The sequence below is a fragment of the Oncorhynchus nerka genome, linkage group LG4, assembly GCF_034236695.1.
Source record: "Oncorhynchus nerka isolate Pitt River linkage group LG4, Oner_Uvic_2.0, whole genome shotgun sequence".
In the NCBI taxonomy this organism is placed as follows: domain Eukaryota; kingdom Metazoa; phylum Chordata; class Actinopteri; order Salmoniformes; family Salmonidae; genus Oncorhynchus; species Oncorhynchus nerka.
In genome coordinates, this window is record NC_088399.1 from 73,315,431 (window position 1) to 73,431,761 (window position 116,331).

General features: G+C 45.2%; 4 protein-coding genes and 1 long non-coding RNA gene across 12 annotated transcripts; 3 read left to right on the forward strand and 2 right to left on the reverse strand.

The window, feature by feature from the left end:
- The first annotated feature begins 1,274 nt into the window (after positions 1-1,274).
- Positions 1,275-37,612, forward strand: LOC115128567 (septin-7-like). 3 transcript variants are annotated; one of them, XM_029658497.2, is made up of 13 exons: positions 1,275-1,419; positions 12,649-12,755; positions 23,480-23,580; positions 23,747-23,881; positions 24,988-25,105; positions 25,812-25,904; positions 29,225-29,321; positions 31,809-31,860; positions 32,456-32,581; positions 33,109-33,129; positions 33,689-33,824; positions 34,645-34,790; positions 36,378-37,612. In XM_029658497.2, the coding sequence occupies exons 1-13, from the start codon at positions 1,290-1,292 to the stop codon at positions 36,412-36,414; spliced, it is 1,299 nt and encodes a 432-aa protein (XP_029514357.2). In that variant the 5' UTR covers positions 1,275-1,289; the 3' UTR covers positions 36,415-37,612. The 3 variants fall into 3 exon arrangements, with proteins under 3 accessions (XP_029514357.2, XP_029514358.2, XP_029514359.2); XM_029658498.2 differs by lacking the exon at positions 33,109-33,129; XM_029658499.2 differs by lacking the exons at positions 33,109-33,129; positions 33,689-33,824; positions 34,645-34,790; positions 36,378-37,612 and adding an exon at positions 32,652-33,094.
- LOC135571461 (uncharacterized) lies at positions 4,035-9,728 on the reverse strand. Its single transcript, XR_010463836.1, has 2 exons — positions 9,533-9,728; positions 4,035-7,316 (listed from the first exon to the last, which is right to left on the reverse strand). It is a non-coding gene; the product is annotated as an uncharacterized LOC135571461 (long non-coding RNA).
- Positions 37,613-46,971: 9,359 nt separating the features above from the next.
- Positions 46,972-77,282, forward strand: LOC115128568 (endonuclease/exonuclease/phosphatase family domain-containing protein 1-like). The gene is made up of 7 exons (XM_029658501.2): positions 46,972-48,254; positions 64,899-64,950; positions 72,351-72,461; positions 75,716-75,844; positions 76,018-76,162; positions 76,321-76,515; positions 76,755-77,282. Exons 1-7 carry the CDS (start codon positions 47,404-47,406, stop codon positions 76,940-76,942), a joined length of 1,671 nt encoding a protein of 556 aa, XP_029514361.1. The 5' UTR covers positions 46,972-47,403; the 3' UTR covers positions 76,943-77,282.
- Positions 77,283-80,291: 3,009 nt separating this feature from the next.
- LOC115128569 (putative tyrosine carboxypeptidase MATCAP2) lies at positions 80,292-89,808 on the reverse strand. Of its 2 annotated transcripts, none has more exons than XM_029658502.2 (7): positions 89,321-89,808; positions 87,177-87,933; positions 84,980-85,123; positions 84,519-84,651; positions 83,781-84,086; positions 82,727-82,824; positions 80,292-81,973 (listed from the first exon to the last, which is right to left on the reverse strand). In XM_029658502.2, exons 1-7 carry the CDS (start codon positions 89,401-89,403, stop codon positions 81,815-81,817), a joined length of 1,680 nt encoding a protein of 559 aa, XP_029514362.1. In that variant the 5' UTR covers positions 89,404-89,808; the 3' UTR covers positions 80,292-81,814. The 2 variants fall into 2 exon arrangements, with proteins under 2 accessions (XP_029514362.1, XP_029514363.1); XM_029658503.2 differs by having other exon boundaries at positions 87,177-87,937.
- Positions 89,809-90,411: 603 nt separating this feature from the next.
- On the forward strand, positions 90,412-111,878 carry LOC115128570 (anillin-like). Of its 5 annotated transcripts, none has more exons than XM_065017812.1 (25): positions 90,412-90,584; positions 98,158-98,311; positions 98,744-99,235; positions 99,429-99,793; positions 100,657-101,091; positions 101,192-101,255; positions 101,467-101,720; positions 101,906-102,013; positions 102,142-102,274; positions 102,478-102,695; positions 102,884-103,035; positions 103,284-103,428; positions 104,758-104,893; positions 105,070-105,249; positions 105,510-105,636; positions 105,727-105,775; positions 105,885-105,938; positions 106,493-106,519; positions 106,725-106,743; positions 106,902-107,014; positions 107,350-107,403; positions 107,765-107,851; positions 108,004-108,111; positions 108,334-108,506; positions 108,829-111,878. In XM_065017812.1, the coding sequence occupies exons 1-25, from the start codon at positions 90,567-90,569 to the stop codon at positions 108,941-108,943; spliced, it is 3,780 nt and encodes a 1,259-aa protein (XP_064873884.1). In that variant the 5' UTR covers positions 90,412-90,566; the 3' UTR covers positions 108,944-111,878. The 5 variants fall into 5 exon arrangements, with proteins under 5 accessions (XP_064873884.1, XP_064873885.1, XP_064873886.1 ...); XM_065017813.1 differs by having other exon boundaries at positions 101,470-101,720; XM_065017814.1 differs by having other exon boundaries at positions 100,660-101,091.
- Positions 111,879-116,331: the final 4,453 nt, after the last annotated feature.

The following is a 116,331-nucleotide window of genomic DNA, read 5'->3' on the forward strand; positions in this document are numbered from 1 at the left end:
TCAGTTAGAATGTACACTACTGATCAAAAGTTTTAGAACACCTACACATTTTTGTACTATTTTCTACATTGTAGAATAATAGTGAAGACCTCAAAACTATGAAATAACACATGGGATCATGTAGTAATAACCATGCTACAAATCAAAATATATTTGAGATTCTTCAAATAGCCACCCTTTGCCAGCTTTGCATACTCTTGGCATTCTCTCAACCAGCTTCACCTAGAATGCCTTTCCAACAGTCTTGAAGGAGTTCCCACATACGCTGAGCACTTGTTGGCAGCTTTTCCTTCACTCTGCAGTCTGACTCATCCCAAACCATCTCAATTTGGTTGAGGTCGGGTGATTGTGGAGGCCAGGTCATCTGAGCAGTCCATCACTCTCCTTCTTGGTCTAATAGCCCTTCCACAGCCTGGAGGTGTGTTGGGTCATTGTCCTGTTGAAAAACAAATTATTGTCCCACTAAGTCCAAACCAGATGGGATGGTGTATCGCTACAGAATGCTGTGGTTAAGTGTGCCTTGAATTCTAAACGAATCACAGACCTTGTCACCAGCAAAGCACCATCACACCACTTCCTCCATGCTTTACGGTGGGAAATAGACATGTAGAGATCATCTGTTCACCCACATCTCACAAAGACACAGCGGTTGGAACCAAAAATGTCCAATTTCGATTCCAGACCAAAGGACAGATTTCCACCGGTCTAATGTCCATTGCTCGTGTTTCTTGGCGCAAGCAAGTCTCTTTATTAGTGTCCTTTAGTAGAGGGGTTTTTACAGCAATTTGACCATGAAGGCCTGATTCATGCAGTCTTCCTTTGAGCAGTTGATGTTGAGATGTGTCTTTTACTTGAACTCTGAAGCATTTATTTGGGCTTAAATTTCTGAGGTATGTAACTCTAAAGAACATATCTTCTGCAGCAGAGGTAACTCTGGGTCTTCCTTTCCTGTGGCAGTCCTCATGAGAGCCATTTTCATCATAGCGCTTGATGATTTTTTTTGCGACTACACTTGGAAGAAACTTTCAAAGTTCTTGAAATGTTCCGGATTGACTGACCTTCATGTATTAAAGTAATGATTGACTGTCATTTTATTTTCTTATTTGAGCTGTTCTTGCCATAACATGGACTTGGTCTTTTCCCAAATAGGGCATCTTCCGTATACCACTCCTACCTTGTCACAACACAACTGATGGCTCAAATGCATTATTAAGAAGGAAAGCAATTCCACAAATTAACTTTCAATAAGGCACACCTGTTAATTGAAATGCATTCCAGGTGATTACCTCATGAAACTGTTTGGTTTTTGTTTACAGCAAGAGAAGCTCCTGGAAGGTTATGTGGGCTTTGCCAATCTCCCAAACCAAGTGTACAGAAAGTCCGTCAAGAGAGGCTTCGAGTTCACTCTCATGGTCGTGGGTGAGTAGAGATATTTGCACCTCATTTTATGTCCTTTTTTCTAAATGAGACCCCACAGAACAGAAAAAATGACCTGTTATTTATCTGGGAAAACAGATGGAGGATTTACTGCTGTGTAAAAAGCTGTGCATATTACTTTATGAATCAGCAAAGTATGCATGAAAATTGCCGTTATAGAGGCTCCATTGCGTCCCAAATAGCACCCTATTCCCTATGTATTGCACTACTTTTGACCAGAGTGTGTAGTATGTGAGGAATAGGGTGCCATTTGGGATGCAGTCCCTGTTTGTATGATGTGGACATGTATGTGGATATGTAATATAGCCTACATATGGCTGTCTGCCATAGACGTTCATGCTTCCAGTCCAGCAGTATTACATTTCAGTCAGGAACTTTATCATGCTACAGTGCTGGCAGTTGGCTGTTAAAATGCATAAGCGATGCTTTCTCTTGAGTTAGGATAACTTGCCTTGCACGTAAAGCGGGACTCAAAGAAACCATATTTTAAACAAATGTGCTTCACCAATGGAGGGTAGTCAGGGTTTATTTCCTCCGTGGTGTGTGTTTGTGTGCGCAGGGTGTGTGAGTGTGGTGTGCCTTTTGGATTGTGGGTGGGAGGTTTCCTGTAATTCCATTCATGCAGCCAGAGTTGGAGCCTGAACAGCTGAAGGGAGATCGGGATGGAGGGAAAGAGAGAGACGGAGGATGCAGGCACCATTACATCCCTGCCATTCTCCACTCCACTGTTCTCTCTGTTCCATAAGTCTTGGCCAGAGTACAGTGCAAACTGGCTCTAACCAGAATAGAAAGAGGAGTGGGAGGCCCCGGTGCACAACTGAGCAAGAGGACAAGTACATTAGAGTGTCTAGTTTGAGAAACAGATGCCTCACAAGTCCTCAACTGGCAGCTTCATTGAATAGTACCCGCAAAACACCAGTCTCAACGTCAACAGTGAAGAGGCGGCTCAGGGAACCAGTTTGCGCTGTTCTGTGAAGGAAGCAGTACACAACGTTGTACCAGATATTCAGTTTCTTGGCAATTTCTCGCATGGAATTGCCTTCATTTCTCAGAACAAGAATAGACTGACGAGTTTCAGAAGAAGGTTCTTTGTTTCTGGCCATTTTGAGCCTGTAATCAAATCCACAAATGCAGATGCTCCAGATACAAGGTGAACTGAGTCAGGTTTGTAGGCCTCCTTGCTCGCACACACTTTTTCAGTTCTGCCCACAAATCCTCTATAGGATTGAGGTCAGGGCTTTGTGATGGCCAATCCAATACCTTGACTTTGTTGTCTTTTGCCACAACTTTGGAAGTATGCTTGGGGTCATTGTCCATTTAGTAGACCCATTTGCGACCAAGCTTTAACTTACTGACTGATGTCTTGAGATGTTGCTTCAATATATCCACATAATTTTCCCCGCTCATGATGCCATCTATTTTGTGAAGTGCACCAGTCCCTCCTGCAGCAAAGCACCCCCACAACATGACGCTGCCACCCCCGTGCTTCACGTTTGGGATAGTGTTCTTTGGCTTGCAAGCCTCCCCCTTTTTCCTCCAAAGAACATTTCTCCAAAAGTACAATCTTTGTCCCCATGTGCAGTTGCAAACCGTAGTTTGGCTTTTTTATGGAGGTTTTGCAGCAGTGGCTTCTTCCTTGCTGAGCGGCCTTTCAGGTTATGTCGATATAGGACTCGTTTTAATGTGGATATAGATACTTTTGTACCTGTTTCCTCCAGCATCTTCACAAGATCCTTTGCTGTTGTTCTGGGATTGATTTGCACTTTTCGCACCAAAGTACTTTCATCTCTAGGAGACAGAACGCGTCTCCTTCCTGAGCGGTATGACGGCTGCGTGGTCCCATGGTGTTTATACTTGCGTACTATTGTTTGTGAATGTGGTACCTTCAGGCGTTTTGGAAATTGCTCCCAAGGATGAACCAGACTTGTGGAGGTCTACAATTTTTTGTTCTGAGGTCTTGGCTGATTTTTGTTTTGATTTTCCCATGATGTCAAGCAAAGAGGCATTGAGTTTGAAGGTAAGCCTTGAAATACATCCACAGGTACACCTCCACCTCTAAAGCCATGACATAATTTTCTGGAATTTTCCAAGCTATTTAAAGGCATAGTCACCTTAGTGTATGTAAACATCTGACCCACTGGAATTGTGATAAAGTGAAATAATCAGTATAAACAATTGTTGGAAAAATGACTTGTCATGTAAAATAGATGTCCAAAACGACTTACCAAAACTGTAGTTTGTTAATTAACAAGAAATTTGTGGAGTGGTTGAAAAATGAGTTTTAATGACTCCAAGCTAACTTCCGACTTTGAATATAACTAAGATGTTTCTTGCAGAATTTCTCAAGTGAAAACAAAATGTTGAATGACGACAAACATTTCATTGAAGAATCCAGTCCGTAGTTCCCACTCCAAGGAGTAGCACTGTTGACCAATCACAACGAATGTTCGTAGACTGGGCGTAAAGCAAACTTTTGTATACCATCCACTGTGGCAGGTAGATTAAAAATAAAGAATCTACCAGCCCAAGTATTTTTGTGTTCCGTAAATACACAATGAAATACAAACTGAGCATGCTTAAGAATTTTTCTAAAACAACACATGTATTACTAGTCTGAAGTAATGTGGTATATTGCTCAATTTAATATTCTGTAACCCTGAGTATTTAAAAATAAATACCAGAAACAAAAAGTTTAGTTGCCCTAGGGTTGTACATTTTGGGGAATATTCAGAGTGGACACTTTTTAAGTGGAAATTAACCGGAATACAGTGGCAAAAAAAGAAGTTTGAACCCTTTGGAATGACCTCTCTTTCTGCATAAATTGGTCATAATCTGATCTTCATCTTGGTCACAACCATCAGTCTGATTTAATCTAACACATAAACAATTATATGTTTTATGTCTTTATTGAACACACTGAACCCTTGGATTTAATAACTGGTTGACCGTCCTTTGGCAGCAAAAACCTCAACCAAATGTTTTCTATAGTTGCGGATCAGATCTGCACAACGGTCAGGAGGAATTTTGGACCATTCCTTTTTACAAAATTATTTCAGTTTAGCAATATTCTTGGGATGTCTGGTGTGAACCAATCTCGAGGTCTTATCACAGCATCTCAATGGGGTTGAGGTCAGGACTCTGACTGGGCCACCCCAGAAGGCCTATTTTCTTCTTTTGAAGCCATTCTGTTGATTTACTTCTGTGTTTTGGGTCGTTGTCCTGTTGCGTCAATTGGTGGACAGATAGCCTAACATTCTCCTGCAAAAATGTCTTGATAAACATGGGAATTCATTTTTCCGTCAAAAGCAGCCCAAACCATGATGCTACCTCCACCATTCTTTACAATTGTGATTAGGTTTGGATGTTGGTGTGTTGTTCCTATTTTTCTCCACACATAGTGTTGTGTGTGTTCCAAACAACTCTACTTTAGTTTAAGCTGTCCACGGAATATTTTGCCAGTAGCGCTGTGGAACATCCAGGTGCTCTTTTGTTAACTGCAGACGTGCAGCAATGTTGTTTTTTGGACAGCAGTGGCTACTTCCGTGGTGTCCTCCCAGGAACATCATTCTTGTTTAGTGTTTTAGGTATCATAGACTCATCAACAGAGATGTTAGCATGTTCTAGAGATTTCTGTAAGTCTTTAGCTGACGCTCTAGGATTCTTCTTAACCTCATTGAGCCTTCCTGCGCTGTGCTCTTGCAGTCAACTTTGCTGGACGGCCACTCCTAGGGAGAGTAGCAACAGGGCTGAACTTTCTCAATAATAGACAATTTGTCTTACCGTGGACTGATGAACATCAAGGCTTTTAGAGATACTTTTGAAACCCTTTCCAGCTTTATGCAAGTCAACAATTCTTAATCTTAGGTCTTCTAAGATCTTTCGTTCGAGGCATGGTTTACATCAGGCAATGCTTCATGTGAATAGCAAAATCAGTTGTTGTTTTTATATGGCAGGGCAGCTCCAACCAACATCTCTAATGTCGTCTCATTGATTGGACTCCAGGGTAGGAGACTCCTGACCCCAATTAGCTGTTGGAGAAGTCATTAGCCTAGGGGTTCACATACCTACACTGTGAATGTTTTTAAATTATGTATTCAATATAGACAAAAAACATTTTGTGTGTTATTAGTTTAAGCATACTGTTTGTCTATTGTTGTGACTTAGATCAAGATCAGATTACATTTCTTGACCAATTTATGCAGAAATCCAGGTAATTCCAAACATACTTTTTCTTGCAACTGTATATGGGAATTAACTGAAAAATATGCAAATTAATACTAATACCATTTAAATGTAGATTTTTACATTGGAAATATTATATTTGCCATATCATATGGAGACAGAAACATAAACCTTGTACCTTAATAATAATAATATGATTAAATCCTTCCAATAGAAATATATATATTTTTATTTCGTTACAAATGGACCTTTTTAATTAAATGAGATGACTCTTCACATGGGATGATATTCACTGTCACTTTCCAACCTTGTTGAGGATGGCTTGTTGTCAGGCTCAAAAAGCCAAACATTTGCCCTGATGGCCACCAATTTTTAACCCTTGTGTTGGTCAGCCTGTTGCGTGCTGAGGTGGCTGATGTTGGTGGGATTTGGAGGATGATGGAGGCAACAGGGGAAAGGGTCTCAGATCCACAAAGTCCCTTCCACCAGGTGGCTGATGAGATATGTTGGCAAGACTGCCATATTGCAGCTCCATCCCAAAGCCCTTGCTTGGAAGTGTACCAAGAACCTTGCCCTCATCCAGGCCAAGGTGGTGAAATACAGGAGTGATGAAGCATAGGCCTTGTTGATCTCTGCACCAGACAGGATGCTCTTGCCAGCATACTTGGGGTCCAACATGTACTCTGCACACTTCACACTTTTTGATGCATTTCAGAACTGCTGTTTCCTCTGTTTGGAGCAACAGTGAAGTGGGCAGGGCAGTACGGATTTCTTCTCTTACATTTGAAAGCAGAGTCTGAACAACAGACAGGATGGCATTGTCTCCCTCAATCTGTGTATAGGTTTAGGTTTCAGGCTGTTTACCACTCTCTCCCAAAATAAATAACCCAGGAGGATCCTCTTGATGCGGCTGTCCATATCGACAGATTGTGATAAGGCCATTTCTTTGAGAGACACCTTCCCCTCCAGGAGACTGTCAAACATGATGACAACACCACCCCAACAGGTTTTGCTGGGCAGCTTCAATGTGGTGCTCTTATTCTTCTCACTTTGCTTGGTGAGGTAGATTGCTGCTATAACTTGATGATCCTTCACATACCTAACCATTTCCTTGGCTCTCTTGTAGAGTGTATCCCTTGTTTTCAGTGCCATGATGTCCTTGAGGAGCAGATTCAATGCATGAGCAGCACAGCCAATGGGTGTAATGTGAGGGTAGGCCTCCTCCAGTTTAAACCAAGCAGCCTTCGTGTTCTCAGCATTGTCTGTCACCAGTGCAAATACCTTCTGTGGTCCAAGGTCATTGACTGCCTTCAGCTCATCTGCAATGTAGAGACCAGTGTGTCTGTTGGCCCTTGTTTGTGCTCTTGTAGAATACTGGTTGAGGGGTGGAGATTTCAATGACTACGTTCCTCCATTGAGTAAAAAATAAATCTGATTCCAGGAGGACCATGAGCTGTTGCTATCGATAAGGTGTCTGATTCATCATTTTCACCTCGAATAGAAGTAGAGGGACTTTTGTCAGAGGTTGCTTGTTGTGAGCGCTGAGGGAACTTTATGCACTTTGCCAGATGATTCTGCATCTTTGTTGCATTCTTCACATATGATTTGGCACAGTATTTGCAAATGTACATATAATTTCCTTCTACATTAGCTGCAGTGAAATGTCTCCACACGTCAGATAGTGCCGTGGCATTTTCCTGTAAAGATTTGATAAAAAGATAAAAACAAAAAAGATTAAACAACTCCCTTGTAAGATAAATGTCTTAAAATGAAAGATGTATGGAAACAGGTGAATTAATACTCCTCAGTTAGCAGGCTCAAGCAAGCTAAAAACCACATGGTAGCAAAAACTAACTAGCAGAAATTGTTAACAAGTTAGAATTGATTTAAACACACTTTGCTGTAGGCTACTATTTACTAGGTAATAAAAAAATCATCCATGTGATATAAAAACTATTCACCCCACCCAGTATTGTAATCAACATTTACCAGAAAGCATGTAGTCCTTGGCTCAGACAGTGTAGTAGTGTGGGCTCAATAGCATCTTATTAGTGTGCAAGCTCTTGAGAATCAGCTGTACATGTGATGGAAGAATGCACTGTGCATGCAGAGGGTTGCAATTCCTTTGAATTGGGGATAGTTTATCCAAAATATGCCACAAGACCTAGAATTGCCTTGTGTATCCCACAAAAAAGGTTCACTGTTAACTTTTTTCCAGAAATGTACTGTAAAGTTTCTGACCCTTAGCTGCCCTTTTTAAGACTACCTTGGTAACAGGGCCACTTGAGTCATCACATGTGCCTGTCAGAATGTCTAGTAGAGGCCAACAATGTCTCTTTTCTAGCATTGGGAACAAACTCAAACATTGAAAAGCAACCTAACTTTTGAACAAAACAATGTAAATAGCCAAGAAACATGAGGACAATATCTCACTTTAGTAGACTTTCAAGTAAATCAGGGCACCTTTTATGACTGTGCGCATTGCTTCTAACAGCAGTGGTGGATAAAGTACCCCTATGTCATACTTGAGTAAAAGTAAAGATGTACCTTTTTTTAATTGAAAATAACTCAAGTTAAAGTCACCCAGTAAAATACTACTTGAGTAAAAAAGTATTTGGTTTTAAATCTACTTAAGCATCAAAAGTAAATGTAATTGCTAAAATGTACTTATTTCAAATTCCTTATGTTACGCGAACGGCACAATTTTCTACATTTTTTATTTAAGGATAGCCAGGGGCACTCTCGAGCACTCCGACATAATTTACCAACGAAGCATTTGTGTTTAGTGAGTCCACCAGATTGGAGGCGATAAGAATGACCGGGGATGTTCTTTTGATAAGCGCATGAATTTGCCCATTATCCTGTCTTGCTAGCTATTCAAAATGTAACATACTTTTGGGTGTCAGGGAAAATGTATGGAGTAAAATGTACATCATTTTCTTTAGGAATGTATTGAAGTAAAAGTAGTCCAAAATATTAAAAGGAAAGTACAGATACCCCAAAAACTACTTAAGTAGTTTTACTAAAGTACTTTTCAGCACTGTCCTCCAGACAGGCAGTGTTGCTGGGCAAGGTGGGATAGCTATAACTTTAGGATTCAAATTTATTTGTGCATTACCAGATATTAAACAAAATGGCAGAAATACTTTGAAAACAACTATAAATTATAGCTCTCACTTGTGCCCATACTTGACCATTTTGATTAAATTCTCACACCAGGAGAGTTACCAATCGCCAACGTGGCTGGTGAATTCAACATTCTTACCCGCCAGTGCCAAAATCTACCCACGTTTGGCATGTGGCGGGTGTTTTATTTTAGGCCCTGGGCGTACTTTCGCTACCAAACTTCGACAGCCCAAAAATGAAAATGGAACCCTGCCAAACACCTAAATTAACAAAAACATCTCAACGTTGTCTTTAATATATGCTCAAACTGTTTCAACTTGGAAGCAAAGCGTCCGAAAGGCGAAAAGCTCTCTTGGTCAGAACTGATTGTTGGCAGCCAAGTTAGTGACAGTGGGCTGCAGCAGTCGGACGTTTGCGTCCGTCTATAAAAGTAAATATTTGCCAATGATTTACCACGTTTGCCCAGGATTGACCTTGATCTTGGCTAGAATGGCTACCGCAGCAAACCCTAGTTCAGCTCATTGTGCCTCGGTTAACACATACTTTTTAATGCGTTTCGGTTTTATCTTCTCTGGAAACTATGTCCCTCACATAAACACGTAGGATTTCAGGGTTTTAACTCGCTCTCTGACTTTCTAAAGGAAATTGATGCGTTCGCCACAAGATATTTAAAGATTGTCACGTGGTAGCCAGATGTGTTTTTATAGTCATTTTTTAATGTATTCCGTATTTGAAGGGGAAATAACCCCTTTTTCAACACACACACACACACACACACACAACTTACCTGCACGTTAAATACAGTGAAAGCAGAATGATAACCTCAGCCAGTTGCTACTGTCCCCCTCCTAACAGAACAGAACCACTCTTCATTTCACCAGTCGGTGTACTATTTCCTGCCCCGTGTCACTGCAGTAGAAGGCAGCACCGTCAAATGAACTGTCTCCCCTCTCCAATACAAACTTTTTCCTGCTTCCCCCTTCTAGCCCCTCATCTCCTTGCATGCAGAGCAGTGTAAAGCTCCTCTGAATAAGCCCCCATGGTTTACACAGCTGCTGAAAATTTCCTTTAAAGGAAGTGTGCTGCTGGCTGGGCTGGTCACTGACCGAGTAGGGCCACTGGCAGGGATGGGCCAGGCAGGACTGCACCGAGAGAGGGCCATGGTCATGCTCTGGTCTGGTGGAACTTATGAATTCTACTTTCTAGGACAGGTCACATAAACCAGATTAGCTTCCGTTTCTAGCTGTACGACCCTGAGACTGACCCTTCACCTACTACTGTTAACGGAAGTCTGGTCAGGCTCCATATTCCCAGTAGCATCCATACCAGTGCTGATGATGCCATCCCAGTGTAGGGAGATCCCTTCCCAGGCCCCAGCTACAGGCCTGTACTACCAGCTTAGGGAGATCCCTTCCCAGGCCCCAGCTACAGGCCCGTACTACCAGCTTAGGGAGATCCCTTCCCAGGCCCCAGCTACAGGCCTGTACTACCAGCTTAGGGAGATCCCTTCCCAGGCCCCAGCTAAAGGCCTGTACTACCAGCTTAGGGAGATCCCTTCCCAGGCCCCAGCTACAGGCCTGTACTACCAGCTTAGGGAGATCCCTTCCCAGGCCCCAGCTACAGGCCTGTAGTACCAGCTTAGGGAGATCCCTTCCCAGGCCCCAGCTACAGGCCTGTACTACCAGCTTAGGGAGATCCCTTCCCAGGCCCCAGCTACAGGCCTGTACTACCAGCTTAGGGAGATCCCTTCCCAGGCCCCAGCTACAGGCCTGTACTACCAGCTTAGGGAGATCCCTTCCCAGGCCCCAGCTAAAGGCCTGTACTACCAGCTTAGGGAGATCCCTTCCCAGGCCCCAGCTACAGGCCTGTACTACCAGCGTAGGGAGATCCCTTCCCAGGCCCCAGCTACAGGCCTGTACTACCAGTGTAGGGAGATCCCTTCCCAGGCCCCAGCTACAGGCCTGTACTACCAGCTTAGGGAGATCCCTTCCCAGGCCCCAGCTACAGGCCTGTACTACCAGTGTAGGGAGATCCCTTCCCAGGCCCCAGCTACAGGCCTGTACTACCAGTGTAGGGAGATCCCTTCCCAGGCCCCAGCTAAAGGCCTGTACTACCAGTGTAGGGAGATCCCTTCCCAGGCCCCAGCTATAGGCCTGTACTACCAGTGTAGGGAGATCCCTTCCCAGACCCCAGCTACAGGCCTGTACTACCAGTTTAGGGAGATCCCTTCCCAGACCCCAGCTACAGGCCTGTACTTCCAGTTTAGGGAGATCCCTTCCCAGGCCCCAGCTACAGGCCTGTACTACCAGTGTAGGGAGATCCCTTCCCAGGCCCCAGCTACAGGCCTGTACTACCAGTGTAGGGAGATCCCTTCCCAGGCCCCAGCTATAGCCCAGTATAGGGATATCCCCCATTATCATTTCCATGACATAAGGATTTAAGAGGCCTCTCTCTCTGCTAACATTCTGCAACTCCAGCTCTGAATAACCTACATCAGCTCTTATATCCCTCCCTCACCCGTTTCCCCGTCCTTTCTTCATCTCTCCCTCTCCTGCAAAGAAGCAAACCCGGCTCTGTAGTCTGACTAGCCAACTTGTTCGCTGGCATCCCGCCATCCTTCTTTCTCCTCCCGCCATCCCTCGTATTCCCTTCCTGCGCTCTATTCCTCACTCCATACTCCCAGGAAGAGAGATGTGTAATGTTGTGACCAGAGCTAAGCTTCCTCTGCTCATCATTGCTGCTGCTTCGGACTCTATCTGGACCAACTTTACATACATTGAGTGCTGAATCCCAACTCACTGTATCCGCTTGAGCCTGCCATTCTGTCAGTTTATAGTTTCCCTAATGCAAGCTGCCATTTTTTTAAGACAGGCATATTTCAGTTTGCTGTTTTCACAAGACCACAACCCGCCCCTTCACCACCCACTCTCAGCGAGAGGAGTAGGCCCTAAATCCTGTCTTGCTTCCTGAAGAAATACCCACATGGATGATCATATCCACCTCATTCCTCATAACAGCCTGACCGCTAAAACATTTCCATTGTGAGGTCAGTGGGTCTCTAGCCCTGGCTGGAAACATTTACCGTGTGTAGAGAACCTCTTTCTAAAATGTTTGAGGGAGAAAGAGGGCTCTCCTTTTGTGTGGCGCACACAAAGTGTTTAGTAGCTGGTTAATTGGCAGTAGTGAGTGGTCGATCGATGCTGGGCTGAACTGCACGGTCGATGCGCACACACACTGCAGTGAGCTGCGGTTCTCTGTGCCAGCCCAGCATGTGTCTCCAGCCACGCCCCGTTCCATCACACTGTTCCCTTTGTTCAGCCTCTCTCATTGGCCCCCCGTCCCTACGCCAACCGTTGCTATGTATACTTTTGATGGTGTTGCGTTACCTAGAGCCACCTGGGATTGTTCTCTGAAAATCTGAATCTTTCCATGAGAGATTATTGAGCTGTTATTTTATCCAAGACAAATTTCCTAAATGAGTTTGTGGTGAGACGGTCACTGTAAAGGTATGATGACTATGCCAGCCTTTTAGGCTTTTCCTTATCATAGTCCCTGATTTAGATTCCTGAAATGCAGACAGGAAAATAATTTGACTTGGGAAGAAAGATATTCAGCCCCACTAACACCCCCCCTCTCTCCATCTCTCTCCATCTCATGTTAAAGCTTGTTACTTCACTTGAGGCAGCTCAGATGGATTGATTTCCTGTTTGAAAAAGCTTGAATGTGAAACATTTTAAAGAATTCTAAACATTGTGCAGGGCTTAGGACTACATCTAGAGATGCCATGTTGCGACTGTTTAGTGTGAAAACAAAGATTAGAAAGACCAGTACAGTGTGAAATACACCTCTTGAAATGAATCTCTCCCTTTCTCTCCCTCGCTCTCCCCCCACCTCTTTCTCTAGGTGAATCTGGTTTGGGGAAGTCTACACTGATCAACTCCCTCTTCCTGACAGACTTGTATTCACCTGAATACCCTGGACCCTCCCACAGAATCAAGAAGACAGTACAGGTAAAGACTACGATACCCTATTGAATTGGTTTATTTGAATGGGAACAGATAGAAACATAATGAATAAAGGATCAGCTGATGTGCTTGTTGCACCATAGCTGGAGCTCATTGTCATCACCCTACTTCTTTCTCTCTTGGAATACACTATCATACTTCTGTCCCTTTTGTAACCTTAAACAAATGAGTAGGCTCACCCCTTCCCCTCCCTTTTAACAGGAAATCGCCTTTTTATTTTCCCAAAGGAGTGAAATATTTCAGTTCACTCGCCACATTAAACAAGCTGTTTCCCCATTATGTTGCTTTAGGTGCAGGGTGATAGCTAGGTAATGTGTCTCCATCCTGTCTGACTACCCATAAGTCCCTCTGTTGGCCACAGAACTACCCTCCTAGTCTGGTATATTATCTGATGTTGAGGCACTCTGCCAAGTCAGCCTTTTTTAACAATGCTGGAGCCTAAAGAAATTCATACCAGTAGGTTTGGCCATCATCTGTCTGACGCAGAGCTGGGTCATGTCCATAGAAGAAAATGGTCCGAAACAAGGATCTACTATCTGAAAGCTCCTTATTTTTCCGTTGTAAAACATTTTGCTACTGTGTGCCCTAATGAACACGGCCCTGTAATAGATGTTTCTCTGGACTCTACTTGAATCATTTAACCCTGACATTGGGCTGGTTAACTGCTGGTGCCCCAGGCTGTGGTATCACAGGTGTGCCACAGCCAGCTCCCACCCAGTCCTTTTGTGTTGTTTTGGGTCATTGATGTCACAGCCCTGGCCCTCTCTCTATTACATCCTGGCTCTCTGACATGCTGCTGGTGAGGCTTCAGGCCACTCTTTAAGAGTAGATGCACTGACAGGATAACCTGTTACCACCGCTGCCCTGTCGTCTGTCTATGAATAGCAAGACACCTGCAACCAGTTTATCTACTTAGGCTAGGAGGAATGTCTAGCACTGCTGAAACCATACAGAATATCAGGTGTGGGCGACTGACTCATCAACTGGGAAAAGCAACTGTGTGCAAAACAAATAACAACAGGGAGTTTTTGGCTGGAATAGAGAACTAGTACTTGACTGGAGTCATGCTCTTCTCCTCCGTGGGTGTACTGACTACTGAGCCAGAAGTTAATGTTCCGGTCAGGGGAAGTGCACTAACTGGGCCCCGCTGCCTGATGGCCGCTGCTGTTACATTGTAGCCAGAGGCACACACACACACACACACACACACACACACAGCTGTAAAGGTGCAGAGCCAGGGGTTGACGTATTTGTTTTCTAGTCTGCAAGGAGGAAATTAGTCCACGCTGATGAAGGATGAGCCCCAGTCAATCTGGGAAATCGTTTGACAACCAAGGGGTTCACAACCAGAACACCACACTACCTGTGATTTATGACACACACTCACAGTGTCATTCTCATAAAGAGAAGCAGTGGAGGGGTTGAGAGAGATTAGAACAGAACATCTGCTATTAGGGAGTTTCCTATACTTGTGCTGTATGGCCCAAACCAGTGTGTTTCTACTGGTGTAGTGGTTTTGACAGTAGATATTCCCTCTACTACTTTGTCTAACCTCTATATTCTCTTTACAGGGTTAATATTCTGTAGTATGTGGTTTAAGATGCTATGGCAGAGGGTTGATCTAGTTGTAGCTATGGGGGTGAACTGTAACACCAACCAGAGCCGTGCTGTGTGACTGAGCCATCTGCTCTGCTCTCACCACTATGAATCTCCAACCAGGAGAGAGACACTACCACCTCCTCTCACTACCACCTCCTCTCACTACCACCTCCTCTCACTACCACCTCTCATCCAGGGCTCTCTTGAAAAAGAGATTTCAATCTCAGTGTAACTTCGCTGGTAAAATAAAGGATAAATCCAATCCCTTCTCCTTTTAGCTAATCCTTGGTTCCCTCAGTGTTTCCCTGTGTGAATCCCTGAGTCCTTAAGAGCCCTTTGTCAGGCTTAGTGTTGACCAAGCCTTAAAGTCTTTACTCACAGAACCAAGGCATTTCACCAGGCCCGGAGTCAGAGTTGGAGGACAGCTCTCCAACTCGCTTCTCCCACGCTTGCTTGGCCGTCTCCACTCGCTGACACTGATTTCAAGAGGAAGTTGTGCTGTACATGTAGGCTGAGGTGTCACATTGATTTGAGAGGGACTAAAGCAGGGGTGGGGAAACTACGCCCTGGGGGCCAGATTCAGCCCGCGAGCCTGTTCAATCCAGACCAATCTAGCTAAGGAATCATATGTTGGGCTTCTGAGTGCCTTTTTAGAATGGGTGAGCATATGAGTCTGTCTGTCTGTGTGTGTGAGTGATTTATTTGAGAGGCATGTGAGCATAGATTCATTTTGTGTGTGATGTGTGTGTGTGTGTGTGTGTGTGTGTGTGTGTGTGTGTGTACTGTACATGGGCCAGGTGTGTGAGAACTCTGTCACACAGAGGATTAGGTTGTGATGGACTGGCTCCCTGGCCGGGGACGACAGCAGTATAGCAGAGAGAGACTGAGCCTGCCAACACCTCATGTCTTGGAACATCTCTGCACCGCAGTATTTATGCCCTAGTTCAGCTCCATCAGTGATAATGTTAGCACTGGAGAGACTACAGTGGGCTGGGTAACCGCCCTCTAACGGCCCTGTTAGATGGGGTGGCCTCCTCAACCATGTCGAAAAATACCTTTCTTCTCACGTCCAGTTTTATCACTGACACTGCCATGTTTCTGGATATGGAATATTCAAACATCTGTGAAACAAGTGTCTCTAAAACATCCGTTTTGCAATATGTCTACTCCACTGCAGACATCTATTTGTAAAGGCCTGTTTTGCTGAGAGAGCTGCCTGTTATCTGTTTGCTGATCTGAGCCCATGTTTCAAAGAGACAAATGTTAATAAGAGGATTCCCAATAATGTCCTGTCCTGTTGGTTTATTCTGTTTGGCTTGCAGCTGCTGAATGAGTTACCCAACTCTGGCCACACACACTCTGTCTGTCGTTGGATCTCATTTAATGTGTCAAGTATGGCCTCCAGGCCAATTCCTGGTGTTGAAAGCCCAAAACAGCCTGCAGTGCGTGTTCGTTTGTGTGTGTGCCAAAGGATTGGCCATGCACACACAGCGCAGAGGGGTGCTCCAAACAGACTGTTTCCTGTGATGATTGAACGGGGGATAAAACCATGGGTCTCTTATCAGAGCTGGACTACATGCCTCTGAGACACACACACACACAGAGTTCCAAATATTATGACGCCACACCTATCCGATGACAGATCACTATTAGTCACACGTTCTACCTGGCTTGAATGTTTCTCAATAGGAGAATGATTAGTCATTGATGACAGTTTGTAATGTTGTGTACAGGCCAGAGTGGCGTAGCCTGGGGGCCAGTCTCTATCATGCCAGCAATTCCATAAGGCGTTGGCAGGCGAGCAGAAACAGACAGGCACCCAAGCTAAGGTAGGTGAGGATCATGTGTTAATAGTGCTGTAATGATGTCATTGGGCTGGCCCTGGCGTGCCTGTGGAGGCTGTGAGGGGTAAGGCGTGCCAGGATAATGTACTCCTACCAGCCTATTGCTTCAGAGCTGTGGAATCCTCAGTGTACTGGTGAGTCAGTTTTAGTATTGGTAGTATTTGACTAGGATTCCCATTAGCTGCTGCTTCCGCAGCCGTTACTCTCCCTGGAGTCCACATAAAACATGACACAATACAGAACATTATGGACCGTAACTCAAGGACCGAGCTACATTGATTTAAAATATGAATTGACACTTTCATACACGTAAGACTTAACAGTCCATTCTTAATAACATTACACACAGGCCAGCACGTACATACTCTTTAGTTAATCTAACATGTTAGAAATACCACCCAGTGGGTCTCTTGTGGTATAATGGTAACCTTGGTGGAGTTGTTCGTTTTAATAAAGGAACATCGTCACACAGGATTGGCGCCGTTCACCCAGGGAATGGAGTCCCATACATATGTTGCCTCAGCAACCGTGACAGCCTTAGCTTTTCGTTATATTTGACTCACCTCCGGATATAGTGGGTTGCAGTGAAGTTAACTTAGTGGTGCTGAACATAGTCGGAGCCATTCATGAAATGAAAAGGGTCCCGTACATAAAATACTGGACTTTCGTTATACGTTATAGTCACCACCAACTGTGAAGTGTGGTGGAGCTGCATAAGAAATGAAGAGACACACCGGGGTGGGGCCGTTAATAAAGGAACCAGGTACATCAGTTTCTTCCAGCTAAAGCCTCCTCTAGCTAGCGTCATGTGGTAAAAAAGACAGAGACCTAAATCTAATATCTCTGTTCTTTTCTCTCCACTGTTTCTCTTAGAGCCTGTTTGAGTTCAGTGCCATGGAAACATCTTATCTTTAACCCAAACACCAGATGTTCTCGGAATGGAGAGGAGTAGATTTATTTATTGGATTATTATTTGGTCAGTAAAGGAGAGGTTTTGTTAAAGCTAATTTTGCTGATTTGCTTGAGTGATTTTGAGATGGCAGGAAGTTCCACGCAATCATGGTTCGATATAATACTATGCCTGGCATTGACCTCGTTTTTGATTTTGGAACTGTGAAAGAGACTTGATGGACGTCTCTTAGGGTACGACTGTCTGTCTGAACTGTATGTTAGCTGATTGAATAGACACTTTGGGAATTTTTAACACATGAATATTTCTTACAAAAACAAGAAGTGACACAGCCAACCTCTTCTCTATTCCTGGGTTGACTTCCCAGACTTCTTTGTCTTTGTTTGAAAAGTCCCAAGTCCTTACTAAGGGAGGATCTGATCTCTGAGCATCACTACCACTACATGCTAGCATGCCAGTTGAAGAAGAGGAAGTAGTCAGAGCAGTAACAGGAAGTAGTACTGAAGGTGCTACACTTGTGGTTTACCATCTCATGAAGACGACATCACTTGAACAATGGTTCGCCATCTACTTTGACCTGCTTCCCAGAAACATCCTCCAATGGAGGATGAACCACATTGTATTGTACCTCCCTTTTTGAAGTTGCATGAAAGTGATCCTGTTTCTGTGATTCACTGCCAATAGAAACATCGCCTCTGCCTCATCCCTCTGCCTGTGTGTGTGTGTGTGTGTGTGTGTGTGTGTGTGTGTGTGGTATTCTATGTAGCTAACTTACACCCACAGAAGCTTGAGCATTTTAAGGGGCTTCTCTTGTTTCGTCTCTCGTGCGATTCCTCTCAACACTACAGTCTAAATCTCCACTAAGCCCAGCACCCACCAATTTGTTTACCTGTGCATTACACATCCTTAAGTACTTCAAGTTTAAACAAGATTAGAGCGTGTGAGTGTCTGTTTTTCTCTGCATCGTTTGGCTTCACATTATTCCAGAGGTTTCCTGATAAACTTGGCTGGGTCAGGATCCCAGAAGGGAAGAGTTGCTGGTGGGAACTCTACGCTTGTTTATCCTAGAGGGGAAGAAAGGAAGAATGAATAACGCCTTCTTTTTTCCATTTTTCTTCTCTCCAGGAACCACAAACTGAGCTTTCACATAATTGCGGTGTCTTTTGTTTCCCAGTCGAGCCAGAGTGATGTGATGAAACCCAATGGAATGCATTGGTTGGGTAATGAACAACACGCCCTCTGGGATCCATCCAGATCTGTTTGGAGGCCTGAAGACCTTGGGGTGATGAGGGCTATGCTATATTGTTTGTGTTGAAGGGACTGGGCTAGCCTGGTCCCAGATGTGTTCGTGCTGTTCAGCCAACTTTAGTGCTCATTGCCACCGACCGTCATAGGAATTGGCTGAACAAATCTGGACCAGGCTAGGGCAGGCGTCTGTGTGGGTAATTAACAGATGTAGAGGGTACGGGAGGAGGAGACTAGGCAGATGAGGCTAGCGCTTAGCATGCTAATTTCTGTCTGTGCCAGCCTAATGTCATATGACACAGCTGAGCCAACCAACCGTAGCAGAGAGAAGTGTGGCGGAAGCGGTCAGTGTTGGGTTCCTCTTCCATGTCTGTCTGTGAGATCATTGTGGTCAGTCGCTTAGAGGCATGACTCACTGTTAAGGAGAGAGGGAGGTGGGGAGCGAGAGAGCAGGGGGATAAGAGGGAAAGGGAGAGAGGGGGTAGGGAGAAGGAAGAGAGGAGGTGGGGAGCGAGAGAGCAGGGGGATAAGAGGGAAAGGGAGAGAGGGGGTAGGGAGTAGGAAGAGAGGAGGGCGGGATTAAAACTCTGTTTGCAGATTCTTTACTAGCTGTTTACTCAGCACTGATCCTTCTCCTAACATTACACTGTTTAGTACCATCTCTAACTCATTCCAGACAGGGAGTGGTCCATTTCGGTTGTTTTATCCATTCAGCATCTCACACTAGCATCGTTCATGACACTGTAAAGGGTGCAGTCGGTTGAACAGCATGAATTAAACTTTTATTTTTTATGCCACTGTCAGTCGATGCTATGGTGGTGCCTAAGAAGATATTTGTAACCTGTTTTAGTTACAACAAGACAGACTAGAGGGGCGTGAGTGAGAGAGCGAGAGAGAATAGGGAAGGAGAAAGTCCTACTCTGGTGATTAGAGGACCTGGTTGAGGTTTATGTATCTCCGCCAGTAGCCAGCAGCAGCTGGGGTTAGAAGTCAGAGGTCAAGAAAAGAGATGGGAGGATCTCAATGTGCCGTCTCGATTCCTGTGACAGAAGGTCACGGAGCTCAGGGACCGCAGCGCGCATGCACACACACACACACACACGCACACAGTGTGAACTGGAATGAACAGCTGCATTTTAGCAGGGTTTAATGGATGTGGAGGTCAACGTCTCACACACCGTAAAGAATCTTCTGGCCCACCAGCTCCAGGTGTCAGTGTCTGGCTAGGGTGGGGTCGACAGATGTGTCATCACGCTGCCCTATAAAAAAGCGCTGGAATGCACACAGCTAACGATTGAGTGACTCTTGTCAACTGACTCCTCTGTAGATTTATTGCTTGGACATTTTAAATGTTCAAACCATTAAAAAAAAAAAAAAAAGTTTTTTTACCTCATCCCATCGTTTTCCCTGCAGTTGGTAGTTTAGCTGTTCTTTGGCTGGAACATACACACAGTGGTTCACACATGCAACATATCAGGCCTCTACACTGACCTTTTTTACAAGGAGCACGTGTGCACCTAAGTTGACAAATGTAGGTGCACGCAAATAAACATACTTGAGATACTAACCCTCACGTTTTTCTAGACGCACTGGTGCTCCTAAATTCACATTCCAAGTCGTACAGTCAAATATTTAGGCGCATATGCAAAAGAAAAATGATCATACTGCATATCATAAGTGTTTTCAAAACATACTTAAGAAGAATGTGTCCCTTAACAAAGGGGGTGTCAAAATCAAAAGTAACAAGTCAGTATTTGGTGTGGCCACCAGCTGCATTAAGTACTGCAGTGCATCTCCTCCTCATGGACTGCACCAGATTTTCCAGTTCTTGCTGTGAGATGTTACCCCACTCTTCCACCAATGCACTTGAAAGTTCCTGGACATTTCTGGGGGGAAATGGCCCTAGCCCTCACCCTCCGATCCAACCGGTCCCAGACGTGCTCAATGGGATTGAGATCCGAGCTCTTCGCTGGCCATGAAAGAACACGGATATTCCTGTCTTGCAGGAAATCACGCACAGAACGAGCAGTATGGCTGGTGGCATTGTCATGCTGGAGGGTCATGTCAGGATGAGCCTGCAGGAAGGGTACCACATGAGGGATGTCTTCCCTGTAATGCACAGCATTGAAATTGCCTACAATGACAACAAGCTCAGTCCGATGATGCTGTGACACACCGCCCCAGACGATGACGGACCCTCCACCTCCAAATCGATCCCTCTCCAGAGTCCAGGCCTCGGTGCTAAGCTCATTCCTTTGACGATAAACACAAATCCGACCATCACCCCTGGTGAGACAAAATCGTGACTAGTCAGTGAAAATCACTTTTTGCCAGTCCTGTCTGGTCCAGCGACGGTGGGTTTGTGCCCATAGGCGACGTCGTGATGTCTGGTGAGGACCTGCCTTACAACAGGCCTACAAGCCCTCAGTTCAGCCTATTGCGGACAGTCTGAGTCTGAACTCGGGCAGTTGTTGTTGCCATCCTGTACCTTTCCCGCAGGTGTGATGTTCGGATGTACCGATCCTGTGCAGGTGTTGTTACACGTGGTCTGCCACTGCGAGGAAGATCAGCTGTCCGTCCTGTCTCTCTGTAGCGCTGTCTTCGGTCTCTCACAGTACGGACATTGTAATCCATTGCCCTGGCCGCATCTGCAGTCCTCATGCCTAAGGCACGTCTGTAAGCTGTTAGTGTCTTAATGACCGTTCAACAGGTGCATGTTCATTAATTGTTTATGGTTCATTGAACAAGCATGGAAAACACTGTTTAAACCCTTTACAATGAAGATCTGTGAAGTTATTTGGATTTTTACGAATTAACTTTGAAAGAAAGAGTCTTTTTTTGATGAGTTTAGTAGATCATCTGCATACAGTGACACTTTGTGCTCTTCACCAGCTCGGTGGATTCCAGTGAATGATGGTGATAGTTTTAAGGCCAAGGAAAGCGGTTCTATTGCAAGAGCAAAAAGGGGCAAGGACATAGGGCACCCTTGACGGGTCCCTCTGGAGAGGGGGAAGTATTTGGAGGTTGAGAGTTGGTGTGTACGCTAGCCGTAGGAGCAGAATAGAGCAGACGTATCCATGAAATGAAATTGGACCCAAAACGAAATCTTCCCAAAATCCACTCCACATCAAGAGAAACAACAATTTGGGGGTGATAATGTTCAAAAGCTGTCGTACATTGGAAAACAGTTGTCGCCCTTTGATGAAAGCCATTTGATCATCAGATATGACATCCTGAAGGCAGGGTTCCAATCGGCATGCTAGAACCTAATTACTTAACATCAGCATTCAAAATTGAAATGGGCAGATATCCACCGCATTCCCCTAGATCTTTCTCTTTCTTAAGTATAAGTGAGATAGAGGCTTGGGTTAGCGTCGGGGGGAGTCCTGTGATAACGAGTCGGTGAACATATCTAACAGTAATGGGGCGAGTTGATCTGAGAATGTTTCGTAAAAATCTACCGTGGAAGCCACCAGGGCCAGGGGCCTTGCCACCAGGGCCAGGGGCCTTGCCATCAGGGCCTGGGGCCTTGCCATCAGGGCCAGGGGCCGTGCCATCAGGGCCAGGGGCCGTGCCATCAGGGCCAGGGGCCGTGCCATCAGGGCCAGGGGCCTTGCCACTTTGCATTAACTTTAGACCCTTTGTTATCTCATCAAGATGCAGAGGGTTGTCCAGAACTTTACTCATGACCATATCAATGGATGGGATATCCATATGGGATATCCATATAAAGGTGAAGTAAACTCAACTGAGGAGTAACAGACTTTAAACCTGAAAACGTGCAGGATACCTCTCCGGTTTCCCAGATTTGTTTTTTTTAATATACTATGCTATGCTTGTTCGCGTAGCACTCCTCACAGGCCGCTGTACGTTTGTTTGTTAGTGAGATGAAACTGACCAAACTCAAAGGTAATATTGTAGGTCAGAATTGCAACACAATATTTGTTAAAAATGTTATTCCATATTTTTAAAATGGTGTTTATGTTCACAGATGAAATTTCACTTTTCCGTTGCTCTTTGTTAGCCAGCCAGGGGGTGGCCAGCACACAGTGAGGCTGTGTGGGGGAGAAGAAGCCTTTAGCTGGGGCCCTGCGGGTAGGTTGGAGGTAGAGCAGCCGTAACCCAGCCTCAGGCAACCACAGGCATTCTACGTGCTTTCTAAGTGGAAGGTGACTGTTAAGTTTAACTGCTGAGGTTAAACTCAAATGTGCTGCTCTTTGAGAAACTATGGGCTGCTGGCTGGGCTGGCCTTCTCAAAATGGTCCTACAGCAATGAAGTATGTCATTAAGTAAACAAAAGGATGGTGAAGGCTGCTTATATCACCAAGTGTGTGTGTGTGTGTAAACAAATGAGGTATAGTAGTGTTTTATGTTGGTCCGTGTACAACTGCTGAAGCAGAGCTTGCTTACTGTACACAGAGCTGCTTTAACACACACACACAATGCCTTCCATTGTGATCTGAGCGGAACACTGCAGGCCTTCATATGTTCCTCCTGATTAAATCATTGAAGTGCAGCTCATCTGCTAATCACAAGGTTTGGTCTGGACCGCCTGCTGGTTAAAGCTCTCTGGTCAGCTAAGAGGCCACTCTGCAATCTGCTATGTACACCCTGTATTACTAGAGCTCTCTCTGGGTCGAAGGTCAAATATCATCCTCAGTCTGCCTGGTGACAACCCTCAACAAGTGTATCTCTATCTGTCATTTATATTTGGCAAAACCACATTTCTTTTCACCTGGGCTTTTGTAGTTTGATGGTTAGCTATCTTCTCCAAACAGATACTTTCTAGATAAAGATGAAAGGACTATGTTAGACCCCCTAACCAAGCCCCTGAATCTGAGCCCATCCCCTCAACAGAGGAGTGCTCGGAGGTGACGAGACTGCAAACTGTCATGATTAGCATAAATTAGCGCAAGTTATACACACACTATGGTGCAACGCATCGGGGGATTCTTTTTTCAATGCGTCTGTTTGTACATGTCCCTATTCAAATGAACCGTAAATGGAGAGAAACTGATGTCATGGTGTTTTTTTTTTATAGTTCACTGTGATTCTGTGCTGAATTTCTACATGTCTTTGTTATAATTATTTAGTGTTCTCTACAATCTCAGGTGGAGCAGTCGAAGGTGCTGGTAAAGGAAGGAGGAGTTCAGCTGCTTCTCACCATCGTTGACACGCCAGGGTTCGGGGACGCTGTCGACAACAGTAACTGGTACGTCTGACTAGGTGGCTGGCTGACCGACTGATATGCTTGTTGGCCGACTGACTTGCCAACTGACTGGCTAGCCTAGCCTGCCCTATATCTCTATCTGAATGTGTATATTCTACATTAAATATAGAGTAATTGAGTAATGTCTGTGCTCTGCTCTCCTATAAAGCTGGCAGCCAGTCATCGATCACATCGACAGTAAGTTTGAGGATTACCTCAACTCAGAGTCCCGGGTCAACAGACGGCAGATGCCTGACAACAGAGTGCACTGCTGCCTCTACTTCATTGCCCCCTCTGGACACGGGTAGGTACTGCAGCTAGAATGGCGCCATTCTTGACACACTATAATAGTTAAATTTAGTCCCTGCCGCTTCTCAAACTGTGAATAATTCTTCTCCACGGGGGAAGAAAAGTGTTCCTCCACTCATTTGAGATTGAACATGTTCATTTAGGTATCTCTCTTCTCCTGGGTTCACTTTGTTGGAGGCTGTTTCTCATCTCTGTATTTCCTGTCTGTCCTCTGCTCTGCTCCACACAGCTGGCCCTGCTGTTGCATCTCTGTGGGCTGCGCTGTGCTCCCCATAAACAAAGGGGGATTTTGACAGGCCTGTGCTCTCTCCATGTGTGCGTGTGGGCGGGCCGTGTGTGTGTGTAGGCAGGCCGTGTGTGTGTGTGTGTGTGTGTGTGTGTGTGTAGGCAGGCCGTGTGTGTGTGTGTGTAGGCAGGCAGGCCGTGGGAGTGTGGGGGCAGGCTGTGGGGGTGTGTGTGTAGGCCTAGTGTGTGTGTGTTTGCGTAAACTGATCTTTCAAAATGGAGACTGAAACACAATCATTTTTCAAAGTGCGATGATTCATGCTGCTCTCTTGATCTAACTTTCTGAACATACAGTTGAATCCAGCCACAGCCAAGGCAGAGCATAGACTTGTACATGTTGTCTGTGTGCCAGGATTCAACATGGTTTAGATATCCCAGGATCTACTTTTACAGACTGGAATCTCTAACTCTGTATGAAATACCAACTTGATGGCTGTTTAAATTAAATTGTTTTCAGGCAGAACAGAAGAGTGCTGTGCTGCTCAGTAGATTTACAGTGTATTGTGGGCCAGATGCTGCCATGGAGAGAGAGATTCATTCTGAACAGGAAATTGTTTTTTTTTAGTCCCAAGGTCAGCCAAGCTGTGAATCTGAGTTTTTCTACCCCTCTTCCCTCTCTCCATCCCTCTCTCCATCCCTCTCTCCTTCCCTCTCTCCATCCCTCTCTCCATCCCTCTCGCCATCCCTCTCTCCTTCCCTCTCTCCATCCCTCTCTCCTTCCCTCCAGTGTAGCGCCAACAAGCTTCACCTTGACCATGTTAAATGAAAGGAACTTGTTGAAACTCAAAACCTCTCTCTCTCTCTCTCTCTCTCCAGGTTGAAGCCTCTTGATATAGAGTTCATGAAGCGGTTACATGAAAAAGTGAACATCATCCCCCTCATCGCCAAAGCGGACACAATGACTCCTGAGGAGTGCCAACAGTTCAAGAAGCAGGTGTGTGTGTGTGTGGGCACTGTGTACACACCATGTCCTGTGTGTATGTCTTTCTCTGAATGCAGATGTAGACTGTGATATTAGTAGTGTATGCAAGCTTTTCCTGTGGGAGAGAACACATGCAATACATGAGTGATGCACAGTTGTTGCATGTGACTCAACGAGTGTGTGTACGTGCTGTGCACAGTTCCCTCATCCTGTGTATTGACTGCCCCTTCAGCCTGAGTGAGTATTGATGTTTGTGGCTCGTTGGCCTAGATGGACCAGAGGGAAGCACGACTCACATGAACTCTACCACTCTTCCCCCTTTCTCTCACCTCTCTCTCTCTCTCTCTCTCTCTCTCTCACACACATTTCTCTCTCTCCCCCCTCTCTCACCTTTCTCTCTCTCTCCCCCTCTCTCTCACCTTTCTCTCTCTCCCCCTCTCACCTTTCTCTCTCTCCCCCTCTCTCACCTTTCTCTCTCTCCCCCTCTCTCTCACCTTTCTCTCTCTCTTCCCCCCTCTCACCTCTCTCACATACATTTCTCTCTCTCTCCCCTCTCACACATTTCTCTCTCTCCCCCTCTCTCACCTTTCTCTCTCTCTCTCTCCCCCTCTCTCTCACCTTTCTCTCTCTCTCACCTTTCTCTCTCTCCCCCTCTCTCACCTTTCTCTCTCTCTCTCCCCCCTCTCTCTCACCTTTCTCTCTCTCACTTTCTTTATAGATCATGCGAGAAATCACAGAGCACAAAATCCAGATCTACGAGTTCCCAGAGACCAACGATGAGGAGGAGAACAAGATGGTCAAGAAGATCAAGGTTTGGATCCCACACACACACACACACACACAGCTTGTATTTTCCACACCAAAGCTGGAATTGAAGAAAAAATAGGAGAAAAAAACTTGACAAACATGAACACAACACTGTCTTTATCCTGATCATGAAATGTAGTGTTTACATCCCTGCTGAAGGCATAACATAAATCTAACACTAAAATCCACTACTAGTGTTTTGGCTGGACTGGCCCCACCAGCCCCAGGATTAATAAGAGAGAAACCACTGAGTGGGTAGTTGGCTACCACTGCCACTGAGTGGGTAGTTGGCTACCACTGCCACTGAGTGGGTAGTTGGCTACCACTGCCACTGAGTGGGTAGTTGGTTACCACTGCCACTGAGTGGGTAGTTGGTTACCACTGCCACTGAGTGGGTAGTTGGTTACCACTGCCACTGAGTGGGTAGTTGGTTACCACTGCCACTGAGTGGGTAGTTGGTTACCACTGCCACTGAGTGGGTAGTTGGTTACCACTGCCACTGAGTGGGTAGTTGGTTACCACTGCCACTGAGTGGGTAGTTGGTTACCACTGCCACTGAGTGGGTAGTTGGTTACCACTGCCACTGAGTGGGTAGTTGGTTACCACTGCCACTGAGTGGGTAGTTGGTTACCACTGCCACTGAGTGGGTAGTTGGTTACCACTGCCACTGAGTGGGTAGTTGGTTACCACTGCCACTGAGTGGGTAGTTGGCTACCACTGCCACTGAGTGGGTAGTTGGCTACCACTGCCACTGAGTGGGTAGTTGGCTACCACTGCCACTGAGTGGGTAGTTGGCTACCACTGCCACTGAGTGGGTAGTTGGCTACCACTGCCACTGAGTGGGTAGTTGGCTACCACTGCCACTGAGTGGGTAGTTGGCTACCACTGAGTGGGTAGTTGGCTGCCACTGAGTGGGTAGTTGGCTGCCACTGAGTGGGTAGTTGGCTGCCACTGAGTGGGTAGTTGGCTGCCACTGCCAGTGGGTAGTGGGTAGTTGGGTAGTTGGCTGCCACTGAGTGGGTAGTTGGCTGCCACTGAGTGGGTAGTTGGCCACTGAGTGGGTAGTTGGCTGCCACTGAGTGGGTAGTTGGCTGCCACTGACTGGGTAGTGGGCCACTAGTTGGCTGCCACTGCCACTGAGTGGGTAGTTGGCTGCCACTGAGTGGGTAGTTGGCTGCCACTGAGTGGGTAGTTGGCTGCCACTGAGTGGGTAGTTGGCTACCACTGCCACTGAGTGGGTAGTTGGCTACCACTGAGTGGGTAGTTGGCTGCCACTGAGTGGGTAGTTGGCTGCCACTGAGTGGGTAGTTGGCTGCCACTGAGTGGGTAGTTGGCTGCCACTGAGTGGGTAGTTGGCTGCCACTGAGTGGGTAGTTGGCTGCCACTGAGTGGGTAGTTGGCTGCCACTGAGTGGGTAGTTGGCTGCCACTGAGTGGGTAGTTGGCTGCCACTGAGTGGGTAGTTGGCTGCCACTGAGTGGGTAGTTGGCTGCCGCTGGTGGGTAGTTGGCTGCCGTGGGTAGTTGGCTGCCACTGAGTGGGTAGTTGGCTTGAGTGGGTAGTTGGCTGCCGCTGGGGGTAGTTGGCTGCCGCTGAGTGGGTAGTTGGCTGCCGCTGAGTGGGTAGTTGGCTGCCACTGAGTGGGTAGTTGGCTGCCACTGAGTGGGTAGTTGGCTGCCACTGAGTGGGTAGTTGGCTGCCACTGAGTGGGTAGTTGGCTGCCACTGAGTGGGTAGTTGGCTGCCACTGAGTGGGTAGTTGGCTGCCACTGAGTGGGTAGTTGGCTTGAGTGGGTAGTTGGCTGCCGCTGAGTGGGTAGTTGGCTGCCGCTGAGTGGGTAGTTGGCTGCCGCTGAGTGGGTAGTTGGCTGCCGCTGAGTGGGTAGTTGGCTGCCACTGAGTGGGTAGTTGGCTTGAGTGGGTAGTTGGCTTGAGTGGGTAGTTGGCTGCCGCTGAGTGGGTAGTTGGCTGCCGCTGAGTGGGTAGTTGGCTGCCGCTGAGTGGGTAGTTGGCTGCCGCTGAGTGGGTAGTTGGCTGCCGCTGAGTGGGTAGTTGGCTGCCGCTGAGTGGGTAGTTGGCTGCCGCTGAGTGGGTAGTTGGCTGCCGCTGAGTGGGTAGTTGGCTTGAGTGGGTAGTTGGCTGCCGCTGAGTGGGTAGTTGGCTGCCGCTGAGTGGGTAGTTGGCTGCCGCTGAGTGGGTAGTTGGCTGCCGCTGCCGCTGAGTGGGTAGTTGGCTGCCGCTGAGTGGGTAGTTGGCTGCCGCTGAGTGGGTAGTTGGCTGCCGCTGAGTGGGTAGTTGGCTGCCACTGAGTGGGTAGTTGGCTGCCACTGAGTTGGGCTGCCACTGAGTGGGTAGTTGGCTGCCACTGAGTGGGTAGTTGGCTGCCACTGAGTGGGTAGTTGGCTGCCACTGAGTGGGTAGTTGGCTGCCGCTGAGTGGGTAGTTGGCTGCCGCTGAGTGGGTAGTTGGCTGCCGCTGAGTGGGTAGTTGGCTGCCGCTGCCACTGAGTGGGTAGTTGGCTGCCACTGAGTGGGTAGTTGGCTGCCACTGAGTGGGTAGTTGGCTTGAGTGGGTAGTTGGCTGCCGCTGAGTGGGTAGTTGGCTGCCGCTGAGTGGGTAGTTGGCTGCCGCTGAGTGGGTAGTTGGCTGCCGCTGAGTGGGTAGTTGGCTGCCGCTGAGTGGGTAGTTGGCTGCCGCTGAGTGGGTAGTTGGCTTGGCTGCCGCTGAGTGGGTAGTTGGCTTGAGTGGGTAGTTGGCTGGGTAGTTGGCGCTGAGTGGGTAGTTGGCTGCCGCTGAGTGGGTAGTTGGCTGCCGCTGAGTGGGTAGTTGGCTGCCGCTGAGTGGGTAGTTGGCTGCCGCTGAGTGGGTAGTTGGCTGCCGCTGAGTGGGTAGTTGGCTGCCGCTGAGTGGGTAGTTGGCTGCCGCTGCCGCTGAGTGGGTAGTTGGCTACCGCTGCCGCTGAGTGGGTAGTTGGCTACCGCTGCCGCTGAGTGGGTAGTATTGATTAGGTCACATGTGCTCTGCTGGTCCAGCACACTATGCACTTGTCACACACACACACAGGAGCGAACAATCAAACACACAGTCACTAAAGGTACACACGGAGACACACACACAAACCACTGTTCTCAACTGTCACTGCCATTAGAGTTGCTGTGTTCCCAATGCACTACTTTATCTCCAGTCAATTTTCCATCCAATTTTAAAAAAGGAGTCTTGGTAAACATACTTCACCGCAGCAGAATGTGTGTGCATAGCCTTGTCTAACAGGTTATTTGAATGAGTTGTGTGTCTGCTGTGTAATGTTTTATCTCCCTCCCCTGCAGGATCGCTTGCCCCTGGCTGTTGTTGGTAGCAACACCATCATCGTGGTCAACGAGAAGCGGGTGAGAGGGAGGCAGTACCCCTGGGGCGTGGCGGAAGGTGAGAAGCCATGGGTCAGAGGTCACAGTCAAGACACTGGCCTGGATACACACACAACAGCCTCTGGGTGTTATTTGATATTAGCACAAAGGTTTCCCCACACGTCGATTTGTTTAACTTTGAAAGGTTTACGTGTGGAAGTAATACAATCTCTCACCCTACTATGGGGATCAATATATTATCCGGGCAACTGTGTGTTGGGGAAGTGCGTCTGCAGGTCATGTTTGACTTAGAATGACCGTTATGCTTTTTCCCTTAGGCCCTCTCTGTATCTTAGGTCCTCTCTGTATCTTAGGCCCTCTCTGTATCTTAGGTCCTCTCTGTATCTTAGGCCCTCTCTGTATCTTAGGCCCTCTCTGTATCTTAGGCCCTCTCTGTATCTTAGGCCCTCTCTGTATCTTAGGCCCTCTCTGTATCTTAGGCCCTCTCTGTATCTTAGGCCCTCTCTGTATCTTAGGCCCTCTCTGTATCTTAATTAAAATGCTGACATTTCTAGTCCCATCTAGTTGGGACATGCCTGGTTAAATCAAATAAATCTACATTTCTAGTTTCAGCTCAAAAAGAGGATTAAAATGTAACATTATTCAACACTATTCCTATACTAAACATTATACAACCAGAACCTGGGGAGGTTCAGTAGCCTCCTGCCCAGCATTTGACCTATAGTTATGTTGTGTTATAAACATTCACTTGCTATGTTATCTCTGGCCCTGAGTGATGTGTGTTCCTGTCTGACCAGTTACGTCAGTCCGGTATATACTCCACTTTATCTACTGGTGACGTAATGACCATGGAATGTTCTTAACAAATAGAGTAGTACTTAGGTCATTTTGCATACGACAAACATGACATTTGTTAATGTCTTAACAAAGCAAAAGCTTAGAGATGAAATGACCATTGCTATGTATCAACTCGGCATATAACGGGCCCTTTTAGATGGAGGGTGTGTTTTGAGGAGAGTCCTGTATGTAACAGACAGACGTGTTCTATTCAACAGGATATGTGTTCAGTTCTCTTTGATGCTAGACAGACAGACCGACAGGATATGTGTTCATTTCTCTTTGATGCTAGACAGACAGACCGACAGGATATGTGTTCAGTTCTCTTTGATGCTAGAAAGACAGACCGACAGGATATGTGTTCAGTTCTCTTTGATGCTAGAGAGACAGACCGACAGGATATGTGTTCAGTTCTCTTTGATGCTAGAAAGACAGACCGACAGGATATGTGTTCAGTTCTCTTTGATGCTAGACAGACAGACCGACAGGATATGTGTTCAGTTCTCTTTGATGCTAGACAGACAGACCGACAGGATATGTTTTCCGTTCTCTTTGATGCTAGACAGACAGACCGACAGGATATGTGTTCAGTTCTCTTTGATGCTAGACAGACAGACCGACAGGATATGTGTTCAGTTCTCTTTGATTAGACAGACAGACCGACTATGTGTTCAGATGCAGACAGACAGACCGACAGGATATGTGTTCAGTTCTCTTTGATGCTAGACAGACAGACCGACAGGTTATGTGTTCAGTTCTCTTTGATGCTAGACAGACAGACCGACAGGAAGCTGCTTTAGCACCACTCCCTCTAAATGATTCTCGACTCTACAGCACTTGTCTTAGTAGAGTGGACCTGTATGAAGTTTAGCTAGCTATTTTGAACTTTAACCTCATGACATCAGAGCTCAGGTCATGTGTACACACACACGAGAATACACTCCAACCCCAGAAGTGAATTAATGTCCCCTCTCTGCTCCCCACTGTTTTGTACCGCTGCAAGAGTAGATGGGAAAGTCAGCTCTACTCTGAACTCTACCATTCAGATACAGCTTTGTATCTCTGTCTATGACCAGATTACAAGTCAACATCTTTGGTCTGTAGTGTATGTGAGATGCTGTAATTTTGGTATAAGATAGTACAGTTGTGTTCTTTCGACTGGATGAACTGTGCGGTTACTACGACTACAGTACCTCTGTGGCGGTTGCATGAAACCCGCCCATGGGGAGTGAGTTTTGGATTACCAAAAAATGTTTCTGGCACCGTGTAAGTGTATAAATATAGAGAGGGAGAGGGGAAGGCCACACTTCAGCTATGTGATCCACTCCCTACACACAGCAGTCAGGCAGAAACCTCAGGGGGAACTAGTGTATGTGGGAGTATACATGGTGTCTGGCACCACACTGTGACTGCTGACAGTATTACACCGACTCTCCTTCCTGTCTACTCCACGCAATCTCTGGGGGAAGATCTTAATTGCATACTCCTCGCTTCCTATCTCCTCGTCCCCTTCTCAAAACTTATTGAATGAGAAAGCCAGAGGCCCCTCCCCTGTGACCTTCTCCGATGGGTTACGAGGAGCGTGGACGTGAGGTCTTCCCTTCAGCAGTGACTAGCTCTCCATCTCCCTCCTGTGACTGTCACACCCCCTTGTGGTAACTGACAACTCTCTGTCTCTGTCTCTGCCTGTGTGTCTGTCTCTCTCTAGTGGAGAATGGAGAGCACTGTGACTTCACCATCCTGAGGAACATGCTCATCAGGTACTGTTCCAGCACACACAAACACATTCCTCTGCACGATGGTCATGCACCACTGAGTGTCCTGTTTTACACTCTGCATGATGGTCATGCACCACTGAGTGTCCTGTTTTACACTCTGCACGATGGTCATGCACCACTGAGTGTCCTGTTTTACACTCTGCACGATGGTCATGCACCACTGAGTGTCCTGTTTTACACTCTGCACGATGGTCTTGCACCACTGAGTGTCCTGTTTTACACTCTGCACGATGGTCATGCACCACTGAGTGTCCTGTTTTACACTCTGCACGATGGTCATGCACCACTGAGTGTCCTGTTTTACACTCTGCACGATGGTCATGCACCACTGAGTGTCCTGTTTTACACTCTGCATGAGCATCGGCAGAGACATTATGGTGCCAGTTCTCAGTGCCATATCGTTCCTCACTTATCTCTCTGACTGTTTAAATGTCTTTTAGTGTCACAGTTTTTTTTTTTACTGTAAAGTTTATTGCTGTGGTTAATTTGAGTTTAAATAAAGTTTTATTTGAGTTCTGTCTTCTTGTTCCAGAACCTACATGCAGTTTAAATAAAGTTTTAATTTGATTTGATCCAGAACCCACATGCAGGACCTGAAGGATGTGACTAACAACGTCCACTATGAGAACTACCGCAGCAGGAAGCTAGCAGCCGTCACATACAACGGAGTGGACAACAACAAGAACAAGGGACCAATGACCAAGTTAGTACTAACCAACAGTCGACCAAAGGTGTTTGTAAGTGGTTATGTTTTTAATTTCTCTCCATTGCAGTTCTGGATCAGTGTGGAAGAAAGGATTGAGACAAGGCCCTGCACTACTGCAATCCTCTCCCCTGATCACAGGGACGAAGAGTCACCCACACACTCTGCATGATGGATCTAACAGTCACCCACCCACACAGCCCAGAATCTGGGCTGGATCTAACAGTCACCCACACACACAGCCCAGAATCTGGGCTGGATCTAACAGTCTAATGAGCCTTAACTACTGCTAAGTCACAGCCAAGCACAGAGAACCTCACTAAAATAATGCACCGTAATGTCACAGTAACCACCAGCATTCGTTCTCATTAGCTAGCTAATAGCTCTCTAACGCATGGTCATCATATCAGCATGGTCATCATATCAGCATGGTCATCATATCAGCATGGTCATCATATCAGCATGGTCATCATATCAGCATGGTCATCATATCAGCATGCTAAGTGTGTGTGTTTCTCTTTTTTTAGATTTGACACAAGTGAAGGCATGTAAGTGTCATTTCAGTTCTTCAAGTTGGCTCCGTTTCTACTTCCTCTCTGTTTTTCCGTCTGCCTCGTACAGTCCCTGTGTTTGTATAGAGATGCTGTTCTTTATTATGGGCTGGAGGCCCCTACCAGGTCACAATATACATGAAATCATTCTACAGCATTAGCAAACTGCCCAGAAGTCTTCATTGAATACTAGTTGGTAGAATAGTCTTCCTGGAAAGTCATTTTTGTCCTATGATTAGGCTCTTGCCTTTTTTGTGAGCTTCACTTAGCAACTGTACCAATAGAGCTTTTGGCGGCTTGGCGTTCACTAACTCAGCGACGCAATGGCTTTGCTTTACTAACAGAAATTAATATTATCCTCTCATTGAATTGCTCTGTCTTCCACATCCAAGGCCTTCCTCTCCCCTCCTCCTCCTCCAGGCATAAGTGTATGCAGGAGAGATCGTGACAGGAATTTCCACCCTGGCCCAAAGTCTGAGTTTGACTACTCTGGGCTAGAGCTGGGGTGTAAGGCCTCCAGACTGGTGGATGATGTGTGTGTGCCTCAACCCTGCAGGAGTCCCCTGGCCCAGATGGAGGAGGAGAGGAGGGAGCACGTGACCAAGATGGAGAAGATGGAGATGGAAATGGAGCAGGTGTTTGAGATGAAGGTCAAGGAGAAGATCCAGAAGCTCAAAGACTCTGAGCTAGAGGTACAGGAACTTAACAGAACACCTTCACACCACTAAAACTCACTCACTCACCCCTTGTTTATTTATTAATGGAGCAATCTCACTTAAAAAAGACACCAGTTTGAATGGTTACATTTGTATGTTTTCATTAACAATGTATTCATAAAAAATAGATGCATCTAACACACTCACACAGACACACACACACACACACTCACACACACACACTCACACACACACACTCACACAGACACACACACACACACACTCACACACACACACTCACACAGACACACACACACACACACTCACACAGACACACACACACACACACTCACACACACACACTCACACACACACACTCACACAGACACTCACACACACACACTCACACAGACACACACACACACACACACACACACACACACACACACACACACACACACACACACACACACACACACTCACACAGACACACACACACACACACACTCACACACACACACACACACACACACTCACACAGACACACACACACACACACAGACACACACACACACACTCACACAGACACACACACACACTCACACACACACACACACACACACACACACACACACACACACACACACACACACTCACACAGACACACACACACAGACACACACACACACTCACACAGACACACACACACTCACACACACACACACACACACACTCACACAGACACACACACACACACACTCACACACACACACACACACTCACACAGACACACACACACACACACACACACACTAGACTCCAGCCATGCAAAGGGTGCAAACTGTCCTGTCTGCAGCTCCAGCGGCGCCATGAGCAGATGAAGAAGAACCTGGAGGCCCAGCACAAGGAGCTGGAGGAGAAGAGACGCCAGCTGGAGGACGAGAAGCACAACTGGGAGGCACAGCAGAGGGTGCTGGAGCAACAGAAACTAGACGCATCCAGGTACAGCACGCTGCTACGACTCACATGAAGAAGATGGCCAACACGTACATTCCTATAGAACTATATCGCATGGAGTCAGCCGTGAACAATTATTCAACCTGTTTTTTCCAGTGTCATATAATGCAGTATGTGTTTTTCTACACAAATCAAAACTAACTTTATTTGTCACATGCGCCTAATACAACAAGTGTAGACCTTACTGTGAAATGCTTACTTACAAGCCCTTAACCAACAATGCAGTTCAAGAAGAGTTAAGAAAATATTTACCAAATAAACTACAGTAAAAAGTAGCACAATATTTTAACAATAACGAGGCTGTATACCTGTTTACAGGTTAGAGGTAATTTGTACATGTATAGGTGGGGGGGGGGTCAATGTAAATAGTCCGGTGGCCATTTGATTAATTATTCAGCAGTCTTATGGCTTGAGGATAGAAGCTGTTAAGGAGCCTTTTGGTCCTAGACTTGGTGCTCTGGTACCGCTTGTCGTGCGAACAGTCTATGACTAGAGCTTTCCTCCTCACCTCATCCTGTACCATCATAGAATATGATGGAAGGTTATTATTTTGGGAGAAACAAGTGTGTCTCAAGGGTACACAGCGCAAGGGTACATAAACAAATGTGTCTCAAGGGTACACAGCGCAAAGGTACATAAACAAATGTGTCTCAAGGGTACACAGCGCAAGGGTACATAAACAAATGTGTCTCAAGGGTACACAGCGCAAGGGTACATAAACAAATGTGTCTCAAGGGTACACAGCGCAAGGGTACATAAACCAATGTGTCTCAAGGGTACACAGCGCAAGGGTACATAAACAAATGTGTCTCAAGGGTACACAGCGCAAGGGTACATAAACAAATGTGTCTCAAGGGTACACAGTGCAAGGGTACATAAACAAATGTGTCTCAAGGGTACACAGCGCAAGGGTACATAAACAAATGTGCCCCAAGGGTACACAGCGCAAGGGTACATAAACAAATGTGTCTCAAGGGTACACAGCGCAAAGGTACATAAACAAATGTGTCTCAAGGGTACACAGTGCAAGGGTACATAAACAAATGTGCCCCAAGGGTACACAGCGCAAGGGTACATAAACAAATGTGTCTCAAGGGTACACAGCGCAAGGGTACATAAACAAATGTGTCTCAAGGGTACACAGTGCAAGGGTACATAAACAAATGTGTCTCAAGGGTACACAGTGCAAGGGTACATAAACAAATGTGTCTCAAGGGTACACAGCGCAAGGGTACATAAACAAATGTGTCTCAAGGGTACACAGTGCAAACATAAACAAATGTGTCTCAAGGGTACACAGTGCAAGGGTACATAAACAAATGTGTCTCAAGGGTACACAGTGCAAGGGTACATAAACAAATGTGTCTCAAGGGTACACAGCGCAAGGGTACATAAACAAATGTGTCTCAAGGGTACACAGTGCAAGGGTACATAAACAAATGTGTCTCAAGGGTACACAGCGCAGCATATACTGCATACACAGCTCATTATAAAGAGCTCTGCCTCATCAATTTAGTAATCTGTCTTTCTTCCCTCCATCTCTTTTCTCCTCTCTCTCTCACACCCCTACAGAACCCTGGAAAAGAACAAAAAGAAGAAGATATTTTAAAAGTATTTCGGCAAGACCACCGTGTGACAATGTACTAGTTGCCAATTTCCCAACCTGGACTGTCAGTTTGTCTGTCGACCAACAACCTGTTACTGTGTGTCTGCATGGAGGAGCAGTGTGGCATGTCTGGGGGGGTTCAACCTGGGGTCCTACATTAGACCTACTGTCACAGACATGCTCAGTCCTGGAAGGTGTCTCCTTTCTGTTCTCTCGCTCTCCTCCCCAAAGACCTTTCTTATTCTCCCTGAAATGGGCATGTTAGACTGTTGTACAATCATGTTTTTTGGTTCGCAGTTCTCAAGCACACGCAGTCCCACACGCACACAACAAAACACACAGGTATGAGCTATTTCATGATTTCAGAGACGATTCCCTTTTCTTTTTGAAACCCAGAATGCCACACAGCCTTGCTTTCTTATCCTCTTTCTAGTTAGATGACCTTGGAGACAGACTGCACTGCTTTCCTCTTTCTAGTTAGATGACCTTGGAGACAGACTGCACTGCTTTCCTCTTTCTAGTTAGATGACCTTGGAGACAGACTGCACTGCTTTCCTCTTTCTAGTTAGATGACCTTGGAGACAGACTGCACTGCTTTCCTCTTTCTAGTTAGATGTCCTTGGAGACTGCACGACTTTGTTGTAGTGTTCTATTTAATGCCAAATGACCAAACTGCGGAGTAGGACACACCAAGCTACACACCTCAGGCGTTTTTCTTTTTATAACAATTTTAGTTATTTAGTTATCGTTGTTATTTTTTGGCCCTCATCCAAAAATGTTATCCTCTTCCAATTCTTGTCATTTAAATCATCTAGCCATGGACCGCTGTGTATAACTTCAGTCATATTAGAACCTTTCATTGCTGGTTATTTTGTCCTTTTTTCCCTCTCTCTCTATTATATTGGCCCTGCTACAGTAATCGTTACATTTTTCATTTTGTGTTTGTAGGCATTTCTCCATTCTGGTCTTTGAGGTTTACTGTGCATACTGAATTTCACTCCAGCTGCTACACAGTAGGCCCCCTTGACCAGGGCAGGGAAACCCTGTTTTAGAAGACGGTGGGGGAGGAAAGTTTGGTTGTTAACTCAACCCGTTAACATAACCCTGATGTAGTTTACTTACAATGACCAATGACTGTAAACAGGTCTGTATTGACTGTAATAAACAACGATGGGGTTCCCTTCCCTTACATCACATTTAACTCTGTTCATGTAATGCATCTCTTTATTTTTTGAATTATTATTTTTATTTTTTTGTAGTCATAATAAACTTGTGATGATACAACTCCAGTTGGTTTTATTGAAATAAGCGGAATCAAATCAGCTTTTTGTTGAGATGGAAGTGAATTAGTGTGATATGATGCTGCTTTGCTCGCCTTTGATTCCAGTTACAAGCCAAAAGCTGTCGTCGGCGATATGTCCCCCACACCAAGATGAACGCTATATTTCACCAGCAGGGGGCAGTGAATAACTACTGACTCCCACCATATCCCATACAACAGGGATCATCAACTACATTCAGCCACAGGCCCAATTGTTTTAGTTTTTTCTTGAGCTGGTATTCGGGGGTCCGGAACATAATTAGAAATCATTTGCAGTTTACAAATTGACCACAAGAAGCCCAAAGAGATATTTGACATTATTTCAAACCTTTCTTACATTTTGTATACGATCGCGTATCTATTATGTGTGGGAATAATTGGAACAGAATTCCACAATTTTAAATCACTTGGAGCTGATTTCCTGGTGTTTTTAGTCTTAGGTTCCAACAACGATATGTATATATATTTTTTAATAATAAAATATAACGGCTCAGAACTTGGGGTGGCCAAATAAAATGAGTTGGGGAACCCTGCAATGCAGTCATAGGTCATATCTCAGGAGTTTACAGGCTGATTGATCAGTCTTATCACACACACTCTCTGTGCCCCTTGAACATTCTGCTCTTTAGACCTGATCATCTTGTCATGGTGTACTCCAGACCTGAATCCTCCTGAATAGACAGATGGATTTGAGAGTTCATTGAGGGAGATGGCAGATTACCTTTGATGACTTTTACCCACTTCAGGTGAAAGAGACCGAAGGTAAAAGTAGGTAGGCTCTCACCTGATGTAAGTGGCAAGCAAGAATTCATTGGTCGAGGAAATATAGTGCTTACTTAGCACATACTAATAGGCCTACAAGATAAAAATTGGTTGTGACTTGTACTAAATCTCGGGAATCTGAATAAACTTCGGAACCATCCTGTTGGGATGGATGATTTTGAGACAAAATAATGAATCATTGGTAAGGTTTGACCTAAAATGGAGCAAGAGACAATGGTGAGCTAGGAATTAGTTGATCGTAATAGTTCATCAGTAAAAGCCTGTCAATTGATATTGGGTCAACTGCAGACACCCTTTGACACAGAAAGCTGTGTTGGCGTTGGTCCTGTGTGTTGGCGTTGGTCCTTGGTGTCTGTCTGACCACATCATCCAAGTCAAACTGGACACTGGTCAAGGTTCATTTCCTCGCTCTGTGCTCAGCACCCCTGGAGCCATGCGGTCCAGACTGAACATCCCTACTAACCAGGTTTTAGTAATGGCCATTGCACGAAGGGTACCGCCCAATTACTCCACTCAAAGTCATTGGATATAAGTTCAGTTGTGCCATAGTGCATTTTGATCACATACTGTATTGACCTGCTAGGGAGCTATGAAGAAACTGACAGATCTTCCTCAAACTTTCTATCATCTCTATTGTCACCTTGAGGTCCGTTTAGTACAAGGCTCCCTAAATATTTACAGTGCCCCCATTCAGCTCTGCCTCAGTGGAGTGGTTACTAATGCTAAACCACTCTCATCAGCAGTCTCTTGCTGCCTGGTCCATGGGAAACTGGATCCGATCTTTCTTACATAACACTACGACGCTTCAATTTATTTTCGCTGTCCACACCGCTCAGTGCTTTTCTCTAGTCTATCACCCCTGAGACCTCCATCCTGCCAAATACTGTTCCATAGCTGGTGAAACACAGGAGGCTCTTGCTAAATGCAGTCCTCTGACTTGGCTTGCAGTGTTTGTTCTGCTAAATTGCTCATTTTGACGATGACCTTTGTGTTTTTGGAGCTCTGTGTGTGTGGTGTGCTGGAGTGGGTCCAAGCAGACAGCCTGCGGAGGGAGAAGATTTGCCACTGTGGCTGTCAACGTGTTTGAGCTTTTTTCTCTGTGTGGCTTGGACAAGGCAACACAAACACACACTGTGTGACACACACGCACAGAACACACATTTTTACATATTACATTTTAGTAATTTAACAGACGCTCTTATACAGAGAGACTTACAGTTAGTGCATTCATCTTAAGATAGCTAGGTGAGACCCACATCACAGGCATAGTAAGTCATTTTTTCCTCGAAGTAGCTATCAGTGCTCGTGGGGGGTGCTGTGTGGATTATTTAACCCCCTAAAGTTGATGTCTGTGCCACAGTGGAAATCTAAATAGCATTTTTTTTTAAATCCCCATAAAAACCTGTCAATTTAAGCTAGAGTTGTTTTTTTGTTGTTGCTTTGTATGCAAAAGTGCGACATCAGCCTACAGTATGTTGCACTTCCGCACCCGCGGTGAAAGGTGACCGAGCTAGAGTGGTGTTTGTCAAACCATGGGACATGCCAAAAATGTGGTCTTCTCATAAAATCGTATGTAGTGTCCGAACGGTTTGGCCTACAAACTACACTGAACAACACTATAAACACCATATGGAAAGTGTTGGGCCCATGTTTTATGAGCTGAAATCAAATATCCCAGAAATTGACCAAACCAACAAAAGCTTATTTCTGTCAAAGGTTTGTGCACAAATTTGTTTGCATCCATGTTAGTGAGCATTTCTCCTTTGCCAAGACAATCAATCCACCTGACTGGTGTGGCATATCAAGAAGCTGATTAAACAGTATGATCATTATACAGGTGCCCCTTGTGCTGGGGACCATAAAAGGCCAATTTAAAATATGCAGTTTTGTCACACAACATAATGCCACAGATGTCAATTATGAGGGAGTGTGCAATTGGCATGCTGACTGCAGAAATGTCCACTGAAGCGGTTGCCTCCAACGTGATTTTAGAGAATTTGGCAGTACGTCCAACCGACCTCACAACTGCAGACCACGTGTAACCACGCCAGCCCAGGACCTCCACATCAGGCTTCTTCACCTCGGGATCGTCTGAGACCAGCCACCCAGACAGATGATGAAACTGTGGATTTGCACAACCTGATGAATTTCTGCTCAAACTGTCAGAAACCGTCTCGGGGAAGCTCATCTGTGTGCTCGTCGTCCTCACTAGGGTCTTGACCTGACTGCAGTTTGTCGTCATAACCAATTTCAGTGGGAAAATACTCACCTTCGATGACCACTGGCAAGCTGGAGAAGTATGCTCTACCCAGATGAATTGTGGTTGCGTGTGGGTGAGTGGTTTGCTGATGTCAATGTTCTGAACAGAGTGCCCCATGGTGGTGGTGGGGTTATGGTATGGATAGGCATAAACTACAGACAGGGAACACTGTCTTTTTTTTGCATTTGACAATTTGAATGCACAGATTACTGTGTTGAGATCCCGAGGCCCCTGGTCGTGCCCTTCATCCGCCACCATCACCTCAGGTCTTCCATGCCCTGCATACTCACCAGACATGTCACCCATTGAGCATGTTTGGGATGCTCTGGATCGACATGTACGACAGCGTGTTCGAGTTCCCGCCAATATCCAGCAACTTCTCTTAGCCATTGAAGAGGAGTGGGACAACATTCCTCAGGCAACAATCAACAGCCTGATCATCTCTATGTGAAGGAGAAGTCGCGCTGCATGAGGCAAATGGTGGTCACACCAGATACTGACTGGTTTGCTCTAGGACGCCCACAGGCCTCACAATACTCCTCTGAAGGTCCCCCGGTACCAGTTGAAAAAATGAATGGAAACTGTTAAGTGCCAAAAATAAGGGTTCAAATATGTCAAGATGTTTTAATGTTTCCTCATCTTTCTTATATCTATCAGATATTGGACATATACTTCAGAACAAACTTCCTTTAGACGTTTTTGGGGGGGACTATCTGTTGTTCCATGTAGGGAATATGTTATTCAATGTGTTTGGATGGGCTAGCAGCAGTAAGGCCAAAAAACATATTTCATAAAATATTTGTATTATATTTTCGGGATACTTCAAGGGGTATTACAATTCTAAATCAAATAGCTAAATGATCATTGGTCTGACCTTAAAACAATCCCATACAGCTTAGTAGACCCCCCCAGCCCCCCTGCTGTCCCACATATGCACTCACTCTGGTCCCTTCCAGTGCTGGTGGCTTGTCATCCAGTACATAGGGAAGATTAGGGTTCTGCCCAAACACTAGCTTGCATGGGCAGTGACTCTGCTGTCCTAGCTTCAGGGGGGAGATGGGCAGTGACTCTGCTGTCCTAGCTTCAGGGGGTAGATGGGCAGTGACTCTGCTGTCCTAGCTTCAGGGGGAAGATGGGCAGTGACTCTGCTGTCCTAGCTTCAGGGGAAGATGGACAGTGACTCTGCTGTCCTAGCTTCAGGGGGAAGATGGGCAGTGACTCTGCTGTCCTAGCTTCAGGGGGAAGATGGGCAGTGACTCTGCTGTCCTAGCTTCAGGGGGAAGATGGACAGTGACTCTGCTGTCCTAGCTTCAGGGGGAAGATGGGCAGTGACTCTGCTGTCCTAGCTTCAGGGGGAAGATGGGCAGTGACTCTGCTGTCCTAGCTTCAGGGGGAAGATGGACAGTGACTATGCTGTCCTAGCTTCAGGGGGAAGATGGACAGTGACTCTGCTGTCCTAGCTTCAGGGGGAAGATGGGCAGTGACTCTGCTGTCCTAGCTTCAGGGGGAAGATGGGCAGTGACTCTGCTGTCCTAGCTTCAGGGGGAAGATGGGCAGTGACTCTGCTGTCCTAGCTTCAGGGGGAAGATGGACAGTGACTCTGATGTCCTAGCTTCAGGGGGAAGATGGGCAGTGACTCTGCTGTCCTAGCTTCAGGGGGAAGATGGGCAGTGACTCTGCTGTCCTAGCTTCAGGGGGAAGATGGACAGTGACTCTGCTGTCCTAGCTTAAGGGGGAAGATGGGCAGTGACTCTGCTGTCCTAGTTTCAGGCGGAAGATGGGCAGTGACTCTGCTGTCCTAGCTTCAGGGGGATGATGGGCAGTGACTCTGCTGTCCTAGCTTCAGGGGGAAGATGGGCAGTGACTCTGCTGTCCTAGCTTCAGGGGGAAGATGGTTCCACCATTGAGGTGCCAGGACAGAGAAGAGCTTTGACTGGGCTGAGCGGGAGCTGCCCTGTCGTAGGTGTGTGAGGGCCAAGAGACCAGAGGTGGCAGAACGGAGGTGCTCGGGTTGGGTTGTCAGGTTTTAGCATAGCCAGAAGGTAGGGAGGGACAGTTCCTCTTGCTGCTCCGTAGGCAAGAATAGTGGTCTTGTAGTGGATGCGAGATTGGAAGCCGGTGGAGTGTGGAAGAGTGGGGTGATATGGGAGAACTTTGGAAGGTTGAAAACCAAGCGGGCTGCAGCGTTTTGGATGAGTGCAGGGGTTTGATGGTACAAGCAGGGAGCCCAGAAAACACACACAGTGCACTCGCTAGGTGTGCCACACTCTCGTTGTGTCACACAATAGGGTAACACAGCAGTACGTTAGTCTAACGGGCCTCTCAGTTTTGGACCCACTAAGGGATCAGGGGCCAGATTCTATTTTGTATGTGGGTCTGCACTGTTTCACCACCTGTGGTCTCTGCCACCATGGAGACGGGCCTTTTGTTAGCCAGAATCCCATTACGTCATTGGACCAGACAATGATTGTGTCTGTGTATCTTTGTGCATCTATGGCTACGTTTACACAGGCATCCCAATTCTGATATTTTTTTCTGAAAAAGATCTTACGTGAAAAGATCTGATGTGATTGGTCAAAATACCTATTGGTGGGACAAAGATCAGAAATGGACTGCCTGTGTAAACAGCCTATGTGTGTACCTGTCTCCAAAGCCACTTAGTTGGTGAGTGCATACATTTTTATTATGTTGACCCCTGTGGGAATTGAACCCACTACCTTGGCAGTGCTAGCACCAGTCTTGCATACTGAGACACACTTCGTATACGTGTCTGTGTCCATATGGGCAAGTTAGTTTATGTGGTGATATGATCAGAGTAATTGAGAGAAGTTGGATAGGGGCCAAGAAGAGAAAATGTTGGTTGTGATCTGGTCATGCTACAGCTCCATGCTCGACAGGTCAGAGCCTTGGCAGCCACAGCTAGAGTGAGTCAATATTGGCAAAGAAGTGGCATGGAATAGAGCACAGGGTTACTGGTAGGGGAAACAGGATCCTCGACATGACTGTCATCACTGCGTGATAGCTAAATCTTTACAGCTGTTTTTTGCTGTGATCACTTTATTATGTTATCCTTTTGTGAATCCATGCTGTTTTGGTACATCTTGTTTTGTGTTTTTTATCCATCTGTAGACATCAGACAGCTTTATTACCTGTTGGTGTTTTGTCAGTGATTACGACCCTCGGTATTGTGAAATAAGAACAGGGTTCAAGTAAAGGTGCAAGTGTTTTGACTTTGAGCCATGCCATGAAACACTCTGATGCTATATAAAGAGGTGTGATGGGAACAGCGCATGCATGGCTTCCCCCATCAGTACTGGTGGTGGAACCATACCGGTGTATGCTGCATGGCACTCAGACATCTTCCTGTCTACAGCTTCCAAGGCCTACATTTGCTGAATAAGGTGTGCTTAGAGCAGGGCTAGAGCAAAAGCCTGCATACACAGTTCCAAACGGGAATTCCACTGCTTTGTTATGCTGAACCCTCACAGCATAACATCCACATAGCTTTTTATTAAGTCTTCTAACATTCTAACAAAACACTAAGTGTTGTACAGCTCTGTTACATAGTTCAGAACTTGTTATACAGTTTGACAGCTTATCTGTCACCACCTTTATGTAGCCAGAGATGAAATCCAACATAATCCCCTTTTGGCTAATCTAAAATGCTAATGAGATGCTAATGAAATCAGAGGAGAAAAAAACCTGTCGTGGAGAGAACCAGAATGGTATTACTTAGCCTGGTTGTCCATTTAAACTGGCCACAATGCATCATGTTATGTAAAACTCTGACCACCTTCAGCACCTCTCTCTCATTGGTTGTTCTGTTGTCTGCATATTTCTATTTGACCGGAGAGGGAAGAAATGGGGCCTAGCTAATTTATTTCAGTTTTAGAGAGAATGAGAGAGCGAGAGAGACTGGAAGCTGTGGGCTATATTAACCTTTGAAATACACATTTATATTCTATCCCTGCTTGCAGTGCACCCATACAGTGGGGAGAACAAGTATTTGTTACACTGCCGATTTTGCAGGTTTTCCTATTTACAAAGCATGTAGAGGTCTGTAATTTTTATCATAGATAAAAATCTAGAAAATCACATTGTATGATTTTTAAGTAATTAATTAGCATTTTATTGCATGACATAAGTATTTGATCACCTACCAACCAGTAAGAATTCCAGCTCTCACAGACCTGTTAGTTTTTCTTTAAGAAGCCCTCCTGTTTTCCACTCATTACCTGTATTAACTGCACCTGTTTGAACTCGTTACCTGTATAAAAGACACCTGTCCACACACTCAATCAAACAGACTCCAACCTCTCCACAATGGCCAAAACCAGAGAGCTGTGTAAGGACATCAGTGTTAAAATTGTAGACCTGCACAAGGCTGGGATGGGCTACAGGACAATAGGCAAGCAGCTTGGTGAGAAAGCAACAACTGTTGGCGCAATTATTAGAAAATGGAAGAAGTTCAAGATGACAGTCAAACACCCACCCTCGGTCTGGGGCTCCATGCAAGATCTCACCTCGTGGGGCATCAATGATCATGAGGAAGGTGAGGGATCAGCCCAGAACTACACGGCAGGACCTGGTCAATGACCTGAAGAGAGCTGGGACCACAGTCTCAAAGAAAACCATAAATAACACATTATGCCGTCACGCATTAAAATCCTGCAGCGCACGCAAGGTCCCCCTGCTCAAGCCAGCGCATGTCCTGGCCCGTCTGAAGTTTGCCAATGACCATCTGGATGATCCAGAGAGAAGGTCATGTGGTCTGATAAGACAAAAATATAGCTTTTTGGTCTAAATTCCACTCGCCATGTTTGGAGGAAGAAAAAGGATGAGTACAACCCCAAGAACACCATCCCAACCGTGAAGCATGGAGGTGGAAACATCATTCTTTGGGGATGCTTTTCTGCAAAGGGGACAGGACGACTTCACCGTATTGAGGGGAGGATGGATGGGGCCATGTATCGCGAGATCTTGGCCAACAACCTCCTTCCCTCAAGTAAGAGCAATGAAGATGGGTCGTGGCTGGGTCTTCCAGCATGACAATGATCCGAAACACACAGCCAGGGCAACTAAGGAGTGGCTCCGTAAAAAGCATCTCAAGGTCCTGGAGTGGCCTAGCCAGTCTCCAGACCTGAACCCAATAGAATATCTTTGGAGGGAGCTGAAAATCTGTATTGCCCAGCGACAGCCCCGAAACCTGAAGGATCTGGAGAAGGTCTGTATGGAGGAGTGTGCCAAAATCCCTGCTTCAGTGTGTGCAACCCTGGTCAAGAACTACAGGAAACGTATGATCTCTGTAATTGCAAACAAAGGTTTCTGTACCAAATATTAAGTTCTGCTTTTCTGATGTATCAAATACTTATGTCATGCAATATAATGCAAATTAATTACTTAAAAATCATACAATGTGATTTTCTGGATTTTTGTTTTAGATTCCGTCTCCCACAGTAGAAGTGTACCTATGATAAAAAATGACATGCTTTGTAAGTAGGAAAACCTGCTAAATCGGCAGTGTATCAAATACTTGTTCTCCCCACTGTATCTGTGTATTTTATTTACTGAAAATAAATTAAGTGTTGTAACACTATTTGAAATGCAAAACTGAGAGGGTATTATTTGTTGAAGTGTCTGTGTAAAACAAATATATTACACATATTGTTTTATATTATTATAGTCATCTATTACATCTTATATCTCAACTTTAGTTTTAATAATAGCTTATTTTGTAGAAGAGAAAAGATAAATCTCATCATCATGCACACTTCTCCTTTTCATAAAGAGCACCTACATGTGAGTTGCTACCGTGTTTGAGTTTTTTCACCAACTCAATGAAAATAAATCATGTGTACCACTTGTGTAACCAGAGGTGTCAAACATAAACTAAACCAATAGATCAGGAGTTTTAATAGGGTTTTGATGTGGATTAAGTGTTTTATAACCCGTTGTAATATTCCTTATAACACACAAAGGGATTATATTTGTCTGCATTTTACATGTGAAAGCCTGTATTGAGAGCTCTTCTCTCTTTAGATTGTAACCATTTTAAACATGCATTATAACGTAAAGTAGATCAATTGAGTCAAATCTGAAGTCCTCTTCAATGACACAGTAAAACACTTGGACTGAAAAAAGGTTAGCGCCACGCCCCCCTGGTGTGATGACGAGACCAGCTGGCGTTTAACGCGAACACTGTGCTGCAGCACCAGCACGCCACCGGCTAGTTTCTCTAGGCAAGCTGACCGGTGTGGACGGTACCTGAATATTCAGCAAGGACCTAACACCAGCAGGTTTCATGATAAACATGGAGTGAGACAGACCGCTAAACGACTAAAGAATTGGACCTGCTGTTTTGTGCGTATTTTCTGACTATTTTAATCCCGAAAAAAACAAACACACGGTACAACATACTACGGCTCATATGTCTGTAAATTAGTAGAACTGTCACATCTACAACTGTCTTGCATGTCTGAGCAGGAGTCGATCAATCACACTGTAGGCTACTTTTACACGTTGTGCGCCTGCTGCTGTGGTGCTGCTGCCTTCGCCGCTCTGTCCGGTCTACCGGTGGTCTAGACTGCTCCAAGCCCCGGTGGATTGACCTGCCAACTGAGCCGCAGCCATGGGAGGGAATTTGGGGTGCCACCGCTCGATCCCTAAAGACCCGACGGATTTCAACAACAGCAATCGCAAGTTTAGCGCCGCGTGTAACTTCAGCCACATCCTCGTGAACCAAGAGCGGTTGAATATCAACACAGCCACCGAGGAGGAGCTGATGACTCTACCAGGAGTGAACCGCACAGTAGCGCAAAATATCGTGGAGTACCGGAACTGCATTGCGGGGTTTAAAAAGGTAGAGGACTTGGCTCTCGTGAGCGGAATCGGTGCCGGCAAACTGGAGATCATCAGACTGGAAATATGCGTCTCGAGCAGGACGAGTTCGTCCCAACACTCGCCGTCGTCTCTGCGTAAAGACTTCGAGCCCCACCTGTCAAGCACAGGTATGAACATCAACACCGCCACACCGGCGCAGTTCATGAGCATCCGTGGCATCACGGATAAAATAGCGAAGAACATAGTAGAATACCGGATGGAAAACGGTCCGTTTAAAAGCATCGAAGACTTGGTGAGGGTCAATCACATAAACTCATCTTTATTGGACAAAATTCGCTTTCAAGTGTTCGTAGAGCATTCCAGAACACCTTCCACCAATACCAACGGGGGGTTGGCATACACTACCAAGTCTCACCCGAGCCCCACATCATTCAGTCTCCGGAGTGAAGACATGGAGCTTCCACCCGGGGGGCCGACTCTGATCACGTCTGTGCGGCCCAACGTGGAGCCTCCCTCGGGGATGCGGGACGGGAAAGCGGTGGTCAGGGTGGCTACCTGGAACCTTCAGAACTGCTCCTGTGAAAAGGCCAACAACCCGGGCGTCAAAGAGGTCGTGTGTATGACATTGCTTGAAAACGAGTAAGTATTGATCTGGACCCTACTGACAAACGGTCCACTTTATAGACGTAAATTGTCCATTATACATTGTAGATTATATGCCAATGTATGGTGATCAAATCATTTCACTTCCACCGAATACAACAGGTGTGTACCTTACTGTGAAATGTTTAGGCCCTTAATCAAAATGCAGTTCAGGAAATAGTTAATTTTATTTTGTCAATATTTTCTTAACACAATAACAGTAAGGAGGCTATGTACAGGTTAGTTAAGGTCATTTGTACATTGTAGGTAGGGGTAAAGGGACTGTGCATAGATATTAAACAAAGAGTAGCAGCAGTGTAAAAACGTGTTGTGGGGTGGGTGTCAATGTAACTAGTCCGAGTGGCCATTTGATTAATTGTTCAGCAGTCTTATGGCTTGGGGGTAGGAGACTTTTCGAACTAGACTTGACGAGTCGGTACCGCGTCGGTACCTAGACTTGGCGCGTCGGTACCTAGACTTGGCGCGTCGGTACCTAGACTTGGCGCGTCGGTACCTAGACTTGGCGCGTCGGGACCTAGACTTGGCGCGTCGGGACCTAGACTTGGCGCGTCGGGACCTAGACTTGGCACGTCGGGACCAGACCTAGACTTGGCACGTCGGGACCAGACCTAGACTTGGCACGTCGGGACCAGACCTAGACTTGGCACGTCGGGACCTGACCTAGACTTGGCACGTCGGGACCTGACCTAGACTTGGCACGTCGGGACCTGACCTAGACTTGGCACGTCGGGACCTGGACCTAGACTTGGCATGTCGGTACCGCTTGCCATGCGGTAGCAGAGAGAAGTCTGACTTGGATGTTTCATCTGTGCTAAAAAAAGTGGACATGCGAAACATGGCCTGTGCATGACATGACACCTGTAATCCAAATAGATTTGTTAGATAAGGGAAGTGCTTGTAACTTGTTTTGTGTCCCTGGGGGAAAACACATCTGCAGGTGGTAGAGAACAATCACACTGTTCAGGATGGTTCCTAAATGAGGTCCTGCCAGGTAAACACCTATCACAGACCAGGTAAACTGTGTTAAGGGATAGAGCAGTCTGATCAGTAGTCTCGTTAGAAAGCCAGACCCTTAACTCACCACTGTGTTCAGCTTTATTTATCGATCGGAGACGATCAGTCGTTGAGTGTTTGGTCTTCGGTGGCTTTGATTGTCCCCAAGGCTACTCACAGAGACGTTCATGAACTCTCACTCTCTCCCTCTGTGGGCAGTGGGTGTGACTTCCCCAGTCGACTCAGTGCCTTAGCACTATGTGTTTTACACTGAACACAAATATTAACGCAACATATAAAGTGTTGGTTTCATGAGCTGAAATAAAAGATCAGATATTCCATATGTACAAATATATTATCTGTCAAATTTTGTGCACAAATTTGTTTACATCCCTGTTAGTGAGCATTTCTCATTTGCCAAGATAATCCATCCACCTGACAGGTGTGGCATATCAAGAAGCTGATTAAACAGCATGATCATTACACAGTTTCACCTTGTGCTGGGGACAGTAAAAGACCACTCTAAAAATTAGCAGTTTTGTCATACAACACAATGCCACTTTTTAAAGTAATTTGTGACGACAGATACATGTCTGTATTCCCAGTCATGTGAAATCCATAGATTAGGGCCTCATTTATTTATTTAAACGGACTGATTTCACATGAACTGTAACACAGTAAAATCAATGAAAATGTTGCATTTATATTTTTGTTCAATATAGTTCAGTGGTTGTTTTATATAATCCCCAGACCAGGACAGTGTGATGCAGCCGTGAGTCTAGAATGTCTTTCTGGGCCTCCTCATTGAGAGGGGGACACATTCCGCCTGGTGGTGTTAGGACACAGACACAAACACACACTGTGTGTTACAGACTGAAACTATCCCTGGTGTTAAGACTGAAACGCAGTGGCGGCTTCTGATTGGCTGAATACCCGCGGTGTGAGGTGGTTGCAGTTAATAACAAAGCAGCATGACAGAAATATGATGCCAAGTTTTCAAACTACTGCTAGTTTCTCTGAGAAGATGTGTGTGTGTGTGAAGTGATCTGTGCATTTGAACAACACCATATATTCACCTATTTCACTTTTTCATGTCAAACCAAATGACCACTGCAGCAAATGCTGACACTGTTTTGAACAGATTAAATTATACTATTATGAACGAACAACCAGTTTACGAATGAGTGCACCAGGGAGAAAGCAATAAGCATGCAGATGAAATAAGTGAAAACACATGCTCTAACTGGGGATAGCGAGCTAACATTTTACAGTGCATGATGCGCTAGCCAGTTAACTTTCATTCTGAAATAACTTCAAATTCCCGAGTTAGTCAGATATTAGATTAGGAAGCTCCCATGCCAATTTCAAGTCGAACTAGCAAGTAAGCTACCAGCTAGCTACACTGAGTGTATACAACATTAAGAACGTTTTCCTAATATTGAGTTGCACCCCCCCCCTTTTCCCTCAGAACAGCCTCAATTCTTCAGGGCATGGACTCTATTGAAAGCGTTCCACATGGATGCTGGCCCTTGTTGACTCTAATGCTAACCACAGTTGTATCAATTTGTCTGGATGTCCTTTGGGTGGTGGGCCATTCTTGATACACACGGGAAGCTGTTGAGTGTGTGAACCCAACTGGTGCGCCTGGCACCTACTACCATACCCAATTCAAAGGCACCTACAAATTCTGTCTTGCCAATTCACCCTCTGAATGGCACACATACACAATCCATGCCTCAATTGTCTCAAGGGTTAAAAATCCTTCTTTAACCTGTCTCCTCCCCTTCATCTACACTAATTAAATTGGATTTAACAGGTGGCATCAATAAGGGGTAATCTCATTCACCTGGTCTGTCAAAGAAAGAATTCCTCAGTGTATTTAAAAAATAAAATAAAAAGATGTTTACAATTGGTAAAAAAACAATCACAGGTGGGGCGCCGCCCCTTGTGTGCGGGTTGCCGCTACTGAAGCTACTTCTGTCAGTCGAGCATGTTATGGTAATTTTGGCAACTAGAGTCAAATCTTCCGCGTGGTCCCAAATCCAGTCTCACGAGAGTACTGTCATCATGCATACAGCACATGATCCTCGTGTCTGTCACTTAATGCAAGAAAGAACACCAAATATAATACTGCCCCACCCTAGTCTCAAACAGTACAGTCTCTCTCTCACACACACAGTTGTGTTTTACTCACTTTGTGGGGAGACAATTGGTTCCCATTTAAAAATCATTTTTTGTGACCTTAACACCAAACCCTTAAATGTATCCCTAATTCTAAACCAAAACACAACCCCTATGCCTAAAAATAGCAAATGAGTTTGATTACTATTCTTGAGGACTTCTGGTCCCCACAAGTATAGTTAAACGTGTGTGTGTGTGTGTGTGTGTGTGTGTACACATATATATGTAAAAGTCCTACAGGCACAGCAATCAGAGAAAACAATGCCCTTTCCAATGATTGACCAGCTTTAGCACAGTACTTTGACCCCAGGTACTTCTCTTCCTCCTCTGTACTGTTTGTATGTGCATGTTCTTTCTAAAGCAGTGATACTTCCCCTGGCTGTCTCCCCTCTTCCTGTGTTCTGTCAGACTATAGGTGAGTGTTATGGCTGGGGACATTGAGGCACAGGGCGGGAGGAAGGTGGAGGGAGAGGGATAATAAGGGGAGAGGAGGTGGAGAGGAATGGAGAGAAATGGAGTTGAAGGGGAGGGGTGTTGTCTGTTTGCTTAGCGCTCAGCTGTGGAGCAAAATATCACATACTTGAGTTTACAATACAAGCTGGGGCGTGTTGTTTTGGCCTGCCTCCAGCTAGCACAGGGAGCGAGTTACTGGAGTTCAATGAACTCCGCTCTGCACCACACGGAATCAAAGGTCAAACCGACAGACCATTGGCTACCAGTCCCACCAGCCAGCCTGACACAGTCTTGGGGGAAAGGACCCCCCCTCCAGTTATTTGTACTCAGTTGAGTACTGCCACTCCCATCCCCTGGCTGAGGGAACAAGGACGCGGTTTCACCACGCTGACTAGCTAGCTGGGAGAGGGAAGTTACTCTTGGCGAGCAGGGAGTATGGTTATAACAGTTCAACAGTACAGGGAATGTGTAGACTGGAGCTGCTGACACACAGTTGACTAACATCTCTGGAAGAAAAACAAATGAACAGCTCTATTACTGACAGACTCCAGGGATAACCTCTCTGTGTACTATGTTGTCTGTGAACGGTAGGAAAGGGAACGGTAGGCCACATTCTATAATGTCGGTTTTGCAAGATCAGTAGTGTGCCATGCTACGCGATATCTATTGTGCAATTGTTTAACCTTGGCTTTCACGAGCGGCAACTTCAGGAACATAGACCGACGCTAAGTGAACGAGGAAGGCTGACTAGCTAGCAGGGAGTAAGGTTAATACAGGATTTTGTCTTGTTCAGTGTTGTGTAAAACCTACTGTACTGTGGAAATAAGATTTGGATGTAAATGAGTCAAACCTGTTGAGAAACCATAGGTTAACCGTGGATGTGCAGCGCTAGCGAAAACCAACCCACCTGCCACCCTAAACACATTCTCTCACCCCAGGTCAACCTCTACAGGGTTAGTGGAAAAGGGCTTCCACGGTTTAAATGGGTCTGAACTGACTTGATCTACAGAGTAAACCACTCTTGTTTTCCCTAAAAAAAATAAAAAACTCCCCCACCCCAAGACATATCTGACACACTCAGGAAGGGCGTGGATTAGAGACCTGTTGTAATGTGTTCTAATCTTCATCATTAATGACGTTCGCCATTAGAACCCTGACAGTATTTCTAATCTAAATCGATTCGACCAGACTGACCCGATAACAGAAACAATGTGTTTCTGTGTTGATCTGTAGCTAGTTGGCTATTCCAAGGTCAATCGATCAATTTAGTAATTCAATCATCCAATGATTCCCATCACCACACAGTCTCTGGACAAGATCTTCTCGACTTCTAAACAGATTACCGGTATTACAGATCAACTGGGTTTTCTCGCTTCTAATGTTGAAGAAGCATGTTCTGTATTGAGTCATTCCATTTGATTTTTAATCACTTTTTGACTGTACCCCTTTTTGATGTGAACAACTTTCCATATGTATTTGCCCATGGAGGAAGTGGACTTGAATGCCAAAACGTTTAGGAGATGGAGGTGCTCAAAGTTGACCCGTTTTGCATACCCATACCATGAGACCTCCATGTCTTCATCACGGTAAAAGATAAATGGTTGCGTTTGACATCATTTTAAAGCTTACAAACGGGGTTGCCAAACTATATATATTTTTAAACCTTTTAACCAATGGCGGTCAGTGCCATTTAAGATGAGGGAGGACTTTTTTTTTTTTTCATGAGCATGGCCTAATTTCTATTACAGCATAACTCTCATTCTCATTCATATTCAATTAACCCAGTTCAATGTAACAGCGATAGGTTTAGGCTACTACATGATACTCTAATTTTCTGTTATTGTACAGTCAGTAAGCAGTTACACCGGAGGGCCCTTGTGGCAATAAATTAGTAACACCAAAAGCTTACCTTGACTTGGAAGAGTTCCAGTGTTATGTTGGAAAGCGATAGCCAGCTAGCTAACATAGCATCCCTCTTTTTGAGCATGGCGTTTCAGTAGGCTAAACTAGCTCGCTGCATTTGCGAACTACAGTCGGGCAAAAACGTTTTTTAGTCAGCCACCAATTGTGCAAGTTTTCCCACTTAAAAAGATGAGAGGCCTGTAATTTTCATCATAGGTACACTTCAACTATGACAGACAAAATGAGGAAAAACAAATCCAGAAAATCACATTGTAGGATTTTTTATGAATTTATTTGCAAATTATGGTGGAAAATAAGTAAGTATTTGGTCAATACCAAAAGTTTCTCAATACTTTGTTATATACCCTTTGTTGGCAATGACAGAGGTCAAACGTTTTCTGTAAGTCTTCACAAGGTTTTCACACTGTTGCTGGTATTTTGGCCCATTCCTCCATGCAGATCTCCTCTAGAGCAGTGATGTTTTGGGGCTGTTGCTGGGCAATACGGACTTTCAACTCCCTCCAAAGATTTTCTATGGGGTTGAGATCTGGAGACTGGCTAGGCCACTCCAGGACCTTGAAATGCTTCTTACGAAGTGGGAGAACTTGCACAATATGTGGCTGACTAAATACTTTCTTGCCCCACTGTATCTCTCTTTCTATTTCTCTCTTGCTTCATTTTGGAAGAAATGTATTTGTTCAACTATTGTCTTTTTCTCTGAGTCAATTACTCACCACATTTTACACACTGCAGTGCGAGCTAGCTGTAGCTTATGCTTCCTGCAATCAGAATAATAGAATGACATGTCAGTTCATGCTGCAAGAGCTTTGATAGGTTGGAGAATGTCCTCCGGAAGTTCTCACAATTACTGTAAGTCTCTGGAAGCGGGTGAGAACCGTAAGCCTCCTAGGTTTTGTATTGTAATCAATGTACCCAGAGGAAGATGGAAGCTAGCTGTCCTCCGGCTAGACCATGGTGCTACCCTACAGAGTGCTGTTGAGGCTACTGTAGACCATTGTATAATAGTGTGTTTTAATCAATTATTTGGTGACGTGATTATATTTAGTTTTATATAAAAAGGGTAACTTTTAATGCTTAAATATTCACATTTTTATGAAATTCACTGAGGATGGTCCTCCCCTTCCTCCTCTGAGGAGCCTCCACTGCTTTTAACGTAAATTATCTATCTGTTTCAATTTTGCGTATGTTGTAGCTTAGACCCTATTTGACATAATCTGGGGTGTTTGTTGTTCCCACCATCGGTTAAGACACAGCATGCTCTTAAATACAGGGTGGGTGTCATTTCAATCATAGAAATAGAATTCATAGAATGGACATGACCATTGAAGTTTTAATTGACTAAAAATGCTCACTTCTAATTACTATCACAAAGACGCCGGACCACCCACCGTCAAATGTCAATTTAAATGTGAATATCTCTATTTCAGTAGATTTCCTATGGAAGATTGATGGTATTTAAAGCAACTGATATTTCCATTCAAGTTAACATTCTCTAATGTGTGGTCCTCCAACTGTCTTTGTGCAACCATTTTGAAGTTGAAATATCAACTTTCTCATTTTAGTACAGCCAAAGCATGACACCCACCCTGTGTTCAAGAGCATGCTGTGTCTCAACTGATGGTGGGCACAACACGAACACCTCAATGTAAAATAGGGTCTAAGCTACAACATGTGCAGAGTTTACGAGTTTTTAGATAATTTACATAAGTTCAAAAATGTATTTTCTCTCAAATATAGAATTAGTTTGATAAGCCTTTTAAAGGATATCATTCTCAACCTTTTATATTTTCCAGTGATGGAGGTCTCGTGGTAGGGTGGGTAATGGAAAATTGGTCAACTTTTAAGACTTCTATTTCCTAATTGCTTTGGCATTCAGGTCCAAAAAGTCATTTTCTGATCTTCTCCCATGGGCATGGCAAGTTTTGTTTAAAACAAAAGGGATTCTGTCAAGTGATTGAAATCAAATGGAATGACCCCATTTAGCAGGCCTGTTCTAGCTGACAGGCCCTTAACCCAGACGATAAGGGTATGATGTTGGTAAATGTGTGCATGCCTGAATGACATGGCTAGTATAGATCTCACCTACTGAAGCTCCTTTGTTAACTGTCACAACACTCCCATGTCTCTCTCTACCAATCTAGCTGTCCAGCTTTTCCAGGTATGTGTGTGTGAGAACACTTACATCTTCCAGCCAGCTGCAGTAGTTGAGATTTTACCTCCCCAACCCGCACCACAGTCCTGACCCAGCAGGTCTGAATTCCAAGCAGGGAGGCGGGTGTTCAGCACCCGGGGGTTGGGTGTTCAGCACCCGGGGGTTGGGTGTTGATGGCGCTGCTTACCTGCCACTAACCATGTTAATCCCTGTCAGTGCATGATGGGGAGGTCTGCTACATCTCACCTGCAGCAGCAGGTCTGTTCCCCCGACTCACAGAACTGCCAGAACGGAGCAGACTGACTGCCAGAACAGACATCATGACTATGTGCTGGACTCTGCTGCTATGGTAACACCCTCTGTGTATCCCAATGAAATCCAGAGCTATCAGAGAGGCACAGTTTCTCTCTCAGCCCTGTCAGCGTATTATGTGAGTGTGTGTGAGAGTGACTCGGGATTGATGCTGAGGTTGTGTGTGTTGTTGGGAAGGTTGTGCTCTGTGTGTGTGTGGCTGACGCGGAGTGTTAAGAGCACAGAGGGCGAAGGCGCTCATGTGGAAAATTCCATTAGGCAAGCAGTTTGTGACCGACAGAAGGACAGACCGTGAGTGAGAGGCATTACCCAGAAAACACTGCTTCTGTCAGTGGCAGTCCCTCTAACTGTAACCAGTTAGCCATTTTACACTGGAACACACTACACTGATTCTCAATTGATCCAAAACCAGTCTACACTGATACACCATCTCACAAACCAGATTGCACTCATACACCACGATCTAGTACAGTACCCTCTGAGACAGGATTAGTCCAAGGTGACCTTGGTGCTGGAGCTCATTACTTTTAGTTTACACAATTTATAGTATGTCCTATCAGATTTACTATAAGTACAGACTCTATTTCCTTCATTGTGTATTCACAGTGTGTATGTGTAGTTTTCCTCACCTGGTAAATCATTCTATGTGTCTGCCTGACATTGGTTATTTTCTTCACTGTAATGGTGACATTGAGGGATTCCAGTTTCTCTGAGTTGCATATAGTGTGGCTCTGCTATCTCTCTGTTTCTCTGCGGCAGTGTGGATTAGAGGTCGACCGATTTTATGATTTTTCAACGCCGATACCGATTTATTGGAGGACCAAAAAATGCCGATACCGATTAATCGGACGGTTTTATTTATTTATTTAATAATCTTTTAAAATGTATTTATTTGTTATAATGACAATTACAACAAAACTGAATGAACACTTTTATTTTAACTTAATATAATACATCAATCGAATCAATTTAGTCTCAAATAAATAATGAAACCTGTTCAATTTGGTTTAAATAATGCAAAAACAAAGTGTTGGAGAAAGTGCAATATGTGCCATGTAAAAAAGCTAACATTTAAGTTCCTTGCTCAGAACATATGAAAGCTGGTGGTTCCTTTTAACATGAGTCTTCAATATTCCCAGGAAGAAGTTTTAGGTTGTTATTATAGGAATTATAGGACTATTTCTCTCTATACCATTTGTATTTCATAGACCTTTGACTATTGGATGTTCTAATAGGCACTTTACTATTGCCAGTGTAACAGTATAGCTTCCGTCCCTCACCTCGCCCCTACCTGGGCTCGAACCAGGAACACGTCGACAACAGCCACCCTCGAAGCATCGTTACCCATCACTCCACAAAAGCCGCGGCCCTAGCAGAGCAAGGGGAACAACCACTCCAAGTCTCAGAGCGAGTGACGTTTGAAACGCTATTAGTGCGAACCCCGCTAACTAACTAGCCATTTCACATCGGTTACACCAGCCTAATCTCAGGAGTTGATAGGCTTGAAGTCATAAACAGATCAATGCTTGAAGCATTGCGAAGAGCTGCTGGCAAAACGCATCAAAGTGCTGTTTGAATAAATGCTTACAAGCCTGCTGCTGCCTACCATCACTCAGTCAGACTGCTCTATCAAATATCAAATCATAGACTTTACTATATTATAATTAACACATAGAAATACGAGCCTTTGGTCATTATGGTCAAATACAGAAACTATCATTTTGAAAATAAAACGTTTATTTTTTCAGTGAAATACGGAACCGTTCCGTATTTTATCTTACGGGTGGCATCCATAAGTCTAAATATTTCTGTTACATTGTACAACCTTCAATGTTATGTCATAATTACGTAAAATTCTGGCAAATTAGGCGGCCCAAACTGTTGCATAAACCCTGACTCTGCGTGCAATGAACGCAAGAGAAGTGACGATTTCCCTAATTTAATATTGCCTGCTAACATGAATTTATTTTAACTAAATATGCAGGTTTAAAAATATATACTTATGTGTATTGTTTTTAAGAAAGGCATTGATGTTTATGGTTAGGTACATTCGTGCAACAATTATGCTTTTTTCGCAAATGCGCTTTCGTTAAATCATCCCCTGTTGGCTGTCTTTGTTAGGAAGAAATGGTCTTCACAGTTCACAACGAGCCATGCGGCCCAAACTGCTGCATATACCCTGACCCTGAAGAAAGGCGTTGATGTTTATGGTTAGGTACACATTGGTGCAACGACAGTGCTTTTTTCGCAAATGCGCTTGTTAAATCACCCGTTTGGCGAAGTAGGCTATGATTCAATGATAAATTAACAGGTATCGCATCGATTATATGCAACGCAGGACAAGCTAGATAAACTGGTAATATCATCAACTATGTGTAGTTAACTAGTCATCAAATCAAATAAAATGTATTTATATAGCCCTTCGTACATCAGCTGATATCTCAAAGTGCTGTACAGAAACCCAGCCTAAAACCCCAAACAGCAAGCAATGCAGGTGTAGAAGCAAGTAGTGATTATTTTGAGATTGTTTTTATAAGATACATTTAATGCTAGCAAGCACCTTACCTTGGCTCCTTGCTGCACTCTCATAACAGGTAGTCAAGCCTGCCATGCAGTCTGCTCGTGGATTGCAATGTAATCGGCTATAATCTGTTTCCAAAATTACCGATTTGTTATGAAAACTTGAAATCGGCCCTAATTAATCGGCCATTCCGATTAATCGGTCGACCTCTAGTGTGGATTTTTGTATGACCTTTGCTGCAAGCCCCCTCCATCCTTTTACGTGTGTGTGTGTGTGTGCTTGTGGTCTCTCACTTTGTACATTTGCAGTAGAGCTTTTCTTTCTGTCATTCTTTTATATATTTTTTCAGTGCCTGCCTTCGTTTGTTAACCTACCCATCCTGTCTTGCTGTGGGGAGGATTTGAGGACTTTGAACAGGCTATCATGTCTCACACACACACACTCTCCTGTATGGTCATATCAGGCCCTTTCTCTGCACTGCGGCCAGGTCACCTGTGGTCAGTGCAAGGGAGGCAGTGGAGCCTCTGTGTGATCACACCTACAGTGGGGAAGGGGTGTCGTCACTCTCCTACACAGCTCTGGCTGCAGACCTGTTTCTATTCACAATCCCTGATTCCACACTTCCTGTTTTGATAAGAGACCACAAACCTCTATCTCTCACAATCTATTATGAAAGAATTTGTGTGTTAGGGCAGGGTGGAAAATGATTGTGGTGGGTAAACAAAAGCATCAAACCATTTTGAAGATGGCAACAAAAGCATCTGTATTTGTAGGATAAAATAAATGCTTCTGAAGTGCTGGATTGTTACTTTTTGCAAATGGGTCCATTGTACATTGTAGTAATTTGTCTCCGTTTACTATCAGTCTATATACACGACTGTGAAATAGTCTCATCCCTGGGTGGAGACTCTTGTCTGTTATCAGCTTAGTCTCATCTGTCGTCTGTCTTTTTATGCTCTTCATTTCATTCCCTCTCTCTTTTTATGGACGAGGTGCTCCAGTGAACCTCCTCCACCCAATCATTCCCGCACAGAGCAGACCGGGAGGCTAACGTTGACATGTGCATTGTTTCCATTTATATCAGCAGATGCTCTTATGCGGCGTGGCATAAAGGGTCAAAGTTCGAACAGACTCAGCAGCCGTGTTGCGTAATGTCCTGTAATAACCGCTGGGAAACCACCGACCTACTGAGACGCGTTGGAGTAGATGGAGGCAGGGTACTGATCCTGCTATTCCCAAGGTCACCAGTCTACTTCTCCATTCACATCCACGGTGACTGAGCTGTATGCTGGAATTAGAATCAATCTAGGTGTCCTGTCTGCTGATACATATTCATGTACGACACCCCAGGTCACCATATCCTAGCTCAAGACCAAAAAATGGAAAAGTAGGCCTCAAAAAAAGTAGACTAAACTCATTTACAATCACAATTTAAAATGCCACGGTTGTTTAGCGTATTGAAAGGATTACTTGAGGACAATGTGGAGCATCGCTTGGAGAGAAGCTGCCAGCCTGCACGCATTTCTCACATTTCTAAGGAAGCAGAAGCAGAGACGGTGCCAGGCAGTTTGCCGGTGTTGTGCCGAAAATCTCCCCCTGCCAGACACACTCAATTCGTCATTGCAGTGACTTGCTTGCTAGTTGATTTCTGCTCTTCACTGTCAGTTTAGCCTCCATTTCACTGATCTTAGTAGCAGAAAGCATGTTTTTATTTGTGTCCTTCAAGGCAGCTGTCAATGATCATGTTAGGCTGCGTTTCATTTGATATTTTTATGTTGGTTTGATCTCGGGGGAGACACTAGTAATGTCTGCGGTTTGATCGCGGGGGAGGCACTAGTAATGTCTGCGGTTTGATCGCGGGGGAGGCACTAGTAATGTCTGCGGTTTGATCGCGGGGGAGGCACTAGTAATGTCTGCGGTTTGATCGCGGGGGCACTAGTAATGTCTGCGGTTTGATGTTTGATCGCGGGGAGGCGCTAGTAATGTCTGCGGTTTGATCGCGGGGAGGCGCTAGTAATGTCTGCGGTTTGATCGCTGGGAGGCACTAGTAATGTCTGCGGTTTGATCGCGGGGGGCACTAGTAATGTCTGCGGTTTGATCGCGGGGGCACTAGTAATGTCTGCGGTTTGATCGCGGGGAGGCACTAGTAATGTCTGCGGTTTGATGTTTGATCGCGGGGGCGCTAGTAATGTCTGCGGTTTGATCGCGGGGGAGGCGCTAGTAATGTCTGCGGTTTGATCGCGGGGAGGCGCTTTGTCTGCGGTTTGATCGGGGGAGGCGCTAGTAATGTCTGCGGTTTGATCGGGGAGGCGCTAGTTGATGCGGTTTGATCGCGGGGAGGCGCTAGTAATGTTTGATCTGGGAGGCGGTTTGATCGCGGGGAGGCGCTAGTAATGTCTGCGGTTTGATCGCGGGGAGGCGCTAGTAATGTCTGCGGTTTGATCGCGGGGAGGCGCTAGTAATGTCTGCGGTTTGATCGCGGGGAGGCGCTAATGTCTGCGGTTTGATCGCGGGGAGGCGCTAGTAATGTCTGCGGTTTGATCGCGGGGGAGGCGCTAGTAATGTCTGCGGTTTGATCGCGGGGGAGGCGCTAGTAATGTCTGCGGTTTGATCGCGGGGGAGGCGCTAGTAATGTCTGCGGTTTGATCGCGGGGGAGGCGCTAGTAATGTCTGCGGTTTGATCGCGGGGAGGCGCTAGTAATGTCTGCGGTTTGATCGCGGGAGGCGCTAGTAATGTCTGCGGTTTGATCGCGGGAGGCGCTAGTAATGTCTGCGGTTTGATCGCGGGAGGCGCTAGTAATGTCTGCGGTTTGATCGCGGGAGGCGCTAGTAATGTCTGCGGTTTGATCGCGGGGAGGCGCTAGTAATGTCTGCGGTTTGATCGCGGGGAGGCGCTGGTAATGTCTGCGGTTTGATCGCGGGGAGGCGCTGGTAATGTCTGCGGTTTGATCGCTGGGGAGGCGCTGGTAATGTCTGCGGGTTTGATCGCGGGGAGGCGCTGGTAATGTCTGCGGTTTGATCGCGGGGAGGCGCTGGTAATGTCTGCGGTTTGATCGCGGGGGAGGCGCTAGTAATGTCTGCGGTTTGATCGCGGGGGCGCTAGTAATGTCTGCGGTTTGATCGCGGGGAGGCGCTAGTAATGTCTGCGGTTTGATCGCGGGAGGCGCTAGTAATGTCTGCGGTTTGATCGCGGGAGAGGCGCTAGTAATGTCTGCGGTTTGATCGCGGGGAGGCGCTAGTAATGTCTGCGGTTTGATCGCGGGGAGGCGCTAGTAATGTCTGCGGTTTGATCGCGGGGAGGCGCTAGTAATGTCTGCGGTTTGATCGCGGGGAGGCGCTAGTAATGTCTGCGGTTTGATCGCGGGGAGGCGCTAGTAATGTCTGCGGTTTGATCGCGGGGAGGCGCTAGTAATGTCTGCGGTTTGATCGCGGGGAGGCGCTGGTAATGTCTGCGGTTTGATCGCGGGGAGGCGCTGGTAATGTCTGCGGTTTGATCGCGGGGAGGCGCTGGTAATGTCTGCGGTTTGATCGCGGGGAGGCGCTGGTAATGTCTGCGGTTTGATCGCGGGGAGGCGCTGGTAATGTCTGCGGGTTGATCGCGGGGAGGCGCTGGTAATGTCTGCGGTTTGATCGCGGGGAGGCGCTGGTAATGTCTGCGGTTTGATCGCGGGGGAGGCGCTAGTAATGTCTGCGGTTTGATCGCGGGGGGGAGCGCTAGTAATGTCTGCGGTTTGATCGTGGGGGAGGCGCTAGTAATGTCTGCGGTTTGATCGCGGGGGAGGCGCTAGTAATGTCTGCGGTTTGATCGCGGGGGGCACTAGTAATGTCTGCGGTTTTCGGTTTGGCTACTTGTTTCAACTGTATTAGTCTATAAATAAGTCTCTTTGCCAAAATTAGTCTTCTCTCTCCCATGTCTTATTCGACTAGTTGTTCTGAAACGTTTGCTTGCCTACATTTGACTCCCTCTATGTTTAATGTAACACACAAACATGAATTATTCACTTTGGTTGCCAATCCTGACGTGAAGTTTGTTCTATAGAAATTACTTGACTCTGTGTGCCACAGAAAGTATTTCGGCACCACCTGTCCGTTGTTTAGGCCGTGAGCCGATTGCTTTGAACTTGATGTCGGCATTTGAATTCGGCCTTGTAAATCTACTAGCCTAACGGCGAACTGTTTTATGCAGCTTCATCTAAAGTCAATTGAATTGACCTTGCCAAAATTATAAAATGACTCCTCTCTATACAAAAAACACTACACCAGAGAGCATGATTTAGGCCACACAGGGTCATTAGCTTCTTTAAAAATGGCTATCGATTGTATGAAAATCGCAAGGCCAGGGCATAATCTCGAGTCAGGGTAGTGTGCAATTTGGGCAGCGTGCGCAGCATTTCAAATGGCTGATTTGTTGATTTGCGGCTGTCAGTGAAAGCATCTTAAATAAGCCTATTGCAGTATTTCATAATACAATCCCTAGAAAAACAGAGGAGACCAAGAATAAACTCAAACCTGTCTCTTTCTTTAGGCTATCAAAATCCTCAAATCCCAGTTGGCTACTGTTTGCTCAATAGCTTATTTTATTGCCACTTGTTCTCAACTGGCCAACCAGGTTAAATAAAGGTGAAATTAAAAAAATATCCCCGGTGAGTGCACCTATTCACGGTCTTCATTGGGTGAGTCCTTTCTCTTGAATTTTTTAAAAAATTTTGGGGTGACAATTTCCTCCAGGTTAAACGTCATAGCCTACAGTATATGTCTCCCCTTTTCATAGGCCTCGATTAGATTGATTGCATTCTAGACAAGGCCGTTTTTCTATTAATCCCAGTTTGACAGTGTCAGCAGAGCAGCCTACCCTGTCATTATTTGTGGTATTATAGATTCTGCTGGATTCACACACATTTATTGTGTCTGACTTCATAACTGTTATCCCAACAGGTTTTATTCATTCATGGAGTACATGTGGGCCACAGCAACCTCATTTAGCTGGGGGGGGTTTATCACCAAGCACATGGAGAGAGTCTCATCACAATAGGCATAAAATACACTAGTCTACATGGTTTTTAGCCTGGAGAAAAGTCTCGTTTTTCACTGCCTTAGATTTAATGATCTAATTAAAGTTAATCAGCCTTGATCAATACTGTGGACAGAGGGCCATAAAACACTGTACTTGGTTGCTATGGTGACCGAGGATGTGCAGTGCAGTTATGCGTGAGGAGACATATCCACACAGGGGGAGGTGTGTGTGTGTGTGTGTGTAATCCCATCTGTGAAATAGGCCAAAGTGTTTTTACCTCTTCTGTTACAACTCTAGTCCATAGTCTAAGCTCTCTGTTGAAGTTACCTTTTTACATTAAAAAAAATGCTATTACCAAATTAGGTTTCTCTGGGGTTAATTTAAACAAGTCTGAGTCAGTGAACCAATGAGGAATATTTTGTTTGCTCATTTAGTTAATAGCCAGCAGTTGTGTGAATCTGAGTGTGTTAGGGGGAGTTGAGAACAGTGTGTGTGTGCAGCAGGATGGAGCAAAAGGAGGACCAGGACAGGGGAGAGAAAATAGTGCTTATGCTTTGCCATTTTGTTTTATCACGCTGACTAGTAGGCTGGAAAAACAATTAGAAAGTAAACAGATGAATGTTTATGGGCTCGTAAAGTAGGTTCCACCCCTTCTCTGCACCAATGCGTTTGTATGTACAATCTCCTGGGCTTGCAGTCCAAAGTCTACTCTTCCCCCTCTCTGCTTTTCTCTGCATAATAAATGTTGTATGCATCCGAAATGGCACCCTATTCCCTAGTGCACTACTTTGGATGAGAGCCGCTGTGTATAGTGCACTATGCAGGGACAATAGTATTCCATTTAAGACACAGGGAAAAGACTGAGTCGTGTTATGTGTTGTAGAATCAGGAGGATCCTGGATGTGTAGGGAGGCCCTCTGTGTTAATAATGCAGTGGCCTCCTCTATTACCAGAACTGGTGTGTGTGTGTATATACTACCCTATCATATGGCTAATAACACAAAAGTCAGCTTCGATAACAGAGACGATTCTCTGTTTTGTTGATGCATCCGTGTCTCTCTCTCTCTCCAGCATCAAGTTACTGGCAGTACAAGACCTGGTAGATCGGGAAGCCCTTGACAAGGTACAGTGTAGCAATCCCTTTCTTCACCTACTAGAACAAATAACTTATTGATTTGGGGAGCAAAGTTCTGTGTACCGATTAGTCCACCAGTACAGAATCTTTATGTTCGTGATAATTATGAGATGCTCTTGTCATTAAAAACATGTAGAGAACCTCCATTGTTCTCTCTCTCACCCACCCACTTAACCTTCTGTTCTTTCTCAATTATGCACAATTCTTTCTCGCTCTCTATCTCCTGCTTTTTCTCCTCTCTCTTACGCTCTGCCCCTTGCTCTCTTGCGCTCTGCCCCTCGCTCTCTTGCGCTCTGCCCTTGCTCTCTTTTGCGCTCTGCCCCTTAGCTCTCTTTTGTGCTCTGCCCCTCTAGCTCTCTCTTGTGCTCTGCCCCTCTAGCTCTCTTTGAGCTCTGCCCCTCTAGCTCTCTTTTGAGCTCTGCCCCTCTAACTCTCTTTTGAGCTCTGCCCCTCTAGCTCTCTTTTGAGCTCTGCCCCTCTAGCTCTCTTTTGAGCTCTGCCCCTCTAGCTCTCTTTTGAGCTCTGCCCCTCTAGCTCTCTTTTGAGCTCTGCCCCTCTAGCTCTCTTTTGAGCTCTGCCCCTCTAGCTCTCTTTTGAGCTCTGCCCCTCTCTTTTGAGCTCTGCCCCTCTCTTTTGAGCTCTGCCCCTCTCTTTTGAGCTCTGCCCCTCTCTTTTGAGCTCTGCCCCTCTCTCTTGAGCTCTGCCCCTCTCTCTTGCGCTCTGCCCCGCTCTCTTGCGCTCTGCCCCGCTCTCTTGCGCTCTGCCCCGCTCTCTTGCGCTCTGCCCCGCTCTCTTGCGCTCTGCCCCGCTCTCTTGCGCTCTGCCCCGCTCTCTTGCGCTCTGCCCCGCTCTCTTGCGCTCTGTCCCTCTCTTTTGCGCTCTGCCCCTCTCTCTCTTGCGCTCTGCCCCTCTCTCTCTTGCGCTCTGCCCCTCTCTCTCTGGCTCCCTCGGTGTAAACTATATTCTATTTCCAGGCTTAAATTTAGAGTGAACTTGTGAGGCCAGCCTCCTGTGCTTTCACCGCTATAAATAAGTCGGTGGTTGCTACGTGTAGAGAGAGAGAGAGGGTGTCTTCTTTATGAGAGTGAGGAGATAAGAGACGCTGCCCTGGAAGAATAACCTGATTCTCTATTACTGAATGTTATGTAATGTCCTCGACCCATTAGGGGTTCTCTATGTATGTCTGCGCTCTACTTTGGTCATGAGGTTAGGATAATGAAGCTGTGGTCAGAGAAGGTCCTCTCTCTAAGGACTGCCTTATGTACGATAATGAAGCAATATGAGACTGTCTGGTGAACATCCACTCAATTAGTTAAATAGATCTATAGATTTCAGATCTAGTCTGAAGATCATTTGTGTTTTCAGAAGTATACAATGTGTTTCAGAAAGTATTCAGACCCCTTGACTTTTTCCACGTTTTGTGATGTTAATATAACATCAATCGACACAATGTCATTCTAAAATTTATTAAATGTCCCCCCCCCCCCCCCGTCATCAATCAATACACAATACCCCATAATGACAAAGCAAAAACTTGTTTTTAAACAATTTAGCTAATTTATCAAAAATAGAAACCTGAAATATTACATTAACATAAGTATTCAGACCCTTTACTCAGTACCATGTTGAAGCACCTTTGGTGGTGATTACAGCCTTGAGTCTTAATGGATATTTCATTTTAACTTTTTAAAATTGAACCTTTATTTAGCTAGGCAAGTCAGTCAAGAACAAATTCTTATTTACAATGAAGGCCTACACCGGCCAAACCCGGACGATGCTGGGCCAATTGTGCGCCGTCCTACGGGACTCCTAATCACGGCCGGTTGTGATACAGCCTGGATTCGAACCAGGGTGTCTGTAGTGAGGCCTCTAGCACTGAGATGCAGTGCTTTAGACTGCTGCACCACTCGGGGTTTGAAGCTACAAGCTTGGCACATCTGTATTTGTAGAGTTTCTCCCATTCTCTGCAGATTCTCTCAAACTCTGTCAGGTTGGATGGGGAGTGTTGCTGCACCGATATTTTCAGGTCTCTCCAGAGATGTTCAAGTCTGGGCTCTGACTGGGCCACTCAAGGACATTCAAAGACTTGTCCTGAAGCTACTCCTGCGATGTCTTGGCTGTGTGCTTAGGCTCTGTGTCCTGTTGGACGGTAAAACCTTTGCCCCAGTCTTAGGTCCTGAGGACTCTGGAGCAGGTTTTCATCAAGGATCTTGCTGTACTTTGCTCTGTTCATCTTTGCCTTGATCCTGACTAGTCTCCCAGTCCCTGCTGCTGAAAAACATTCCCACAGCATGATGCTATAGCACATATCCAAGATCGAACAAAGCCATGAGGTTGACGGAATTGTCCGTAGAGCTCCAAGACAGGATTGTGTTGAGATCTGGGGAAGGGTACCAAAAAATATCTGCAGCATTGAAGAGCCCCAAGAACACACTGGCATCCATCATTCTTAAATGGAAGAAGTGCTGCCGAGATGGTTCCCCAGATCTGTGCCTCGACACAATCCTGTCTTGGAGCTCTACGGACAATTCCTTCGACCTCATGGCTTGGTTTTTGCTCTGACATGCATTGTCATCTATGGGACCTTATATAAACAGGTGTGCCTTTCCAAATCATGTCCAATCAATTGAATTTCCCATGGGTGGACTCCAATGAAGTTGTAGAAACATCTCAACGATGATTAATGAAAACGGATGCACCTGAGATCAATTTCGAGTCTCCTAGGAAATGGTCTTTTTACATTTGCAAAAATGTCTAAAAACCTGTTTTCACTTTGTCGTTTTGGGGTATTCTATGTAGATTGCTGAGGAATTTGTTTTAATGAAGCAATTTTAGAATAAGGCTGTAACAAAATGTGGAAAATGGCCAGGAGTCTGAATATTTTCAGAAGGCACTGTATGTTGGCATTGGAGATTATTAGGAACCCTGTCTAGGTCCTAAACCAGTGTCTGTAAATTATATTTAAGTAATAAGGCCCGAGGGGGTTTGGTATATGGCCAAAATACCACGGCTACGGGCAGTTCTTAGGCACAACGCAAAGCCATATACCACAAACCCCCGAGGTGCCTTATTACTATTATAAATTATAAAATGGTCACCAAAATAATTAGACCAGTAAAAAAAAAATCATGTTTTGATACACTAAAATGGATTGTCAGCCAATCAGCATTCACTGCTCGAACGACCCAGTTTATAATGTTGTTGATATCAGTGCTGGAGTAGACTTTTAGTAACAGCTGTAGGAGCTGTTTGGGATGAGAGGGAGAGAGATGAGCCGCCCGTCTGTCGGTCTGTCTGGTACAGTATGTGAACGTGAGGCGCTCCTGGAGAGAGAACTAGGTCGACAGAGCAGAGCTGCTGTCTCTCAGAGAGCGAGAGAGAGAGTTAGAGTGAAAGCTCCTCTCTGAAGAGAGGGATTGATCATTTCTTTCTAAAAAAAGAGAGGAAAGGAGAGTGGGAGAGAGAGAAAATGGAGGTGAGAAGAGGATATTCTTTCCTAAGGCAGAGAAGAGAGCTGGATTGGAGGATGCTTTATAAAGAGAAATTATCCATCTCGCTCTATTTCTCTTTCCTCATATTCTACAGATAAAATGTTCCCTCCCTCTATCGCTGCAGTACAGGCAGCCAGTGAGTCACGAAGTGTGTGTGTGTGAAATCAGAACCATTATGTCCAAACCCACAGGCTCCTCAAGCTCCCAGAAATGGTCTCAGTCACGACTCTAACACCACACCGGTCTTCCTTGTCTTTTCCCTCCATTCCTCAACTCCCTGTAGAGATTTAACTGCCCACTGGAATTTCACAACTTGGAATATTCTGTCAAATTCAAAAACTGAAATCACCTTTTCTGGTTTCATAACTTGCAGTGGAGAGTTCCCCCATGATAAGACATAACAAGATATAACTGTAAATACAGGCCTACATGGGAGGAACATTAAAATGTCAAAATACATACACTGAGTGTACAAACATTAACGGTACCTACTCTTTCAATAACAGACTGATCAGGTGAATCCAGGTGAAAGCTATGATCCCTTATTGGTGTGTCACTTGTTAAATCCACTTCAATCAGTGTAGAGGAAGGGGAGGAGACAGGTTAAAGGAGTTTTAAGCCTTGAGACGATAGAGACATGGATGCTGTATGTGTGCCATTCAGAGGGTGAATGGGAAAGACAACAGATTTATGTGCCTTTTCGAATGGGGTATGGTAGTAGGTGCCAGGCACACCGATTTGTGTCAAGAACTGATTGACCGATAAAGATGATAAAATGAGACGGGGAGATGAATGAGAGGAATAAAGTGAGTGGTGGAACGGGGGATTGAACTTCTGCCTCCAGGACAATGTGGTTCAGGGACGGCAACACTACCACTCGACCAGCCCCCCATAATGTTTACCTTTAATCTCTATATGGTCAACACATCTATATAGTCAACACATTAATCTCTATATAGTCAACACTCAATATAGTCAACACATTAATCTCTATATAGTCAACACTCTATATAGTCAACACATTAATCTCTATATAGTCAACACATCTATATAGTCAACACATCTATATAGTCAACACATTAATCTCTATATAGTCAACACATCTATATAGTCAACACATTAATCTCTATATAGTCAACACATCTATATAGTCAACACATTAATCTCTATATAGTCAACACATCTCTATATAGTCAACACATTAATCTCTATATAGTCAACACATCTATATAGTCAACACATTAATCTCTATATAGTCAACACATCTATATAGTCAACACATTAATCTCTATATAGTCAACACATCTATATAGTCAACACATTAATCTCTATATAGTCAACACTCTATATAGTCAACAGGTCTACATCTGTGAAGCTGCACCACACACTGACTAAACCAACAGTTTGAGTTGGCATGTTTACTAATAGTTGACATTTTTCACTCTTTAGTCACTCTAAGCACGTGAAGCAGTATTAGTCACTTTTTTTCCCTGTTTTGTAGCTAAGGAACCTTCTGTGGTTTGGTGAATTACTGAGCGATGAGGAGTCTTTTCCCCCAAAATATCAGTCTTGGTCTTATTCTAGTTGTTTACCAGACTTCGCTAGTTTGAAGTTCAAAACCACGACTTTGTCCACCTGACTGACATTAGGGACTTTCACACACACATTTTCTTAGCACAGTGTTATCCTTAACCCTGGGTTAAATCTGACCCAGAGGTGGCTTAAACAACATGCAGGAGTAGAGTAACATGGTGGGGTAGCCATCATCTAGCCAGTTGGTTACATCACAACACACCCACACTATTTACCATTTCACTCTCACACACACTAATACACACCCACACTTTCTCTCTTCCCGTTTCACACACCTACACACTTCCTTTGTTTTCTTTCCCTCAGACCTATATTATCTATTGACGCAACATGGTGGGCAGTGGACATGTTTTTATTTGCCACAGCGATTATTCCTTATTTCCATTAAAACTTGTAACGATTGGAAATTAAGCTTAATTTCCTCTTACTCACTGCTGCTAAAACAAGCGTGTGTGTGCCAGCCAGCCAGCCAGCCAGCCAGCTGGACTGTTATCCATACCAAGAGGATTCTGGCCACTGGAAATCTACGTCAGTAGCAGCATATCGGTTAGAAACAACAAATCGACAGGGTCTGGAAAATCTGAACTGTTATGCTTTGAATCCCAACCCTTCTGAGTGTGTGAAGTGGTATGTTGTCTACTCATGTTTCAAGCGTTGCTGCAGAGTAGAGACTGAGGAACTATAACTGAGCTGGAGAAAATGGACTGTCAGTCTGCCTGTGGTTGTCGGGAGTAACCTGTTAAAGTAGTTTTATTTTTTAAATAATGCGACTCAATCATATTCAGAATAAACACATTCAGGATAGATTTAAGAAATATTTCACAGCGCCTCCCTTTTTACTGCACTACACATCCGTGGTCTCCATGGAAGCTGGTTGAGAGAATGCCAAGAGTTTGCAAAGCTGTCAAGGCAAACAGTGGCTACTTTGAAGAACCTAATATAAATATATACAAAATATTTAGATTTTAACATTTTACTTTGGTTACTACATTATTCCATATTTGTTATTTCTTAGTTTTGATGTCTTAACTATTATTCCATAATGTAGAAAATAGTCCGAATAAGAACCCCTGGAATGAGTACTGTAGGTGTGTCAACTTTTGACTGGTACTGGGTGTAAGATATGTCTGTGTCTGTATCTCTCACTTGCGCACACACACACACACACACAGGTTTTGGGAGCTGTGCCAAGGCCTCCTCTATACCCATGTCTTGGTTCATCACTGGTTGAATTATGGCTGTGTGTTTGTTCAACCTAGAAATAGCTGCCTTCCATCCATCCTCATCTCTCTCCGTTTCTGCCGGATCCAGGCGTCATGACGATAGTAAATAGTTTGTTTTCTACCAGCTGCCATTTTGAAATGTTATTACATCCTTTATTATAGGCTGCTTGAGTTGGTGCTTGACATTAATATAGGGCCTGCAGGAGAGAATGATGGGGTATTTATTGATGATAGTCACTGGTAAAGGTAGCTTTCTTTCCCCAGTCAGAGAGACGGTATTAGCAGACAGTATGAGGATACACACACCCCTTAGTAGGAGAAAGTCAGACTGACAATAGGAGCAGTATGAGAGACCGGGAACTGACCTGATCCATGACAGTTGCTGAGGTCTCTTTCTCTCTGAACAGGAAGACAGGGAAGTGAGTGGATATAACCAGCATGAAATGACAGCTGTGCTATAGGTTAATTCATGTCACGGTCTTCAACAATCTCCATGGGTGGGGTGGAGGTGAGGGCTAGGTAAGAGCCAGGGAAGGGACCCTCTTCTTATGCCCCCATAGGGAAGCTCTCCCTCTGGGACCTGGTAGCAGGTCAGTCAAGGAATGCCAGACACAGTCTCAAAACCAAGTTTTCTTCTCCCATTCCATCACTGCCAACTTCTTCAGTGACCTCCCACATTACAACACTGCTGGTGTCTGAGGCACACTAAAATACATTTGGTCATTTTTCTTCTCTTTCCAAATCATATGGTACTACTTTAGGTCATTTCAAAAGATCATTTGAGGAGTCATTTCACTTCATACCAAAAACGGTGCTAATTTCAAGTCGTTAAATATCTGCTGTGACTATTTTAAAAACCGATTGTAGCGGATAAATAAACGCAGAGACAAAAATAGTGTGTTGACAGTAGTTGTGATCTACTACTGCTATGTCCAGTCAGCTGCTGTTTAACATGCCCCTACATCCATAGCATTGCCCACTGCATAGAAATAGAATGACTGAATGACTACTACACTATTTCTATGGTCTTCTGTCCAGTCTGGTGTTGTGTAATAATACAAATCCCTCTATTGTGTTGCAGTTCTGTGTGGAACTGAACCAGGGCTCGTTGGACAGCGTGAGGAAGTGGAGAGGACCACGGGGGGTCTGGAAGAGTACCGTCTCTGAGAAACCCACAGTACTGTCCAACAAGGTAAGGAGACTTGTGACCTCACTGCACGAAACACACATTTCTTCTCTCTTTCTTGCTTCTCTTCCCCTCTCTCTCTCTTTCCGTCTCTCTCCCGCTCTGTTTCTTCCACCCCAGCCCCTCTTACAATCTCACATCCCATCTGAAACGGACCACCCATCTCAATTAGTTCACACAGCCCAGAAGTAAACAGACATTACTGAAAAATGTGCTAACCCTTTACGCTCAAACATAACCTCTTTACTAAGGGTCTGTTAACACTGACCAGACGTGGCACAATAGATCCCTTGATCTAAGGCCTGCTGTAGTGGTCAAAGGTCAGATGGTCTAGTACAGTATGATTAAAGCTGGTTGATTTATGGGACCCTTCGAGAGGCCCTTTCTGTTCCCATAATGTCTGTCCAACACCATAAAGAATCTCTGAGGGCACACACACTCTGTCTTCCCAAACACCACAAGGACTAGATAGCAGTGCTTAACCTCCAAGGAAGCCCGTCTTGAAATTGACCCTTGAAGTAAACTTGAGCTTTATTCTGTCTCTGTGCCTGATGGGTCCTGTCAAGTAAGAAGGATTATACAGATAATGTGGAGGGGGGTCAGTAAACAAACCCTCCTAGTCCTCCCCTCTGACCACACTTACTGTCAGCCTCCCAGCCCTGTCCTCCCCTCTGACCACACTTACTGTCAGCCTCCCAGCCCTGTCCTCCCCTCTGACCACACTTACTGTCAGCCTCCCAGCCCTGTCCTCCCCTCTGACCACACTTACTGTCAGCCTCCCAGCCCTGTCCTCCCCTCTGACCACACTTACTGTCAGCCTCCCAGCCCTGTCCTCCCCTCTGACCACACTTACTGTCAGCCTCCCAGCCCTGTCCTCCCAGCCCTCTGACCACACTTACTGTCAGCCTCCCAGCCCTGTCCTCCCCTCTGACCACACTTACTGTCAGCCTCCCAGCCCTGTCCTCCCCTCTGACCACACTTACTGTCAGCCTCCCAGCCCTGTCCTCCCCTCTGACCACACTTACTGTCAGCCTCCCAGCCCTGTCCTCCCCTCTGACCACACTTACTGTCAGCCTCCCAGCCCTGTCCTCACCTCTGACCACACTTACTGTCAGCCTCCCAGCCCTGTCCTCACCTCTGACCACACTTACTGTCAGCATGAAATCCCTCCCTCTCCTAGTCCTCACCTCTGACCACACTTACTGTCAGCCTCCCAGCCCTGTCCTCACCTCTGACCACACTTACTGTCAGCATGAAATCCCTCCCTCTCCTAGTCCTCACCTCTGACCACACTTACTGTCAGCCTCCCAGCCCTGTCCTCCCCTCTGACCACACTTACTGTCAGCCTCCCAGCCCTGTCCTCACCTCTGACCTCTAGTACTGTCAGCATGAAATCCCTCCCTCTCCTAGTCCTCCCCTCTGACCACACTTACTGTCAGCCTCCCAGCCCTGTCCTCACCTCTGACCACACTTACTGTCAGCATGAAATCCCTCCCTCTCCTAGTCCTCACCTCTGACCACACTTACTGTCAGCCTCCCAGCCCTGTCCTCCCCTCTGACCACACTTACTGTCAGCCTCCCAGCCCTGTCCTCACCTCTGACCTCTAGTACTGTCAGCATGAAATCCCTCCCTCTCCTAGTCCTCCCCTCTGACCACACTTACTGTCAGCCTCCCAGCCCTGTCCTCACCTCTGACCTCTAGTACTGTCAGCATGAAATCCCTCCCTCTCCTAGTCCTGCCACTGTCAGCCTTCCAGCCTCCCTCTCCTAGTCCTGCCACTGTCAGCCTTCCAGCCTCCCTCTCCTAGTCCTGCCACTGTCAGCCTTCCAGCCTCCCTCTCCTAGTCCTGCCACTGTCAGCCTTCCAGCCTCCCTCTCCTAGTCCTGCCACTGTCAGCCTTCCAGCCTCCCTCTCCTAGTCCTGCCACTGTCAGCCTTCCAGCCTCCCTCTCCTAGTCCTGCCACTGTCAGCCTTCCAGCCTCCCTCTCCTAGTCCTGCCACTGTCAGCCTTCCAGCCTCCCTCTCCTAGTCCTGCCACTGTCAGCCTTCCAGCCTCCCTCTCCTAGTCCTGCCACTCTCTCCTAGTCTTGCCACTGTCAGCATTCCTCTCCTAGTCTTGCCATTGTCAGCCTTCCTGCCATTGTCAGCCTTCCTGCCATTGTCAGCCTCCCTCTCCTAGTCTTGCCACTGTCAGCATCCCTCTCCTAGTCTTGCCACTGTCAGCCTTCCTGCCATTGTCAGCCTCCCTCTCCTAGTCTTGCCACTGTCAGCATCCCTCTCCTAGTCTTGCCACTGTCAGCCTTCCTGCCATTGTCAGCCTCCCTCTCCTAGTCCTGCCACTGTCAGCCTTCCTGCCATTGTCAGCCTTCCTCTCCTAGTGCTGCCACTGTCAGCCTTCCTGCCATTGTCAGCCTCCCTCTCCTAGTGCTGCCACTGTCAGCCTTCCTGCCATTGTCAGCCTCCCTCTCCTAGTGCTGCCACTGTCAGCGTCTGCAGTTTGTCAAGGAGCCGTATTGTATTGTGAAGATACTCTGGAATGGAGCTATAACTCTTCTGCTGCTGCTCTGACCTGTTCACTATAGAGCAGGATCTCCGTGTACGATTCGATTAGTTTTTATAATGGCTTTTGGTGTGTGTGTGTGTGTGGTGCAATTTGATTCGTTTTTGTGCAAGTGTTTGTGTCTGCTTTCTGCACACGGTTTAGAAAGCTCCATTGAATTAGCAGCAGGAAGATGTAGCCAGTGGCTATCATATCTGTCTGAGGCTCCGCTGCAGTGGCCTTGTTCTCTGGCTTTAATTATCTAACAGACACACGTCTGTCTGTTTCTCGCTCTCTGTCGCTCTCTCTATCTGTCTGTCTGTGATGCTGACCATGTCTCACCCTCCTGTTAACCCCCCCCCCATTACCCCAGCACATGATCCCCTCCTGCCCCAGTGGCAGACCCACCAGAACTCAGAGAGGCCTATACTTCCCTAGGTGAGAGACCTCATTTAACTAACAGAGAGGAGAACTGAAGATACAGCCATGCCTTCATCTTCAGTATACAGGCCAGACATCCCCAGGCTCTCTATATTTACAGAGGGCAGATCAGGAAACACTTAGCCTCCCCCTTCTCCCTAATAATATAGAGACTGAGTTCAGGCTTTGGGAACTTCACTGAAAACTGAGTTGACTCCAATTCTGGTTCAAGGGTTTTCTGGAAGTTTGACTAGTCTCCTTTCTTCACTGCTGTCTGTCTGTTGTCATCTCTTCCATCAGGGAGTCTGTTATTCTGGGTTCCTGTGGGACAGCTCTTCTGGGATCGACCTGAAAGATGCTTCTGTCCTGGAGAGTCCTGTTGTCAACGGCAACGGGAAACACGCCCGGCCGTATCTTGCCCACTTTTATGTAAGTCAACAGGGAGTGTGTGTTTTGTGGGATCTCCCTATGCTGAAATGTTGATCATAAAATGACTGTAACAGAATGCATTACTCATTTTATTGCCCCTATCAATACCATTATAACCATAAAATGTCCTGCCGGAGAGACTAACATTATGTTAATGATTAATATGTGACTAGATTGGATCGTCTGAGCTGACGATTGTCAATGTCCACATGAGAGCTCCGGCCGTGTCTGGGGCTGAGGAGTCCAACGTTAGGAACCACCACTCGGAGGAAGTCAAGGCCCACAGACTGACCTCTAGTATCCAGAAGGCACTGAAAGGTCAGTAGCTAAAGGTCACCCTATTCTGTCTTTTCAAAACTTATGTCCTCTTTCTCTTTCATTATTCTTACCCTCTTTCTCTTCCTCAGTGGGTTATTGCATTAGGTTATTTGACGTCGCTACATGGCTAATGTCCATCTGTGGTTTCTGTGTGACAGTTCAGAAGGGCCTGGTGGTGTTGGGGGACTTTGGCCTTTCCCCCCAGAGCAGTGAGCTAGATCAGCTGAGGAAGGAGCGGCTGAGCCCCCTGGTTCCCCCCAACATGTTCACCAACATCAGCACCCGCTTCCCCCAGGGCTCCCTCTGTCTGGACAACATCTGGGTCAGCAAGTCACTGAAGAAGATCTACGCAGGTACGTCTGTCTGTCTACAGATGTAGCTGTGTGTGTCAGAATATGTAGCATTCTTACCGTTCTAGTTATGCCCACTGCGATAAGATACCAATCTAACCATTGGCACATGAATGCTCGATTTGCATTTCTGTTATTGTGATGAGCTTGGCTATGGGGTGATTTGAGTGACACCAAGAATTTTATCTGAATGTTTAACCTCTGACCTGTATGTATCTCCATGTATATGCTGCCCCCTGCAGGTCATTGCGTGGTGGTGCGGGAGGGCCTGACCAACCCCTGGATACCTGACAACTGGTCGTGGGGCGGGGTGGCGTCCGACCATTGTCCTGTCATGGCCGAGTTCTTTGTGGACGTGGCGCTGAAGGAGCTGAGAAACAGAGTTAGCGTGGTAGAGAGAGGCGAAAGTATGTCGAAACACGAACGGTGACGACCACTCGCAGGCGCCACGGACATACAGATGTGGCGGTTGTGGAGGGAGATTGTGACATCATGACATGTCAAACTGACCTGACTTTGCTCTGGACTAGATCCTGCTTTGGTCTGGTTTTTGCAGTGGAGCAAAGGGTGGATTTACCTGACAAATGTGAACTGAAGCACCGAGATTGCCTTTTTAGTTTCCTTTATCAATGTACAGACTACCATGACATTGTTTTGGAGTAAATCATTTAAGAGGTGTGTGTGTGTATATATATGTATGTTATAGACAGACATGAGTGTGCCAAAAACATTTTTAATATGTATATGAAATAAAAGGAAATTAACAGACATTCCCTTTGTGTCCAGTCGACTGATCTTAGATATGAGATCCAACCACCGGAGCCCAAGCTTGTTCAATACAATATGATACAAGCAAACACAACTAATGTGAATTTCACATGATTCTGTTGTACTTGTGCCTGTGACCTACCTAGTGGCTGTAGCTTATAGCTTGCACACTGCTGCACAGTAATACTAGTACATTTAAGTCAGTGAGTGAAATGGGAGGTTGGAGCTTAGCTGTTGAAGCCATTTAAAGCTGTTCTATTAATGTGTGTGTGTGTGGAAAAAATGAGGAAATTTGGCATGGAGCCCAGCAACCAATTACTAGCTTCTTTCAACACAGTCTGACCAGATGAAGATAGCATACAGTGTGTGTATGCATACACACACAAATAACTCTGAACTACTGTATACAGTGCCTTCAGAATGTATTCACACCACTTTACTTTTTCTACATTTTGTGCTATGTGGGATTAAAATGGATTGAAATGTCATTTCTTGTCAATTACACAACATACTGTTTTCTTTTTAAATGAAAAATAAACCCTAATATATCTTAATTACGTAGGGGGTTGAACACTTGAGTCTACATGTTAGGCTCGCCTTTTGCAGCGACTACAGCTGTGAGTCTTTCTGGGTAAGTACCTCACAAAAATGTACAGATGCACCATTGACAGCATCCTGTCGGGCTATATCACTTCCTGGTACGGCGACTGCACTGCCCACAACCGCAGGGCTCTCCAGAGGGCGGTGCGGTCTGCACAATGCATGACCATGTGCACTGCCTGCCCTCCAGGACACCCACAGCACCCGATGTCGCAGGAAGGCCAAAAAGATCAAGGACATCAACCACCTAAGCCGTGGGCTGTTCACCCCTCTATCATCCCGAAGGTGGCCAGTGCATCAAAGTGGAGACTTAAAAACAGCGATCTTAAATAGCCATCACTAGCTGGCCTCCACCCAGTACCCTGACCTGAACTTCTTCACTGTCCGTAGCTGGCTACCACCCGGTTACTCAACCCTGCACCTAAGATGCTGTTGCCCTATGTACGTATATAGACATGGAATCACTAGTCACTTTAATAATGTTTACATACTGTTTTAACGATTTAATTTAGTAGCAGTCAAAAGTTTAGATACACCTACTCATTCAAGGCTTTTTCTTTATTTTTACTATTTTCTACATTGTAGAATAATAGTTAAGACATCCAAACTATGAAGTAACACATGGAATCATATAGTAACTTTTTTTTTTAAACAAATCAAAATATACATGTATTTTAGATTCTACAAAGTAGCCACCATTTGCCTTGTAGACAGCTCTGCATACTCTTGGCATTCTCTCAACCAGCTACACCTGGAATGCTTTTCCAACAATCTTGAAGGAGTTCCCACATATGCTGAGCACTTGTTGACTGCTTTTCCTTCACTCTGCAGTCCAACTCATCCCAAACCATCTCAATTAGGTTGAGGTCGGGTAACCTGATGAAGCACCATCACTCTCCTTCTTTGTCTAATAGCCCTTTCACAGCCTGGAGGTGTGTTGGGACATTGTCCTGTTGAAAAACAAATGATAGTCCCACTAAGCGCAAACCAGATGGGATGGCGTATCGCTGCAGAATGCTCTGGTAGCCATGCTGGTTAAGTGTGCCTTAAATTCTAAATAAATCACAGACAACATCACCAGCAAAGCACCATCACACCACCTCCTCCATGCTTCACTGTGGGAACCACACATGCAGAGATCATCCGTTCACCTACTCTGTGTCTCACAGACACAGCGGTTGGAACCAAAAATCTCAAATTTGGACGACTCCGACCAAAGGACAGATTTCCACCAGGATAATGTCCATCGCTTATGTTTCTTTGCACAAGCAAGTCTCTTCTTATTGGTGTCCTTTAGTAGTGGTTTCTTTGTAGCAATTCGACCATGAAGGCCTGATTCACACAGTCTCCTCTGAACAGTTGATGTTGAGATGTCTGTTACTTGAACTCTGTGAAGTGTTTATTTGGGCTGCAGTCTGAGGTGCAGTTAACTCCAATGAACTTCTGCAGCAGAGGTAACTCTGGGTCTTCCTTTCCTGTGGACGACTCGTGAGAGCCAGTTTCATCATAGCGCTTGATGGTTTTTGCGACTGCACTTGAAGAAACTTTCAAAGTTGTTGAAATGTTTCGGATTGACTGACCTTCATGTCTTAAAGTAATGATTGACTGTCATTTTTCTTTGCTTATTTGAGCTGTTCTTGCCATAATATGGACTTGGTCTTTTACCAAATAGGGCTATCTTCTGTATACCACCCCTACCCTACCAACTGATTGGCTAAAATGCATTAAGAAGGAAATAAATTCAACAAATTAACTTTCAACAAGGCACACCTGTTAATTGAAATGCATTCCAGGTGACTATGGTTACTATTGCTCAATACTGGTGGTCACATTAGCTCCTTTTGTAATATTCATGATTCTACTTTCATCATTGACATGATGTTGGGGGCTACGTTTACGCTTGATATCCGTTTTTAAGTGATTCTTCACATTTCAGTCAAATCACATCTCTCCCTTATGGAGTTGTGGAGAAAGTAGCAGACGTGACGGTCCTCTAGTGGTGAAAAATGTGGACTGCAGAGGCCTCCCCTCCTTCAGCCCAGCCACACTTCAGCTGTCACCCCTGTCCTAAAAACATCTAACCCACTTCGACCAAACAAGCCTCTAAAACAAAATGTCTCTGTGAAATATTTATGGTTGGCTTCCAAGCCATGTGAAATACACTTCACGCCCTAACAAAATGAAAACTATTAACTGGAGCAGAGTGGAAGCCCAGGATAAGAGGCCCTGTTCTTGTGGGTCGTGTGGACAGAGGCCAATTGTCCAGCATGTCAGTGCTTGTAGGTGCCTTTCAACATGGAGCCCCAATGGAGTCCAGTTTCACAGTGAAACCTGAGATGAATGAATGGGACAAGGTGACTTCAACACCTCTGGCCCCAGATTAAGAACAGATAGAGACACAAAGCCAAGTCTCCAAGGTGATAAATCCACTTTATTAGGGATTCCCAGGGCTTCAGTGACCATCAGGAGGCATTCAAATACAGTACAGTTACAGTACAATACAATACACAGTGCAATGTCACTTATAAACACTAGTGCTCATCATACAGTTAGATCATACCCAGGGCCATTTGTGGTGAAGTAGCGGCAGCAAACATGCTACCTACATCAGGTCAAAGTTATCCTGGTCCCAGATCAGTTTGTGCTATCCTGCCAACTCCTATGGTCATTGTAAATAACTATTGGCAAGAGAGCACAAACTGATCTAAGACCAGGCTAGTTGAAAGTGTCAATTGAACAATATTTATCAAATATCACAGTGTTCAGTTCTCAAAACACGTACCAAAAGCCAGAAAATCAACAACCTGTCAATCATGTTTGACACAAAGGAGAAAAACATTACAGTACAATATTAGTTACAGCCTGCCTTTAAAAACACTAGGCCTATTGGTTTGTTTTAAAATGCAGGAGGGAGAGTTCATCAGTGTAAGGTTATAAGGTTATCTCTAAGGAAACTGCCAGAAATAAAGCAGTTCAACGCTGGAGAAAAAAGTGCAAATCGTAAGAAAGTGGTTGTTTTGGAGGGATTGCTGCGCCAAGGTAACCTCTTGCAGGATATGTCAACAGGGCACAAATACATATGAATCGCAATGCATTTCTATGCTGTCCCAATCCTACTATCTCAGCACTATGCTGCCGTCTTGTGCTTCATTAGTTTTGCCTCTTCCACATGCCTTTCTCCACTGTGACCTGGTCACATCATGAGTCAATGTTGTGCTTTTATGATACCATAGCCGTCTCTCTTCTGTATGTCTCTCACTGCAGCCCGACCCTGACAAACACACACACTCTCTGGTTCATGGGTCATTACCTGAACATCAACTATAACAACAGCAACCAACCAGTACGGTAAAACTCTGTTTAGAAACATTAGTATAGGAACCCCTTAGTCTTTTGAACAGGAGATTGAAAATGCAATTACACTTGGCTTTGGGGTGCATATAGAAATGGAGAGAGAAACCCCACATACAATACAGTACACTGCACAAGTCATGCCACGTCACACAGCTACCATATGTGGTGGAAAGCCAGTTTACAACCAGGAAATGACATCATCATGACATCACATGCAATTTTGCCTGTTGGGGATGGTACTGGTGGTGAGATGCAGGAATGTCACTGTGAATGATGCCACTGACTTTAATGAGGTTCCGGTAGCTCATTAGCTTGGTGGAGGTAAGGTGTGCTGGAGGGTCGGGGGTCACCTCTTTCTGGGCATGCTCAGATGAGGAGCGTATCATCACTTCTCATAGGGTACCCGGGCCAGAAGGACCCGCACATTCACTTACTTCAACACATACCTCATAACAACCTCTAAGCCTTTGTTATATACATAACGTTTCAATCCCAAATGGATCTTGGTCAGGTTGCTGTTAACCTGTACAAGCTATGTGTTGGAGTAACTGAGTGGGCAGGCCCTCTACTCCTCTATGTCTCAGATGAGCACCCTGAGCTCCTCGTCAGTCAGCTGGTTGACCTCCATGATCTTCTCCAGCTGTTCAGCGTAGCACGCCATGTCCTGCAAAAAGTGAGGTATCCTCACATGCTCCATCAGCGCCAGGCCTTTCAGACGATCCACGTCCTCGTACGACACCTGGGCAGGCAGGCAGACAGGAACAATCAAGATGGAAATCATGTGAATGTATTTTAGAACAAGCAAAATAAAACAGACAGACAGAAACAATCAAGATGGAATTTGTGCTAATTTAATAAAATAAGGTTTCTATTAAGCAGGGAGTGCCAGTGGCCAACCCCCTCCTGGCAGGCTTTTGTTCCAGCCTTACTCTAACACACCTGGAACTGCCCTGATGAGCAGCTCATTGATGTGTTCGAGCAGGGCAGGAACAAAAGCCTGCATACCAAGTAGCTCTCTAGGGGGTTGGCCACCTGTGCTATACAGATAAGCCTAGGAGGACAGACAGCAGTAACACTGGAAGCACATCTGTGTGAAACACAGAGTCATGTGTTCCCTCCCTATGCCTGAAGTCATTCTTCTTCTCAGGCAGAATCACATGGTCTGCTCTGCTCTCTCATACAGCTGTAGTTACATAAGCTTATTCAACCTGGCATCTCATTCAATTTCATGTGCAAATAAGCATTGTCGTTATGATGAAGGAGAGAGGAAGAGAGGAGAATAATATGAAAGCTGTGCAGTCAAACACATCCAACGTATTGCCTTTGTCTCCTGTCTGCAGTGTAATGAAAACCCTTTGAAGAATAATCATTATGCACAAAAAGGCATAGGATGCAGACCATAGAATAAGAATTGGTTACCTTGTTAGCCGGTTAGGCAGCCTCCTGATAAACCTACTCTAGTCTGACACATTAAACAGACCCCGTTACCCACCTTCCCCAGGGACATGAGCAGCTGGAAGTTAATCCTCTCTCTGTGTCTTAGGATCTTCAGGATGCCGTCCAGGTACACCTGGTCCTTCCTGAAACAGCCTGAAATATACAACAAGCCCATCAAGATGACAGCAGTACGTACTGAAACAAGCTGAAATATACAACAAGCCCATCAAGATGACAGCAATACGTACTGAAACAAGCTGAAATATACTACAAGCCCATCAAGATGAGAGCAGTACGTACTGAAACAAGCTGAAATATACAACAAGCCCATCAAGATGACAGCAGTACGTACTGAAACAAGCTGAAATATACAACAAGCCCATCAAGATGACAGCAGTACGTACTGAAACAAGCTGAAATATACTACAAGCCCATCAAGATGACAGCAGTACGTACTGAAACAAGCTGAAATATACAACAAGCCCATCAAGATGACAGCAGTACGTACTGAAACAAGCTGAAATATACAACAAGCCCATCAAGATGACAGCAGTACGTACTGAAACAAGCTGAAATATACAACAAGCCCATCAAGATGACAGCAGTACGTACTGAAACAAGCTGAAATATACAACAAGCCCATCAAGATGACAGCAGTACGTACTGAAACAAGCTGAAATATACAACAAGCCCATCAAGATGACAGCAGTACGTACTGAAACAAGCTGAAATATACAACAAGCCCATCAAGATGACAGCAGTACGTACTGAAACAAGCTGAAATATACAACAAGCCCATCAAGATGACAGCAGTACGTACTGAAACAAGCTGAAATATACAACAAGCCCATCAAGATGACAGCAGTACGTACTGAAACAAGCTGAAATATACAACAAGCCCATCAAGATGACAGCAATACGTACTGAAACAAGCTGAAATATACAACAAGCCCATCAAGATGACAGCAGTACGTACTGAAACACCCAAGGCCTGGTAGAAAATGCTGACTCCAGTAGGATACAAAGCTAAAGCTAGAGATAAGTGTGTGCCTGCATGCAGGAATGCCTATGTATGGGCGTGTGAACAAATGTGTGTCTGTGTTAGTTACCAGGCTGTGCGGTGTCGCTCTGCCCCCTCTTGGCTCGTACACAGTAGTCCCAGCGTGTGTTGGGTTCCTGGACGAAGCGTCCCAGGCTGTGGAACAGCTGAGAGAAGGACATGCGGCTGGCCTGGTACACAGTGTAGTAGAGCAAGGCAGCCCTCCACAGGGTAGGGTCCTTACGGAACAGGACAGAGTGGATGCTGGCCAGCCCCTCCTCAGTAGGGTTCAAAGGTCGGAGGTTGTGCTTTTTCCTTCCGACTCCGCTGCTCCACGGCTGCTGGGCGTTGTTGATGCCCCGGAAGTAGTGTGTGCCTGGGGAGAGGGCACAGACACAGGAAATGACCACAGTGGCTATATTGCACCAACAGGGTGAAGAGACCCATTGACAATATACTTGGAAGCTGAACTCATCCTCAAAAAAATAACTGTGCTGCTGAGTACAGCAGAACAGACTAGTGGGCCGAGGCAGCACACAGCAAGTTCAGTATTGAGTGGACCAGTACCATGAGTAATGATTGTGTTCATTTAAATGTGCTGTGGTTGAGTATGTGCTTCTTATGAACCAAGACATGTTTTGAACCTAACACTCCTGAGCCATTCTCCGTGATCCAGGAGAAACTCTGTGCATCGAAAGACCCTTGAAAGACATTACTGTTTGGCTGTAATACTGGAAAAACACTGGGATTTGTGCACCTCTTGACAAAACTAAGCATGATAGAGGTATAATGGAGTTATACTACCCACTGATCTCATGTCGTAGCATGCCCTCCAGCCAGTGTTCCCGGGCTGTGGCAATGTTGATGGTCAGAGTAGGCCGGCTGTTCACCACCGTCATGGACGCTCTGGAGAGGAGGTCGTCTGTCACATTGACCACTATCTGACAACAGACAGAGGGAGTGATGTTGAGACTCACTTTATATGGAGCACTATCTGGTAAAGACACCACAGAGAGATATGTAGTTATGGAATGTGTACCTTAATAAGCGCTACGGTACCAAAGCAGGATATGGGGTTACTATGTGAGGAGGGAGCTGTGTGGCGGTTACGTCATATGAGGGAATTGTTCTGATTGGGGTGTGCAGAATGTTAATGTTAAAACATAGCTGACCCAGGATCTGTGGTAAGGGGTACCTTCTACCTTTATCCAGGTAAAAGTTGCCCTTGACCACAGATCTAGGATCAGATTACTCAAGACGCTCTCTCACCTCCCCAATACAGCCCTCCTTTTCCATGTACTTCTTGACCAGGTACCAGATCCGGCCCTTGGTGAGCAAGTTTCCCCCTGTGGCCTGCTCAAACTTCTCATAGTTCCCATACTTCTGGAGGGCCAACTCCATGATACGCACCGCCTGTAGGGAGAGACACAATGACATGCCGTCAACTAACAGACAACATTAGGCTCAAATCTAATGATGGACTCCGGTATTATCTTGGTAAGGATACAGCTATAAAGGCTTGATTCCATTCGAGTGCAACTTGTGTTCAGATAATAATGAGGGAAATAACAAGAACTTGTCTCGTCCTTCAGTTGATTTGTTTGAAGGGACATACTGCATAGAAAACAGCTCCCTATAATTAGGAATTATCGGGGATGGGCAACTTTAATGGGGGTTGGGGACTCTAAAAATCTGAACTCATCATGAGGGGCCACACTTGCCCCTAAGTTTTAGAGTTCATTTTGTGCAATTCCACACATGTTGCCATAGGGTGTAGAGAAAATGCCATTTTACAGCTAATTTCCTACAATTCTACACATTTCACCACAGGGCTTTAATTTGCTCTTGATTACTTCACATTTAGATAGCAGTCCGCTAGAATAACTTAACAATCGACAAATGTTTTGCTGACATGGGCTAATTGAGTGACTATCAGTGACTGATATAACAATAGAAAAACTGTTGATTTTTGAATTCGCACCTTGAGCAGGGCCCTGTGCGCTGCCAGTTGCCCCTCCCTGAGCTATATAAATAGCTCCCTATTGGGAATAGCACTTGGAGTCATTTTGTCCAGTAGCCAGGCTGGGCAGAACAGGTCAGTGCTTTCTCTATTCTCTCTAGTGTGTGTTCAGGGCTGTGGACTAGGCTTAAGAGACAGTCCCTACTCTCTACAGGTCATTAGAGATCATCCTCTCTCTCGCCCCAGCACACATGCCACAGAGATCAAGTAGAGACCAGAAATCAAGTCAGTTCTGTGAAATGTACAGTAACTGGAGTTGTTATGCAATAGTACAATTACCTGTTCACATCACATAGAGTAAATCAGTTTCTAAAGTTGGGCAGATAGCCTAATTTGTGTTTCATCGTTTATTTAAGTTTAATAACAGTTCATTCTGATCATGGAGTATGTAACAAAAAAGGTGTCCTTTTCTACATTAAATCTACATCAGTAGAATGAATGGACACACAGTTGTACATACTGGGAGTGTGTAAAACAAGACTGGTGCCAGGAGTGGAAGAAAGAAAACATGATAGCACAAACTGCAATATCCTCCACAGGATCACTTTACAGTGCATTTCCTGTAGTCTTCACTCAACTAAAGAGGCTGCCATATGTTACTATCAGTATACTAGTGTTACCCAGGTAGCTAGTATGCAACAGAACACCTCAGGGGATGCTACTAAGTTCAAACCGCACTCGAAACACTAGACCAGACTACATTTTATTAATTCTACAGAACTATAATTTAGACAGAGGCCTATCTATTACAATCCTTGTGATTTACAGTAGTACTCATTACTTTAAAGCATAAACCTCGGGCCTTTTATTGGAAACGTATTTGTCCCTCAATTCATTCTTGTAGCTCTGCTAACTATCTATGTATCGTACAAAGATGTGCATTCCTATTCATGTATCCATTAAGCTTTTACGGCGTCTGATTTCTCTTGTCTTTCCTGTTGGCGTAATCACAACATGACTTTTAACATACTCAACTATTGATCTGTCGGTAGAGTAGCTTGTTGGATATCTGCCCAGAATAAGGGCTAATGTGGATATCCATTTGATACATACTAATGTGGATAGATATTTTCTGCCTCAACCCTACAGCTCAGACAGAGAGAGCACTGGTGTCTTTTTCTATCTCCTGACTGGTGTGCTAAGCTGGAGTTTTAAAGCAAGTTTTTCCCAAATAATCCATCCAATCTTGTCTGACAGGATTTGTCTGCTACCTGGTTGCGTGGCTTTCACTGAGTGGCCAGATTTACTTCAGCTCAGTCTACCTCTTGCCTTTGCTGAAAATAGTTGTATAAAACCTGTGTCCCATTCCTGGCCTTACACTTACCTGTGACAGTAATTGACATGGTAGTTCACTCCCCACCTCTCCACTGTGTTAGCTGATGTGTAGGTAGATTTCTGGTTTAAAATGGCCGAAAAGTGCTATTAATTCATTAACATGGGTCTCACCTGTGTCAGAAAGCGGTCGGAGGCGTTGTTGTGGCGAGCCAGCACCAGCGGAGACACAGGGTTGCTGTACTCAAACTGAGGATTGTAGCTGAAGTCCGACTTGAAGAACTTCACCTTCTCCTTCTCCACGTTGGACGGCTTGATGGCAGTGAGGATGCAGAGCTTCTTGACCCCGGCGTTCTCCCCTTCCCGTATCACCCCTCCTCTGGGCAGAGAGGGCAGCTTGGTACGGGGTGAGCTGGTGAAGCATGTTTTCCGGGGCCGGGAGACAGGGCTGGGGGACAGGCACGTGGTGCTACCCAGGACCTTGATGCTGTGGGCTGGCTTGGGCCCGCTGGGGAAGCCCCCTGAGGCGGAGGAGAAGACATGGTGGTGGGAGGAGAGCCTGGTGTCTCCGCTGCCCTGCTGGCCCAACAGTAACAGAGGAGTTACAGACGGATGGCGGTGGCTGTCGTGTGACCTGCAGGTTGTAGAGGCACATCTCACAGTCTTCTTGGGCCTGCGGTACGGGGAGTGCTTGGGGCTCTGTCTCTCCTCCTCCTCGGCCTGCAGGAGTACATTGTAGCTGCTGGTTCCCGTGGTGAAGAGGTCCTTGAGGATGCTGGAGGACAGCTTCTCCAGGCACACCTGAGTGGGGCTCACAGGCCGCTTGTCTGGCACCCTGGGGCTCGAGTACTTCTTAGAGATCTCCATCTCTACCGGCACCATCGAGCTAAGGAGGAACTTCTTAGACTGCTCCATCTCTGGCCAATGGAGCCTTTCTGAAACAACAAGTGATGATGACTGACCGAGGGTTGAGTCAGTAATGCTGACGCAGCAGCTTACTTATTTTAGATTCTCTCACTCACTCGCTGAACAGTACCTACATAGAATAATCCTCTTACAGAACAAGACACAGAGGAGTGTCTTCAGTCTGCAGCCAGTTCAGCTCTAAAGCTAGACTTATGTGAATTGTGTCATGTGTGCGTGTGTTGTTCAGAGAACCCTAACAGAGGATTATTCAATAGCTCAGAAGGTGATATCATCGGTTTGGGTTTGCAGTGCAACACTGACTCAATCAGCCTCGGGCAATAAAGGCTGCTACTATCCTCCTCCCCTTCATACAATCACAGTGCATAGACCTTAAATGGACATATCCAACATACTCTGCAGTTACAGCTTTATAGCAATTGTATCAGCAGTCCTTAGTGGGACTAGCAACTATGCTTCATTGATTTCTCTATGCACAAAGCAGTCAGTTATGATGTAGGCCTAGTCACCTAATTATTCCCATCATGTCTCCAGAGTCTGACAGGGTAGCAGCCCTTGTGCAGAGCCTTGTGTCCTGACCTCCAGTGGGATGGCTGGATGACCAGGAGCATCATCACACTCTGTATAACCACTCTGTTCAGACAGGAGCGCTGATGTGGAAGTCATGCAACCACTGCACTAACAACACAACCACTTCAGGGCTTCAGCAGATCACATGGCAACAACAGATTTGAAAACAAACCATTCCAGATAACATTGCCAAGCTGAATCATTCCAAAAGATAAGGGAGTCAGTAGCTGGTCACAGAACAAATACATTAAGAATGGATAAATATCCCTTTTGACCATGTCAATGTTTTCTGCTTTATTACAGCAACAGGTGTCTTTTGCAGTTCTTCTACAAAATAATTGTCGTGGTGCACTGCAAAATAGCTTCGATTTTTGAGGAAGTATAGTACCGACAAGTAATGCAGTACAATAGCTACTGGAAGTTAGAATGATTATTTAGACTGTTATAACAATTTGGCTGTACTTTTATATAGCTATTTATTTGAATGTGTGATTTTATTTAAAGTGACGTTGGGCGTCTTGAAAAGCGCTTAAAAAAATATTATTATTAAGCATGTAATTACTTTATGACAGCTTTGTAATTATGTCTAAAATAACATTTGCAGAATGATAGGAAAATGGAGCATATATGCAACACAACTGTTATAGCCCTAATAACGAAGACACTTTAAAATCATCATAAAGTATGCTTAGCTACATAACAGTAACCAATAAAGCATTGTATCTGTTTGAAGTTCCGTGTGTTTCTGTTGCTGCCGGCGTTCTGACCAGGTTGGACATATTCAAGTGAATTCAAGGCATAACACAGATCAAGTGCATACATACCAGTGACGTTTATTGATTCGAGCATCCTCTGAGACTTTGTTCTGCGGACAAACACTTGACAACGTCTTCCAAGCAAAAAACATTAGCTTGCTATTATAGCTAGCAATTAACGTTAGCTAGCTAACAAGCTTGCCAACAGTCACTAACCTAACCTAGCTCGCTAGTTAGCTAGGTCAAACTGAACACGACTAGCTGGCTATGGTCGATAACAGCAGCTACCCCAGCTAGCAGAGAGCGTCCTCCGTTGAGCTCCTCGGCATCAGTCGTGTCGCTGTAGTTCTGGAGCTGTGACAAGATACGAGCTGTTTCCATGGTGCCCCGGCAACGTCACACAGAAACACTTGTGCTTCTGTGAGATTGTTATTTTCAGTAAAAATAAGAGACAAGATTGTTTGTGTCATTATAGTTTATACATAGTTTATACTAATGTATCGCTGAATATAGAGCCTTGAATGTGCAGGATACAGCTAAGTAAGCTGTCCCATGGCTTTGTGTGGTTGAGAGAAAGTACAATCGACAGACAGACAGACTAACTATTCTGTTCTATTCTAGATATATATATATATAGAAAAATTCAGCTGACCAGATTCAGAGATATTTCTCTACATGTGACATCGGCTCTAAATGGTCTCTATGTACTGTGTGTGTGTGTGTGTAATGTTTACTGTTCATTTCTGATTTCAAATCCAGTTGTATTAGCCACATGCGCAGAATACAACAGGTGTAGGTAGACCTTACAGTGAAATTCTTACTTAAGAGCCCCTAGCCAACAGGGGGGGTAGCCATTTGACTAGATGTTCAAAAGTCTTATGGCTTGGGGGTAGAAGATGTTTAGAAGCCTCTTGGACCTAGACTTTGTTATTTCACTTTGGTTTATTATCTATTTCACTTGCTTTGGCAATGTAAACATATGTTTCCCATGCCAATAAAGCCCTTTGAATCGAATTGAGAGTGAAACTTGAATCTGATTGGCTATAATGCGTCTGTCTACGCCCATTGTGTTCATCATTGGCTGTTTCGTGAATCCTGCGCGATTCCAACCGTCGGAGTCTGCGCAGTGAACAAAGCGCTGAAATTCAAATCTTGAACAGATGTTTCTTAAAATAAAAAAAAACAGGAACGGAGGCGACTGGTTTGGAGAAACGTCAGCTCATAAACTTTCCGCGTTTGTGGAATTAGGATAGATAAACGATCATTATTTAATATAGCTAAGTCAGTAGATTTGAACAAAGAAACTATTATCGGAATGGATCCGTTTACCGAGGTGAGTGCACATTTTCTTTATTTTATCTACTATAGCTAATAAGTAATGGTTAACATTAGCTAGCTAACGTTAGCTACCATGCCATGGCCAGCTAATGTTATCTATCAAAAACAATTTGCTTGTTGCATTGCATTAAGATGTTAAACTGGTTTGATAACCAAAATACTAAGTGACTGTCATTAAACTACATATTTGTAGCACTGAAATAATGTTGTAAAACATGCATGCAAGCTGGCGTTAATCGCATGTTAACTTAGTGGGCGTTAGGTAGCTGTTAACTACCTCGTTCATTTGTTCTTCAACAAAAGGGAATTTAAATATTTTGTTAACTAGCTAAAACTGGCCGATTTCAAATGTATAACCTCAACTGAAAGTTGTTGGAAACGTTGCATGTTAGATAGCCAAGTCAGCTGTTATAGAAGTTACATCTAAACCCTGACACCTTCCGTAGCTCCTGTTCTGAAGGTATTTTTCCTCTTCATATAATGCTGTACGTTACATGCCCGCATAAAGCAGTCGGGTGATTCTTCTTGTCAACAAGCCCCTCCCTTAACGTGCGAGCAGAGAGAGAGAGAAATCTACAATTCCCTTATTGGGAATGAATGAATGAATGGATTCCATTCTCCCCAGGACAAGTTGGAGCTTGGAATAGTTCCTTTAGTCAAAACTACTATGACAAAATTAAGAGTTTGAATATGAATACAGGAATTAACGTTAGTGTTTTCAGTTACACTGTGTTTTAACCTTAATTTCCATACAGCAGCTGCATGACAATTTCACTATCAATTTGACCAAATGCACCATGAGGACTAGCTAGATTTCATTTTCAAATTCACCCTGGTTTGGTACTGGTTGTGTTCCATGACAACTCAGATATAGAAGAAGCAGCGGCCATCGGCAGTATACAAAATCCCTCAAATTTCCACTCCAACCAATAGAAAGGCCTCGGGAGATTTCAAATCCAGTAGCCACAACATGACCGGGGTGGCTCATTCCTAAGGAATGACGACCACTTTAACAAGTTTTCCACAAAGCCTGGCCGGGTGAGAGAGCTGTTAAGGGAACTCTGAAACAGGCAGGAATGTGTTTTCTTGCACTGTAGCAGCCAGGGCTCTGGCCCAGGGCAATAAATCATGCCTCAGGACTGTTTGCCTTGGACTGGGGGGCCAGCTAGGGTTTTAGTGTACAGATGAGAAGAACAGACATGACATGAGGAGGCCAGGGAGAATAAGTTTAGAGGCAATGACAGCCTTTTATCGCCTTCAGACCCAGTAGTTTTTGTTGACCCTGTGATGTGGACGAAAACGTTTTCACTATTTGAAAGCCATAGACCCCCTCCATCCACTGTTCACTATGGGTTCAATAAAATAGAACAGAAAGGAAAAGATACTAAAATGGCACCAACTTAAAGGGCAACTCCACCACTTTTCAACCTCATGTTCATTATCTCCAGCACCAAACCAATGTCTACATATGTGAAAACAGTGCGTTTCTGATGATGTGGTTAAAAAGATGAGAAGGTCCTAATCAATGTTTCTCTGTGATATCAGGGTAGAATTTAAACATAAGAAAGTGATTTCAAAACCTGCAACGAGTTTCTAGCCAGAGGGAGTGTATTTTCTTGCCCACCACATCACTGCAAATCTGTGTTTGAAAATAACTGCCATTGGGTAGAACTCTTTAAAGGTATATTTTTCTAGAAATTTGCCACTAAGTTACAGTACCAGTCAAAAGTTTGGACACACCTACTCAAGGGGTTTTTATTTATTTTTTACTATTTTCTACATTGTAGAATAATAGTGAAGACATCAAAACTATGAAATAATACATGGAATCATGTAGAAACCAGAAGGGTGTTAAACAAATCAAAATATACATATTTGAGATTCTTCAAAGTAGCTACCCTTTGCACACTCTTGGCATTCTCTCAACCAGCTTCATCAGGTATTCACCTGAAATGCATTTCAATTAACAGGTGTGCCTTAAGTTAATTTGTGGATTTTTTTCCCTTAATGCGTTCAAGCCAATCAGTTGTGACAAGGTAGGGGTGGTATAGAGAAGATAGGCCTATTTAGTAAAAGACCAAGTCCATATTATGGCAAGAACAGCCAAAATAAGCAAAGAGAAATGACAGTCCATCATTACTTTGAGACATGAAGGTCAGTCAATCCGGAACATTTCAAGAACTACAAGTGCAGTCGCAAAAACCATCAAGCACTATGATGAAACTTGCTCTCGTGAGGACCGCCACAGGAAAGGAATTCCCAGAGTTACTTCTGCTGCAGAAGATGAGTTCATTAGTTACTAGCCTCAGAAAGCGGCAATTAACTGCACCTCAGATTGCAGACCAAATAAATGCTTCACAGAGTTCAAGTAACAGACACATCAATTGTTCAGTGTGAATCAGCCTTCATTGTCAAATTGCTGCAAAGAAACCACTACTAAAGGGCTCCAGTAAGAAGTGACTTGTTGGGGCCAAGAAACATAAGCAATAGACATTAGACCGGTGGAAATTTGTCCTTTGGTCTGATGAGTCCAAATTTGAGATTTTTGGTTCCAACTGCCGTGTCTTTGTGAGACGCATTTTAGATTCTTCAAAGTAGCTATTATTTGCCTTGATGACAGCTTTGCACACTCTTGGCATTCTCTCAACCAGCTTCACCTGGAATGCTTTTCTAACAGTCTTGAAGGAGTTCCCACAAATGCTGAGCACTTGTTGGCTGCTTTTCTGTTACTCTGCTGTCCAACTCATCCCAAACCATCTGATGCACTCCTTCTTGGTCAAATAGCCCTTACACGGCCTGGAGGTGTGTTGGGTCATTGTCCTGTTGAAAAACAAATGATAGTCCCACTAAGCGCAAACCAGATGGAATGGCATATCACTGCAGAATGCTGTGTTAGCCATGATTGTTGTGTGCCTTGAATTCTAAATAAATCAGTGACACCAGTAAAGCACCCCCACACATCACAATTCCTCCCCCATGCTTCACTGTGGGAACCACGCATGCAGAGATATCCGTTCACCTACTCTGCATCTCACGGCGGTTGCAACCAAAAACCTCAAATTTGGACTCATCAGACCAAAGAACAGAGCCTCTCAGAGCCTGGTTACTCTCTAGGTTTCTTCCTAGGTTCTGGCCTTTCTAGGGAGTTTTCCCTAGCCACCGTGCTTCTACACCTGCATTGCTTGCTGTTTGGGATTTTAGGATGGGTTTCTGTATAGCACTTTGTGACATCGGCTGATGAAATAAATGTGATACTCTATGTAGACATAGGGCTGGGCGATGTGGCCTAAACATCTAGATAAAATAATAAATAAATAAAAAATAGATTTTTACATTTGATTTTACTTATGGGCAATCCAAAATATCAAGATTTGTGAAATTTTAAATGTAAAATGCACTGTATTCAAAAAGTCAGCAATAATCTATTAATTCAGGTCTTGTGAAATTATGCCTAGGTTAAGAGTAAGCCTTCCACAACCATACAACCCACTAATAATTTGTTGCAATAATCACTGATCTGACTTTCAAGTACCCTTTTGTTTACACATTTTACCAGAACCATGCATAGTGGACCAACTTTTTGTAGCAGGCATTATGGAAAATGAACACAGGTCTCATAAACAATCTCTCAAGCAACAGCCCACATGCTCGTGAGTAGCAAGCAGATCTTTATATTTCAAGTATAGGATCTTGGATCTATTTGCTAGCTAACAAGATGGAACAGGTAAGAAGAGTGGCGGGGGCGTATGCCTCATGACTAACGAGACATGGTGTGATGAAGGAAACATACAGGAACTCAAATCCTTCTGTTAACCTGATTTAGAATTCCTCACAATCAAATGTAGACCGCATTATCTTCCAAGAGAATTCTCCTCGATTATAATCACAGCCGTATATATCCCCCCCAAGCAGACACATCGATGGCTCTGAACGAACTTTATTTAACTCTTTGCAAACTGGAAACCATTTATCCGGAGGCTGCATTCATTGTAGCTGGGGATTTTAACAAAGCTAATCTGAAAACAAGACTCCCTAAATTTTTACCAGCATATCGATTGCGCAACCAGGGGTGGTAAAACCTTGGATCATTGTTACTCTAACTTCCGCGACGCATATAAGGCCCTGCCCCGCCCCCTTTCGGAAAAGCTGACCACGACTCCATTTTGCTGATCCCTGCCTACAGGCAGAAACTAAAACAAGAGGCTCCCACGCTGAGGTCTGTCCAACGCTGGTCAGACCAAGCTGACTCCACACTCCAAGACTGCTTCCATCACGTGGACTGGGACATGTTTCGTATTGCGTCAGATGGAAATATTGACGAATACGCTGATTCGGTGTGCGAGTTCATTAGAACGTGCGTCGAAGATGTCGTTCCCATAGCAACGATAAAAACATTCCCAAACCAGAAACCGTGGATTGATGGCAGCATTCGCGTGAAACTGAAAGCGCGAACCACTGCTTTTAATCAGGGCAAGGTGTCTGGTAATATGTCCGAATATAAACAATGCAGCTATTCCCTCCGCAAGGCTATTAAACAAGCTAAGCGTCAGTACAGAGACAAAGTGGAATCTCAATTCAATGGCTCAGACACAAGAGGCATGTGGCAGGGTCTACAGTCAATCACGGACTACAAGAAGAAACCCAGCCCAGTCACGGACCAGGATGTCTTGCTCCCAGGCAGACTAAATAACTTTTTGCCCGCTTTGAGGACAATACATTGCCACTGACACGGCCTGCAACGAAAACATGCGGTCTCTCCTTCACTGCAGCCGAGGTGAGTAAGACATTTAAACGTGTTAACCCTCGCAAGGCTGCAGGCCCAGACGGCATCCCCAGCCGCGCCCTCAGAGCATGCGCAGACCAGCTGGCCGGTGTGTTTACGGACATATTCAATCAATCCCTATACCAGTCTGCTGTTCCCACATGCTTCAAGAGGGCCACCATTGTTCCTGTTCCCAAGAAAGCTAAGGTAACTGAGCTAAACGACTACCGCCCCGTAGCACTCACTTCCGTCATCATGAAGTGCTTTGAGAGACTAGTCAAGGACCATATCACCTCCACCCTACCTGACACCCTAGACCCACTCCAATTTGCTTACCGCCCAAATAGGTCCACAGACGATGCAATCTCAACCACACTGCACACTGCCCTAACCCACCTGGACAAGAGGAATACCTATGTGAGAATGCTGTTCATCGACTACAGCTCGGCATTCAACACCATAGTACCCTCCAAGCTCGTCATCAAGCTCGAGACCCTGGGTCTCGACCCCGCCCTGTGCAACTGGGTTCTGGACTTCCTGACGGGCCGCCCCCAGGTGGTGAGGGTAGGCAACAACATCTCCTCCCCGCTGATCCTCAACACGGGGCCCCACAAGGGTGCGTTCTGAGCCCTCTCCTGTACTCCCTGTTCACCCACGACTGCGTGGCCACGCACGCCTCCAACTCAATCATCAAGTTTGCGGACGACACAACAGTGGTAGGCTTGATTACCAACAACGACGAGACGGCCTACAGGGAGGAGGTGAGGGCCCTTGGAGTGTGGTGTCAGGAAAATAACCTCACACTCAACGTCAACAAAACTAAGGAGATGATTGTGGACTTCAGGAAACAGCAGAGGGAACACCCCCCTATCCACATCGATGGATCAGTAGTGGAGAGGGTAGCAAGTTTTAAGTTCCTCGGCATACACATCACAGACAAACTGAATTGGTCCACTCACACTGACAGCGTCGTGAAGAAGGCGCAGCAGCGCCTCTTCAACCTCAGGAGGCTGAAGAAATTCGGCTTGTCACCAAAAGCACTCACAAACTTCTACAGATGCACAATCGAGAGCATCCTGGCGGGCTGTATCACCGCCTGGTACGGCAACTGCTCCGCCCTCAACCGTAAGGCTCTCCAGAGGGTAGTGAGGTCTGCACAACGCATCACCGGGGGCAAACTACCTGCCCTCCAGGACACCTACACCACCCGATGTTACAGGAAGGCCATAAAGATCATCAAGGACATCAACCACCCGAACCACTGCCTGTTCACCCCGCTATCATCCAGAAGGCGAGGTCAGTACAGGTGCATCAAAGCTGGGACCGAGAGACTGAAAAACAGCTTCTATCTCAAGGCCATCAGACTGTTAAACAGCAATCACTAACATTGAGTGGCTGCTGCCAACACACTGTCATTGACACTGACCCAACTCCAGCCACTTTAATAATGGGAATTGATGGGAAATGATGTAAATATATCACTAGCCACTTTAAACAATGCTACCTTATATAATGTTACTTACCCTACATTATTCATCTCATATGCATATGTATATACTGTACTCTAGATCATCGACTGCATTCTTATGTCACTAGCCACTTTAACTATGCCACTGTTTACTTTGTCTACATACTCATCTCATATGTATATACTGTACTCGATACCATCTACTGTATGCTGCTCTGTACCATCACTCATTCATATATCCTTATGTACATATTCCTTATCCCCTTACACTGTGTATAAGACAGTAGTTTTGGAATTGTTAGTTAGATTACTTGTTGGTTATCACTGCATTGTTGGAACTAGAAGCACAAGCATTTCGCTACACTCGCATTAACATCTGCTAACCATGTGTATGTGACAAATAAAATTTGATTTGATTTGAAAGTTGAATTGTTATGAACACACCGTTCTGTTAGTCTCCAACTGTTTGAACAGCATGTTAGCCTGTCCACTTTGTTCAGATGTTGAAATCAAGTGGCCTACCTTATTTCTCAGAATGAGTTGCCAATTCCTTATGTTTTTTTATGCTTATTGCACATTTACAGACTAGACAGCTACTATAACAGTCTGTGGCTAAAATGCTTCTAGTTGTATGTTGGACTGAGCATCAGAAACGTAGCATGAATTTTCCAGAATCCGTGTTCATTGATACTCCCGTTTTAGTGCGGTCTGCTCTGGAGGAGTTGGAATTTGAGGAGTTGATAAATAAAAAGGCTTTTAGTAATGTTAAATGATCCTTTATTACAGTAAAATGTCTTCATCTGTTTGTGTCCATATGACCGATTCTGTTGGACCAAACGTCAAATGCAAATAGTAAGTTGAAAGAAGTGATCGTTCATATTTGTTACTGTGAGTGGGATGGGCTTGGTGTGCATGTGTAATTGGGAAGATGCTCAGTAACGGTAGAAGGGGCGAAGGAGACGAGACCAAAAAGACTTGAGAACAGGCGAACATAAACGCGCATCAAAAATGTTTACACAATATGGAATATCGCACAAAAACATGCATTAGAATTAATCAAATGAATTTGATATCACCCAGCCCTATGTAGACACTGGTTGGGTGTTGGAGATCAATGAATGAGGTTGAAAAGTGGCGGAGTTGCACTTTTACAATGGTGTGGAATGTCCCTCAGGATGTCACTTTTATGTGCTAGTCAATGCTGACTGGACAGTACGATGGCTACTACTAAGTCCTGTTCTGATTAGATTCAATCAAATTAGAAAATAAGAGAAAATGCACGCAGTGCTCTAAATGTAAATATGTCATAATGAAGTATTGTTTTTCTTCCCTGTTCAGAAACTCCTGGAGAGGACCCGTGCTCGCAGGGAGAACCTGCAGAAGAAAATGGCAGAGAGGTCCACTGCTTCCAACAGACAGATGGCCAAGAGGGCTAGGGAGCCTCTGGCTGAGACCTGCAACAGCCTGGTCACAGAGCCTGTCGTCGACAAAGGTAAGGAAGGCTTTCCTACAAAAAGATCATGCATTTTATGTTGTATCCCTTTGAGAATAAAAGTGTATCAATTATTATTTGCGAGCGCAGTGCTCCCTCTGGTTGCGAAAGTGAATATAGCGTAGATTAGTTTTGTTTTATTTGAAACCCCAGATGGTTCCATTAGCCTTCAGGAAGTGGTTGAACTTCCTGACCTGCATGTGCAGAGCTTTCCATACAGGAAGCTTGACTGTTGAAACTGCTCAGAGAATGATGTGATCAAATCAGAATGGGATGTGTCTAGTCTTGCAGCTTTCCCGGTGCTGTATACAAAAATAGACAAAATGATGACGTTTCAGATTGTCTGTATATCAAATACTTATATTCATTTTATGGATTGGAACTCTTCCAGTGTGTAAACTTAACTCGTGGTGTTTCTTACTTGTCCCCCAGGCCCCCAACATTCCACCAAGCACTCTCCCTCCAAGCGGAGTCGTTCAGGTGAACTTGACAAGCCCACCATTATTGGTGAGGAGAACAGGGAGCCTGCAATGCCTCCTCTCACCCTGACCCCTACTCTGTCAGATCCCCAGACTGACCGGAAGCCCCCAACGGGCCCAGCCAGCATTCTCTCTGCCTCTTCTCTAGAGAGGGTGGATGTCTGCCCTGCTCTTCCCGTTCCTGAACCAGAACCCATGGTGGCAACACGGCTTGTCCCAGAGCAGGTCAGGGCCACGGAGGTAGAGCGCCCTGCCCCAAAACCAGAGAAGGTGGCTGTGAGTGCTGCTCCACAGAGGACCAGGGATGTGGAGGTGGTGCCTAGTAGCACAGTTCTTCAGAGGAACAGAGAAGAGCAGAGGGAGGCTCCTACCTCCTCCACCCCTGCTGCCATGAAGTCTCGCCTGGCCAGACTAGCTGAACAGAGGCATTACTGGGACTCTGAAGGTAAGGAGCATGATCTTTTCACTAGCTTGATCATTTCATTTGTACATGCAGCACCTGCTTAACCATTTATAGATGACCTGGAAAAACATTTTTTTATGCAACTTCTAATATCAGTTTTGAATTATACTACAACAATCATACTAAACAGTGTTTTGGGCTGACAAATTTGAATATCTATGTTTTTCCTTCCAAGTTACCTCTGAGGTTCCAGACATCCCAGCAGCTCTGTCCCCAGTGAAGAACCAGACCCAGCCGATGCAGGCCGTAGCCCCAGTCCCCACACCCGTCCATGCTGCTGCGTCCTCAGAGGCCCCTGTAGGCAGGAAGGGTCGGCTGGCCAACCTCGCAGCCACCATTGGGTCCTGGGAGGATGACCTCAGCCACGCGGCCCCTCGCAGCAGCAGAGACAATGCACAAGAGAAGCCTGGTAGTGTCACTAACGCCACCCCTGCTTGGAGGAGAGAGGCTGGTGCTGGAGCCAAACCCACCTCTGCTGCTGCAGACTGTCCACAAATGACTCAGTCATCAAACAGAAAGCCTGCTCTGGATTCCAACCAGGTGAGTCACTAATCAATCAAATGTATTTATAAAGCCCTTTTTACTTCAACCGATGTCACAAAGTGCTATACAGGAACCCAGCCTAAAACCCCAAGCAGCAAGTAATGCCGATTTAGAAGCACGATGGCTTGGAAAAACTCCCTAGAAAGGCAGGAACCTAGAGAGGAACCAGGCTCTGAGGGGTGGCGAGTCCTCTTCTGGCCGTGCCGGGTGGAGATTATAACAGAACATAGCCAAGATGTTCAAACGTTCATAAATGACCAACAGGGTCAAATAATAATAATAATCACAGTGGTTGTAGAGGGTGCAACAGGTCAGCACCTCAGGGGTTCATGTCAGTTGGCTTTTCATAGCCGATCATTCAGAGTTTGAGACAACGGGTGCAGTAGAGAGCGAGAGAGTCGAAAACAGCAGGTCCAGGAAAAGGTAGCACGTCCGGTGAATAGGTCAGGGTTCCATAGCCGCAGGCAGAACAGTGAAAACTGGAGCAGCAGCACGACCAGGTGGACTGGGGACAGCCAGGAGTCATCAGGTAGTCCTGAGGCATGGTCCTAGGGCTGAGAGATTTTTTTTTTCTCACACCAGATAAGATGGGAGAAATACTCCAGATATAACACTGACCCTAGCCCCCCGACGTGTAAATACAACAGTTGACTTAGTTACTAATCATAATGTTCCTAACTGTATGTCAATGCATGGGAGAAACTGATTCTATACAGCCATTTTGATATGTATTGGTGATGCTTTGCAAGAAAGCGGTGTGCAATAACTTATTTTAAATAGTTATGTTTCAACGCACATGCATAGGACTTTGAGATTTACTGAACAGTTTGGTTAATTATTTCCCTCTTGCATTTCTTCAGCAGCCTGTCCACTCCCCAGTCAAGTCCACCAGAGCATTTCCCCCCAGCCCTCAGAAGACTGAAGTACATGAAGCCAGCCCAGCTCTACGGACAGGCAGAGGTCTCCCCTCTCCTGTATCCAGTCCCCAGAGGAGTTACCAGGGGAGAGCCTCAGCCTTCACCCCCAGCCCCAAGAAAGGTGCTCTCTCCTCAGCCTCACCTGTGCCTCAGAGCCCCCTGAAGAACCAGGCCCTGTCCCAAGCCATGGAGGTCAACCGTAGCCCCGAGAAGCCAGAACTCCCCACACAGCCCTCTACCATCGTGCCCACTGGACCCTCTGTCCTGCAGACCAGGGAGAGGTTCCCCAAGGAGACCACCCCGGCCACTCCCCTGCAGCAGAGAGGCACCGCTGGAGCAACTGGACCATCTGTCCTGCAGACCAGGGAGAGGTTCACAGGTTCAGCAGAGAAGCTGAGACTGGACCATCTGTCCTGCAGACCACTCCCTGCAGCAGAGAGGCACCGCTGGAGCAACTGGACCATCTGTCCTGCAGACCAAGGAGACCACCCCGGCCACTCCCCTGCAGCAGAGAGGCACCGCTGGAGCAACTGGAACTCCAGGTGAGCGAGAATTAGCACTCAACTTAGCTTTGTTGTGTTTCCTACGCTAAAGTCGACAGCTTATTAGGATGTTCTGAAATATCAGATGTTTTAATACACCGTCTCTGCTCATTTGACAATTGCTGGTCAAACCATTGCTGGTTTCAAACATGTGTATGTCCACTTCCATTGTCCTCCAAGAGTTACTGAATATTTTCTATTCTATTTCCAGCAGATGTCAAGTCGTTCATGGAGCGTTTTGGGGAGAGGTGCCAGGAGCGTTCTGGCCTGAGTTCCCCTGCTACCTGCCATGGAGCAGCCACTCGTAACCCAAACATAGTGAACCCGTCTGGGGCAGGCCTGGCTGGTCGTACCCCTGTAGTGAGCCAGCCTGTGACCCCCAACACCAGGCTGGTGCAGGAGAGGCTGAGAGGTGCCCAGGCTGCCAACACTGCCACCACTGCCCTTGCACAGAAACAGAAACAGGTATGTACAGTTCACTTTATTTACCTAGACCATCTACCTTAATGTCTTTAGTTTTGCCTTTGTACAGCACTTAGGTGTTTCTTTTTGTAATAAATAGCTTTATTTTAATTTTTTTATTACATTTATGACATTTGTTTTGTGACCAGACTGATGGAAAGTAGTCCTTTTCTTGTTCTTTATTGCAGGAGCGTGAGTCAGAACTGGCTCAGATTCGTAACCGTTTCCAGAAAGGGAACAACATTTGGAAGAACAAGGAGGAGGTGGCAGACACCAAGAAACTCACACAGGCCAAGGTTGGTGGGGAAGTATATTTCTTTCGGTCCCACTTGGACAAAACTTAATATCTGCAGACTGGTGTATGATGGACGACTGCAAGCATTTATGAAGGAAATGTTATTGAGCCTGTAATAATTTCTCTCAGGATCTGATTGAGCATCCTGAGGAGAGAGGGCCTGTTGTCTCACAGCCTGATGAGCCAACAGCTTCCCCTCTGGATAGCCTGAATGCTGCACCCAAGAAACCTTCTGAGGAAGAAACACAGGAGGAGGAATCGGGTACTGTATTTACTGAGTACACTACTTGATCATACTGATTTGGCTTTCTTAAGATTACACTGATCATAGAGGTCTTCGGATGCTTTAATTGGATGCTTTAATCGGAAGTTTTCTGTCATTAACAAACTTAATCAGAGCAGTCCCCCTTATAGTTTAAGTGATGGTGTCACGGTAACATTCCACTCACTATTGTCTCACTGCAGATGAAGAAGAGAGTCATGAGATGGAGATGAAAGTGGACCAGTCCAACAACTCTGAGATCAACAACTTTGATGGGTTCCATGACCAGATTGAGGAGCTGAGTGGTGAGGAGGGTGAAGGAGAAGAGGAAGATAAACTGAACATCTCCTCGATGTCCATCCTGGCCCCCTTCTCTGAGTCGGTGGCTGCTGTGATCAAGAGCCCAGTAAGGAAGATGATGGTGAGTTAGTACAAAGCTGGAAACCAAATGCTAAGCATACAAAGTATAATAATCTTTCAGCTATTTAATGTATTGGACTGCTTTTGAATGGACGCGTGTCATATTTTGTTTGTGCCCATGAACTAATGTCATGGCTAATAATGACATTTTTGGGCCAACCTAATACATCTATGTATATCCCTGCCCAGACGTCGACCCCAGCCAGTTCATTCAACGCTAAGAGCCAGACTCCTGATATTGTTTCCAGACCCAGTAAGTTCCAAAGGGCTCGCTTGCTCCGGGCTGGGTCATCAGACAGCCTAGAGACAGACGAACATGAGGACCACAACCTGCCCTACAGGTAACCAACCACTCAACGCCACATATCCTAACTGGTGCCTTAGTGACTTGATGGTATCTCTAATGTAACTGTCTGAGTTTCACCCCTTCAAATGATACGTCAACTACTTTTTTTTATTTGTCATTTTAGTTTCACTGAGTTCAAGATACGACCCCTAACTATTTTCTCTTAGGTCGTTCAGACTCTTGTATCCAGTTAACACTCTGATACTTGTTCACTCTCTACATGTGTTTTCCTTTCTCTTCTAGTATTGATGCGTACAGGTCGACCAGGATCAAGGAGAGTACTGAGAGGCCCTGTGTGAAGCAGGTCATCGTGAAGGAGGACGTGTCTCGGAGAGCAGCAGAGGAGCCCAGGAGCCAAGGACACACCAGCATCAAACAGAAGATGAAGGTAAAGGCATGACAGACCGGTCGTGACAACAGACTGCTCCAAAACCGCCATAAAAAAGCCAGGGGCTGGCAGAATCATTTTGTGGGGGTGCTTTGCTGCAGGAGGGACTGGTACATTTCACAAAATAGATTGCATCATGAGGCAGAAAAATTACGTGTATATATTGAAGCAACATCTCAAGACATGAGTCATGAAGTTCAAGCTTGGTCGCAAATGGGTCTTCCAAATGGACAATGACCCCAAGCATACTTCCACAGTTGTGGCAAAATGGCTTAAGGACAACAAGGTCAAGGTATTGGCCATCACAAAGCCCTGACCTCAATCCCATAGAAAATTTGTGGGCAGAACTGAAAACTCAGTTATACCAGCTGTCAGGACGAATGGGCCAAAATTCACCCAGCTTATTGTGGGAAGCTTGTTGAAGGCTACCCAAAGCATTTGACCCAAGTTAAACAATTTAAAGGCAATGCTACCAAATACTAATTGAGTGTATGTAAACTTCTGACCCACTGGGAATGTGATGAAAGAAATAAAAGCTGAAATAAATTCTCTATTATTCTGACATTTCACATTCTTAAAATGAAGAGGTGATCTTAACTAACCTAAGACAGGGAATTTTTACTAGAATTAAATGTCAGAAATTGTGAAACTAAGTTTAACTGTATTTGGCTACGGTGTATTTAAACATCCGACGTCAACTGTAGGTGTTCCTTTTGTCAAGATGGGAAAGGGCAGCGTTGAGTGCAATAGAGATGGCATCATCTGTTGGGGCACTATGCAAATTTGATTTGGGTCTAGGGTTTCTGGGATGATGCCTACAGACGTAAGTGCTACTGGTCGGTAGTCATTTAGGCAGGTTACCTTTTGTGTTCTTGGGCACAGGGACTATGGTGGTCTGCTTGAAACATGTAGGTATTATAGACTCTGCCATGGACAGGTTGAAAATGTCAGTGAAGACACTTGCCAGTCGGTCACCGCGTACTCTGAGTACACGTCCTGGTAATACGTCTGGCTCTGCGGCCTTGTGAATGTTGACCTGTTTAAAGGTCTTACTCACATCGGCTACCGTGAGCGTGATCACTTCAGAGGTGGCCCTGTCATACAGTTGGGAATAGTAAGGGATGTAGTAGTAGAGTATAAAATGTCATTCTGTACAAAAACAGACTTCATAGATTCAAGGTGTAACTGCTCTGAGTGCAAAATATGTTACTACTTATAAGTACATCCTTTGGGATCTATTCCCCCTCATTCCATGTTGGTTCTTCTGACCACCGATGTTGATTTCCTCGTGACCAATAAGATTTATTCTTTCTGATTGATTACTTGTAGGTTCTGACCTATGAGATGAACCTGCAGCAGACTGTGATCAGCCAGGCCAGCCAAGCCTTGAACTGCTGTACTGATGAGGAGCATGGGAAAGGCTCGCATGTGGAGGCAGAGGCTGAGCGGCTGCTGCTCATAGCCAGTGAGTTCCCTTCCACCCCTACAACATCGGTGCCCACACTTACAGCCAATCCCAATTTGCTCCATACCCCTTGGGGATGGGCTTTTATATCTTAAGACTATCGACATGCATTTCGCATAAACACTGCATTCTGTTTTCTTCAGTCTTTCTTACGTTTGTTTCTTGTCACCCTCCAGCGGAGAAGCGGGGGGCACTAAAGGCTGAGTTGGACCGTCTGAAGGGAGAGGGTCCTAGCGGTCATAGGAGGGGGCAGGGTGGGGACATGGGGGTATCCGCCTCCAAGGGATCCATCTCTCTCCTGGAGCTACGATTGCCCCTCAAGGCTGACTTTGTCTGCTCCGCTGCTAGCAAGCCAGGTAGAGAACCAACAATTGTTACTTAATTATCTCTTCTAACCACTTTTTAAAATTTTTGTTGGTGAATGATGTATGTCTTTAGTGTGCAATGTGCCTTCAACCAAATTGCCTTTGTGGACAATACAGTTATATTGATCTCCTGTTTTCCACATTGTACTGTCTGATACAAGTACATTGTTCAATCCAATTGTAACATACATCATGTATAGTGTTAGACTGAACTCATTACATTTTCCACTTTATGTATGTGTTTATTCCAGAGTGGTCCAGCCATTACTTCTTCATCATGATCCGTGCTGGAGCTGAGAATACAGTTGCTACTCCCCTAGCCAGCACAAGTAGCGCTATCAGTGGAGACGCAATCACCTTCCCTACCAAGTTCACCATGTGAGTTAAACTGCACCGATTCTCTCTCTGAAATTCTCTAGAATAGTACCACTCATGTTCTAATGCCTTTCTCGCTCTCTTCCATTTTAGGCCTGACGTCTCTAACGACTTTGCAATTGATATTGAGGTTTACTGCCTGGTGAGTTTTTGCTGCTTTTTGTAAATGAAAATGTGATGATAGTTATTGTTTGAGGAGGACTCTGACTGAGCTGAGATATTACTCACTCTAACCCTGGTTATTTCTTCAGGTGCAGAAGCGTGAGTTGAACCCTGACAAGAAGAAGAAGCCCAGCAAGTCAAAGGTGTGAATTAATCAAATATAGTGTAACAAACTGTACAATTCAGTTGATTGAATATTTGAACTGGGAATAGTCTTCTTTCCATCTAGTTTCTACTTGAATACAGTGCAATTGCTATATATCAGAATATGCATTTAGACCATTGCTATGTATCAGAATATGCATTTAGACCATTGCATTTAGAGATATGTTTAAACAACGTCCTGTCTCTAAGATGAGATTTGGGGGAGCCGTGTTCACGAGGCCCATGAGTTGTGCTTGTCAGAAGGGACTCATTTTAAAAACCCCACTCGCCTTTTGGTGTGGGTGTACTGTAATTTTACTGCTCGGTAGTAGAACAGCTAGCTGTAGGCATGCCTGGGCCTACTGCTTCCCAACACACATTAGGCTCCAAGTTCCATTCCAACACCCAGTGAAGGGTCCTCTTTTTGAAAGGCTTTGTTCACAGCTCTCAATGGCAGGGTTGGCTTAGTCAGTGTTTTGAATGACCCATTCATTCACTTGTCTATGTCCTGATGTAACCACTTGTGAAACTGAATCCCCTTTTCTCTTTCTAGGCCATCACTCCCAAGAGGTTCCTCTCTGTAAGCTTTCATCTCTAATACTGCCTTCTGGTCATATACAGAATGTTTGGTAGGAATGATCGCCACATGGAAAATGTAGAAATGCATTATACTATTATTCTGTTACTGTTGTCATATATGATGATGTATGCAGTACGTAAAGTCAGCGATCTTGTAAATGATTCTAAACATGCCTCCTCTTCATAACCTCTCTTTGCCCCTGTAGAAGAGCAGTTTGACTCCAGGTAAGGATACTTTTTAAATAACTGCTGCTGGTGGATAATGATAATTGATCTACTTGCAGTAATTGTGATGTGTGGTTCAGTTGAAAATTCTAGTTAATTTTGCAAGTCTCGATGTGACAAATGTAGCTTAAACAAAAAATCCTCTTCTCTCTTTGCAGTGGTGGCCAGTCCTGGGGGCCCTAATACTGTCCGCACCAGTAACTTTGTCCTGGTCGGGTCTCACAAGCTGACTCTTGCCTCAATTGGGAAAAACAAGTTCCTATTGGAGAAGGTAAAATCCAAAGACTTTTGTAACATTTTAACTTTTCTGTTCTGACTCTTCACTTCCATCTCTCTCCTGAATTCACCCTCTATTTCCACTTAGGCTGACCTCTGCTGTGTCTCTGCACATAATACCAGCTGTCCAGGGTAATCGTAGGGTAGGGGGTAACATTTGTACAAGTTAGAACTGACAGTCCTGATAGAGGCCGGAGCAGGGAGGCAGGCCTCCAAATCTGAAACACAACACACACACAGTCTTTGTTCTCCCACCTGCACTGTCTGTGTGCTGCCTGCCCGCCTCGGACGCTTATTTACTCACGCACTCTCCTTGTTTCTCTCTTTTAGATCAAATATGAAGGCATTGAGAGAGAGCTTCTTAGAGACATGTTTCACAGCAAGGTTGCTACTCCATCCATGACCACTATTTAATATTTTGGGGTGTGTGTGGTGGTTTGTGACAAAAGAATCTGCTTCTGTTGTGGCACTAACATTTCTAACCTCAATCTACAAGTTGGTTGGTATTGTCGTGAGGAAAGTAAGTTTGTGCTGGATGTCTTTTGTATGTTTTTTTTTAAATGGGTGTTTCAGGCACAGTGTCCAGTTAAGTTCTCACCATCCAGCCAATTGACTCTTAGAAGACAACAGGCTTGCAATTCTGCCTAAAACATCATTAACCCCATCTGTCCTGTCACCCAGCATTTTGTGGAGGTGTTTGTTTTTCAGCTGAGGCCTGTTACATGTCCTGTGTAATCTGTTCCAGGTGCCTTTCCTGTGCCCCATGGAGGGCCATATCTACCTGAAGATGCAGTGTGAGGTGGGCTCCCTGGTGGAGGAGAGAGGCTTCCTGGTGAGTACACGAATGCATCAGATGCAGTGTAAACATAGCCTAAACAGATTTACAGATCACCCATGCCCTCAGGTTGTCAGATTAACATTTTGTTATTTAGAGGGAAGACGTTTGAGATTTCACGTTTTCTTGATCTGTTTTTTGTTTTACAGACTATGTTTGAGGATGTGAGTGGATTCGGAGCATGGCACAGGAGATGGTGTGTCCTGTCAGGATACTGTATCTCCTACTGGACCTACCCTGATGATGAGAAACGCAAGGTAGGAGGATGTTGAAGCCAACTATTGGAGTTTAGTTTTGAATGATGAGCCTTTAATTTTTCAATACCATAGGACCAGTGGGAATAGGCATTCGGGTTTTGTGGTTATTGTTGACGGTTTTAATGTACCAGTATGTCAATTCATGTTGCTACCAATTAGAGTAGCTTTTTATGTATTTTAATTGTTTTTTACATTTCTTTGGGTGGGTTCATGTCTTTCTAGAACCCAATGGGTCGCATCAACTTGGCCAACTGCATCAGTCGTAAGGTGGAGCCAGCCAACCGAGAGTTCTGTGCCAGGCCCAACACCTTCGAGCTGATCACTGTCCGGCCTCAGAGAGAGAACGACAGAGAGACGCTCGTCAGCCAGTGTAAAAACACCATGTGTGTCACCAAGTAAGTCACTGGTCGAAGTTGCTATAGTACCCTGTGTTGTTTTGTAGGCAAATACCTTGTGTGGAGCCGTTATTTGAAGTCTTGAAGATTGATGGCTGATTTTATGACATTTGACACACTGAAGCTCAAGTTTTCTATTTTCTGTACTCTACTCCCTGAAGTGAGCACTTGATCCCTCCCCCTCAGATTAAAAAACAATTGGATGTGTGTAGGCAGTGTTTAGTGTTACCATATTTCTTAAACCAATCCAATGCCTTTAAATCATTCAGGGAAGTGACTTGGGTCTCTGAAACGCATAATGACTCTTCCCGTGTACCTGCAGGAACTGGCTGTGTGCTGACACAAAGGATGAGAGGAACCTGTGGATGCAGAAGCTCAACCAGATCTTGGTGGACCTGCGCATGTGGCAGCCAGACTCCTGCCACAGGCCTGTGTGAGAGCACAGCTCCCCCGCCTGGACTAGAGGGCTAACAACACCCTGCATGGTTATGGGTCTCGCATATGGACTGTCACAATCAGTGACACTTACGATGACTAAGTGCAATACAGTATTCAAGTTATTAAATAGGATTTACATGTGTATTATATTTTTAGATGCTTTAGTGGACAGTCAAGACAGTTTAAGTCAGGGATGGGCAACTGGGGGGCCCCCTTTTGTAGCCCCCCCCATTCTCCAACTCATTCTGGGTCTCATCCAGGGTTTTCGTTAGGAAACTGTGGCGCTGGACGTTTGAACAGCCACATTTTAATTTACAAGACATTTTGAGAAATCTGCCGGACCCATATGTATTGGGTGCGTAATCTGATTATGGTGTCCACCCACAGTGCTCAGAATGACAAATCACATTTTGTTTATGGTCATTCATATTAACAGAACATTCAAGTCAGATACAACGATGTGCGGTCCTGATTCTGATGGCCACTTTGAAGATGTTAGAATAAGTGTCTACATTTATCTTTCCTCGGCCAACATGAGCAACGGACAGCAAATCCACTAGCTATGTCAATCTGCTATCCTTCATAGTAGAAAAGTTTACCTATTTTATTGGTCAGCTTGTTGAGAAATAGCCTATTCCAAATAGACTCTGAGACCGTTATGGGAAGATGGCGCCCAAATTCATACAATCAGTAGGTAGGTCTAGGCTACATAAAAAAAATTACCTTAAAGCAATGAATCTGAAACAACCAATCCAAACGTTTAGCTTAATGTTGATAAACTATGATCCCATGGCGCTTGCAATGCCAGGGTTTTGGGTTCGATTCCCACAGGGGACCAGTGCGAAAATATATGCACTCACTACTGTAAGTCCTACTGAATAAGAGCGTCTGCTAAATGACAAATGTATTGACATTATAAGCTATGTGCACATGTTTGTTCCATAGTACAGTTAGTGGTAAAACACCAAAAGGGCACTGCACCTGCAAGCAGTTTCATGTGATAGATGAAAATATCCGTTAGACATTTAAAAAGAGGAGATCTAATAGGCTAGGTTCAGGTTTCAAACAATTAAGTATATGTTTTCAAAATGCATAGCCTACTGCCTCCAAAGTGGTGTGACGCGCTGATGAAGCCTGCCCTTCTGTTGCCGTTTGAGATGCTGCAGCAGCTCTCACTGTCTGACATATTTTCTGCTCTGTCTGCATGCTTTAGGTGTGTGATAAATAAGATGCATGAAGAATGTACTGTAGCCTACGCATGCGCCAATTTAATTCCACTAAATGAGGCAAATTAACCTATAGACCTATAAGCATAACAAGTCAAATGTATTTCCATCAATGAATAGCCCCCCCAAAAAATATCACAATGGGATCCCCCCCCGGACAATTTGCAGGTGCAACTTTTATATCGGCTTTTCTATTTACTGGTCTCAACTTACCGTTGAGAGAAAAAAAAATGAAATTTGGTTGTGCATCAGCAGTTTCTGTTAAAGCAGTCACTCAATTATCCCATGGTAAGTTAGTCATGGTCGAATTACAGATGGGGGGGGCCCCATTTAGATATTTTGATATATCAACTGCAAATACTCCTCTCCGCCCCCTGGCAAAATGTGTAGAATTGCAGCAAACTTGCTTTAAAACTGACATTTTCTTTGTGCTCCATGGCAAACTGTGCAGAACATGTTCTCCCAAACGTACTTTTCTTCTCTCCGCTGTCAAGGGGGGCCGTTTAAAAAAAAATTAAAAAATTCTCTCAAGGTCACTGCATGTGTTTTTATGGATGTGGGTACTCAGACCCACAAGCCACTGGAGCCCCTCATGATGGGTTAAGATTTTGTGGCCCCCACCCTTATCAACGTTGCCTATCCCTGGTTTAAGTTGTGAGAGAAATCTCAGTAAAGCCATACTTGTGTAGATATTTCAGTATTGACTAGGGCTGCTGGTGCTTTTACACAGTCCACACTGACACCCTGTATTTTATACGCATGTCCAAAGTGATGGGAGGCCATACCCTCAAATATTTGAGAGAATTGAGAAAGTAGGATTTTGGTTATCTATGCTTATACTCTCACGATGCAGCTTGCTGACAAGATATGGCTTCATAGGTTGACTTTGTTTTGTCTGATTTAATGTTTTGAATCAATATTTAACTTGATGTGTCACAACCAATTCTAGAATTGTCTGCGTCGGTGCCAAGGTTATGCACCAGAATGTTGTGTTTTTTGCTATTCCCTTTTTTCTTCCTTTGCAATCTTCGCTAACCTTATATTTATCATGTTGTGCACTGTGGGTAGAAACTTCTGAGCTGTCGAGACTACCGAACAAAAAAGCCTTTAATATTGTTTGTATTTATGTCAATGTTTTATTTTTGTGTCCAGGTTTTAAAGGGTTACAGTTAAACAGGGGGTGTGGATCTGCAGGTATTGGTATAGTATACCACCATTCTATTGTAATGGAAAACTTTGACAGTTGAGATTATTGCAAATCCTTTTTTGTATGGGCAGATTTCTATTCTCATTTTAGTATAGCTAGCTCTACACTAAGTTGAAAGCTTATTCTCAGTTCAGTTTTTAAGCATGTGCTTGGAGGACTGAAGATGCTACTTACTCTTGTGATTTTACAGTGATGTTTTGGGGAGGATAATATGCCTTATCTACCCATTAATTATTCTCCAAATGTTGACAGGTCTATCATATCCCCTGATCTGTCCTGTCTAAATGCCAGTCTTTCATTTGAACAACAAGCACTCCAAAGATTCATTGAATGTACTGGTATTTCTAAAATGAGACTTAAATAAATACCAGCTTTAACCAAAATAGTTGGTTTTCTTTCAAGCTGATCAGAGTTGCAGTTTCATTCTTTAGGGTACGTTTTTTAGACCACGTAGAAGAGTATGTCAATATAAAATAGGCTATTAAAGAAACTTTAAATTTTTCTGTGTTTACTTGCCTGGAACCATGTACAATTTAACTAAATAGAATGGCTAAATTTAAACTGCATGTCCTAGATAGAATAAGGCCGAAACCACACAGATTCAGTAAACGGTGTCGACATTTGCGTGAGAGTAGAGCGCGTTAATTCACACACTGCTTAGCTTAAGCCATGTGGAGTATGTGGACACCCCTTTTTTAAATGTGTGGATTTGGCTATTTCAGCCACAAACATTTGCAGTAGAATGCCCTTACTGAAAGCTCAGTGACTTTCAACGTGTCACCGCCGTAGAATGCCACCTTTCCAACAATTCAGTTTGTTACATTTCTGCCCTGCTGAGCTGCCCCCGTCAACTGTAAGTGCTGTTATTGTGAAGTGGAAATGTCTAGGAGCAACAACTGCTCAGCCACGACATGGTAGGACACACAACTTCCAGAACGGGACCGGCGAGTGCTGAAGCGCTTAATGCGTAAAAATCGCCTGGCCTTGGTTGCAACACTCACCACGAGTTCCAAACTGCCTCTGGAAGCAACATCCCCACAAGAACTGTTCAGCCGGAGCTTCATGAACTAGGTTTCCATGGCAGAGCAGACGCGCACAAGCCTAAGATCACCATGTGCAATGCCAAGCATCGGCTGCAGTGGAAATGCATTCTCTGTGGAGTGATGAATAGCGCTTCATCTGTCAGTCCAACTGAAGAATATGAGTTTGGCGGATGCCGGGAGAATGCTATCGGCCCAAATGCATTTTACCAACTACATTTTGGTGAAAGGAATAATGGTTCGGGCTAAGCCCTATAGTTCCAGTGAAAGGAAACCACAATGCTACGAAATGCATAGTGGCAGAATTCAGAACATGGCCTGTTCTTAGTGTTCTCCCTGTACACCCACACAGACAGTATAGTGAAAAAGGCTCTACAACGACTCTTCAACCTCAGGAGGATGAAGAAATGTGGCTTGTCACCTAAAACCCTCACAAACTTTTACAGATGCACAATTGAGAGCATCTTGTTGGGCTGTATCACCGCCTGGTACGGCAACTGCACCGCTCTCAAACGCAGACTAACAATAACGAGGCTATATACAGGGGGCACCGGTACCGAGTCAGTGTGCGGGGTACAGGTTGAGGTAATTTGTACATGTAGGTGGTGTTGACGTGACTATGCATAGGTAACAAACGGCAAGTAGCAGCAGTGTGCAAAAGGGAGGGGTGGGGGGGTCAATGTAAATTGTCTATTGCCGATTTTTATGAATTGTTCAGCCAACTTATGGTTTAGGGGTAGACTCAGTTGAGGAGCCTTTTGGTCCTAGACTTGACACTCTGGTACCGCTTGCCGTGAGGTAGCAGAGAGAACAGTCTATAACTTGGGTGACTGGAGTATGACAATTGTATAGGCTTTCCTCCGACACCGCCTACAACATAGGTCCTGGATGGCAGGAAGCTTGGGCCCCAGTGATGTATTGGGCTGTTCACACTACCCTCTGTAGCACCTTACGGTCAGATGTCGAGCAGTTGCCATACCAGGAGGTGATGCAACCGGTCAGGATGCTCTCGATGGTGCAGCTGTAGAACTTTTTGAGGATCTGGGGACCCATGCCAAATCTTTCAGTCTCCTGAGGGGGAAAAGGTTTTGTCATGCCCTCATCACGACTGTCTTGGTATGTTTGGACCATGATAATTTGTTGGTGATGTGGACACCAAGGAACTTGAGACTCTCGACCCGCTCCACTACAGCCCCGTCGATGTTATTGGGGGCATGTTCGGCCCGCCTTTTCCTGTAGTCCACGATCAGATCCTTTGTCTTGCTCACATTGAGGGAGAGGTTGTTGTCCTGTAGTCGTGTTTGGACACGCAGTCGTGGGTGAACAGGGAATACAGGAGGGGACTAAGTACACACCCCTGAGGGGCACCAATGTTAAGGATCAGCGTGGCAGACGTGTTGTTGCCTACTCTTGTCACCTGGGGGCTGCCCTTCATGAAGTACAGGATCCAGTTGCAGGAGGTGTTTAGCTTAGTGATGAGCTTTTTGGGCACAATGGTGTTGAACGCTGAGGTCAATCAACAGCATTCTCACATGGGTGTTCCTTTTGTCCAGGTGAGAGAGCGGTGTGGAGTGCGATTAAAATTGTCATCTGTGGATCTGTTGGGGCGTTATGTGAATTGAAGTGGGTCTAGGGTGTCCGGGAGGATGCTGTTGATCTGAGCCATGACCAGACTTTTAAAGCACTAAATGGCTACTGACGTGAGTGCCACGGGGCGGTAATCATTTAGGCAGGTTACCTTCGCTTCCTTGGGCACAGTGACTATGGTGGTCTGCTTGACACATGTAGGTATTACAGAGTCTGTCAGGGAGAGGTTGAAAATGTCACTTGAAGACACTTGCTCGCATGCTTTGAGTACCTGTCCTGGTAATCCGTCTGGCCCAGCGGCTATGTGAATGTTGACCTGTTTAAAAGTTTTGTTCACATTGGCTCAGAGAGCGTTATCACAGTCATCCAGAACAGCAGGTGCTCTCGTGCATGATTCAGTGTTGCTTGCCTCGAAGCGAGCATAAAAGGCATTTAGCTCATCTGGTAGGCTCACGTCACTGGGCAGCTCGCGTCTGGATTTCCCTTTTGTAGTCCGTAATAGTTTTCAATCCCTACCACATCCGGCGAGCGTCGGAGCCGTTGTAGGATTCAATCTTTAATCCTGTATTGACGCTTTGCTTGTTTGATGGTTCATTTGAGGACATAGCGGGATTTCTTATAAGCGTCCAGATTAGTGTCCCGCTCCTTGAAAGCGGCAGCTTTAGCTAAATGCGGATGTTGCCTGTAATCCATGCCTTCTGGTTGGGATATGTACGTACAGCCACTGGGGACGACGTCATTGACACACTTATTGATGAAGCCGATGACTGAGGTGGTGTATTCCTCAATGACATTGGATGATTCCTGGAACATATTCCAGTCTGCTAGCAAAACAGTCCTCTAGTGTAGCATCCGCGTCATCTGACCACTTCCGTATTGAGCGAGTCACTGGTACTTCCTGCTTTAGTTTTAGCTTGTAAGCAGGAATCAGGATAGAATTATGGTCAGATTTGCCAAATGGAGGGTGGGGGAGCGCTTTATGCATCTCTGTGTGTGGAGTAAAGGTGGTCTAGGATTTTTTCCCTGGTTACACATGTGACATTCTGGTAAAAAATTGTTGAAACTGATTTAAGTTTGCCTGCATTAAAGTCCCCGGCCACTAGGAGCGCTTTTTTCCCCTTTGCTTTTGGCATTATAGAATTGCTTGAGGGTGGTCTTAGTGCCAGCTTTGCTTTGTGGTGGTAAATAGATGGCTACAAATAATACTGATACCCATCTTTGTAGATAGTGTGGTCTACAGCTTATTTTAAGGTACTCTCTCAGGTGAGCAATACCTCAAGACTTTAATATTAGACATCGCGCACCAGCTGTTATTGACAAAAAGACACACACCCCCACCCCTCGTCTTACCAGAGGTAGCATCTCTGTTCTGCCGGTGCATGGAAAATACCGCTAGCTCTATATTATCTATCTTCGTTCAGCCACATCTCGGTGAAACATAAGATGGTACAGTTTTTAATGACTATTTAATTTTCCAATTAGCACGATAGCAAGAAGAATGGAAGGCAATGGGAGTATACTTGCTCGCCTCTGGATTCTCAGAAGGGTGCCTGATCTACGGCCTCTTTTCCGGAGTCTTTTCTTCACAGAAAAGGTGTGGCGCTGGGCCTGTTCCAGTGAAAGCAGGATATCCTTCTCGTGGGACTCGTTAAAGGAAAAAGTTTCTTCCAGTCCACGGTGATAATTGCTTTTCTGGTGTCCATAAGTTATTTTTGGTCATTAGAGATGGTAGCAGCAACATTATGTACACAATAAGTTTTTAAAAAACAAGTTAAGCAAAAAAAATAGCACAATTGGGTGAATGAAAAACGTCAATGTTCTTCGGGGCCATCTCATAGACTCAATCATTGGCCGCTTTAATAAATGGATCACTAGTCACTAAATAATGCCACTTTGATCATTTTTACATATTTATTGGATGCCAACCGCCATTAAACATCATCGAAGAAGACAAAGACCGAAGAAGCCTGAAGGAGGTGATTACTGGAAACGAACTCGGGTTGCCCTTTATCTGTGGAATAGTAGAGGAACTTGTATTTCAGGTAAAACAACAACCCAATGTTTATATCCCAGGACAAATTAGCTAGCAACAACAAGCTAGCTAAATTGCTATAATGTTCAATGCTTTTCGACCTGTTTCCAAATTAACATAGTTGGTTCAGAGTTCGTTTTGATATTTCCACCTGCGTGTACAGTTCGCGTCTGTTGTGGGTGGACAAAATCAACATGCGCGCGCGATGACTGACGCACGTGAGCGGTCTGTCTGACGCGCCGTAGAAGCTCGCGGCCCGTCTGTTTCCGCTCATTCATTACGGCGCATTTTAATT

Excerpts from the sequence above, each read along its gene's own strand:
- LOC115128569 (XM_029658502.2), bottom strand. The coding sequence starts at position 89,403 with ATGTTTTTTGCTTGGAAGACGTTGTCAAGTGTTTGTCCGCAGAACAAA. Across the intron at positions 84,652-84,979 it reads AGGAGGGCTGTATTGGGGAG|ATAGTGGTCAATGTGACAGA; the intron begins GTGAGAGAGCGT and ends GTCTGTTGTCAG. Across the intron at positions 81,974-82,726 it reads TGCTCATGTCCCTGGGGAAG|GTGTCGTACGAGGACGTGGA; the intron begins GTGGGTAACGGG and ends CTGCCTGCCCAG.
- LOC115128570 (XM_065017812.1), top strand. Across the intron at positions 101,256-101,466 it reads TGGAGCAACTGGAACTCCAG|CAGATGTCAAGTCGTTCATG; the intron begins GTGAGCGAGAAT and ends TTCTATTTCCAG. Across the intron at positions 105,776-105,884 it reads ATATTGAGGTTTACTGCCTG|GTGCAGAAGCGTGAGTTGAA; the intron begins GTGAGTTTTTGC and ends TTATTTCTTCAG.
- LOC115128568 (XM_029658501.2), top strand. The coding sequence starts at position 47,404 with ATGGGAGGGAATTTGGGGTGCCACCGCTCGATCCCTAAAGACCCGACG. Across the intron at positions 64,951-72,350 it reads ATCGGGAAGCCCTTGACAAG|TTCTGTGTGGAACTGAACCA; the intron begins GTACAGTGTAGC and ends ATTGTGTTGCAG. Across the intron at positions 72,462-75,715 it reads CCACAGTACTGTCCAACAAG|GGAGTCTGTTATTCTGGGTT; the intron begins GTAAGGAGACTT and ends CTCTTCCATCAG.
- LOC115128567 (XM_029658497.2), top strand. The coding sequence starts at position 1,290 with ATGAAACTGTTTGGTTTTTGTTTACAGCAAGAGAAGCTCCTGGAAGGT. Across the intron at positions 31,861-32,455 it reads CTGAGGAACATGCTCATCAG|AACCCACATGCAGGACCTGA; the intron begins GTACTGTTCCAG and ends GATTTGATCCAG. Across the intron at positions 34,791-36,377 it reads CAGAAACTAGACGCATCCAG|AACCCTGGAAAAGAACAAAA; the intron begins GTACAGCACGCT and ends ACACCCCTACAG.